The 144,179-nt window shown below is 39.2% G+C and overlaps 1 protein-coding gene across 5 annotated transcripts; it reads left to right on the top strand.

The window, feature by feature from the left end:
- Positions 1–62,892: 62,892 nt before the first annotated feature.
- epha4.L (EPH receptor A4 L homeolog) lies at positions 62,893–109,341 on the top strand. Of its 5 annotated transcripts, none has more exons than XM_018261626.2 (18): positions 62,893–63,085; positions 65,296–65,363; positions 66,921–67,584; positions 79,125–79,280; positions 84,144–84,479; positions 92,228–92,352; positions 92,498–92,657; positions 92,776–92,887; positions 96,236–96,294; positions 96,653–96,766; positions 96,891–97,076; positions 99,322–99,383; positions 100,505–100,711; positions 102,051–102,200; positions 103,352–103,545; positions 105,169–105,327; positions 105,687–106,414; positions 107,405–109,341. In XM_018261626.2, the coding sequence occupies exons 1-17, from the start codon at positions 62,995–62,997 to the stop codon at positions 105,799–105,801; spliced, it is 2,958 nt and encodes a 985-aa protein (XP_018117115.1). In that variant the 5' UTR covers positions 62,893–62,994; the 3' UTR covers positions 105,802–106,414; positions 107,405–109,341.
- The last annotated feature ends 34,838 nt before the right edge of the window (positions 109,342–144,179 follow it).

Below are 144,179 nucleotides of genomic sequence, written 5' to 3'. Positions count from 1 at the left end.
CTGAGCTCTTATGGACTGAATACAAGTTTAGTCATTCTGGCTAGTGCCTTCTGTAGAGTATGTCATGATGAAACCATTTTTATTCCACATTTTACATGCTGAACTACAGCAACTAAATGCAACTAGGCCATATACAGTACTTTGCTGTGATGTAAATGATTAATCATGTAAACCAACAGGATTTTCATGGAGAATATCTCACAAGTGACTAAATCTTTATTACCTATATATTATAAACAGATGTCCCATTGACTTTACAAAGTGCCATCCAGACTCTGTATGTGATTAAGTGAATGCTCAGCAGTTTGCAATAAATAATGAGGCAAAGATTCAGAACTCATTATCTGATAGAATATAAACTGTGGCACTAATTGGAGCTAAGGTGTCCAAACAACTGCAGACCTTGGCTGGTACTTACTTGACCATGCCAAATCAGGAATAGATCCCCCTGATTGTTGACCTGATCAAATCAGTGGTATGGCTATCTGATATCTAAACAAATACTCTCGTATGGTACATCAAGATACAACAAAGACATTCTTGGTGGATAGCTATGTAAGTAGAGATTTACACATGGGGGTCTGGATACACATGCCCAAGACCTACAGCTCAAGGTGGAGGAATCAGACCAAGCAAAAAAGCAGCAGGCACTCACAGATTCCATGGACAGGCGAAGTAAAGGAACTGCTGACTTTATGTTGGCAAATAACAGAAAATTCTAAATCTAAATCAGGCAAAGCTACCTCTGATTGGTGACCCGATCAAATCAGTGGTATGGCTATCTAATATCTAAACAAATACCCTTGTATGGTGGGTATAATATATTATGGCAGTAGTGAGAGTTATACTTAAAATCTGTCATGATTTTTATGATGTTGTTTTTATTTCTAAATTACACTGTTTGCACTGCAAATAATTCACTCTACCATTTAAAATTTCTTTCCTGAACCAGCAAGTGTATTTTTTTTATTCGTAATATTGGTGTGTAGGCAGCCATCTCAGATCATTTTGCCTTGTCATGTGCTTTCAGTGCTGCACTATGGAACTGCTTTCTGGTAGGCTATTGTTTCTCCTACCCAATGTAACTGAAGGAGTTGCAGTGGAACTAGGGTTGCCACCTTTTCTGGAAAAAAATAACAGCCTTCCTACATATTTATCTTTTTTCCCTATTAATCACATTGGGATCAACCATCATTTTTACTGGCCAGGCCGGTAAAATACCAGCCAGGTGGCAACCCTAAGTGGGACATGTCTTTTTACTAAATTGAGTTCTGTTCTTATATCTACCAGGGAGTTGTTATCTGGTTACCTTCCCATTGTTCTGCTTATGGGCTGCTGGGGGGGGGGTTATATCACTCCAACTTTCAGTGCAGCAATAAAGAGTGACTGAAGGTTATCAGAGCAGAAGTCACATGAATGGGGGCATCTGGGAAACTGACAATATGTCTAGCCCTATGCCAGATTTTAAAATGAAATATAAAAAAATCAGTTTGCTCTTTTGAAAAACATATTACAGTTCAGAATTCTGCTGGAGCAGCATTATTCACTGATGCATTTTGAAAAAAACATGTTTTCCCATGACAGTATTCCTTTAATGATATCATTATTCAATTTTGGTCAATGCTCTCCCCTCCCTCAGAACCGGACATGTATCTGACACACTATTGTATGTATACTTTAACCCTAGTGATTCATGAGCCACATTCAAATATAAAAAGAGCCGGGGAGCAACACAAGCATGAAAAAAAAACTCCTGAGGTGTGCCAGATAAGGGCAATAATTGGCTATTTTGTAGCTCCTATGTGGGCTGGCAGCTTACAGGAGGCTCTAATTGGCAGTACTTATGGATTTCATGCAACCAAAAACTGCCTCCAAATCTAAAATTCAAAACTAATCTCCCCGTCTGCCACTAGCCTAAGTCTAGCAAATCTGACCCATTTCACTTCGCCAAAAATTTGTGAAACAGTGAAAAATCTTAAACATGCATTGAAGTCAATGGAAGACAATTTTTTCTGACATCATCCTTATTCTGTGCCTCCTCCTTCCTTGGTTTACATTATCTGGGTTATCTGGTTTATAAGGAAGGAGATGAGCTAGACCACAGCATATTTCACACATCATTATTAGATATTATAATAGAAGGGCAAGTCTCAGCTCCAGTGAAATGCTTCAGTGAAGCATGCAGGCGTATCTATTCATATTATCCTTTGTAGAATTCCAAATGTACATATGGACGAGGAGAAAAAATAAGTCCATTCTTGCATTGTTTGCATGGAACTACCTTTTTGTCTCTTTGGGCTATCAGTAAATATACAACTTAAAATACTTTCCCCTTTACTGTCTCGCATCAGGCAAATTAGAGCTTTCATTTCATGCTTTGCTGCACTAAGTTAACATGCCTGGCTCAACTGTACCTGTAATATCCCCCTTTCTGTCATTAATGCACATTTGTGTCCTATTTATCATTCAACCTACATTATATTTAATGCCACCAACAGATGTAATGCTTAAATAACCACATGGAGTCTGTTCTACAGTGTGGTTTTTGTCCAGACTATTGTTAACCTGAGTGCTTGGCAATAAACATGTCTGGAAGTTTTCAAACATGACTGGCTTAGTAGTAGGTTTTTAAGGCAAGAAACGAGAACAGTTTTTTTGGCCAAAAAAAGTTTTTATATATACTAGCAGAAACAAAGTATGTAAAATGCTCTGTCTATAGCAGATAAATTTAGTAACAGGTGGAAATCACTTAGGAAAACCTTGGCTTTTCTATGCCGTTTCTGTGCCATATGCTACAAGCGTCGGCCATACTAAGCTAGTGATTCCCAACCAGTGGCTAGTGAGCAACATATTGCCAATTACATCCTTCATTTGGCACCCACAGGGACTTTTTCATGCTTGTGTTGCTCCCCAACTTTTTTACATTTGAAAGTGGCTCACAGGTAAAAAAGGTTGGGGATCCCTGCCTTAACCGATAATATAAAGATCCATTGACAGGGTAGATGTCATCCCAAGGAAAATTTGTTACAAATCATAATGCATGGAGGTGCTCAGCAGGTACACAGAAACCACGCGCACACTCAGGCCCTTCGTAGATTCACGCTGCTGCCCAAGACCTAAGGGAGACGGCACTCCCAATGGACCAATGAAAGGAAAAAAGGCCTGGCACACGGAGCAAGTTAAACCGGGGTCCTACCCCTGGTGTGTTTATTGGTGTGTTTGATGCAATAAACACACCAGGGGTAGGACCCCGGTTTAACTTGCTCCGTGTGCCAGGCCTTTTTTCCCTACATTGGTGCTCAGCAGGTGACACATGGAAGCAAGTGCTGCAAGGCAGTGTGAACATCTCCTCTACCTTGCAGAACTAACTATTGTTTGCCATAAACTGCATGATTTATATATAAAGTTATCTCTCTCGCTCTCTCTCTGTCTTATGAAGCCGGCCAAAGCAATATACTGTCTTAGGGCTTTTAAATGTTGCCAAAAAAAGAGAGCAAGAAAATATCCAATAGGAAAATAACCCATATCTTCTGTTTTGTTATGATGAGCCCCCAGGACTTCAAATTAAAGGAAACATATAGTTTGTTTATTGTTTGTCTGAAAGGGCATAAGTGATTCATTCATTACATCACACAAACAATTGTCCATTCCAATCTTCTAACCTGCAACTAAATAATATAAAGTATTAAAGAGAACAAATCACACAAGGCCATTAATTGACAGACAGCAATCATATGAAAGTTTTGTCCCACAAAAAGTAGTGACAGTCGACAATTGATATAGTCAGATAGGCAATGCATGCAGAGATACTATTAAATCTTTTAACCTGTCTAATCTAGTGAACGACCAATCGGCAAAATGTCGTGACACTCTCCACACAGTCCGAAAATCATACGAACCTTCATTTCATACAATGGTATTAAGTGTATGGCCAACTTAAGGCTTCATATATTAATATGCAAATAGGTTTGGAACACAAACTATTTAGAGTGACCTGAGGCCTTTGTCCCTGAAGGAGAAATGCTCTCAGCTATCCTAAAGTTTTATGTCCGGGGGATCTGCCTGACAACATATGGCACAGTAAAAGTAAAGAGAACAGCATTGAAATGGTTCAAGTACTATCTTAATGTTAGAAAATGGGATAAGCCCCTAATAAAGACTCCCAGCAGAAGCCAAAATGTGTTTTTTGGTCGGTATAAGCTCAGTGAATCTGATTGCGCACTAGAGGAAGCAAGTCATAACTCTACTAAATTTTCCATATAAAAATATATATATTTAACTTGCCATGGATCTCATTATAGTCAATGATAATCACTGAAATAATGCCAATGGGAGTGTTTCGATTTATGGTTATGTCCCGTTCCATACTTGTGGTGCTTCCTATTGATTGTGATGATAAGCTACTGCAGAAATTGGATTTTCTAAAATGTCACCTAGGCATTATAACTCCCCTTATAATACACAACTATGCAAAGAAAAAATATATCTTCTTCTCTAAATATACCTGATTTAGAGGGAGGGAAGTGGTTTTCCTTCTAAATGTACAGGATTTTTAACAATTTCCCACTGCACAGTTTCCAGTATTATATAAGGTCAGAGTAAATAAATATAAAACATAAATATATGACAACAAACTTATTTTATTGCACTGGCAAAAAAAAAAAACAGACAACAACAAAAAAGGTGATCCATTATATTCTTAAATAAAAGCAAGAAGGTACTGTCAGCCTGAGAAATTAGGCACCTACTGGGTATTTTGTTAGCGGAGAGGGAATACGTATCCATTCTCCCATTAAACAATGTGCCATTCTCCACTTCATTATTCTTGTTTTCTTTAGATCAATTATACACCTCTGTAGCTAAGGAAGATGGATGTTATGTGAAAGCTGTAAAACACTGTGTATTAAATGCAATTCCGTGTTCCAAATCTGATTTACACCTTCTCCGCTGCTGCTTTTTAGAGAATGAAACAGCCTTTGAAATGCAAGAGTGACCCAGAGCCTCCTTTTCCTGTTGCTTGCATCATTTTAAGGGCCTGTAATTATAATCCTGATTAAGTGTCCCACGGACAATACACTCTCCTTCAGCTATCTGGAGGTTAAGGAATCAGTCCAATCAGTACTTGCCTTGAATACACACAGGCCTAGAACAATAGTGTTTGCCTCTGTATAGAGATAACCACAAGCTGTGTATTTATGCAAGGGATCAGGCTCAACAGTGCTCCAAGGTAAAACAAACAATTATCCTTCCCTTTATAGTTCAGTATGTTAACCAGAAAACATTAATACTCGCATCCCTCAAACCACAGGTGTATGAAATGCTGTGTATTTGTTATGCTTTTCTCTTCTTTCTAACAATTTCACAGTTGAATAAGGGAAAGCCTGCCATTGTTTGATATAATAATATCTTTATTTATTTTTAACAGGGCTAAATTTAGGAGAATGAAAAGCTTACAGAATTTATCAGCCTCAGATGGGATTAGTTATGAAGGTGGCTGGTACAAATCATTACTATAATTATATATACAGGTATGGGATCCATTATCTGGAAAACTGTTATCCAGAAAGCTCGTATCCCATAGGCTCCATTTTATCCAAGCAATACAAATTTTTAAAAGTGATTTTCTTTTACTCTGTAATAATAAAACAGTACCTTGTACTCGATCCAAACTAACATAGAATTATAGGAAACAAAACAAACCTATTGGGTTTGTTTAATGTTTAAATCATTCTTTAGTAGATTTAACGTATGGTGATCCAAATTACAGAAAGATCTGTTATCCAGAAACCCCCTGGTCCCGAGCATTCTGGATAACATGTCCCATATCTGTACTGCTGACGAAGTCAGCAGCGATTTACAGAGATCAAGTCGCTGTCCCAGTAAAGTTTACATTCTAAGATCCTGGATTACCTGTAGAAAACCTGTGCAACCACGCAGAACAAGTGACACAGAAAACAAATAAACAGATTACACATTGTTTATAGAATGAAATATTTGGAGAGGCCAGCTTACCATAATACAATGCTAGGATACTTGTTGGATTTACCAAGCAATAACATTTGAACTAAACAGCTGTGTGCTTGGTAGAACAGTTGTCATCTGCGCAACCCTCACTTCCATTTGTCCCTTAATTCCTCCATTGGTGGCTGATTTATCAGCTCTCCATGCCTTAGCCCAGTGATCCCTACAGTGACCCCCCCCCTAGCTTGGATGTTGCTCACAGTGGCCTAAAATCAGTTGCTTATTCCTGCTTTGGAAGCATGTTTTGGTTGCATAAAAACCAGGTGTACTGCCAAACAGAGACTCCTGTAGGCTGGCAGTCTACATAGGGGCTACTGAATGGCCAATCACAGAACTTATTTTGCAAAACCCAGTAACATTATTCATGCTTGCATTTCTCCGCAACTCTTTTTACATCTGAAGGTTGGGGTCCCATGCTAGCCAGTAAGTAAATATCACTTCCACCAGCCTACTCTAAAAGGATGTTACACCTGTATTACCCATACTGCCTCCATTGTAGGTGCAGAATCCTTCTTTGAATTGTCTCCTTTTCCTATATAAAAGCCCATTGGATAGCTGACAAAGGGTAGGCCAGCTTTAAGCAAAGGACCATGTCTTGTTGTTGATACAATTCTTTCCTGATTATTAATTAGGCCCTTAGTATGATCCGATCACTGGTCTTGAGACCAAACATCAACTCACTCTGACGCCCAACTTGTGTAGCAAACTAGGGGAAAACTCAGTTTTTTTGTTTTATTTTGCAATCTCACCAACCAAGCAAATCCTTTTATGTATGGATAGCTCCCTTAAATACAGCAAATATGGGAACTGTTCAGATTACAATAACACCCTAAAGTTTGCTTTTGCCATAAGCCCCATATAAAGGGAAATGTTGGGAGATAACACACAAATCAAAGCACAAGGAATAAATACAATAAATAACGTAAATGATTGAATCAGCTGATAAACACGAGACACAATGAGACACAAAGTGCAAGGTCCCAGCCTCTTTTCCCGATAAATAATTCTCTATTGGGTGCAAAAGAATTGTAGATCAGTGTCCTCATTGTCACCACTAGTAAGGTAAACAATGAAGTGCATTCAGAGCCAGTCCACATTTGGCAATAGCAAGATTACTTCCTAATCCCCTACACGATGGAAAAAGTACAAGGTGATTGCCTCTCCACCGGTGTATGTTTGGCTTACTTTACAGATTTTCAGTTATTTGGCCAAATTTCAAATCTTTTAAAACAAGTGTTCCATTTTGCTAATGGCCAATCTCAGGGGCCTAAGCACATTTTACATCTGTAATCCTGTTATCATTGTATCCTCCTGGCTGCTGTACATACACTAGGGGCCTTGTTCAGATCAGCAATACCGGTAATTTGAGAAAAAGCACTTTGTGTTGGGTTTGAAGTAAGGAAGCCTGAGAAGTGTTTGCACTGCAGATGGTGTAATCCGGTTTTATAAGCACGCACTCAGGTGTATATGCACAAACGCAGGTATCCTTAGATTCAGGTCAAAAGACCAATGCGTACCTCAGTGATGGAATAAAACAGTATTCTGCTGGTGGTCCTTCAAGGATTTTTTTTTTTAAGGTCCCGACATTGCCCAAAGGCTGAACAGATTTATTTGAATTACATTATCACATTGATATAATTTAATCAAATGAATACATTTGCATTATATAACTGCATTATATAACTAGTCCTCTGTAGTAAAAAAAAGTTGGACAGCATTTAAATAGGGCATACTGAAACTTAGTTAGCTGTTAAGAAGGTGTATAAGACATCTACATGCTCAAATAAAAATGAATAACTGCCACGTGGTGGCCTGGATCATGGTGGTCTGCTTCCTACAAAGTTGGGAAGGTGGGAGGTTTGGGGGTGGCTGTGCTTGCTGGTGCCCTCTTAAGATTTTTTTTGTGTGTGGGGGCGGGGGGCAACAGGCACGTTAGGCACTGGGGAAAGCAATGCAAATGGGATGCTTTGTTGCCCGCACTAAACCTCCTTCAGCGTAGGTGACAAAATGTCGGAAGGTGACCTTTTCATTTATGTCATTGTGAATCACCAGCACCAAAACAAATTTCCTTCCCCTGCATTATTTCTGAAAAAAGTACACCCAAGTAATGCCCCATTGCTCACTCTTCATATATAACAGAATGTAAAGCTGACCATACATGCACAGATATGGTTGAGCAGGTTGCCCAACTTTGCCCCTACTGTACAACAGTTTGTGCAAATGTGCCAGGTCAGATCACATAAGAAATCTTACAGTATCTGCCAATGCACCACACTGGCAGCTCCTCTTTATTCTGAATGGCCATGAATGTGCTTTGTCACTGGTATGGTATCTGTGTTTTCAGATGCCATGCATGATCAGTCAGTGTAAGGCCACCAGGAGCTAATGCATTATATTGTAACAGTTGCTTTAATATAGATTTTAGTAAAGCCTGGGGAGCAGGGTAGCACAAAACAGCTGGGTTTTGGGTGGAAAAGTCCCCATTTCTTGGGTACTTGAGACATCTAGTTTTTGGAATAAAAAAAACATCAATAAGCTGTTACATCTTTTATTAGCCAGTCCCATGACACTGTCCCTTCCAACCTATTTTAAGTAGGGTTCTAGGTTGGCTGTGCCAGTTCTAAACTGATAAATATTCATACTTTATTTAAGGACCCAGATATATACTGTATTTATTGTTATTTTAACTTAAATCACAGCTTCACTGAAGCTCCTTGACCATCCAGTAATGTGTACAGTAATAAACATTCACCTTCCTTGCCAGAGCTATGAGACCAAGCAGAGACCACCAGTGCTATGCACACTACACAAAATGGGGTCTAAAGAGCAGCAGTTGCAGGAAGAAAGGCCCAGTAACAGTCATAAACATTATTGGATTCTGAAAAAAGACTGCTGCTATGGGACAAACTGTACAAAGGGAAAGATAGCCTGAACTTCTTCAGTTGAAATACAACTCCCAAGGCAAAAGCTGTAATGTATTTAATTGCTGTGAGCACTACCTATCAGTTGATATTGATATTGGATTGTACTCATTCACAAAACATTTATTGTCTTTTATATCTTCAAGGACTAGGATGTATTTTTTATTCTTATCTTTAATTATATTACAGTTTCACTGAAACCCCTTGAGTTCCTTTGTAGAACCAAACAATTGCCCTAACTACTGTGTAATAGCCGCTAGTAGTCTGTAAGAATCAAACAAAAACTCTACTCAACAGCTCTGTCTTTAGGGGGTCAATGGTACTAGGCCCCATATTCCATTCATGGGGGTAATGCAATAAAAGCTACAAAGCTTGCTACAGGTCTCGTAACCCATAGCAGGTGGCATTTACTGATGAGTTGTTGAAAATATCACATTGATAGTTATGGGTAACTATAGTTCAGAACTTGAATTGCACCATTGATCACTTGGAGAAACTAACTCTAGATGCAGGAACTGCTTGGTACTAACATGATTAATAAGTTATTAAGGATAATGTCACATTACAACAGATACTAGTTTAGACAAGGCACTTGCAAGCGTTGTGTAGCTAGCATGGGATATGTTAGCAGATACACCTCTGGAATATCACTGCTGATGTCATGAATAATGAATTATGATCAGCTTGATCAATGTGGTCCAAGCACAGTTATCTTCAAATAAATCACTTGCCCCTTTGTTGAACATTATATCTTTAGTGTTAAGACCCCTATAACATACCAAACAATATTCTATGTACATTATACATATATAATACACAAAAGCCATGAATATCCTGTAAATTATATCCTTATAAACGGTGAGTTCTGATGTCATCAGTTATAAACGGTGAGTTCTGATGTCATTTCTGTCACATGACTCATTGAAATTTGTGTATTATAATAAATAAAGTACCCCCAGTTGTAAAATATGAGGATATTAGAAGTTACCTCGGAGTTCCATGACCTGTATAAAAACACTCGGCCTTCGGCCTCGTGTTTTTATATGGTCATGAAACTCCTCGGTAACTTATAATATCCCTATATTTTACAAAAGGGGGTACTTTATTCACTATATATGTTCTGTATAAATCAGTTTGTATGGCACAGTATGTACAGATCCTTAAAAGATACTAATATATATATATATATATATATATATATATATATATATATATATATATATATATATATATATATATATATTTGTATAAAAATATACGAGCAGTCATTTGCCATACCCTGGGGACTCAAGTGAAGCAAGAAGCACTTGTGTCTTGGGGAAAGCTGTTCTCTACATTTTTTGCTGGATTAAAAATGTGACGCGAACAGGAGAGTGCAGCATCAGGAGGTGTTAAGAACCCAATCCGGATGATGCACAAGTTAGGGGACAAATGGGGGCACACTTAAATGACACCCCACTGTCTGACCCTCTTGGATCAGCAGCATTTAATTCAAGTTGCATGCTGCAGGTCAATCCTCTCTAAAAAGGAGGGCAGAGACCTATGGCATTACAGGTAAGGCACCAAACAGTACCAATTGTGTCTTTTTTTGTCCTTTGCACACTGTGTGGAGTGGTTTTAAAAAATAACTGGAGTTAAAATGGTCCTGAAAAGCTTACCATCTAGATTGCCTTGTGAAGACTAGCTGATATTTGTCACTTGGTATTGATATATGTGAGCATAATTTTATATGTGACTGGCATGCAGGGTAATCTATTGCCTATGCCTCAATAGGAACTCAGCCTTCCTGTATTGGCAGGGGCCCAATTTTATAAAACGCTGGCTCTTTTCATATACACATATACTTAAAGTATATCTCTCAGAATGTACACTACAGGACTTATTTACCATCGTAGTGGGTGCAAGTTTACCATGCAGATAATTCACTCTACAACATAAAATGTCATTCCTGAACAAACAAGTGTGTTTTTTTTAGTTGTAATGTTGGTGTATACGCAGCTATCTCAGGTCATTTTGCCTGGTCATGTGCTTTCAAAAAGAGCCAGCACTTTAGGATGGAATTGCTTTCTGGCAGGCTGTTCTTATATCTACCAGGGAGCTGTTATCTTGTGTCAGGGAGCTGTTGTCAGGTTACCTTCCCATTGTTCTGTTGTTAGACTGCTGGGGGGGGGAGGAAAGGGGGTGGTATCACACCAATTTGCAGTAAAGAGTGACTAAAGTTTATCAGAGCACAAATCACATGACTGGGGGCAGCTGGGAAACTGACAATATGTCTAGCCCTATGTCAGATTTCAAAATTAAATATAAAAAATCTGTTTGCTCTTTTGAGTAACTGATTTCAGTGCAGAATTCTGCTGGAGCACCACTATTAACTGATGCATTTAAAAAAAAAACACATTTTCCCATGTAAGTATCTCTTTATGCTCCACTGGGACATACCATAAGTGATTGATAACCCATATTTGTAAATATGTTGGCACTATATAAATAAAGAATAATATAATAATAATAACAACCAGTTTTGACTATACATTGATATTCTTCATCAGTACAGGTCTTCCCAGACAGTCATTATTATTGCTTTTTAGGTGCCTAAAGACAGCTCCATTCACACAATTAACACAACTAATTTAACAAATTAACTTTATGCATATAAATAATCATCAGTTACTATTATGACCTGATCTGAGTCAGCAAAGATTTTGTTGCTGAAATAAGCAGATCCTTCGTACCTATTGTAAGTCCTATGGAGGGAGCTGTAAGCCTTTCAGCCACTGAGGTATGACATGTCAGGTTGATTCCAATGCTGTTTTTATTTCTAGCCTGATAAACAGTGCCTGCACCATAACCAAGTTAACCGAGTTTCTATTCATCCTTGCTATCAAAGGCAGATATGGAAGGGAGTGCTGTTATTTTAGGTCATTCAACAGTAGATAGAAAAGGTGATCTAATAGCATAGTAAGGCTTCTCGGTGCAGTGATTGAATACAAGGAAATTACCAGTCATGGTTTAGTGGCTCACACTCACTTCTATAAGTCCATCACCTCATTCTTCATCTTCATCGGACAGTCAATAATATAATTGGTGATGGATTTAAATGGGGAAGGTTTTGTGAATGCCCTAGAAGGCAGCAGGAATCACTGACCCATAAATCAATGGCTCTTGTCAACCACAACAGAAACCTATTTCTCAAGTCTTTATTGCTTTCTCATTATAACACAGACTCCACAGCCCCAGTAACCGAGAACAGGATTTTAAATTTGATAAAATCCTTTAAAGGTAAAATATATAAAAACTATATGGCTATTTAGATCTTAAAGACTACACTACTTCCTTTTTTATTATGTGCTGCATTTTCTGCCCTGTTTTATTACTAGGGAGAACTATTGTCATGTCCTAAACTGGGACTGTATTTTAATTTAGTATGATTAATATTATGATTATTACTCTTTGCTGTTTGAGATTGATACTTAATTACTTGATTGCCATATAGATATATATAAATATATATATATATATATCTTCAACAGAGACCTCAAGGTTCCTGATTAACTGGATAGACTAGTAGTAAATTCTAATAATAATGGCTGAAATTCAATTCCCAGCGAATTGGTCACATATTTTTAAAATATTTTTAAACCACAACCTATTCCCAGGGTGCACACTGTCAAGTTTGTAAATGAAAATGTCAGCCTTCACTGGCGCTGCACCTTGGTTAGTATATTATAAAAGGTAATAGTTAATATGAACCTTTCTGGGTGAATCTTTAATGTGGGCACACATGCTTATTAAAAACAGTGACGTCCTAACAGGAACACTAACTTTTAAGACTTTCCTTCACAGATGGTACTCTTTTAATTTATTATTGCCCCATGGACCTTCCCTCTGACCTATAGGATTAGTACAAGCTCTTAACATAAGGCAGAGGGACAAAGAATTGTATTTTTATTGTAGGATTCACACCTAATCTATTGGAGTAGGATGTTAAGGGAAGGGACTAAGACCTTCCCCCAGTGTAATTAACCGTCCCTCACTACACAGTGTAGGGTCTCTTATAGAACATGGGGCACTATCTTTGAGGAGTTCGTATGGACTCCTATCTTTTCATGAGTTTCCTTCAAATAATCCAATTTCCTCCCACAGGTCCCAAAGATGAAATTGACCTAGGTGTGCGTGCCGCTGCTAAGAAAAGTAGACTATAAGCTCCACTGGGGCAGGGGCCGACGTGATTGTTTAAACATTTTCTGTAAATTGCTGAATCATGCATTTCTGATATTGAAAAAAGGATAATAATAAGTACTTGGTGATTAAATATGGATACTGTCAGTGTATAATTACTTCTTTTATAATAATACAATGTACCAGTGTTCTGTTATTGTTACATTGAAGGTTAAGTATCATGTATTTATAAAGTTAATGAGTACTATTAACATGGCTTCATCTTAAGCTAGCCAAACACATAAAGAACAGGAGTTTTGTGAGGTCACCACCCACATGCTGGACAAAATCAGACTGATCTGACCGTTTGGCCCTCGGTCCACTGCAAGTCTATGCTGACATGTCAAGAGAGGACTGCATCAATGGACCAGTGTTATCCTTGCCCAATGGGATATTTAATCTGCCTAGTAGATATCTGCCTGATTTTTGGCCAGATATCAAAGAAGGCCTAATACACAGGCCAATAAGCTGCTGAGGCAGTAGACCAGGTCTGGATCACCAACTTATAACGCCATAAACTGGCCATAAAAGCTGCACACTTGGTCCCTCTAGGCTTAGTGGGCAACTTATTGTCCAGTATATGGGGCCCACTGATGTGTCTGCTGATTGATATTGGGCAAAAATTGGCCAGACATCAGGTAGGTATGAAAATCTCATTGGATGAGAAGCACATTGATGTGTTTATACGGTCTTCTTCTGATGTGTCTCCATAAGCCCCACTGAATGATCTGATTGTTGGATGAAGGGCCAAGGATCACATCATTCTGATTTGGACTACCACATTTGTTTGTTGGTGACTTTGCCATCTTAAGATCCTGCTTAGCCTTATGGAGTAGCTATATATACAAGTTACAATATATATGCAAGAACCACTACCAAAAAGAACATAACTTTTAAAGCAGTGGTGATCATTTAAGAACAGAGCTGTAAGGTCAGTAACACTATACTAGGAGCAAATTTCACTTATTTATGATACTTGCACCCAAACATACTCCTTGCACTTCCATATAGTTGCCATTGTGTTGGTCCTGGGGAATACTGAAACTAGCACCATGGTGAACACGGTGATAATTCCCACAGCTGGTTGAGTCAATAGATTTAGGAAAGAATAACATGAAGCAGTATAGTTTAAAACAGAGTAAATTTAGAGTCTAATTTAATCTTTTAAAGTGGTCATTAATATTATTCCATGGTCCACACGTGATTAAAACGATAAACTTTATTTCAGCAAATTAAATATGCCTATAACTACAGATCGGGGATACGAAACGCATCAGCATGTTTGATGGTTTTAACTTGCTGAAATAAAGTTTATTGTTTTTATCACGAGTGGACCACAGAGTGTTTGCTGATTTTGTTTGGGGAGATGCAACCAGGCCACTCATCTAATCCGGTTACAATCATGCCTTTTTGAAGCGTCAGCCAACCTAGAAGAGTGAGACCTGGGGTTTCTACACCCAGGTCATCGTGGATTAGGGGTGAGCGAGATACGCTATTTCTTTGAAGAAGTTATCGCTATGTTATGACCAGTTGAAAGGATTCTCTTTTATAAGTTATAAGAGGGATTTATTAATAGCGATTGCCACCCTTAAAAAAGGAATGGATATATTGATTTGGTTAATGTCATTAATATTACCCCAGGGTGTATGTGCTAGAGCACTAAGAGGGCAAGAGGTTACTAGAGTCCTGCGCCGGGTCAGGTACCCGTGGGTACCCATGGGGTACCCGCAAAAAAAGTGGGTACCCTGCAGAATGAGGGTAGGATTTTCAGATGCGGGTATAGATGCGGGTTGTGGGTCTGCTGGTCGGGTTGCAGGTGTCATCTAAATTTCTTATCTTATGTTATATTGTCTATATTTTAGACCTTTTAAATTTTTACAAAACTTGTTTCTGTCCCCACCCACATTTGATGATGTCACTTCCAGTCTGCAGCAACATCATTTCCTGTTTGATGGTGGTCAGCAGGTTGCGGGTCAGGTTGCGGATAAGTCTGTTGCGGGTCCAGGTCGGGTAGCGGATCAAAGTGAGTAAATATGCGGCTTGAAGTTTGGGTCGCGTGTTTGGGTCCGGGTCTTAGAAATTGGTTCCACGCAGGACTTTAGAGCATACCCGTCAGTGCTCACTTGCACCCTGGGGTAAGCTGAGCTCAACTCCTAGGAGTAGAGCAGTGCACCCATGAGGAGGAAGCAAAGTTGAGCCCTGTCCTTGCCTCTTGTGGTCCATCCCCGACAATACAGTGAAGAGAATCACAGAGACTTTTTTGCACAATGTATTTATGATTAGATTTTAGGCATGGAACTAGTCCATGAATTTCATCTGTTTTGTTCTCTGGATTGCATTCCGGCTTCCTGCTGCCTGATCTTACTTGTATATTGTAATTCCTTTTATCTGTTTTTTTGGTGATACCTAAAGGATACAATCTGAAGCTGTGCCAAGAGGTATGCGCAGAAGGAGGTTATAATTTAAAATGCTTATCGTATTAAGCGAACAGTAAAAAGCATTTGGAGACTACATATAGATTAAAAATTAAAACAAAAATCTTCATGAGGTTACCATGGTAATGGACAGCAACACATTGCTAAAGCAGCATGTTCTTCAACCCCACGCCAAGCATCATTAAACCTCTCGGAAAACTAAAGTACAGCTTGGAGGAGAGAAGGCGGAGGGGGTGGAGGGGTATAACATAACATTTCAAATATGTTACAAAATTCAACAAAGAGAAAAAGCATAATAAAAATAACAGTGAGATTGGTAACATGAGTAGTAGTAGCTTCAGAGGAAAAGTGATGACAAGGAAAAGTTTTTTGAAAGTGTAGTAGATTGGAGAGATAGGACCCGGACCAGTATTTTTGATTAACTGTGCCCACCTGTCTAAAGGCCTCTAAACCCTTCCAACCATACTCACCTGTGTCATTACCCCACCTCTCAATCACATAGAACCATGTGTCTGCAGATACTCACACTACCAGCAAAGCCAACACGTCTCTAGTTACTAACTACCCTACAACCAGTGGCAAATATCAGCTGTATCTTCCAGCTTACTTATGAAACCTACACAATTTAGCCTAATATACATAATATTTAAAGGGATGGTTTACCTTTGTGTTAACATTTAGTATGTTATAGAACTGCCATTTCCAAGCAACTTTTTGATTGGTCTTCATTATTTTATTTTTTTTATCATTTTTGAATGATTTCTTCTGACTCTTTCCAGCATTCAAATGGGAGTCATTGACCCCAGTAGCCAAACAACTATTGCTCTGTGAGGCTACAATTTTTTTGTTACTGTTTATAACTTATTTTTACTATTCAGGTCCTCTAGTAATAAACCAGTCCCTCATTCATACCGCTTCCTAATTGCAAAGGTAATTGGGACCCTAGCAACCAGCTGCTGGAGAGTTGCTGAACAAACTGGAGAGTTGCTGAACAAAAATAATTAAAAAAACCCCACAAATAATAAAGAATGAAGACCAATTGCAAACTGCATATTATATTATATATACTGTATAAGACTATTACTGTACAATATAACTCAAAGGTGAAAAAGCTCTTTATGGGTATTGCATGCTATGGTTTCAGCGCTAAGCAGCCATACATATTTATCATAGGTGAATTGTAATAAAGGAAAGATACTGTGGGGGTTATTTACTAAAAGTCAAATTTATCTCATCTTTTTATGAAACCAAGCTCAACCAATCTCCCATCCATGATTTTATCATATTTATCGATAAAATAACTCGAAAAAGTTGGGTCGAGAAAAGACTCAATAAAATCGAATAAAATAATTTTTCGGATTTCAGGTTTGAGATGGCTTAGTGGTATAATAAATCTCCAAAAATTTGAATTTGCCAAAAAACCTCAACCAGAAAAAAATAGAGGTTTACTAAATAACCCCCTGTATATCACACTGCATCTGGGATGGTTGGAATTGTAATTCAGCAACAGTTACAAAGTAGCAGGTTTATGATCCTAGGTTTATGCAGTAATTAACAATGGTCTGTTTGTTAGTCCTTTGTCTTTCATTTGTTGGACTTTGTCCCTTGTCAATGATTGATTCTATATACACTAATACGATCCCATTAAACACACGTTCATTTGAGACAAAGTCATGCAAATTTCAGCTTAAGGTTTGATAAGGAGCTAGATCAATATATATCTATAACTACCTCATCACACATGGACAACAAGCATTTCCTGTTGATAGTGATATCTTATGGCTAAAGACCAACATAGCAGACATGCATCAGGGGTGGTGACATTACATCCTATCTGTATTATGGCATCCATAATCTATTTTTCAGGGACAATTCATGAAAAGAGTCATTCTGCTAAAATGTTTAGCAGAGCGCACCTTTTAGGGGCAAGAGGATATTTGAAAATTGAAAGAGTAAAGGTGGCCATACATATAGGGATCAGCTCGTTTGGCTATTTTGCCAAATGAGCGGATCTCTCCCTGATATGCCCACATTGAGGTGGGCGATATCGGGCTGATCCGATCATTGGCCCAGGGCCCACAATCGGATCCTGTGCCGGTTAAAATGAAAAAATGCCGGTTCGTTTTCCGAAGTCGCCCGAAGTCGCGGTTTTTCATTTTAGCCGGCGCATATCCAGGGAAGGCATTTAGGGAGATTGGTTGCCAGAAAAAACGAGGCGATTAGTCGCTTGGCGACCAAATCTCCCCAAAATGCCCTGTGTGGCCTGACCCTTAAGCTGACCATACATGGGTCAAAAAATATGTACATTCTGCCCCTTCAGGTCAGGTATATGTTGGTGCTATAATAATGATAATAATAATAATAATAATAATATGCTCTTCCATTGCTACACATGCCATTTTAATAAGCAGCTTTTGTTTTTGCCAGTTAACAAAGTTCTACTGAGCTCTGCTGAGACACAAGAGTGACAAATTCCTCCCATCCTTGCTCAACAAACACAGTATTCCTGGAATTATTGCAACGTCATGTTTTGTCACTATTTGTCATTATAAGTTTTCCTACAGTACATGCTATCTGTATTTTTATATTTACAAGGTGGGAGAGTACTAATTCAGAGAAATTACTATAATGCAGCAAGTCTTTTCATATATAACATAATAGTGGGCTGAAGTATAGACAGAGTTATAAAAACCAACAAACAAATCTCACACACATTCTCCATTAATTAGGCATATCCTTTTACACTGATCAATACTTTAGGTGACCAATGATGTCTGATAACAGATAGTAGGAGTTTTGTAATCACTGGATGACTCTTACTTGGTCTTTAGATTAGGTTCCTATTTGCCATAGTGTCACCCATGTGTTAGTAGACAAACAACACAACTTCCACCTGCACCTCACAGGCCAGTGTCAAAAATGTCTGCTGTATATTCCTGCTGCTGCACAAAAGCTTTACAAATTAATCCTATTCCATGTGCATCCAGCCATTTAGGAATGTCCATCCCCTGGTCTCACACAATGGTCCTACAATTAAGGCCCATCTTCTGGCATTGAGTCAGGTCAGGCAGATGGTTGAAAACTTGCTCTGGAGAGACTCTAAGCAGTTTGTACAAAGGCTTCATTGAATAAATAGGAACTCTGCAATTAGATGTGAATTTTTAAATGTTATGTGAACATAATTGTCTTGTTAATAAATGAATTTCCTGATTGATTGATTGATTGATTACTCTTCCAGCATCATACTTTATCTATAACCTTCTTGTTTCAACCTCTGTGGTAGGAAAGCTTTTGAAAGGTGTAGAAAAGTACTATAAACCGGAATGCATTTCGGATCATAAAACAACTTGGTGTTATGTGCAATAGATCTTGCCAGACAAATACAGTGGAGGACATGTAAACATGGCGGGTTGAGACTGAAGTTTGGACTTGATGGGCAGTTATCTGTTTTGCAACCCAAATTAGCTACGTAACTATTTTACTGCTTTTATTTACATGGGGTGATAAAATATTGAAATAATACAAAGAACACAGGCAGAAATTTGCATGTTGTTTGCAATTTTAAGCACATCAGGTTAATAATTGGGAATAGCCATGTTGAAAGACTAGCAGCTTGTTATTTTTCCATTCTCCTTTTTGGGTTTCCTTGTTGGTTAATAACTCTGTTTCAGATATAAGGCAGGGGTGTAACTGCACAGATAGTAAATCCAGTGGCATGGGCTTTGCAGCCTGGTGGGGTTTCTGACACACATATTTAAGAAGATTTCGGGACAAGATACTAAAATGTTTAGCTGTGAGGCTCGTCAACACTACTGGAAAGATCCTTATTGAGAATCATCATTGTTCATATTCAGATTTTACATTAACAACATCAGCAGAATCACACTCCATAAATTTATTTTGTCTCTCTGATTTCATATCTAAAAAATGTGCGTCCTTGTCTTAAATTCCAATGTTTAAACATTAACGGGACATGTAATCTTCGGTAATGACTACACAGAGGGGTCCATTACAGTTGGCTGGACAGGAATGCAAAGAGAATTTGTACCATCGCGAGCAATAATAAAGGGGTTATAAAATATTGAGCAATTAAGATGTCTTTCTTTTTGTTACATTGTATCCTTCAATGTGTAGTAATGAATAATAGCTTCTCATAATTCAAGAGGGGATTAAATAAAACATTGTTTATGTTCCACTGGAATGTTTGTGGACTTAACGTTTTGTTGAAATGCAATACATGTTATACAAGGCTGGTATTTTCCAAATGGTTCCAGTTATTATTGAACTGTAGTTCATAGATACCTCAATATAAAAACTCTTTATGCAAGTTATGAATTGTTCTCTGCACAATAATGTATCAAGGGATCATAATCAAGTCTAATAGGGTTTAATAACAGATGGCTCAGTGGTATAACTAGACTTTTCTGGGTTGAGCAGCAACATTTTTTGGGCCCCTCACACCTCTGGGAAGGCGACCCATTTTACAAAGATATACTGAAACTGGACATCAATCATATTGGCCCTCTATACTCATGGGTCCCCTTGAACCATCAACAGCACCTGACAAGGCTGATGGTAGAATTTGTGATGAGAAACCCATTCAGCTAGCTTAGAAACTCTCTGAATGTCCCCATTTGTTTTATAGAAAAAGCTAACAGGAATATTTTATAGATAATGCTAACAGGAACATCATTATTCTGGTAAATATACTGTAGGTACTCTCCAGAGACAAAAGTAAAGGTAGGCACAATGATTTAGCAGAGCAGGCAGAATAGCAACAATGCTTTAAAGGTCTGAGCAGTAGAGTATATTTCACATTTCTGCACACTTCTGGAGTTTTTATCCTTGCCAGCTCAGCAGTTACATTGCAATTGGATGTTTTTCCTTGAACCATCCAGTATATTCACTCATAGGAACAGTCCACAGACTACAGCTTGCAAATATTTGGCAAATTTTACTTATAGGGAGATAAGACTAATACAAAAGGACAATAACATGCTTTAGAAAGTTTTTTGATTTGATTTCAGTATTGCTTTAGAATATTAGGATGTTCAGTAAACAGTTTCAAAAGAGAAAAATAGAGGATAAAAACACTGTAATACAGAAAGGATTATAAATGGTTTGCAATTGGAACATACAGTGACAATTGTATTATCTTCACACGTCATAAGACAAGTCATCACTTGGTTTTGCTTGCATATCATCCCAAACAGGAAGAAACCAAGCCACTTTAATAATCTATAGTGACCGTTTCTTGGCTCTGCACTCAAGGTAATAATGATACTTTTGGTGAATGTGATCTAACAATCAGAAGCATTACTGATCAGTTCCGCTCATTGATTCTAACAAGCTTGTCCACACTTCCTTCTGGTCTGCTGATTGCCAAAGAGCATTACTGAGCAACAATGACCCATTGGTGCTGAAAACAGACTCCTGCTCAGTTATAGATATTAGTCACAGCAGATGGTATTGTACCCTTTTCACATGGCAGTTCCTAAAACACCTATTTTTCTGACATTTTCTGCAATTATGTAGTTGGCTTTGATAAAGGTACAGTAGCCCATTGTGAAAAGCCTTTATCGCAGGAGGTTCATATGTCTACTGCAGGCCTTTCCAGCATCGAACTTCCCACGCTTTTATGATCTAAAATGTGTTATAGATTTGACTGTATACTGCTAGATAATTAATCATGACCCAGAAGAAAAGAGTGGAGAAAGACATTAAAACGAGAATGTAAAAAGCAGAGACACAGACAGGGACATCAGAAACCTGTTTGTTCCACTGGGGTCACTACAAAGACATATGGCACCCCCTGTGGCTAAGCAATGTTTTAGTATAGCATTGCTTGTCAGGGTGTGACTAGATCCAAGTTGTTCAACACTGCCTGTCCAAGACACATTCCATGTGCAAAACAAAAATCTAATTCCCAGTAGCTTGAGGGTTCTCAATATTTTTGCACCAGGGCCTCACTTGTCTACAACTCACCTTAACAGTCCATATGCAGAAAGTGGAACTTGTAATGTAAAGGTCCATGTCCAGTGGTTCAAAATCTGACATTTAGGTCCCTCTCCTTGCCACCATATCACCAAAGCTCCCAATCATTTTCATAAGAGAGATTGTGTTTTGTCCCCTTACCGATGGTGTTTTATTATCATGTGGAATTCTTTGGGGCAGATTCACTAAAGGGCGAATTGTTGCCAGTGACTGTTTCGCACACTTCGCACCACTTTGCCAGGTACAAATTCATTACCACTACGCTAATTCACTAAAATGTGGTTGCGTCATGGGCGCCGAACGCTGGCGACTTTTCACTATCGATATTTCTTCAGTGCAAGCATTTCATAGCGAAGATTTGCTAGCGTTCATTTGTGCCTAGTGAAAATTCGCTAGTAATCTTACGCTCAAATCAATTTGAATAGGGAAGGCGCATAAAAGTCATATACACGTCTTTTTTTAGAGATGTTGGTGTAAGGGCTAGTCCACACGGGGAGATAGCAACGCGTTTGCGGTCGCGGCGACAAAGCGCCGCGACAGTCGCCGCGACCGGCGCAGGCGACAGTTTTGTATGGGCGCCTATGTAAAAACGCCTGTGCTAACCACACGAGGCGATGCGCTTTTCAACAGTCGCCTGAAAATGCCTCGCCAGGCTTTTTCAGGCGACTGTTGAAAAGCGCATCGCCTCGTGTGGTTAGCACAGGCGTTTTTACATAGGCACCCATACAAAACTGTCGCCTGCGCCGGTCGCGGCGACTGGCGCGGCGCTTTGCCGCCGCGACCGCAAACGCGTCGCTATCTCCCCGTGTGGAATAGCCCTTAATGCTTGAAGTGGCCACTTTTTATTATAAATGTCCAAATGAGCTTAATAAAGACATAAAAGCTCCTCTAATGCCCTAGACATGCCAGACTAAAATATATGTGGCAGGCCCATTAAATGTGTGAAAAAAATACTCACCCAAAAATCTTTAATAGTTCGGACTTTTGAAGGCAATCCCGCTTTAAAAATAGAAAAGTCGTCTGCGTTTTTTTACACTTTTTATGACTTTCCAGGGTACAGAATATGATGTCACTGACATCAGATTAAGGAAGATGTAGCTTTATTTCAGCAGTTCGCCTGGTCTGAGGTGGTGAAGGAAACTGGCAAAATAGGGAACGCTCAGTAAAATCTGCAATTTGGTGAATTTGCGGAGCAACAACCATTCGCCAGAGCGAAAAGTCGCTTGGCTATAGAGTGCGAACGGACGCTAGCGACGGTCTCTTTCGCTAGCGACTGTTAGTGAATTGGCGATGTCCCTGCAGATGGGATTTCTGTTGAAAAGTCGTTAGTGTTAGGCACATAAGGTCCTTCCTAAATTTCAAGATCTGTCTTGTCTCTGCATACTCGATGGTTATACCTCTAAAGTACATTTGGAGTACTTACAGGCTGGCAAATGCATTTAGCTGAAGTCATAACAGTATGCATGGCAGAAATACAGGTTACTTGACAGGATATACAATTCAAAAGAGCTACACTGGCAGATAATTGACAATGATCCTTTGTCCATGACCACAAAGAGGCAAAACTTTTGGATGTGTTGGTTTACTTTTTTTTTTTTGGTTATCTCTATTACATACCCAGAAAAAAACAAAATCCTATAGCTAGTGAAATCCAGTCCTAGAGTGACGGCTTTGCTATGTTGTTATTCACAAGGAATGTGGGAGAAAGAAGCATGAATGGTTGCTTTATCTGCTTCAGCCTGAACTTATCTCCTCTTCACTTCAGAAGGTATCACTTAGTGACCCAATCAACTCATTAATAGAGCAATTAGTCAACAGACTGCCTGGAACTCTTTGCTTTTATAAACCCATTATAAATCATGGCTGCACAACCAACCAATACCAGGGCAATATTATCCCCCTAACTGAAATGCCTTATCAGTATTTACATAGCTTATCAGTATAAAAGAACCCTCCTGCTATCAGTCGAATCAATCAACTATAAGAGTCAATACTCCAATATGTCAAACTGGACTCTCCTTGCTGATTGATGGATATATATCCAGACAATTCAGGAATCTAGTCAGCTATTGATGTCAAATTGTAAACTTATTAAGGATATTAATACTATTTTATGTCTCCATTCTAATAGCATAGACTCTGTGCCTATGGGTTATACCACAAACATCATCTATGTCATTATTTATAATGCAACTAAAAACCTGTCTCATAAATGGAAATGTTGCAAATCTAACACAAAGACATCGGAATGGCTCCTTAATGCTAAAGTAATTCAGCAGAAGCCACAGGTTACAGGTGCTCTCTGCCATTTAGGTGCCAAAGTATACCTTATATCAGTGGTCCTTAACTAGTAGTTTGCGAGCAACATGTTGTTCACCAACCCCTTGGATGTTGCTCCCAGTGGCATCAAAGCAGGTGTTTGGTGGTATAAAAACCAGATGTACTGCCAAACAGAGTCTCCTGTAGGCTGCCAGTCCATTAGGGGCTACCAAACAGCCAATCACAGCCCTTATTTGACACCCCCATGCTTGTGTTGTTCTCCAACTCTTTTTTACATTTAAATGTGGCTCATGAGTAAAAAAGGTTGGGGACCCCTGCCCTAGAAGCAATAAGAGTTTGTCATCTGGTGTGTTAGGTCCATAGAGACAGGGGATGGGGGGAGACTATGAGGATTTGCACAGAAAGATGGTGGGTGGAGTATAGCAGAGGTTTATAGCAGGTAACCTGAATCCACAAATGAGCACTATAGTGAATTGATCACCCCAGTGTACTCATTTTCCCAGGACAGTAAGTTAAGTCCATCTGGTAAGGTACAAAAGTGTTATTGGCAAATTCTTGATCACCATTTTGATTCTTGATCATCATTTTTCTAACCAGTTCATTAAATACATTTGCTTGCTTGCATGTGCCCTCTGTCTCCTCTCTGTCATTGCTCCCATGCTAAATTCAGTGCCCTATGTTGCCTAGTTACACCCTGAAATGCAGATCAGCCGATATAAAGGGGTGCATAATGGTAGTGAATGGTAGCGGTCTGTAAAAGAGAACAAAGAGTTTCATAAAATCGAACAACAGTTAGAAATATATGGAGAAGGTCCCATATAAGGAGGGAAGTATGATTAGAAACAAAGTGCTTTCCATTTTGATTGCCAGGTAGTTAGGACCGGGGAAATTGACTTTCTCTTGGCACTTAAATATTGCATGGATGCCTCTAGCAATAGAAGTTTTTAACAATGTTATGTAAAATTACCCTGTGGCTGTGGCCTTATGGTGTCACTTGTTGAGAAATGCTGCAGGCAGTATTACATGAACCATACTTGTGTTAATTTAAAACAGAAAAAACACCAGTACTTAAACACAGCAGTGGTTTATCTTTGGCCTTCCCATGATTCCAGCCACAAGCTGAATAACGTCCACTCCATGCTACCTAGTCACAACTGATGAGTTGCAGTACATTTACTATACAAATGCCACAAACTGTTGTGCATGACTGTGCTGGAAGTGTAACAGAGAAATTGCATGGTTGCATCACTTTATATTTTGGAAATGTGCTTTGTGCTAAGAGTGCAAGACCAACATAGAGTTGCCACAGGAAACCCTGTATTTTTTGGTTGTAATATGCTAATGGTAACGGGATATTTTCTCTGTTGGCATAAACAGGGCCGCCATCAGGGGGGCACAGGGGTACTGCTGTACCGGGCCCAGGCCTAAAGGGGTGCCTGGCTGTGCTTTTTTGAAATAGCTGCGCCCCCCTTGACAGGGCTGAAGCCATGCCACCTCTACCAGTCAGCCGAAGTCCCGAAGCTGCAAAAAGACCCAAAGCCACAAAAGGAGCCGAAGTTGAAGTCATGAAGCTGCGAAAAGACCCAAAGTCATGAAAGGAGCCAAAGTTGAAGTCCTGAAGCCACGAGTTCAGTTCTACTGAACACCAATGTGTATTTTTTTAAACCCCTAGCCACCATGTATTATTTTAATACTGTTTAATACTTTTTAGGCCCCTGCCACCAATGTTTTTAAAAAAAATATTCTCTGTGGCCCCAATGTTGTTTTTTAAACTTATGGGGGGCCCTGTTCACCAATTCTTTTTTTTAACTTGTAGGGGGGCCCTGAACACCAATTTTTCAAAAAAACTTTTATGGGGGGCCCTGGCCATCAATGGCTTTTTAAAACTTGTGTGTGTGGGAGGGGGGATTTACTATTTTTTAAAAAAACATTGGGGCCACAGAGAATATTTTTCTCTGTAGTCTTTTAACTGTGATGTGGGTGGGATCTGGGGTGGGGCTTGGGGTCTGGGGTGGGCGGGTCCTAGAGGGCCCGAAAATGTTGTTGTAGGGGGCCCCTTGATTTCTAATGGCTGCCCTGGGCATAAACACAGGTGGATATAAGGCTGATCTACTTCCTTCCACTCCCTGTTTTGTATTCTCTGAGAAGTATGGCAACCTGGTAAGTGGACACAAGGGGGCAAATTCACTAAGATTCTAAGTTGCGCCAGGCGCAACTTCGCCGCACTTCGCCGCACTTCGCCAGGCGTAGTTTCGCCAGCGCTCCGCAAATTCACTAAAATCCGAAGTTGCGCTCAGGGGTAGCGTAAGGTTGCGAAGTTGCGCTAGAGTTGATTCGCTATGTAAAGCGAAGTTACGCTAGCGAAGGCTAATTTGCATACGGCGCCAAATTCAAATGGAGGAATACGTATCAGCACTACAAATGCCTAGAAAACCTTCAAATCAGCAAATTAGTGAATTTGCGTAGTTACGTCGCTAGCGAAAATTCGCCAGGCGTAAGGGTGTGAAGTAACACTAGCGAAACTACGCCAAAGTTCGTTAGTGAATTTGCGCAGTAACGAAAATGACAAACGCTAGCGAACTAACGCTAGCGTTCGGCGCTTCGGCGCTTAGTGAATTTGCCCCATGGAGTGAATTTCAGCACAGAAATGCTACAAGTATGCATTTTTGCATTGGACACTGTGTGTCTGCCAGAGCTGGGCGAACACATAAGCCGCCCCGCTCAGCAACTCTCAACCTACTTGCTTACTGGCCCTCTCTTCTGCCTCTGCATTCCCTGTTCCTTTTGTGATCTGCAACTAAAAACAAAGCATGGCCGAAGTTAGAGGCAGAAGAGATATCTACTTATGGTTCTAGCACCCCCCTCATTGTTGGGCTGTAGGTATGAGCTTCATACTGGACACGATGAGTTCCACACTGCGGGCGCTCAGCTGGATAGATTAGGAGGCGTGTAATGCTTCCCCTCCAGCGGGAAGCTGCTGGAGGGGAGACGCGCTTCAGACGCCGAGTGGGTGAGCTCCGCTATTTCTCCTCATAACTTCTTTTTTACATTTGTAGGTATGAGCTTCTCCATCCTACCCTAGTTACATAGTAAATTAGGTTGAAAAAAGACATACGTCCATCAAGTTCAGCCTTTTATAGCCAGTGTTGGCCCTCTTTTGTGGTCATCTGGCATATCTGGCAGGTTATAAAATACAGTTGGGCGCAAACTCCATTAGTGCATTGATGTGGCGTCAGTGGGTCTCCATAGGCCCACTGTATATATATATATAAATAACTTTTTAACCATTAAAACGTTAATTATGTTATTTGGAAATTTTGAATTACATTTTCTTTCATTTTGCAAAATGTTTTTGGGGAGAGAACCCCTTTAATGTGCCCAAATATAAGAGTCAGGAATGGTAACATTGGGTTTTATTTGGCTGTAGATATACTGTACCTTCTTACTAAGGTGAAGTAAGTTTTGCAACTTAACAGAGCAACGTTTAGGTATTTAATTGCCTGATAATGTGTTCCACCAGTAGGCACTATTTAGAATAAATTACACATGTTTCATCCCATTAATTCTCTGCTTTCTGTTCTTTTTAAGTAAACCTGCAGCTATCACGTTATTTCTTTGCAGAAAAAAAACGTTGGTTTACAAGTACAAACAATATTTTGCATGATTGGATGAATTATTAAGAACATGGGTTTGATAATGCTAATAATGCTGAAAAATTCATTGTTCTTCTAAGTCTATTTGTTTCTATACGATCTGTAAGTAGAGCAGCTAAAGTACTTCCCAGTAGACTTCAGTTTATGCGGAACTGATACCTGCAGCAGCTTATAGTCCATCTTAAAGAAAGATGCCAGATGTCACTGTGAAATGGTGTAAATTGTCTAGCTTGCATCTAACGTCTCAGGGAAAGGTTCATCAGATGCACAGGTCATCAGCCACAGTGACAGCTGTCCTAGAGTCCAAAGGCTCAGTGCAATTAGTTTGAACAAAGGCAAAAACCCAACATTCTAGGGGAGGGGTGGCCAACGTGCAACCCCCCAGATGCACTACAACATTTTGCATGCCTCTGGTATTTTGATGGAGTCAGGAATTAGAAGTTTAAATTACCTAATCATTCGGCCCTTGGGAGATATTTCTGTTGGAGGCCCCTGCAGACTAGAAAAATCATACCCATATGATGATGCAATTTGTAGGCAATGGGATTTTCTGTCCAGCTTGATCAAAACCTTACCAATCAAATCAATATCTGATCTTTAAGTAGATGCTCAGGCTCATTTACTTGGCAAGGTTTCCAAGCAAGCGGATTCTTTCCCTCTATATGCCCACCTAAAGTGGGTGATATCGGGCTTAATCTAATTGCTGGCCCTACATCCAAACAATCAGATTACAATGGAGGGAATACAAGCTGCTGGAGCCTGGACCACATCAACTAGCTGATGAAGTCCGAAATTTAACAGGAAAATTAAAAGGGCACAAATCAGAAGATTAAATCTGGCCTTTACACATGGACCAATGGGCTGTTTAAGAGTAGCTGCGTTTGCATCTAGTATATGGCTGTGTAAGGAATGCTCTTTTGGAAACAGCTAGAAAAATAGTCATAAAATACAACAGTACTTATACATACTGTTGTGATACTTTACTTAACTATGACACTTTATTAAGTATCCACTGCCCTGCTGCTTCCCCTGCCTTTTCAATGACGGCGTTTCAGCACTGTAATCCGCCGTTCTGCCTGCACCAAAGCGTAAAAAATGCTTCCGGGTGGCCAAGTGAGGTTTTAACCCTTAGGATGAGACTCTAGCCACTGGTGGGCATTTTTTCATTACAATATGTGGAAACTTTAACTTGCCAGAGCAACCACAGCTGCCCATTCCGATGAATAAGTATGAAATATGAACCTTTAATTGGGGTCTTGTTATGTATACCCATGATATATTATTATATCCATATAAAGTATTGGACAAATCATCTTGCAGTTAGTTTGTCTATCTATCTTCATGCCTGCATTGTATTCTTAACTTTAGCAGGGAGTGAATATTCAGTTCTTACAAGATATTTACTGGACTGGGGGGGGGGGTGTCACATAGAAAGATTGAGTATAATTATAGGATAGAAGATTAATAGTGTAAAATAATGATACGTAAGTGAAAAAGTGGAACAACTTCAGTTTCATGAATTTTGTGCCCTTTGGCATTAAACTGTTGTTCCATGCATTACTTTTGGTGTTTGATTTGTGCATTACACCACCTTGTCAGAACAACTTATGACGGCTTTTAAGTTGGAAAATGTTTTGAGATTATTAACTGCATTGTGCTTGTGTTGAAAGACGGAGTTAAAATTGTATCTGGCAAGGTAAACTGAAGCTATTTGTGGAATATCTAGCTCTTTGTCTCAATAATATAATGTGTATAATTACTATAATGATGACATATGGGGTGGCAGATCATGGCCCATAGCTCCAGTGAAGCCAAAGATTTGACTGTTCCATCTCACTAGCAGTTCAGCCAAAAAACATGACTAAAAGGCAAGTTACTTTTTTCAAAGATGAATAAGAACTGTCAACATGTTGTTCCAATGTTGTCATTCCTTGCATCTGCCTGCCATGATTCCATCACTTATGCGGAATCTAGCCACAATGTACTTTATGCTGTAGGAATGTATACTATGACTACAGAGACAATGGTTTTCACTGGTGAGAGAACACACTTTACAGGGATGAGCAACAATCCTTTCATCCCACATACTCTAGCCTTTCTTGCTTTATCAGTCATACCTTATCTTAGCTATTCAAGTGTGTGTAACTGGAGTGTGGTGGGCTGGCTGGTTTCCATGAGAGTCTGGTAACTCCAAGTGCTTTGTTTAGTCCATAAGGGCAGAGACTAGGGTTGCCACCTGGCCAGTATTTTACCAGCCTGGACCATAAAAATTATGGTTGATATCAATGTTATTAATAGGGAAAAAAGATAAATATATAGGAAGGGAGGTATTTTTTTCCAGAAAGGGTGGCTACCCTAGCATAGACACACGCTGCTATTTCAGGAGATTAGTCGCCCAGCGACAAAACGCTGCCTCTTCAGGCAACGGATCTCCCAAACAGCCTTCTCCCAGGCTAGAATGTAAATCGATGGCGGGATGGCACTCGAAAGGCTTTGTTTTCCTAAGTTGCCTCATCAGGAAACTTCAGTCGACTTTGGAAAGCTAAAGGGATCTGAGTGCCATCCTGCCGGTGATTTACAGTCTAGCTGGCGGGAAGGCAGTTCGGGGAGATTAGTCTCCCAAAGAATAAGCGATTTGACTCTGGAAGACGAATCTCCCGAAATAGCAGCGTGTGTCTCTGCCCTAAGGGTCATATGTTTTAATTATAAAACTTTCAGTAGGCTGACATAATAGGATTTCTAGTGCAACAACAAGTTCTGGTTCCTGGTTTGAAATTCCTACAAACCACAATCATCTTATAAAAAGAATAAGCACCCTTTTTGAAAATGTTAATGCCAGAATACATGTTTCATAACTGATTGGTTTCTTGGTTATTCATCATGCATTGTCATAATTTAACATCATATACCCATACTGTATATAGCATGGGTTCCTAAATATTCCTAAATGATGTGCCATGCATTTACAAAACACAAGTCTCAGAATATAATTTGATGCCTTTCGTTACATTTTTAGGGCCATACTTTGATCATTGAACCATGGACATGTTCCCTGTATTACATTCCATACAATGGATTTTCTGCTGCTGGAAGTGAGGTGGGTGGATAGATTCAATTGGCAATTAATTCTCCCATCCTTAAGCCTCTGCCTTGGGCTATTGTGCAACCAACATCTCCAGCAGTGAGGCATCTACTGGAAAATAGGAGAAATTTTCTCTTAAGAATCCTTTGTGTGAGAGGTGAAGCAAGATGGAGGTAGAATGACACATGTGGGTGGAAGGGGCAAGGTTCAGAGGATTCAGCTAAAGTGAGATGGAACATTTCTAATCTGGCCTTACTTTTGTCAGATGAATAGAATGAATCTTCTTGGAGCCCTGGGAAATACCTCAAATTCCCATCAAAAAAAGAATCAACAGACAAAGTTTTCTGTTTTAAGATTTCTACAAAAGATTTTCTTTAGTCAGATCAGTAATGATATGCAGGACAGATAGCAGCATAAGAATAAGCCATAGCAGCTAACCTTAACTAGTGCTACAGATTCAAATGTTCTGGCTAAAGATAACCTGAAAGCAATATGTTTTATTTTATCCTCTCAGTACTATGGGGTTTAGCCAGGGATCAGTTGATGAGCACATTTCAGTGACATTTTAGCTGAAAAAGTTGTTGAAATTCTTTACAAACATGTTGAAGTTTTGTTGTTTTAGGATCTGTCGAAAATGAAGTTTTACAATTTGGTTGAAAGAAATGGCAATAATTTCCAACTTCTACCCCTTACCTATCTGTGACACTTAAATAAATAAAAGTCTATCTAACTATCCATCTATCTATCATCTATCCATCCATCCATCATCTATCTATCTATCTATCTATCTATCTATCTATCTATCTATCTTTCTATCATCAATCTGTCTGTCTGTTTATCTGTTTGTCTATTTTGTCTATCATTTTTTTGGCTTCCTATTAATTTATATCAAGACACCATCAAACATATCAAATAAATGTACTATAAGGAAACAGTTGGACAGCATTGGCTTACATCATTAAAGGGGTCGTTCACCTTTGATATTACTTTTATTATGATGTAGAGAGTGATATTCTGAGACAATTTGCAATTGTTTTTAATTTTTTATTATCTGTGGTTTTATTGAGTTATTTAGCTTTTTATTCAGCAGCTCTCCAATTTGTAGTTTCAGCAATCTGGTTGCTATGGTCCAAATTACCATGCAAGAGACTGGAATATGAATAGGAGATGCCTAAATAGGAAGATGAATGATAAAATACAATAACAATACATTTGTAGCCTTGCAGAGCATTTGTTTTTAGATGGTTTCAGTGACCCCAATTTTAAATCTGGAAGGAGTCTGAAGAAGAAGGCAAATAATTAAAAAACTACAAAAAATAAATAATGAAGACCAATTGAAAAGTTGCTTAGAATTAGCCATAAAAAGCACATAATATGAAAAGTTAACTTGAAGGTGAACAACCCCTTTAATAAGAGTACTGGCGTCTTCTCCTCATGAATCAGGTGATTTTGACTGGTTTTCAGCAGTGTTTTCACTGGTTGATAATAACTGATGTCCAAATGGATATTACTGCACACTGGTGCTGTTGGACAATGATTAGTACCGGGAAAAGCTTTATTTTATGAAACTAGGGCTGATGAGTAGCAGGGGTTTAATTTGGAAGGAGGAGCCTTTTCATTAGAAATGATTAGCAGCAGAGGGGGATGGAATCTCGCTTCTGATGCTAAACCAGTGGAAGAGCCTGAGAACCTTCATGGAAAGGCCAGAAGTATCCAATGCAACAACAAAGTAATCATAGCTGACGTGGGTGTAAATGCATCAATCTTTGTTAAATAACAGACAAACATCCTTCTGGGCATTGGTTCCGGCAGAACAGGATGCAAACCAAACTCTATGTAGAGAGTGCAATAGTCAATGTTTTAGCAATTTTCTCCAAGCTGGAGACTCAAGGATATCCCTCTGTATCAGAAACAGTCCCCAAGATTAGATTATAATGGCATGGATATGTTGATCAATTGATTAACAGAAGGACAGAAATAAAACCAAAGTCCAGGGACATTGCCTTCTGCAAAATAATATTATTACTATATTTGGGTTATCTTCTCACACTTTACTCCTTTTCTCATAGATGGGCCATCATTTCTATGTTTGTTCTCTATTTCTATGTTTTATTAATGTTCCATTTCAAATAGTATTTTGCACTTTGTAATCAAAATATTCTGAATGTATATTTAGCTCCCCAGTTATGGAATTTCAGAAAGATATGATTGAGGCTGTTACACAGTAAATATCTTAGAAGGATTTCAGTGGGGAAGTTATTTTAAAATGTCACTTATGACAGTCAATGCTCAAAATCTAAGTCAAGCACAATGTGGTACAGGTTCAACAAAAGAATTTGAATTTAATCTAATGTTAAAGAAACATTTTCCCCAGAGTCTGAATACATAAATTACCCACAAGTAGAAGAAAAAAGGAATAAGAAACAGTAATGAAATTGAAGGCTTGACCAGCATGCTCCCAAGAATGTTGCCTCTCTCAGTAGAAGCTCTACACAATGGGAATGTGTGGGCAGATACCATCTGCAGCCGGAGGTGATGTTCCAACAGGACAAAAAAAATCCCAGGGCATATGCAGACTTGGAAAAGGGTTATTCTCAGAGATATGGAATAATGGGAATTATCTGAAAGCCATTTATCACCAGACTGACATTAATGACAACTACAACAGCCATGAGACCATAAGGCATTAACAACGCCCGCACACTGTCAATCCAGTTGGCACTGGCGCTTTGTTTGCTCTGGCACCACTGTTTTGCTGTTCATTACATCCAAGGGCTGGTGCGTTTTAACAATAATGGCCTACCTCCCTCCGGTCATTCTGTTTGAGTCTTTGTTAATGCGCATCCAAACGTATACGCTAGACACATTAGGGCCCCTTATCCGCTTTTGACAATAAAGCAATAATTCCCCCTTTCTTTCTCAGTTGCCTGGTTGACCATATGTTGAATGATATCATTGAGTTAGCGAAACTGAGGCTAAACAATTTGTGGGGCCCGACTTTGCCTAACTCGATCTTCTGGCTTCGTTCTCACGATTTTGGCTTGAGAGGTTAAAGAACGCTTTGTGCTGCTCTGAACAACACGCTTTATATTTTGTTTCCTAATGCATTTTATGCAAAGGCAGAAGAATTGGAAAACCGACTTTTTAAATTTCTTTGTCATGCTTGGATGGGAAACAAAACTGTGACTGAGTCATGTGCCACCACTCTGAAAATATACTATGTACCGATGCCAAAAATCTGTGTTGTTTGTATAAAGGTTCTTACTTGAGTTTACAGCATGTACTGTGCACATGGTCTTGGTAAAACAGAACTGAGAAACACATTTTCCTTCTAAAAGAGGGTTAGAGCTGAGCACCAGAAGTTACAGAATGTTCAGCTAGTTAATATACAGAATTGATGCTACATTCCCATATGAATATTTTGCTAAATACAGGCCTATAAATAATGGTTTCATTGTGCACTCCATGCATGTACATATGCACCTTTATTTATGAGAACATTGTATAGAGGCAGTACATGAAAGGAAATATTACAATGTACTGTTACATGCTGGTATGCACTGCGTATCTTGACAGCGCTATATAAATAAATGATGATGATGATGATGGTATGGGATCTCTTATCCAGAAAGCCACATGGAAAAGCCACATACCATAGCGTCCATTTTAAGCAAAAGCTATTTGTTACATATTGAAAGAAAATTTAAATCTGAGCAACTTTCTAATGCACATTATTTACAAATTGTCAATGGTTTTAAAGTTATTTGCAAATGTAATTGCCATTGGAAGCACTATGTCTGGTTGTTTACATTTTCTGCACTCCTGGCACTGACTCCTAAATCAATGAGGCAAGCCAGTGGATAAAAGACAACGAAGAAACCTAACTCCTGTTATATTGCTTTAAGAGCCAGACCCACATAACAGATATGAATAAACAGAGACTGCTTTTAATAGCATTTACATTTACATAAAACTTTTAAACCATTGAAAATGTTTAATTGATGTACGTTGCAAAGTTGCTTAGAATTCCATTTTCTTTTGTTTACTCTGTAATAATGAAACAGTACCTTGTACTTGAAGGGAAATTTAACTGCATAAACCCATATAGGTAGCAAACAATCCGGTTTATTTAATGTTAAAGTGTATTTTATTACATAGTAGACTTAGAGGTCTAAGATTTTAGTGGTTTTAGAGGTTTTTGAAACCATTTGCTCTAAATACACTAATGTCATGAAATTTATTAAAAAATCTGAATAAAAAAAGCGCGAACAGGAAAAGTTGCGGAAAAGTCACAAAATCCATGACATTTTTGAGTTGTCGCACATTAACTACGACTTTTTCATATTGTCGCACAAGTCAGCGTCAAAAACTCACGAAAACCTCTAAAACCAAGAAACAAAGAAAGATCTTCCAGTTGTAAAAGGGACATCTGCCATTGACTTCTACATGTGACTTTCAACAGGTTTTATCTGGAATATTTTCATATTCATAATTGTCTCAGTTTTGATAAATACCGAAAAAGTCACACTTTTTTTTGGATTTTTGGATTTTACCAGCCTGACCAGTAATAATTCTGATTCATGCCAATGTTATTAATTGGGCACAAAAAAATACAAAAAAATTGGAAGGTAAGTATTTTTTTCAAAAAAAGCTTGTAACTCTAGAGTGGTATGAAGTGAAATGGATGGTAGTGACCTTATAGATAGCATGTGCCAGAAGGGACACCATCCCCGCTTTTAAACCATGCATCCCATAAAAAGCAGACACCAATTTGCACTTATTTGGTGCTTTGGCAGCAGATGCTACTCTAGTGGCACAAGCAACTGTGTTGAAAAAGTTGCATTGTGGGTAAAAACATGTTTTGTTTAAAGGGTAAGGCATTTTTTAGTAGCAGTATGCACAAAATGTCTCTGTCTTAAATATATTGATAATGGGTTGAGTGCAGAGGACTCTTATATATATATATATATATTTATATATATATAGATATACACACACACACACAGGCATGGGATCTGTTATCCGGAAACTCACTATCCAGAAAGCTCCAATCTACAGAGAGGTCGTCTCCCATAGACTCCATTTTATCCAAATAATCCAAATTTTTTAAAATGATTTCGTTTTTTCTCTGTAATAATAAAACAGTGCCTTGTACTTGATCCAGACTAAGATATAATGAATCTGTATTGGAAGCCAAACCAGCCTATTGGGTTTAATTAATATTTACATGATTTTAGTAGACTTAAGGTAGTAAGATCCAAATTATGGAAAGATCCTGGGGGTCATTTATCAACACTGGGCAAATTTGCACATGGGCAGTAACCCATGGCAACCAATCAGATTGCTGCATTCATTGTTCTACTTGCAGCTGGCTTTTAAAAGCTAATCGCTGATTGGTTGCTATAGGTAACTGCCCATGGGCAAATTTGCCCAGTGTTGATAAATGAGCCCCCCTGAGTCCCGAGCATTCTGGATAACAGGTCCCATACCTGTATATATATATATATATATATATGTGTGTGTATGTATATATATCTATATACACACAGGTATGGGATATATACAGTATATATAGCATTGTATGTATCTTGTTGAACCTGGGACTTCCTTAATGGGTTTGCTGGTTGTGCCTTCTACCTAAAACTATTTACCTCTGATACCTCTGAGGAAGCTGACTACAACAACAGTGAAACGCGTTAGGTACGTTTGGGGTACGCTTTGGACCCAGGAGAGGCACCACAAGGGAGTCTGAAAAAAACGGCAGGACTGCCCCGAGGGACCACACACAAACTTTTTGGGACTGAATGCGTATTACCCAAAGAGGGTAAATGTGAGTGTATTTTTACTTGATTTTAATTATATTTTAATAAAAACGGTATCACACTATCCTCGGTTCCTATTTCTAATCCGGAGTCTGGCAGGAGCGGTGATCTGGAGGAGGGACCAGAAAGGATTTTTCTTTATATGCATAACGCCACAGCAGTGGTTTGTAAGTAGGCAATTTATACAGAGTGTGGAGGCACTTTACTATCGGATTGCACCTTTGCTGTATAGGAAGAACATCTCTTCACCTGGATTTGTCTTTCTTTTGCTAATTAATAGCTGCCCAAGGAAAAGGGGAGCACATTTATAAAAAAATTTTCACACACACAGGGTGATATTTCCTTTAATTGAACGTATTACGCTATGCTTGTTTCTAATTTCTGTTGCCACAGGCGCTGATCTCCTTATATATATTCCCTAGGGAAAACATATACATTTGCTCTACCTAAAACTATTTCCCAGTGGGTTTGGTGGGTAGCATTCTGTGAAGTGCTCAATGTTTCACTTTATTTGAATTGTAATTCTACCATGTCATGTTTTTTGTCATTTTATTTTTTGCCAAGTTAGGACCCCACCGCAGTCCCCGTCCCCATTATTTAACTCCAGTGTTGGGTAGAGGGAGTTCAGCTGTCTTTCTCTCAATGTTTGCCTAGCTCATGTGAATTTCTGCACCAGTGGGGTTAATCTCTTGATTCCCAGCAATGGGTACCCATCTCACTGAAAAGTATCATTATCACCTCATTTTTCTGACAGGCTTCTGTCAAACAAAGCTTTTGTTAACTTGCCTGGATCCGTCTGTAAATCGCAGAACCGTCTTTCTCTGTCTTACATCCCACTGTTCCACCATCCATCATATTTTAATTTGCAAATTAGACCCTATTGTGCTGTAAAACAATAACAGAGAGGAAGTACTGAAGTGCCCTTTAAAACTCAAAAGAAACTGTATTGTAAATAGCATTGTGAGAATAGTTAATTATGTTACATAATGTATTCCAGCTATGAATATGTCTAATATGCTACTTACTCTGGTACAGCCTCCAGGTACAGAAATGTGCGCCAGCTACTCAAGCAGAGGAAAAACAACGTTAAGAGCACTCAAAACATATCTGTGATCTCCAAATTTTAGTGAAGACTATTGCTGCATACACTAAAACAGACAAAAAGGCTCAAAATGCATATACACTGTATCACCTGGCTAGATGATACCAGCTAAAGCTAACAGAAAAACACTATATAAACATCTGCTGTGTACAAAAAATAAATAGAAGGACCTAAAAGATCATGAAAGTCAATGCAAATCTTCATCCATAGATAAAATATATAGCTAAATATATGTAATAATAATCCCCCATCCTGATAAATGTAAAACAAGCAGACAAAGGAGAGTAGAAGTCTTGTGATTTCATCATAGAGGAATTCATATATGATGCTTGCTCAAGGAAAAAAACTCTGGTTTCACAGATAATAATTTATGCATGGGGTTTATTAATCTCCTTTCTATTTCATGGACCAATATTCTAGCACCACTTCTGTGTTATTCTCATGTCCATTTACCAGAAAAACTGACCAAGAGACCTCATTAATCACTCACTGCTCCAAATAAGTATTTTACTACTCACATACATGAACCCTTCCAGACTGAGTTGGCAGTTTATTGGTCTGTGTATGTGGGTTCTGGTAGCATGCCTGCTATTCTGATATCTGAGTTGATTGTGGACCAAAACCGGTCCACAATTAACCCAGATATCAGGAATGGATAGAAAATTCTTCTGGATGAGGACCACATCAGTGCTTGAGATGTTTTACTACTTTACCAATGCAATTCATGCAACAGGATATTTTGATTCTTCAAAAAAAAAATTAACAACTTTTATCCAAAATTAGATCTGTGATAAACGAGCTGATATTCAGACAACAGACAACCAGCTTTAGTGCTTACCAATTATACAGTTTGGCTACACACTTGTAGGGACCAGTTGCACTAATTTGGTTTATTGGCCAGTGATCACTCAAATACACACAGTTTATTGCTGATCAGTTGACCATTGATTTTTTTTATTTTCAATGCCCAAAGCTAGTAATAGAAGGGTGCATACATTCACTTATGATCACTTTGGCTGAAACGTACACAGATTATTGCTAATCAGTCGACCATTTATTTTTTTATTTTGAATGCCCAAAGCTAGTAATAGAAGGGTGCATACATTCACTTATGATCACTTTGGCTAAAAAGTACTGACTCGTGTATGGCCATCTATCCATGCTGATCCAACCAAAGAGCCAAACATCAAAGGCAATTTTGCACATAGGTGGTTTGCAGAATTTTGATCATTGGTTAAGGTCTAAATACTTTTAATTGCTTTCCTGGTTCAGTAACACCTAGGGAGCAAAAGGCACAAGATACCTTCATTCACTCTGTTTTCTGCAGAAATGGAGATTCCCGCTCTGAGTATAACAGCAATGTCAGCACCTTCAATACTTGGTGCAGCTGAGTGTGGGAAGATCAGAAGCTAGCCTGTGCAGGAGACATTAACTATATTACTTATTGCCATAAACTATCCTGTAATGTTTAACTGTTTCCCATTTCTCACTCCTTTGCCTCTGCATTAGATTGTTTTCCTTTTGTCAGTGTGGGGTATCTTAGAGCAGCCTGGATAGAATGAGCCCTTAGCGCTTCACTGCCTTAGGTCCTCTGATTCTGGGTTAACCTTGTGACATCAAAACACTAGAGAGTCTCAGCACCAAGATAGCAGAACACAGAAGAGACAAGTTATTAACCTATTAACTGAAGGTATCAATGATTATTTCCCTACGAATTTGCTGATGTTAATCCATTCTTGTAAGTGGATCTGATTCATTTTATGGGTCATTGTGCATTTGGTGATTGGGGTTATAGCGGTTCATTATTATTATTATTATATTATAACACATATTTAGAAATATGTGTTATATTATAAAACATATTTAGAAAGCTCAGGCATATTCCACAGTACTGTACAGTAAATCGGTGTATACATTGAAATAACAGATTTCATACACATATTGACTGATACAAGAGATAAAGGGCCCTGTTCAATAACGATTACAATCTAATAGTACGGTTTGTTGGGGTTATTCAAAATATGAACATAGACTGTGTGTTGCCCTTTTCACCAAAATTCCCTTATGTTTTTCTGCCTTCATATTGTCGTTCAAAAAGACAAAATGCATTTAATGCAGATAAACATTTCCGTGCTGGTTGTAAGCGGTGTATAATCTCAGTAAAGCAGTGTGGAATATGTCAGCAATATATTAATACAGGGTAATAATTAACATTAATCTTGAAAGAAAAATACTCCTATATAAGACAACCATGCTTAGGGCTACATTGGTCTTTGATTGGACAGGCCTGTACAATTCTCATTGGCTCCTGCTCTGGTCAGTAGTATTTGTAGTAAGGGCAATAGAATTGGAGTTTTTCTTGATCATGTACCTGAAACAATAAGCAATTACAAATAAAACAGCCAAACTATATTACAGGTATGGGATCTGTTATCCAGAAATCCGTTATCCAAAAAGCTCAAAATGACGGGAAGGCCATCCCTCCATTTTAATCAAATAATTCAAAATGTTTAGAATTATTTCCCCTTTCTCTGTAATAATAAAACAGTATCTTGTACTTGATATCAACTAAGATATAATTAATCCTTATTGGAGACAGAAAAAATCCTATTGGGTTTATTCAATGTTTAAGTCATTATTTGGTAGAATTATCCTGAAAACCTCAGGTCCCGAGCATTCTGGATAACAGGTACCCTACAAAGTTTCTTATTGTGTGGCATTCCAACAAAAACAGCAACATAAAAACTTCAGATGTCCTTTGATTCATTTGTTTGTCTAATGTTGGGCATTTTTCCAGGCTAGTGTAATGTTAGGGTGAGCTGTTCATTGGCCTAGGCCCCCAACATTACATAGGCCCTTTAGCAGTATAAAAGTACAAAGCACATATAATAGTGTATACCTGTTTTATTGTTAATAAACTTATTCAATACATACATTAGTAGTGTCCAACCTGTGGCCCCTAGGCGCACCAACAGCCATAGGAAGTGCAACATCTCTGAATAACCTCATATATCCCCTTTAGATTCAGTGCCCAGACTTCCTCTAAAGTCCAAGCCCCCAGTCCATCTCGGGTTGGGTGTTAGTCTCTTCCTCAAGTGCCATACGAAGTGCATTTGTTAATGGAAAAATGATTTGTAAAACTCCTTAGCATTTCTCAGGAAATTCAAATTACAAAGATGTCCATGAGCTATTCTCTAACCATGAACCACTATATTCTAAAAGTGCTGTTCTTTTAAATAATAGTGTTATCCAGAATGCTCGGGACCTGGGGTTTTCTGGATAACGGATCTTTCCGTAATTTGGGTCTTCATGCATTATGTCTAATAGAAATTCATTTAAACATTAAATAAACCCAATAGGCTGGTTTTGCTTCCAATAAGGATTAATTATATCTTAGCTGGAATCAAGTACAAGCTACTGTTTTATTATTACAGATAAAAAGGAAATCATTTTTAAAAATTTGGATTATTTGGATAAAATGGAGTCTATGGGAGACAGCTATTCCGTAATATGGAGCTTTCTGGATAACAGGTTTCCGGATAAGGGACCCTATACCGGTAGTTTAGTTTTTTTTCCCACAGAGTGGGCCAAATATGCCTTAAATAATTCAGGGGTTGATTTATAGAAAAACAATGATGCCATGTAGTTGGACAGTCCTGTTTTGAAAAGATCATTTTTATCAGCACAGGGTTTTTATAATACACGATTCCAGGGCACATAAGAATGCTGTCAGAGGGGTTGTCAATATTTATAATGTAATAATCCAATTCAAAGTAAGGCTTTGACATGCATTTATTGTAAGGGATTTTGACTCTGAAGCAGTTAAACTATAGTTACAGTATTTTAAATAAAAGGCATCCAGCATCTTATATGGAATCACCATAGCAACTTTTACAAGTAAAGGGGCAGCACTTACAATTCTCAATCACTTACATTTTACATAGAACAAAAGAAAGGAGCAATAATTATAAGCGGTTGCCAATTTGTGTGGGAGAAATTCTAAATTATCTTTCATTTATACAGTACACTGAGTGCAAATAACAAAAACATAGATATATACTGCAGATATGTGGGACTTGTCTGTCTATCAGTATGTCTGTTATCTAACTTTCTATTTAAGGATGTAAGGGATGTTTTTAGGCTAAGCAGTAATTTTTCTGTATAACCTTATACTTTATTTGTCCTGGACCTTATTTCCTCCTATAATAGGAACTAAACTGCTGTGCCTGACCTGTGACAGAGCAGTTCCCACCAAAGGGTATATTTATAGTTTAGTTTTATAACACTTTGCATTTTAATGCCACAGTGTGGTGTACTCTTAATTAATTTGGAAAAAAAGCAGTTGATTTTTATCTATATTATTATACACATCATGTCACACCAGAATTTATTTGCTGCCTTATTATGAAAAAATGGAGCTGATTTTTACCCAGATTTGTATACCATTTTCACACCAAATGTTAATTGGTTGTGCTAGGCAGGGTTGGATCCCCAATCCAGCTAACCAGCTAAACAGCAACCCAACTCACCTTGTCCCCCATCTGTTACTAATTTGTTTTCCATCCACTGGGAACTAGGGGCTCATATTGTCCAATGCTCCAGAGGCAGATGTGGCATGCCACCCCTGATTTTGTGCCACCCTGTGGCCTCCCCACAAATCCGAGCTTGGTGCTAGGCCTGAGGTGGTGTAAAAAAATATAACAAATCACATAAGGTCAACAGTGAGCCTTTAGCTGGCAATAAATGCCCAGCTATGGTTCTGCAATTTGGCCAAATGTGACTATGTTGAGGCGCCATTTCGACAGATAATGTCCATTGGTTGGACCAAAGGAATCATCCTAAACATATGGAACAATAGAAAAATGGCCACAAACAAACGTGCACAATACAATGTCTGGCCATTTGGCCCATGTGCACATAGGTAGGAGTACCCTCTGTAAGCCACACTAATAAATACCCCATTTATTTTACCCCACTTCTCATAATTATTTTGAGCGTAAAAAAAAAAACATTAATGTTTTATAAATACGCTGCAAGTATCTTAATATATTGTGTGCAATTGGCTTTTAATATAAGCTGGCACTCCTTGCATATGTGCAAGGCTAATGGCACATTGGTGTATTCTCTGTTGACATATTTCATCTGACATAGAAGTTGCTGAAACCACCAAAACCCCATTCCATGTACTTAAACAGTTAAATTGTGCAAGGGATTTTATAAGCACTTTTCAGAAATGCTCTGTTGACTTCTTTTTAGATTAAATACATGTGGTCTAAACATGGCTAATAGGGCACACGGCGGATTTCAGCTGGTAGCTTATTTGAAGACAGCAGGAAGCGACTTGGGAATCTTTTGCACCAACTGAAGAACCCTGGCTGTGATCTGCTCAGTGTGTTATTAGGCCAAATTCACAATTTTACCTGTGCCTGAGGCAGACGGAGGTGGGCCACTAGACATGTCCTAAGCATTCTTATTGTAATTAACTGGTAGTTATGTAAAGCTGTAAAGTAAACTGCAGGCATTCAATTGTTCATACGACTGAAAAGCCACAAGCCAAACACATCCAGTCCGTTCTTCCTGCTACTTTCGATTCTCTCTGACTTATTCACTGCTGAGCCTTACATACCTGTCCAATTAATTGACTAATAATTGAGAGGGAAAATAAATAGTCAAACTAAGTTTTATATAAATGTATTTAGAAATAAATTGTTGTAAGTTTTGCACAAAGAAGTTGTGCAAACTTATTTTCGGAGAAGATAGACATATATATTAAGATATTAATCATTGTATTAAATTGGGTTCATTAAAGCTTAATTGTAAGTCATAAAATAACTGCATGAAAAGTAAAGCTGCTAAATAAAACTGTCAGAAATATTGAGCTAAAAATGCAGAATGCATAGAAAATAGCACTGATTCATAAAATACCACAGTAATAAAGTTTTACAGCTTTAACATAATTCTGTACATTTCTAAAAAAAAATCAATATTTACAAAATTAATTTCCTGAAAAATATATTTGCAATATACACTTTAACAAAACATGTAGTGGGTGCCATCCAAAGTTTGTGGCCATAGAAGGGCCTGTAACCAATAATAATAATAATAATCATAGCTTATGATTAAGGGGTGTTCCCGAAACATGTTAGGCGCTCATTCCACAGCAGCCACCTGTGTGTTTTTTTAATGAAACAATAAATTGTGGTTTTACTTTATGAGGCTCTACGTTTTTCTCTTTTTCTTGTTTTGGATGGTCGCAATTGAAGGAACCCTGCATGAATACAGGCACACCTAACTCTTTGCAGTCTGTTTATGATATTCTACTCAGGTGTCAGGAGTGAGTCTGAATCTTTGTGATGAGTAACTTATATGCTAAATTGTCTTGATTACTTTTAGCTACTCAATCATCATTTTTGTCATCATCATACTTTTTAATTATTTTAGCGTATTAGTATTTGGTGTTTTAAAGTACCACAAAATGCTTTGCTTGTGCTAAGCAACATACTTTTCCAGTTCCTCAGACTATTTTGTTTCTGGGACTAGTGCAGCTATAAACATCCTTTTTTAATACATACAAACAAAGTGCAATGTGTACTGCAAAATGCCCACTCAGGATGAGCACTCTATGTATATTGCATTACGTGTGATTTTAAATTATCTTCACTGAAATGTTGTTACATCCTACTCAGGGGTCACCTCCTATTCCATTGTCTGTGCTTTTAGGCTTTCAGTGGGGGGTTAAGTGAAAGGTGTTATCATCAAACACAATAAGGATAATCAGAAAGGCTGCTGGGTGCCAAGTGTACCTTCTTCCTTAGGTTTTCTCTGAATTCCTCACACCGCATGAAATGGCAGGCACTGTATAATTATGTTATCAGTGCATAATAAGTTACCATGCGAGTCACAGAGCAATCACTTGTGGAAGTCTTTAGGAGGCCATTGCAAACTGTGTCACTGCTTTGTAGCACTTCTTTCCTTGTTACCACAATTACATTCTATGTAGGCAAAGACTAATCTCAATTCCAAAAGTAACAGAGCATGTACATGTACTGAGCTTCATGTTTTGATATCACTATATTTTGTGCATAGAGCATTGATTCACCTGCCATATTTGGATAGGAATGAATGAAAGCTGGCTGCCATATTGTTTGTCACTTGTGTAGGCTGCATTGGAACACTGAAGTTTATAGAAAAGGTAAAATATTACAAATTCTTAAAGCAAAAAGTCAGCACAAAGGGAGACACCTTTATTCACAACATTGGCTGAGAAAGTGCTATCCTTGGAACCCTGAGCTGATTCCATATCCCATCAGGCTATTAACCATTCCTATAGTAATTTCTTATGTTGGTTAATATATTGCCCTATAAACCTGTCTGATGTTTATTATAATGAAAACCATATAAACGGAATGTCTTTATTATGTTGTTATATCATTTTTTTCAGCCACAAATTCATAAGATTTTATTGATTTATACAGAACCACAAATGTATGCAAAAAGTTTATAGAAAAGGTAAAATATTACAAAGTCTCAAAGCAAAAAATCAACACAAAGTAAGACACCTTTATTCACAACAGCTAAAAATGTACTATGCTTGGAACCCTGAGCTGATTCCATATCCCATCAGGCTATTAACCTATAGTATTTTCTTAGGTTGGTTAATATATCGTCCTATAAATCTGTCTGATATTTATCATAATGAAAACCAGCAACCATATAAATGGATGTCTTTATTATGTTGTTATATCATTTTTTTCAGTTGCCACAAATTCTCAAGATTGCACTGATTTATATAAAATCACAAATGTAGCAAAAATGTTAAAGGCATAAACACAAAGAGGGATGCAGTTATTATAAATTAGTTAGAATCATTGAGAATATACTTAAAGGGATACTGTCATGGGAAAAAACATTTTTTTCAAAATGAATCAATTAATAGTGCTGCTCCAGCAGAATTCTGCACTGAAATCCATTTCTCAAAAGAGCAAACGGATTTTTTTTTTTTCAATTTTGACATCTGACATGGGGCTAGACATATTGTCAATTTCCCAGCTGCCCCAAGTCATGTGACTTGTGCTCTGATAAACTTCAATCACTCTTTACTGCTGTACTGCAAGTTGGAGTGATATCACCCCCCTCCCTTTCCCCCCCCAGCAGCCAAACCAAAGAACAATGGGAAGGTAACCAGATAGCAGCTCCCTAACACAAGATAACAGCTGCCTGGTAGTTCTAAGAACAACACTCAATAGTAAAAACCCATGTCCCACTGAGACACATTCAGTTACATTGAGAAGGAAAAACAGCAGCCTGCCAGAAAGCATTTCTCTCCTAAAGTGCAGGCACAAGTCACATGACCAGGGGCAGCTGGGAAATTGACAAAATGTCTAGCCCCATGTCAGATTTCAAAATTGAATATAAAAAAATCTGTTTGCTCTTTTGAGAAATGGATTTCAGTGCAGAATTCTGCTGGAGTAGCACTATTAACTGATTTATTTTGAAAAAAAATTTTTTCCCATGACAGTATCCCTTTAAGCGCTATGAGTTTCACTACTATCAAGTGTTTACACAAGGCCAGAAAGCTGAGTATCCATTGTGAGTGCCCTTATCCTAAAGCTCCCCATAGACGCAACGATTCTTCTTGCCAAACGACCGATTTTAGGGAAGCCCGACCAATCCTGTTGCGGTTAGTGGGATTCGAACGATCGTACATCTTAAGATTTTTCGGCCGACATCTGTCAGGAAATTGATCGGCCAGGTCAAAAAAATCTTTGTCGGCCCCAGTGCAATCTATCTATGTTTGCAGGGCCAAGCAGGCAGCTCTCCTTTGTTTTCCTGGCAAATTGGTCTTTTTAGTTGATGGTAAATTCATACGATCGTACGATCGTTCTGAGAAGATCGTGGTCTCACGATCAGGATCTGATCTTTTAAAAATTTCAACATCTATGGCCAGCTTTAGGCTACTAAAAAAAACATAATCCCAATAGTATTGTTTGGTCTTAATAAAGCTGCGGGGTCCGGAGTGCGCTGCCGTAAAGAATGCCTATTGATTATACCGTTATCCCTTGGTGACAGACTTGGGTGGCTGCACCCGGGTCAAAGCATTAATCCGGTAAGAAATCAATCCACTATATGAATAAGACCGTTAAAGCGGAGACTGCTTCACCCCTTTAAGCGTGGGGTTTGGGGCGACATGCACTCGAACCAACAGATGTAATTGGTGAGAAGTGTTTCAAGAAATTTCAAGTTAGATTTGCTTACCGATATCAGTTATTAAGACTATAATTGTGAAGATACACTCCCCGGCTTTTGCATTTTGCGTTGAATTAAAGCTAGGGATTAAGTACAAGGTACTATTTAATTATTACAGAGAAAAAGTAAATCATTATTAAAAAAAAAATGTGAATTATTTGCTTAAAATTGAGTCTGGGGGAGGGATCCAACACCTATGGTTCCCAATGTATCAAAAAAATCTATCCTATCTCTACTGTAATGTATGATATCTCATAGTTTACATACATAGTTAGTGTGTACATATATAAATATATATATAAAGGAATCTGCCTTGGCTTTGGCAATACACATTGTCCCTGCCACTGAAGGAATGTGATAAGAGCATCTTTTCTCATTAGCATATGAACAATACAGGGTAAAGGTAAATAGGTTGTCAGAGGATGTTATGTGATAGCTCTCATGTGTGTGCCACAGTAATACCCTGGCAAAATATCCATTAACACATAGGATGGATTTTGTTATTTCCTGTTCCTGTTTGGATGTTTGTGTATGATGTCAGGTGATGTTGGTCAGTGACCTGTTGGAATAAACCACCTTTTTATCTAACCGGAGTGCCGCCTTTTCATCTTTTGAGCTACTTTGTGTATGCTACATGTGAAAACACATATCCCTCGAGATCAAGCACAGTTATGGAGGAAAATATCAGCTAGCCCAACCTTGTTACCAGGTTCATCAGTTATGCAGCAAAATATGAATGCTATAAATACAGTTGCAAGGTGAAAGGACAGACTAAAGCTTGCAGAAATAAATTATTACAAGACAAAGTTAAATCAGAAACATAAAACGCATATGTATAAGGCTGCAAGGGAAGAGAAAAAATATTGTGGGCTCTCATTTCTAAAGGACACTTGAGTTTTTGGGGTCACTCTTGCAGAAAGACACAAATATACTCAATAATACTGGGGGCCACTACAGCACCTTTATATTTCACCTATGCTAATATTATTGCAATGTGCATTAAAAGTTGCCAAAGGTTGGTAAGCTTAACACCCATTTGGTACTATGGAATATGATTGTCTGACAAAGTCAGCTAGAGCATTAATCATGTAATTGAATCTCAATATTTACCACCCCATCTTCTACTAGCTCTCCAGTGTGCTAACTAGTGATGATGTGCAGTTGAGGAGACCTCAAATGGTGTAATTGCCCAAACAATATTACACGTTTTCAGTGCCTGTCTGGGGTGTCCAGGGCCCACTGGGGCTGTTGCCCAGGGGCCCACCACCCCAGTTGCAAGATCCAGCTCCTAGAAATGCCTCTCCCACTGCGTACCGCTCACTTCTTGCGGCCGCGAGCAGGTGGGAACGGGGAGTGACAGTACATGTAGTTCCTTTGTGGGGGAGCAGACCTGGCTCAGGGGGGCACAGGGCTCACAATGGTTGTGGCCCACCAAGTTTTTTTCCCCCGTGTCACACCGGCCTAGTCCGCCCTTGCAAGTTTTGCTATGTATGATCTTGTCCCTAACAAACTGTGATTGCTGAAAATTAAGACAAATTATGTCTATTCTTTATGTCTTCATCCTATAGCTCAGAGATGGACAAGTTTCCTGTCCTAATAACCCTCATGCTGTGCAGCTCTAAGTGAAAAAATATCTGCTTGAATTTGCTGTTTGTCATCGAGGTACTGTGTCCACAAAAATGACTTCCTGGCATTCATTCCTATTCCCCGTTTCTAAGAAAGTTACATTGTTTGAATTTTGCAGCAACATTTTTAGACAAGTCCACTAATCCCTGAAGGTAGTTATTACACGTTACCAACTGAGTTAACCACTACATTACAAACCATCACAAATAAATAGTACATCTGGGGCACAGGGAGATTAGAGCTTTGGACAGAAAGCTTAGTAGTTTCAGGGGGGTATTGTGATGCCCTAAAGAACCCTGCTGGGTCATTCCATTATGCCAAGGCTCCGTCACCCTTTTAATCTCTTTGGTAAAATCCTCAATCCTTTTGTTGCTGAAGGGGTCTGCAAATATATGCAATGTTCTTGAAAGAAGGAAGGGTTAAGTCAACACTAGTGATTGTCTTGTAGGGGGTGTACCAAGCTGTGCAACTGGAAAAAATGAACTTTGTAGGGACCTGGCTACTCTTTAATCCACACGTCTTCATTAGTTAAATTAGAAGCTACTGATGAGCTAAACCTACATCCACTGTGATTTCTAATAACTACTTATTATAGTAGCTTGTAGCTAAAACTTGTTTCAGATTTTTACATGACTTTAGGGTGTTTAGGGACACACATGAGAAGAGAACTGTTTTCTCTCAAAGTTGTGTTGCATTCGGCATTTTCTACCATACTGTATATGGAAGTTCCTAGACCTGTAATCTACAGCTGACAGGGTATAGCATCAACAATGGATGCCAGGACCCAGATATAGAGGGGCATCACTTGCCCAGAAAATGCACTGCAATGTTCACTTTGTTCCATGTGCTATATTTGTAAGCGCTGGAAAGATCCAGTGTCAGTGGAAAGTTTGTCCTAATTTTAGTGTATCTAACTTTGTGCATCTTGTATCTCCCATTGTTTCATTGTTTCTGAGCTAAATTACCCCAACTAAGTCCATGCTCTAATGTGGAGAATATGTCAGTATGGCAACTATAATGCATATTAATACACAAAAACCAATATAAATTTGATTATGTATATAGAATAATGTGTTCCTGTATGCCTTACTAAACCTTTGCAGAATAAAGTGAATATAGACTTCACCATAACGAAGTTTCGGGCCAGCTATATGGCCTTTATCAAGCCATATAAATACAAGTGAAAATTACACAAGTAAAATTTAAAAGCAATACAGGGGTAATTACCTCATACTTAGCATATTAATTATTCACACCCATCACTAAACTGACCTGACTATTTAAATATCATAATAACAGGAATAGGTCATAATCCTTATAGTGATTTAAATTTGTTAATACATCACACTTTTCGATGTAAACTAACAAATTTTTTTAAAATTTTTTTTGATGTTACTAGTCCTTTAACTTAATTTCCCTATCTCCCCCTCTTTTTAAAAGAGGTATAGTTTCTAGCACTATGAATCTCAATTGGTCTGAAGCAAGCCCCTTTCCCAAAAAAATGTTTTGATACAGGTAATGTCATATTGCCTAGATTTATACTCGTGCGATGTTAAGAAATATGTGACTTCACGTGACTGTGTGGTCTCACCTATATAGATGAGACCACAGGGACATGTTAGTATGTATAGTGCAAACTTAGAAAGACATATATATGTAGGGACCCATTCGGTTCATGTGCCCCTATGTCTTTAAATCCCTACCCTTCCTCCTTTTCCCTAGTTGCTGGGCAAAAGCACATGGATCTATTATTGGCCAAGAGGTGCAAGGACCACTTCCTGCCACACTTTAATATAGTGTTAGGAAAGGGTTGAATTTTCCTATTTGGCTCCTGGTGTACTTACTATCTGGATGTTCCCACTGAGCCTGGCTACACCAAGGCCCAGTAAAGCCCTTTTGCCCTAGAGGGACCAGTACCTATAGTGTACAAGTCGGGAGCAGGGACCCTGTGAACAAGGTTATCTAGAGACAGGATTCGATCTGTTATAGACTCTCTAGGAGAAGAAGATAGTGAGGAGAGAAAGAGCAGCTTTGTGCTCCATCATCTGTAGCAGGGAGTAGCTTCCCAAGGCTCCCAGATTGGCTTTAGTGAAAGGACCACAGTGGATAGGTTGTCAGGCCTAGACTTCTTCTCCCTGACCACTCCACTGGGTGGTATTTGGACCACTTCAAGGTACATCTGCCTGGAGGTCTGCCGTACTTCTTGACTACATCCTTATGGGTATAACCCTGCTTTTGCTTGCCTTTGAGTGCAGGGTTTTCTTAGATTCTTCCACAAGTAACCGATGCTCTAAGCACTAGCTGAACATTAACCCCATGTGGTCTGCCTAGCCCAAGTTAGTGTTACATAAAATATACACGTAATTATATAATTACTGGCTAATCTCTGTACTCTAGAGAGTTGACTGATAGGGATCGACTTCTTAGTATGAGGTGGAGGTTGACTAGTGTAGTTCAAAATGTGATTCCTGTCTGTAGGCTTCGTATAAAGTGAAGTTTGTAGATGACCACCATGGTCCCTATATACTAGAACATCTAAAAAAAATTATTTTTTGGAGATCAAAGGCAAGTGAAAATGAGATAGAGGGATGTACCTCGTTAAAATATATGATGACGATCCCCTGTGGATCGAAACACGTTGATGTGAATATGGAGGAATACATTTTTTGCCATGTTGGTACACAAACGTATTTCCTGTGAGTGATTGGACTATATTATAGATGGTAAGCAACTGGCCTATGTTTTTTGATTGGTGCTCACCATTGGTGAGTACCAATGGAACATTGTTTACATATATATAAGGTTTTTCCCATACAAATACATTTCTAATTCCAGTTTAGTGTTTAGTTAAATGAAGTTCAGGAAAGAAGCTTCTGTTACTTTAACAACTGAAAGAACATTTTAGAGCAGTATTCAACATGGACAATTTACCTGTCTGCCCTCTAATACACAAGGCGTTTTCAGGAAGAAATAACATCCTATTATTGCTTTGTGATTCATCCCTGCAGGCGTCTCTGGCTGTAAAGGTATCAAATACAAACACTGGGTGCTGAGGAAATGACAGGGCTGAAGAGGGGAGTGCCAGGAAGAGGACTAGCTGTTGCTAATACACCAGTACAATACTTCTATATACACAGGCTATGACAAAACCATCACAAGTCATATATAAAGGTCAATCAGTTATAAATCTGTTATTTCGGCAAAGTAAAGTTGGCTAGTGTATAGCAACCTTTAAGGATCTCAGTCTTCCTGCATTATCCAGTGCTTCTGATACTTTACTTGTGTTTGCATGTATATTACATAAACGACAATGGGTTTTCAGGGAGTGATACAAATCATACAAAATTACCCAGACAAGAATGCATTTCTATCAAGCACATAGACTGTCATCAAGACTGAACAAAATGTATGAACTCATTCTTCCAGCCAGTGCCAGGAGATACCCTCCTGATAGACTAGTGCACAATGAAACCACACGCCAGGCTTCTGGATGGCAGTCACAGTTCTCTTCTATCTTTAACAGAATAGAATGGTTCTTAGAGAGGCAAACAATGTTAGGTAGTAATAATTACACATTATTTTACACAGCAAATAACTGTCAGAAGTTCTGCTAACATAAAGTTCTTGGGAGTTCACAATAGGGTCAGAACTAGGAGCAGGTAGTAGAGGCACGTGCTTGGATGCCCCTATCTGTTGGCCCGGCACAATAAGAAGAAATCAACTTACACTCTGAAATAATTGTCAAAATTCACAATGGGAAAGCTGTAGTGACCAATAGCTGGTGTACGAACAAGGCTTTCTTCCAGCTTGTGCCTCTTTAACTTTACCAGGTGCAATGAGCACATTAGCAGTGCAAGCACATATATGCACGTACATTACTGGATAAGGCCCCTAATCTCATAAATCACTAAAAATAGTGTACTAAACAAAATATTAGTGCCCCACTTTAAAATATGATCATATTCGAAGTCATACCTAAGTATAATGATCTGCATAAAAGCACTGGACCTGAGGTCTAGTTGACATCTTTTGCACTTATGTTTTACATTAGTATAGAGTGTACGTTCTTTTAGGCATGGCCATCTTTACCTCTTGTATCAGTTATTTGATGGTTTTTTTTATGTAATCTATATGTTCAATGTATACAACAATTTAGTGTGAAGTACATGTGCAGTATATGTGAGCGCTTTATAAATAATAATACTAACAATAAAAAACAATAAATAACCCATCACTACAATAGCACATAAACCACATCGTCTTATAAATGTTATTGCCATTTTGCCAGTTTTTCTTTTGTAATTTATAAACTACAGCTCTTTCTGTACTTAAGCTGCGGATAAAGCAAAAGGTGAAACATACCAAATATGCACAATATGATTGGATACATTGCTACAGCTCTCCCTGGCCTCACCCTCCTTAACAGCCCCTTTTTTAAGCAAATATTTAATATTGGTTTCAGTATAGAGATAGTACAATCCTTTAGCACTTCACATTAATAGAATTGCATTTATATTTAAAAGGAAAATGTGCATCTAGAGGCGTGGATGGCCTGGGTTCTTATCCAGCACCCTGGCCCAAGTGAGGGTAGTTTTATTACTGTACTGATGTAAAGTAAAGTATGTAAACAGTGATCCCTGTTATACAGCCAGACCTTTGGTGGATAGTGGAAGTTGCAATTAACAGCTGAAGGCCTTCTACACCTATGACTTTCTTGATATACAATTAGTGATGAGCGAATCTGTTCTGCTTCACCTCACCAAAAAATTTGCGTAACTGAGAGAAGTTTAACGAATTTTAAAAAAAATTGTGAAACACATTAAAGTCTATGGGCAACTTTTTTTGTCATGGCGACATTTTTGTTGCATGACTTTTTTTGTAGCAAACTAAGTTAGAGTCTATTGGTATTTTTTAGTGGAACTTTTTTCTGCTTTTTGGCTACTAATAAAAAATTTTTCCTTACTTTCAAGTCTTATTGACGGCATTGAGCAAATCTGCCATTATTTGCTTTGTTTTAAACTGGTGTCAAAATTTGCCAAATTACATTGAGGTCAATGGGAAAGCAAAATCACATGCATTTTTTGCTCAGTATTCTACTACACATATACCCTACATTGTAGTATCTAGGTGCTCAAATCCCAATTGCTCAAATGCTAATGTGGAAGGAGAGAGGAGGATAATGATGCATAACTTTTTTTGTTGTGTGGGAAACTAACCGCATGGTGAAAAAATTAGCTCATCACTATATACATTGTTATGAGATTAGAACCACAGATTAGAACCACTACCACTTGCAGCAATAAGGGTCTAGACCATTATTCCAGGTAGATCCAAGGAGCTATTAACATGGCTACAGTTTATTCCACCCCAGTAACACATAGTAAATAATCAGAATGAACCTTTCATTAGCTTATTGCAGTAGAGAATATCTTGTTGTGATGGGTCATGGCAGGTACCACCTAATACTACATAACCCAAACAAATCATACATTATAAAGTTTGGTAGCACTGTTTTTTTTTATAATGAAAACTGGACACCCTTACAGGTATTTCTCCATCAGCAATCCCTGCAATCATTCATTTAGAAAATATAGGGAAAGCAATAACTTCTAATGGCTAATTTAGTAGATTAAAAAATGTAAGCTATCAGGACTTCTTATGTCCCAGCTTCAGGCATGGGGTTATCTACTCTACTATTTTCCAATTTTGCTCTATGGCTAACAGGGTACAATACTCTGCTACTTGTTTATTTAATCTGTGTGTTTCACTTCCACAAAATAAGCGTATTGCTTACGCATGCAGGCACTGCAAAGGAAAGAAATCAAAAGGCTTCTAATACCATTTCAGAACCCCAATCCTCATCTATCATCTGCAACTGAAAAAGAGAAGTAAGTAAGTAGCTCCCGCCCAGTAATAACACCATATTTAACAGGATTAAAAGCTCAACGTGTTACATCGGCTGATTGGCACCTCATTTGAATTTTGCATGTGAACAAATCCGTGTCTCTATATGAAGACTAATTCCTGCTGGTGCTGTGAATGAAGAAGAACGGCAGATTTCTTTTATAGAGCTTTAGTAACATTTCCAGGATTGTCGTCTGACTCAGTACCATTATTATGGTTTAATCCTGTATATTCTAACACGGGCAGCTTAGTACACAATTGCTGGGGCCTTCCTTAGACAAAATTATAATGGCATAATTATCTAAGAGACATTGAATGCTTAAGAAATGTTACTGCAAAAAGACTTTATTTGCCAATAGACATTAAACACACTGCTAAAATCTGCAGAAATAATCACAAACATAGACATTGAGGCTAATGTCAGACATAAAGTTTTTCCGTTGATGGAGAAATGCCTGTGAATGCCAGGCATGGGACCTTTTCACCCCAAAGTCCTCTGGTGACCCTGGCAATGTATCCGCTATGTCAGCCCAAAGGAACAGTGATACCCACTGCTTGGAATAGCATAATATATAGAATTGCAATTGCTCTTGTTATTTATCCTATAGTATGTAAGCTCTTGTGAGCAGGGCCACGCAATGCTATTTTTATTCTGTAACCCTAAGACCCCTGATGCTGTACTAATAACAATAATGAGGTACAAACATCCACCTCCCTTATCTCAATCTTTTCATCTTGTAGATGCAGATGAAAATTCCTTAGGTGAGGCACAATCTTGCTACATTTGAGGAAAGGCTGTGCTCTGATAATCTGTGATCTACACCACAGAACTTAATGACTAGGCAGTCTTCTTTCTTAAAGTATTATTACCTTCCTTGTGGGTGTATGGTCCTTGTCCAGGCCCAAATAAGAGTCTGGAATCACCACTATGTCTTATAAAATAAATAAAGAAGAATTATTGAATTAAATAACAGCAAATTTAAATTTGCAAAATGTGATTGAACAAGGCTTTGGGAGTAAATGTATTATTCTGTACTTAAAGAAGTGGATTAGCACCCAATTGTTGTGTATCTAGCACCTTATGATGTGTCATTAATTCTCCTAACATGTGTACCCACAAGTTCTTTAGCTCTTTAAAGTGACATTTCCTACAACGCTTGTCCTCACCTGGGTCTCTCTCTTGTTATTATATGCTTAGGGCTGTTGCGAGGATTAAGACCAATAATTAATTAAAGAAAAATATAAAGATAAGTGTTGCTGGTTTCATCAAATTTTAATATGATTTGTTAGGTAACGGGTCTCCATCAATAACCCATGCAGTGAAACACTAATAGGAGTCATTCTCTATATTCTTCTAAACATTACCCTACTTTAGTATACTGGGTCCATCACAAAATTGTGAGAAAATGATGTGCATTTGCCTGTGTCTCTGATTTTTCCTTTTATGTGATATAAAAAAGAGAATATGAATACAACACCTCTTTTAGTGCAACAAATAAAGGGCTATAAAGTGTCCTTTTTAGCCACAAACAGAGAAAGAAAGATGTTATGTTTTGGGTAGTAGAGGATGAGTAGAGTATAACAGTGCTTTATTAGCAGGCTCTCATGCAGGCATTACACAACAGTAATCTTAAACTCTAACACTCTCAAGCTGTACAGAAAATCCTGTGTATGTACAGTACAAGTCCTGTGCACAGTGACAACCGCAGGCCATTTGTATAAACACCACAAACAGATGGACAAACAGCTATCCATAAGAAAGGCACAAAATAGATCCAGAGACTGGAGGGCTGGGGCATTTATGGCACTGTTAATATCAAAAGAATATTTCACATAAAGAAAGATAAAATCATATGAATAATAGTAGTATGACTATGCCAGTTAGAGCAATCGGTTCAGTAGCCAGAAAATAGATAAGAAAAGGAAAGTAAGGTGCTGGTAGTTTTTGAGTTTAAATTACAATGAATATGTAAATGCAAAGCAAAGTTATTACAATGGTTCAGTTCAAACAGCCTGGGTTTCCCAAACAATACCACAAATAACACACATATATAGCATTAACCCAGCATTAGAAATTACATTTTGGTGGCACAGTGCTATATCAGGGAGACCTACAGAGTGTGCAACCATATCACATGTAGTGGCAAAGTCCTTGCAATAAGTCCTTTGCAGATTAAGCATCTATCCTCATACTGTATCTCCATAACACATAGCACTGAGTTACATGGTTAGAAGAATACAGTCAGCGCAGGACTTCCAATGAAGGCAACTATCCCCAACTCAACTTCCTCAAAGGTGGCACACGTCCAATCAACTGTAAAAACCTAAGGGAAGCGTATGTGATACCATTTATTTCTTAGTGAAATCAACCATAGGTTTTGCTTGCATAGACAAGCTCTTTATTCAGGGTCAGAGTAAGAGAAAAAGCGGCCCCTGGCAATGCAGCTGGCAACCCAATGTGATAGGTGATTTATATAAAGCAAGAATGCCCAGTCTTTACCGGGTTTTAACATCCCTGATTTACTTTACTGAAAACATTTAACACGTACTACACAGTGTGATTCTTACTAAAGGGTTCCTCTGATGCTGGGTCAGGTAGCCATAGAAAATGTCCTGTCTCCCCTACTCTAAAACTGGCACTGTATGTATAAGGAATGTGTGCACTGCTGATGCAAGGACGGCTCTCACTAGTGTCACATGTAGGGTTGCCATCTGGCCGGTGTTTTACCAGCCTGGCCGGTAAAAATGATGGTTGATCCCAATGTTATTAATAGGGAAAAAATATAAATATATAGGCCGGTATTTTTTTCCAGAAGGGGTGGCAACCCTAGTCACATGCTGAGCAGATGTACAAGAAGTGGTGTGGGAGGTTAGTGTAGGTTGGATGTCTTCCTTCCAATTTAGAAGTCAGCTGGTTCTCATTGTATGGCTCCAGTCCTGGGAGGAACTGTAGAGTAAAGGGACACGATTCAGCACCTTGTCTGCTCTTCCATCAGCAGTGCAGTGTGCAAGCCTCTTGCACAGGGAAGGCGCCCCACTGGCTCCCAATTCTTCACTGACACCAAAGGTCTTGCAGATAGATGGATGGGCATGAGTGGGTGAGCATGACAATGGGGAGGAAAGAAAGGAAACAGACTCAGAGCTTTAGTCCAGGCCATGTGGATGCTAACTGGAGGTGTGGGAGTAAATTGTTTGTAATGTGCCCAGCTAAGCACAAGGATACCGGGTGTTCTGCAGATGTACGTGATTAGTCCTCACATATTTAACAAATCGAATTCACACCTAAATAAACACATATTATGTGTGCATCACATCAGCAATCTGAACAAGCAATGCATGCTACATAGAAATGGAAGTACAGTCTCTTATAATTTACACTATAAATTAGTACCCCTCCAAAACAAAGTATCACAACTCATTAGCACACTGTATGGCAGGGTCAAATCGGGCTTTGCTGTGCCCCAATAGTTGTAGTTCAGCAACAAAGATTGCCACCTTGCTGGCAATTAAACTTGCTTAGTCTGTAAAAATGATACTTGAGGCCAATGTTACTGATAGGGTAGAAGACTAAGATAGGTACTTTCTACCAGAAAGGCAATAAAAACCCTAAATCGACACTTGTGCATCAGCAGTAAAAATGTTATTATAAAATTGCAGGGTAACAACATGGCAGCAGCAGCAACAGCAGCAGCAACACTTTCACTGGTGCTATGCATGCCGTGTCCTTTAGTTCCAGCTCAACTATAAGCTTGGCATGCTGGCTTGGCAACTTTATGATCATAAACTTGGTGAAAGAGAGGGCAGGGAATGTAGACCCATAAGACCCTTTTATTGTATGCAAAATGATTCAGTGGTGTGCTCCTAATTTGGTTTGTACCAGTTTTATAATTTTTTAAAGTAAAAATGACAATATTTTAAATCCCAGTACAGATTTTGTGCAAAAAAACATTATTTGTTTGTTGCCCGTCGGTACTATCCCTGCTATTCTCCAGCTTTTATTAAATCTCTTCTCTTCTGCTTGGATTCTGGGAGTTGTAGTCCTCTAACAGCTGTTGGGCTGCTTTTCTAGTGCAAACTTGTAGCCAAATGAACATAATCACTCTGTTTTTTTTCTACAATATATGTTTAACTGCATTTCTTTAATAAAAGGCCAACGTGTCAAGCTGTGATCAGCACCATGCAGACCCTTCAACCTTCAGGTTATCTTAATTACTGAGGGGTGACTGGGGCCCTATTGGGTTAACAGAGATAGTGCTGCATGGATCTTTTGCTGAAAGGAATGAAAGGAAGGCTGGTTTGCCATGCCCAACTAACATTGAGTGCTGAGTGGGTTTCAGTGATACAGAGAGGTCTGGATAATTTTTTTTTACATTGGCTAAGATAGTAGTTTTTGTAGATAGTAAGTTTTTGTAGATAGTAAGTTTTGTTATTAGATTTTTGTTGTTGTAGAGATTTGGTACCATTTTGGGAGCTCTCAACTGCACTGAGTTTCCAGGGTTGGGCAATGGTCACCAGGGCAAAGGAAGGTTACTATTTGGTTAGCCTGTGTCTCAACAAATCTGTTAGATGCCCATGCCCATATCCTATCAAATGGCTTCAGGTTAGACAGCCATTAAAGTGAATGAGAAAGTGAAAGTTGTTAACACCTTTATCGGATGGGCAATTAGGGAAATGGCACAGGGGCTGTTTGAAGGCAGCATTTTTTATACTGAGGATAATTTTGGCAGGAAAAAAAATGACAAAGAAAATTGGCCAAATAAGTTACTAACAAATGAACAACCATGACATGAATATAAGAAATTTAGATAGAAAAAGAAACCCCACCAATAGTAATATATAGGTACGGTTGAACATTTATTAGAATTCCCTGTCAAACTTGATAATTATATAACAGCAACTATTGGTGGGGTTTATATTTCTATCTAAATTTCTTATAATCATTTGTATTTTCTGACTTCGTCAGACCTCAACCAATAGCTGTAAATAAAAAGTCGTTTTTGTACGAATAAAGGCACCTAATTTGGGCTTTATTTTACGCAACCATGACATGAGTAATTTATTGTGATACTGTATTCCTGTGCAGGCTATAGTTGGTAAAGGCACATGTTTAGATACAAAGTGTTGTCACATTGGGATAAGTGCATATGAAGAAGAAAAAGTGCAAAATAAAATGACTTACACCCCCCCAGGATACAGAGAATTAGCATATGAAACAAGTAGCTCAGTCCCTACCAAGCTGTGAAAGCATTTCCAGGCATAACACTGCACCTTTATTCCTTATTTAGATCTAGACAATTTTTTTTCGTTATTTCCATTTAAATTGTGTAGTTATTATAATGCATTCCTTCGTTTGAATATGTCATCCCTTTAAGCAAACTCACTTATGACTTTGAGTTGTTGCTCACTAGGTGGAGCTGTTGATTCATAGGAGGTGAAACTCCATTTATGGAAAGTCCCATGGCACGGTTTAAATCATTGTTCAGCTTGCAGTTCACCACATGAAAGCAGAAAGGGCTTTAAATTGCCACTTTCTGCACCGCAAACACTGTTAACAACCAAATTCATTAACAGAGCCATTCATTTCTCACTGACAATTGTACTCTGCTTCCAAAACTGGCAACCGGAATGCAAACTGGTGCTTTTATTTGGAACACTTCTAGCTCTGTGCCATCGTCTTCAAAAATAGAACCACACACACTGTAACATTTAACACTTCTACTACAGCAAATGTAGGCGACGTTTGTTTTTTTTAATAGGATATTCACCAAGGATGGCTGCGAGACAGGCCTAGAAAGGGTTAATAATCCATAACACACCATCCTTGCCATGTCGCCAGTCTTTAAAACACTGGCTCTGCTTAATGACCTACTGGAAATGATTGGGACTTTAAAAAGCACTCACCACATTAAGCATAAATCTGTCATATTTTAACGCTCTTTACAAATTATGTCCTGCAAATTATATGGGCTTTTTTTTCTTTCAATATAAATTTTTATAGTTGGGCCTGCAAGACAAATTTACTGTCTCGGAGCTCCCTTCCAAGATTTTCAGGAACAGGCAGAAATTGCGGTGATGTGTCCATTTTTATATTCCAACTCTTAATGTACCCCTGTGAAAAACATCTGTGATTAAAATTTGGAATGAACCAAAGGAAAAAAAAAATCAGAACATTAAATATGTGTTGTACTGAGTTCCAATGGATCAGCCGCATGACCTGCCAGTGCCACACCAGTGGCTTTATAATGAGAAAATATTGCTTTATTATTTGATAATTTTTTATTATTTTGACAATTCCATGGAAGTGGAAATTCAGTGGCCAAACAGCTTTCTAATATGGCTTTGTAGGATTATATTCATTAACTCTTATAGTTAAAAGCTTGCTGTAAAATGTGCCTATATTTTGAAGAAGCTTGTAGAGTGTAAGCTTATGAACATGATGCTCAGTTCTACTTGGGCCAAATGGTATATCATTGTTTCTGTTGTTCTGCATTGTACATTCACATGAAAAATACTTTATAAAGTAAAAGACAGCAGTAAAATTATATTTATTGTTAAATTAATTGCAAGCTTTATTGAAGGCTCTGGGTTTGCTAGACACTTTATTAAGGTAGCACTTTACTGAGCTTACTCCTACCAACAGCCAAGCTTGTACTGTCAGCTAAACTGACTGAGAAACAACCATTCAATGAAAAGTGACGTATGAAAGACAAAGACAGTATGTGCATGCACAGACGTGGGTAAGTGGTGCTCAATCATTTGCATTAAGATGAAGGGATCAAGTTTTCCACAAGGCTCTTGGCTGCCAATGGAGCATGGATGCTGCCCGTCATAGTCTCCAGTGAGTGAGACGTTGCAGATCCAGGCCCAAAAGGAGTCGGGTTTAATAGAGAAATGATTGCTTCCAGCAATGCCACGTCTGAAGTGCAGGGATGTGACAGCAGAACCGACAGGGAAATACTGTATGTCCTGGCTGGTTTGAAGGTTCCTAATTTTGTCTCACTGGTTATATGTATATAGTTGTATGTGTGTATTTGTATATAATACACAAAAGCCATGAATATCCTGTAAATTATATCCTTATAAATGGTGAGTTCTGATGTCATCAGTTATAAACGGTGAGTTCTGATGTCATTTCTGTCACATGACTCACTGAAACGTGTGTATTATAATAAATAAAGTACCCCCAGTTGCAAAATATTAGGATATTAGAAGTCACCTCGGAGTTCCATGACCTGTATGGTCGGCCTCGTGTTTTTATATGGTCATGAAACTCCTCGGTAACTTATAATATCCTTATAATATACAAGAGGGGGTACTTTATTCACTATATATCTAAAAATGTAAATCCAGGTGTGTAACAACAGAGGAAGCAGACCCTGCAGGTGGAATAATGGCCAGACCCCATGAGGCCTTAATTCATATACAATTCCAATACATATTAATAAAACTGCTCAGCCGCTAGATATTTTGGGGGCCTGAACAATTATTTGCTGTGGGGCCCAGTTAGGGTCGCCACCTTGTCTAGAAAAAAATACCGGCCTTTCTATTTTTTTATGGTTTTTCCCTATAAATAACAATGGCATCCATCAAGCAACATTTTTACCAGCCAGGCCATGAGGCCAGTAAAATACCAGCCAGGTGGCAACCCTAGGCCTAGTGATATATATACGTTTATGGCCCAAATAGGTGTTACATATAGTTAAGTCATTGTCTACATCTGTTCCAAGACGTCCGTGCAGGTAACAGGAGGGGATTGGAGCTTTTCATGGTTATGTATATTTATTGCTGGGTAAGACAGACAGTAGCACTATGTGGTGGGATTTAACAGTGCAGCTCCTCCCGGCCTAGCTGATATGCTTTCGAACAGTAGAGATGAGGGTGTAACTACTATTGTGGACGCTGACCTTGGGTGGGGTGACCCTTGATATTATTTATGAGCATTTTCATATTCCCATAGTTTAGTGAGGGGCCCTTAAATGATTCTGCTGTGGGGCCCAAAAATATTCTACAGCTCCCAGGTCTAGTTAATGCCCAGCCTGACACAAGGCCTCATGGTTAATACCCGCCTAACCCAACACCTCGCAGTAGTAGTACTTTTGCAGGTGCTTTATACCCAATGGAATACTTTCCTATTACAGTCGATACTCCGAGGCACAGGGGATACTTTGACTTTGTTTGGCACTTGTCTGTGGAATTTATATCGGGATATAATTGTATTTGTTTATTCAAGTGAGTAACGCGAGTTATAACTAAAATGGGCAGCCTGAGGGAAAAGCCTTCCAGCTATTGTACCAGGTTCGTTTATCAGAAGCCGCTATGGATATTTTCCCTCCTGATAACATATAAAGCCTATCCGCACGGTACATAGACGAGAAACATTTCCCCACTCTCCCACAGTTCCTCCCTCCCGTCCTCTCCTTCGTCTGACTGCCAGTGGCGGGCCAGTCCAGGTAAAGGAGGCGGGTCTTTCCTCCCCCTCTCGTGTTTGGGATTGGTAGAGCGGTACATGAGTGACAGAGAAGCAGGTCTTGGGGGAGGAGAGTGAGGGCGGGCTCCGCCTCCTTGGCAATGTCTTGGAGCTGCACTAAACTTGAAGCATTTATTCCACTGGGATATTGAAGGGAAGTGGAGCGGGCACGGTGTGTATAGGCATCTCTTAATCCACCTCCGGCCCCTTAGCTGCAGCCACCATGGCTGGGATTGTACATGGCATCTTGTTTTGTGGCCTCTTTGGACTTTGTTGGGCAGTGACGGGATCTAGGATTTACCCAGCCAGTGAAGGTAAGGCTTAGTAAGGAGCCGTGCGACTACCCGATGGATATGTAGGTTCCCACTATGGAACACTCATCTGCCTGTAGATGTGGTTAAAGGTCATACACGGGCGCAGACAGAGATCGCTGTTGGATATTGGCACGAATAAGGGGGATTCATTGGGCTGCATCTGGATGGAGACCTGGAGAGAGGGAGACTTGCTGGGATGCTTGGAGTTTATTACGTGCGCGCTGGGATCCGCTTGTGAATAGTTTATGGTGTTGCTTTGCGCAGGAGAAGGGCTACAGGGTTTCCAGTGCGAGTAGAGTATGTGAGATACCTTGGCACCCAGTGGGCACTGCACATACAGGCGCGCTACATCCAATCCCGGTGGGAAAAGTTTTCTCCTGCTGCCGCTCACATCTGCTACTTATGGCTGCTGCGACTCAGATCTGCTACTTAGTTTCTACTGCGACTCAGATCTGTGGTTTAGTGGCGGCTGCGGCTCAGATCGCGCTGTCAGCACCAATAGAGCTCCCAGTTTGCGCAGCGCATAACAGGCGATACTATTGTCCACATTCAAGCGCTTAGCGCAACTAGCCACTTCCAGTGCCCCTAATCGGCGATTTCTTTGCTATTTTTTTTTATAAGCAGGGATATGAGAGGCAGGGTTCGAACTGAGAGTATGTCACCTTTCCAGCTATATTGCGCTGTCCTTCATATTATTTATAGAAACATACCGTTTGTGATGCCTATTTCCCCCCCTTTATGCCACTGATATATGTTCTGCAGCATTTCAGTTACAGTTATTCTAAAAAAAAAAAGAAAAAAAAAAGCCTAGCATGGGTGTTGAGAGCTGTAGTTCAGCCACAGTGGGGAGCCCACAGGCTGAACCTCAGAGAGCATTGGGTATCTGTAAATAACGTGCATGTGTGCTGCTGCAGTGAGCGTAAATGAATTGGGGGGAATATCTGGCAAATGGTGTGGAATATTTGCAATACAGATATGTGGTCACTTATATGTATGTATGGCCAAGTGTCCTTTAATAGCACCCAGAAAGTTGTGTGACATGGCAAGTTTTAGGGGTGAAGTGGGATCAATGCCTGACTGTTCAGCCCTACATTTCCATATTCCATAGCTATAAAGTTGCATTTAGCAATTTTGGATGCTGATCACGTCTGCTTTGCTTTCCTCTCTCTCTCTAGCGCTCTCTCCCCTTATCCCCTTTTTGTATACATTGAACCCTTTTGTTTCCTTTGTATCTTTAATCTACCTTTCTATGAATCCAGATGGATGGAAATGGTACTGCTTAAGGAGGGGTGCAGGAGGGGAGATGATGTTTTTTCTTAAAAAAAAAAAAAAAGCTGTCCAGGAATTTTAGGAATAGTCCAAATGTGTCTTGGGTTCACGATAACATCTTAAGAGGAAGCTGTTATAATACCTGGCATGACAGATTGCATCCAGATATTCCCATTTCAGGTTCTGCTAACTGACTTGATAAGCGCAGATCAGATTTGTAATCCTTCCTTTCGTGGGTTAACGCTGTGGGTGCCAGAGACCTGGGCTGCAGCCACTGAATTTGCATGGAGAACCCATATAGGGTGGACATACTGAGCATATTGGACTAGGTTATCTTTATTTATTTTAGAGAACATGGGGACCCTTTGTTTGCCTGTTTGACTTCTTCACTTATATAAATAATTGATGTAAAAAAAAATCAAGATTTTTTGGCAACTGTTATTATAAACAGCCACAGTAGCAACACACATAACCACTGCCTGAGTGTATATCAGTGACACATTACTCTCTTGGTACATAGAAATTATGAAAACTTTGCCTTATTGCCTAATGATGCCATAAAATTGCTGTACAGACTAAAAGATTAAAGCAATATTTGCCTACTCTTAGTAGTCTCTGCAGAAAATACAGCTCTCTGACTGTATATATGTCTCATGGTTATTTTTGTCTGTGTATCATGGCCAAGTCATCTATTTGCCCATTAAAAGGCATTTTATATGTAAATGCTAAACCTAGTCGATTAAAGCATACAACTCATTCTTAATGACATTGTACCAGGAATATGGGGTCAATCTGGGAAGCCAATTTTGCAGCCCCTCAGACTACCAGCTTCCCCGTTATTATCCTACAGGTTTCTGAGATTGCTGGGAGTTTAAGATTTAAAGAGCCAATTAATTTTATTATTAGAAATAATTATAGTATATGTGTTTTTATTATTGCAGTTACCCTGCTGGATTCCAGGTCAGTGCAAGGAGAGCTTGGCTGGATAGCAAGTCCTTTGGAAGGAGGGGTAAGTTGATGATCTGACACAGTTTAAAGATGGGGATGGAATGTTGGACTCTAATTCCTTTCTCAGAGGCTCACTTTTGGCCGATTGAGCAGAGAGCGCCTTATTACCTCTCCAGTCCACCATATCAGTTACCTTTTGTTGGGTCTGAAACTTAATATGGCATGAGGACAGCCATCAATGGTTCAATAATGACTAGAAAGCAGTGAAATCAAGTTTTCAGAATGATGGTTTCATTTGGATGCCTCCTGATAATAAGAAATCAGATAGAGTTGCAAATTGGCCTTTGTTGGTGTAATTGGGAACTTTCAATGTGCAGGGCAGGTAATTGCCTTTCCCTTCTAGTGTATCATTTAAAAGAATGCCAGAAATGTGTGTTTTTTAGGATTTTTTTTTTTAGTGAACAACAAATTTGGACTCTGTTTGGATTTTAGGAATATTTTATCTTTTCCTTTTGCAAAGGCAGTATTAGAATTTAAGGAACTCTATAGATCTAGTTATGCACAATGAATTATTTGTTAATTATTTATGATTTTTGTGCCTTGAAAATCAAATACTGTTTTATTCTACTGTTCCTAATAAAAACTAATAGTAATAAGTAAAGGTTATTTTATTCTTCTGAGTGTGGGAAGATGATCTGTTATAACACAGAGTTCAGTGCTTGGGTAAACATTTTTAAGAAACAAGACTAATGTTTACCAAACATCAGATCCGTTTTTCTGTAATTTCCCAGCAATCAGTGCCTTGCACCTTTGAACCATAGAAGCTGTTGAGAGCAAGCCTAGGAGATACCTGGTGCTCTCTTGTAATAGAATAACTGTGATTTACTATATCTGTGATTCACCCACCAACAAACAGGATCCAACTGTTCTTCCTTCCACTTGGCATCTCATTATATCTCTAAGTATAGCACCTATCAACAGGTTTTTCCTGTTTGGGACATGCTGAGTATTATTGTAATTTCTCCTTAAGAAATAACAAAGCACAGCCTGCTGTTTCTTGGTATGGTTATAGAGAAATAAAAAAGAGGTAAAAGTCTGGGCCATATAGGATCTCTCAGAGGGTTCAGAATGATTGTCAGGCAGCTGCCACTGTACTCAGCGAATATTTATTTCTAATTGTCTGCAGTACACACTCTGCATGACATTTCTAAAGCCTGGGAGGCCTTTGTTTTCTGACACGGCTTGCCTATTTCCCACACCAGATCAGTAACAGGCAAGCATTCTGGAGAAAGTTCTGTGTTTTTGTAGAGAAAAGGGGGCGGGAGAGAGAAACATTACAAATTCCTCTTTCCCCTGAGAGGTTAAACTATTTTTTCCAGAACAACTGTTTTTGAAGGTTTTGGTAGCTTATTACCATAGTGTCTATGTCCCTTTATGTTTTTAATACTGCCATTTTGGAGCTGTGGCATGTTCGTCACAGGCTTATTAGGTTTAAACATGCAGATGTACAAATCTTCATTATTGCCTTCAAGTTGACATTGAGATAAAGAAGGGCTTTTATATTACACTTCAACTCCTCCACTTGAGATGCTTTATCTGTTTGTATTGTCAATTTTAGTGGGAAGAAGTGAGTATCATGGATGAAAAGAATACACCTATACGAACTTACCAAGTCTGCAATGTCATGGAATCGAGCCAAAACAACTGGTTACGGACTGACTGGATTCCCCGAAGTGGAGCTCAGAGAGTATATGTTGAAATTAAATTTACATTAAGGGACTGCAACAGCTTGCCTGGGGTAATGGGTACCTGCAAAGAGACCTTTAATCTGTATTATTATGAGTCCAACAATGACAAAGAGCGTTTCATTCGTGAAACCCAGTATGTGAAAATCGATACCATTGCAGCCGATGAGAGCTTCACCCAGGTTGATATTGGGGACCGTATTATGAAGCTGAACACTGAGGTTAGAGATGTTGGTCCACTCAGTAAGAAGGGCTTCTACTTGGCCTTCCAGGATGTGGGAGCATGCATTGCCCTTGTGTCTGTCCGAGTGTTCTACAAGAAGTGTCCATTGACTGTAAGAAACTTGGCACAGTTCCCTGACACCATTACAGGTTCAGACACCTCTTCTTTGGTGGAAGTTCGAGGCTCTTGTGTAGACAACTCAGAAGAGAAAGATGTGCCTAAGATGTACTGTGGTGCTGATGGAGAGTGGCTGGTGCCCATTGGAAACTGCTTATGTAACGCTGGGTTTGAGGAGCACAATGGAGGATGCCAAGGTAAGAATCTCAGTTATGTGTTTACATCTCACATCTTACATCTGGTAATTGAATCTGCCTCAAAATTAATAAAAAAAACAAGCTGTTAATTAGCAGATCCCTCAGGGGGTCAGTTGACAGAAGGGTTGCACACAACAGGCCAAGAGGTCCAGGTGGCAGAGCTGGCATGGAGGGTAATTTGGAACAAATGGCATGGCAGAAGGCTGCGAGACATACACAGACTCTTGCACAGTAGAGATGAATTTGCTATAATTGTATGGCTTTAGAACAGTACATGTTTAGAAATTGACTATGGGCTATATAATGATCCTCTTTCCTTCTGTATTGGTTTGATAGTTTGTTTTTACTGGTCAAGAAGAGTCAGAATAATGTAAACAAAGATACGATTTGTTTCTATGTGTTACTGGATTTGTCTTGGATTCTGCACAACATGAATATCCAATCACTTCAGGCACCATTAGATTTTTGGCAGGATCATTTAAATAAGTAAAATAATACTGCATTAAAATATTTTGTTTAAAACACTATGTAAATGAAAACCAGTTATTCTGCAGTAGCGACGTTTAACAGGGTTAGGCATCACCGTTGGGGCATGATAATGCTTTCTGATTTCAAGTGACATCACAACCTGATTTGTTAAACTTCCACCATGGGAATAATTCCATCCTTTTTGTCTCAGGACCAAGACAAAGCCATTTTGCTCGTGATTAGTTTAGCTGAATGGACATCTCATCTAAATCTCTATTATTTATGTAGCTTTGATGCACTACTGTGGTGCCTGAAACACACTAATCCTTGTGGCAGGCCTTGAACACTGTGATCAAGGTTCACTGATTGGTGCCTAGCACAGAGGATCAATTTGATCGATACTGCCAAAGGAGTGAAAAGAGCTAGCAGATGGTACAGCTTCTTACTGTAGAGCTGAGCCTGGGTTTCAAATTAATTTCATATATAATCAGTTATGTTAATGGCTTGTGTGCTTCACAGCATTAGGTTGCTTTTCTGCTACTGACATACTTTTAATTAACCGCTAGTGTCAAGTGTGTTCTATTGCAAATCATGACCCCTTACTTGCCCTCAGTGACTTTATGGTTTATATTTCCTATTGAGCCTTTACCTTGTTGAGTTGATGTATCGGCAACTTTGGGGGGGGGTGTCATCCAGGGTCATCATCTGGCATACTAGCGATCCGTTGGTTGGTCGAATACTGACATCATAGTTTTCTGCAGTGTCACTAGAAATAGGCTTGATATTCAATTATTTGTACTCCTAGAATTTAAAAGGACTTCCCTTTTGACTGTCCAGTGTTGATCTGATTGTTATAAAAGCCCAGAGTGTCCATTTTTAGGAAAATTAAGTAAAAAAAAAAAGTAAGCGAAGTAAGAAGATAGACAAGCCAGCCTGCAGGTTATGACCCCTGCTAGCAGGTTGTTCTTCAGTTGTCTAAAGAGAGGTTGGACCCAAGCAGACCAAATACAAGAGGGAGGTGCAGAGGTCACTCAATCCCTCATCTGTCTTCCTCCTGTCACCCCCTAGTCACATCCAAAGATTGATTAAGATTTTACATTTGACAAAGGCCTCCTGGATTTCAGTGGACAGGGGTCAGGGGCAGGGAATTTGATGCCCTTTGAAAACAACCCTTTGGCACTAGAAAGTCAAACTCCTTGTTCCACCAATATGGTGCTGTACCTGCACATGATTTCTGTTAGTGTTATCAAGCACCCATATAAATTTATGGTTATAAATGCATTTAACTACAAATCTTATCAGGTGACTGTCCCTCCCTACTTGCACAAACTAATGTCTATATTAGTTAAACACAAATTTCCCCATTTTTAATGAGTTACAGGCTGGGATAGGACCCGTCTCCCTGTTATTCACAACTCAATACAGCAGGATACAAGATACACGGCAGAATTTTGTGACAGGCATTTACAGCTGTGTGGAGGTGGGTTACGAGGAAAGATGTGGCTTCAAGACAACAGCTAGGCAGATCATTTAGAACTCTGTATTTGCATATCTGCATGAGCTTATTATGAACATTCAAAGGCTCTTTCTGTCCATGGCCTGGGAATTCAATTCTACTCAGTCCTGGAGAGTATCTTCTCCTGCCCCTACCAAACCATGTTCTCGATCCTAAAGAATGAAGGGGTTGCCAGCTGTCTCTGGAGCTATCTATTTTTCAGCCACTGCATGCTGCTGATTCACCATTTACATATTGTATATGCCTCAGAAAAACCCAGCGTCCCCTCCTGCTGCCTCACTTCTGAACACACATATTCATAATAGAGAAAAGAATTTCATTTTGAGGACAGCGGCCAAAATCTTCTTCAGTATATGTTAAAGGCTTGTCTGCAAACAAATGCAAATATATTCCATTCTCTCTCTGAGACCTTGTTCCTTACTTTGTTTTGTGCCCGAAGGCCATTCTATGGTAAATAGCTGGCGTACGTTAGGATGCATATGGCTGTGGATAGAGAGAGCTCAGGATAAACACTACACAGAATTAGAAAGAGCCCTGAAATAATTGCCATATTAGGACATACTTGTCTGTCACTAAAATTCAAGATTCTTTGCATCAGCTTCCCTTACCTGCTCAGCCTTGAGGGGTCTTATATCTAATAGAACTAAAGGAAAAATGTTATTCTTTGCTGGTTGTCTGGGTAGGTGGCAGTACTGCTTTATGGATTAGAAGAGCCACAGTAAGGTGCTGCCAGTGCTGAATGTATTTTGCATCTCAGACAGCTGTCTGCAGTATATTTAAGCTGAGAATTTCTGTAGATCTTAAAGGGAAAGTGGGCCCAATAACACAGTCGGGTGAAAAGAAACAGTAGATTTAATAAAATAAATGTTTTTCAAAGATGGGAAGAACAATTGTTTTCTTAAATCGCTTTTTTTCACTGCGGATTTAATGGAGATTGTATGGCCTTAATTATGCAAACACTGCTTTATATGCAAAGCGCCATCCCTGCTGGATTTATTGTAATATCTATGATGGTTTTCATTCATCCAGGAAACAATACATCTAACTGTGGCAATTCTAAATCAGTGGGACCTGTTGAGCAAGTTGATTTACACTTACCACTACTGAATTTATTTGAATTTTTTTTGCTTTCATCATTGCAAAGGTAAAAGCAGACTGTTTACTCATTTATAATAAAGTAATGTCAGAGTTTGCATAGGTAGGTAGTTGTGTTGTGAAGGAGATTGAAGACCTTATCAAGGATTGTGTTGCATTTAAAGGACATTAGTAAATAGGTATTACTTACTAAGAAACTGAACATCTCACATCGATGGGCCTGTTGAGCTTGCTTAAAGGCATTATTGGATTTAAAAACTCTTCAAAGATGAATGATGCTTGATTCAGGGAACTGGGGAGCTTCCACAGATTTAGGGTATTAGTGTATATTTAGGGTATTTATATGTATTAGCCAGGAAAACCATCTTGGCAAAACAATGTTAGAAGCCGACTGTGTTTTTTCCACATTTTTATTTTTAGACAAGATTGGTGAGCATGAAATGCTAAAAAAAACATGTATAAAAAACACAAGACTGAGACTTTTTTTTGTTGTTTCAGCTTTAATGAATTTGCCAATGTTTTTCTATTATAGGAGTAAAATGTCTATTAGTGTCTTGGGACCTAGTCGGGTGACTTATATTACAAGCTTTCAGCAGTTTTTCTTTGTGTTGCCTATGGAAGGGATTTCCAGAATCCCGAATGTTAGGCAGTTTGGTTTCTGTTCAAGCCTACGTTGGGTCAGGGAAAAAAAAAAAAACTACATTTATAAATAAAATAAATGAAATAACAGATTTCTTCAACTGTTGAAGCACCAACTCCTTTTTGCAGTATGCCAGCAACAGACCAAAACAAGAGCAGGCCCAGAGCAAATAAATTAGCATGTCAATGTATCCTCCGAATCAATACTCTTTCTGTTTTTCTGCCCCTTTATTTACAACTCCATCTGCTTTATACTCTTGGCATTCCCCTTTCTCTCCTTTGCCACCTTCACCCTCATTGCAGATTTTTGGCTGCACAAATTGGAAGGAAGAGGCCAGAGGGTCCTTCTGTGCTTGGAAAAGAGGATTAAAATCTCTTTTCTGCCTTTGAGTCCCACAATGCAATTCTCTGAGGCTTGCTGCAAACTTCTCTGCCACAAAAATGGTTAATATACTGACCAGCGAACAAGTGTGCCCACCCTTGCCCTATGCAGAACTGAGTACCCTCTATGGCAGAGAAAGGGGCCACTATCTTAATCTTAAATATTGACTTTTTACAGATAGTTATATTTGCTGACAGGATTAATGATATGTCTACCTGCACTGTGATGCAATTCATTCAAATTTGAGTTTCTGTGTTAGCTTCGATAGCAAACTATCAGTTACACTAGATTTATTTTTCCAGCAGCAGCTGGGCAGAAGGCAATAAAACACATGAAGGCCAATGGCATAGGTTACTCATGAGAACTGGTGGTTGGAGGTTGATGTTTAGGTAGGATGAGCAATGCAGAGCCCTATAATCACTGTTTTGTGTGGCTATACATTATTGGTATAAATGTGGTCTATCCCACAAGAGAATGGGTGGAGGGGCTGCTCTCAAGGGTGGGTCTCTGGTGCTCTCCAAACTTGATGCTGGCCCAAGATCTTTATTTTTAAGCAGCAGGCAGCATTTTGTACTAAAGCAAAACAATAACAACTTCCTTCCTCTGCATTTGTGTATTTCCTATTACTGTTATTTGCTGGTAGAAAAAAATACATGCTATTGTAAGTTCTCCACCACCACAGGGAATTGGTGTATGTGCTTGAAGTCACACTGGGCTTAAAGTCATGCTGGGCGTTGAAGGCTTTAACCCCTGAAACGACAAGAATCTCTCTACTTTCTGAAATAGAACCAGGACAATAAACCATTTCTGGGAAATAACACCCCAGTTCATTTCCTACCTATTTAGCTTATTACCCATATTTTTATCAGCTATAGGCTGGAAAACTTCTAGTTATATTAGGTATAAATCACTAGTCTTGTGACCATTGAAGCTCTCTAGCTCTAATACCATGTACCCACAGGTAGTGTGGCTATTTGTTAACTGCCTGGTTGCAATAAACCCTAAAAAAACAGTTTATTGGATTCCTATTGTATACTTTCTCTACCTGTTTTAAAGTCTAGTGCAAACAACATACAGTAATGGTGATCAAACATTCACACCATATTTTTCACACCAAGTAAGGGGTGAATGGAGGAAAATGCCAGTTCCTGTTTGCAGGTCAGTGCCATGTACTTCCTATCCACTGCTGAACCAACAGAATGTGGCACCCCTCTGTTCAAAAACTTCAGGAGAATTCTTGCCTCTCTTTCCCAGAGATACCACTCACTGACCTTTGTGTTGTTGGGAATAAATTGTTGTAGTGCTTGTGACTGTTTTGTCAGAGGTGCACCCTAATTCTGAAGAGAATGCTATGAACCTCTGCACCTGTTAGTGGCCCTGGGAACTGGAGAGAAGATCTGCGTGAGACAGCATTTTTTAAGTTGCCAGACCATTTAAAGAGACAGCAATAATATTGCACCTGTGCCAGCAATGCTTTCTCTCCGTTGGAGACCTTTCTGGAATGGATGAATCTTTCCAGTATTAACAAATTAACATCTACTTTCCCCTCCTGCCCAGAAAGAGAAAGTGATCAGGTAAAGGTAGTCAGAACGCAATCTAGACAAGCTGACAGTCAGACTTGTGTGACAGCTAGCAAGGTGTGGTTGCAGAGCAGGCTGGAGGATTGAGAGGAGGAGCATTTTTGGCATTAGTGTTAAAGGAAGATAAACTAGGTCAGAAACAATGTTAAAAGAAATAATAAGGGTTAAGTGGCAATTTGCTAGATTCGTATGCATCATCAGTCAGCTGTGTATTACGTAAATGCCAAGTACAGATATTGCAATTTGTCTTGACACATAAAGGAAAGGGTAGGACAAATATATGTATGGCCTACAATATAGACCAAACATAAAACTTTCAGATATAAAATGCTGAAACAGTAGCCATTTTGCCTGAGGTTCTGTAAATCAGCTGCCAGTGATACAGGAAAAGTTATTCATTTTCTGTTCACCTTACACTTTGATAAGTTTGCACTTGGGTAAGGAAGGTCATCAGTAATGTGGGTCACCTTTGGCAAAGTTTTGCTAAATGATACATTTAAAAAGATCCTCTGTCTACGTCGTAACAGGGTAACAACTTATTTTATACTAAAGTTCAAAATGTAATACTCAGTACCACCATACACTACAAATAATACATCTTGAGCAACTATAGGTAATTTTTTTGGCAGTCTATTTCTCGTTCCTTGCCAAATGCCTTAGTCGTGCTGTCCATGTCTTAACTGTGAATTGCAAGTACAACCATTCACAAAACAACATTTTTATGAAACATCGCTTTTCAAGAACTGAGTTAATTTTATAAATAACACTTTACGTTAAGGAGGGGATTGCAGATTTAAAACTAGATCTAAACTACATGTTTAGATCTATGTTGATTTATTATTTGTTGGTGACGTGACTGACAATGACATCCATTTGAACATTTTTTATTCTATATATTTGCTTAGCCTTGGACTTGCCAAGGCCACAAATGCTAAGCCTTCCTGCTGTTATCTGGTTGCCAATTTTGTTGCTGATGATATGGACTATGTCAGTTGTGATTGGTGTTAGTGCATGTTTATCCTTGAAGGGCCTGGTTCCTTGCCCCGTTGTAATGTGTTTGAGAAACTGGTATTCATTATCTGCTTGGCTGTGTAGTGGTTGATTTATAAGGCATCCAGCAGAGAAAGGAACACGGTGAGCTCCTTATTAAACCCTTAAATGGAGAGATAACAGCTACTATCAGTTTTCTGTGCATAACAGGTGCACTCCCAATGACTGACAAACTCACCCATGTTTTAGCCTGGATGGCTCTGCTGCTTCAGCCAAGATTAAAAAGCCAGTAAAACATAAAACCAACTTAGAGTTGCATTTATACAGCATGGTGAACAGTTTATTTAATTATTTTTCCTATTCACAAGATACATACCCTATGCATTTTAATAACTCAGCTTAAGTTATACGTGTGTAACACTTTTTTTTTTTAGTGTATAGATATGGGTATAGATTAATGTAAATAACATATGGGCAAGTACTGCACAAACTGAAGCCCTCCAGCCTGTACTGAACTTAAATTCCCAGCATCCATTAACAGATAAAGCCTGTTAAGAGATGCTGGGAGCTTCCATTCAGCTAGTTGAATGCATGAATATATTTGGCATCATTTGTTTCCTTGAATGTTGAAAAAAGTGGACCTAGGTGCTGGAACAGTATTCTAGTTATTTGCTTGGTGCATGGGTGGCTTTACCAGCCCACAATCAAGCAGACCTTAGCAATTGCCTTGTTAGAAATGCGTATTAGAATGATGGCAAATAAATCCATTACCTATAAAGAAGCATGTGCATATTTTTAATCTCTGGGTAAGGAATGGATCCATTCCAATCTAACAATGAACTCCATCATAAGGGTCATTAGAGAGAGGTCTCAGCAGAATGCCATTCTCCTTTATAAAATATCAGAGGTTACTCCAGGGTGGGCTGTCATTAATGGGCTATGGTTTGGAGCTAACCATTTGATTTAAAAATTAATGACTTAGGCAAGAGAAGGATTTTTTCTATTACATTTCTAATTAACAGTGGCATGTGTAAAGCACTTATTTTTCACCGCCCCTCAGGATCTTTACCATAACCAGCAGTGTGAAATATTTGCTCTGGTGCCTTGTTACTGAGGGATCTAATCATCTTCTTCAGCTGCATTAGTAATAAAGTCGGATCTTCATCCTTTGGTTCACAGTAAATGCTGTACTACAACTCCCACCATCCTGGTAGATCCCTTGTATTGCAGCCGGAAAACAATTCTGCTCATTTTCTTAAATAATGATGGATGAGTAATATTTCCTTTCTACTGCAATATTTAACTTTTTATCCAATGTACGATAGAGCCTTGTACATACCAGTTAAAGTTAACACGGTTAAGTGTCTGTTGCAGTGCCATGTGAAAATCCAGTAGAGCTCTATGACATATTAGAAGCTAATAAATTATACTTGCCCCTTAGAATGAAGGTAAAAAAGAGGTTAAATTGGGGTTAGGGTCATAGTAGTACTGGGTGTAAGGAGACAGTAGAACAAAAACAAAAGTATTTCACATGGCCCATAAAAATGTCACTGGAAGTCACAACCTCTAGAAATGTCCTGTGTCCCTTTTCTTTCTCAAAAGACCACCCGTTTTGGCCAAGCCCAATTTCAAATGGAAGGACAATGATGAGATCTGCCTTATAGGTACAACATCAGAATAAAACCCACTGCCTTGCGCTCTCATACACAAATCAAAAAGAAAATTGTGAGAGAGCAGAATGACAAGGACATTGACCACAGAGACAGAACAAAACAGACCGACTAAGTAGAAGTGAGAAAATGGCATTCATTGGTTTTGTTTCTTCTTCTTTTTTATCTTTCTAAGAGAGCCCAGTAAATAGATTGAAAAAACATGGAAAAAATCCCTCAATTTAGAGATATTTTGTAACTTGCAGTTCGTTGTGTGTCAGTCACACTACTGGTGTTTTAATACCATTGGGCCCAAAGGATAATTTTGCTGGAGATTCTATCCAACGTGGTAAAGAATACTATTGAACATAATGGGAACGCTAAGTACGGGTTAAGTCTGGCAAACTTGGATTTACAGATGGAAAAATCAGTGGAACCGAACCTGCAGATTTTTTTTTTCCATTTGTGGAGCTGGAAATTTTGTCCTGCCAACACTCTGCTACCAACAGCTGAATGCTACAGTTCTGACGACTGCCTCTCATGAACAGATTGCTAAATGATGGCTGTTCAGTTTGTCAGGGTTGATTCTGTGCTGAGCTCATGAATACTGAAATCTGCCCTTGCTCTATTAGTGCCAGCAACGCCAATGACTCATTCTGTAAAAAAACAATAGCTTAACTTGGGTGATAATGCAGCATAAACAAGTGACCTTTTATAGATAACCAAAGGTTAAAAACAAACAGATCATTCTGGCAGGGCCCCTAGAAATTGTCCTTAGAAAAAAATATCAGAGTAGCAAATTATTGAAATTGAAGACCCAGGGCTTTTGCTTTCTCCAAGGGCTCATATAGGAGAGGGCTTTAACAGGATTAGCAGTTGTCACTCAGCAGTTAACCAATTAATTAGCTTGAAACGCAGGCACCCAGCAGGCTTCTGCTTTTGTTTCTTCTGCTAACAGGCCGCCCTTAAACATGTACCTATCATGCTGAGCTTTTCAGATTACTTATAGATATGAAATATGTTGTTGAAGGTCCTTGTACTAATGGCTTATCATTGGTCATTGTAGTTTTGGTAACTAGCTACATATTCTAACACTGTAGACTTTAATCAGCTGTCAGAACTCTGTCTATGCTTGGTACAACTCAAGATGTATTGGCAAGGGATTTTTTGGCAGTGCACAGGGCAATGTTTTTTGCTCTAGATTGAGCTCTTCACATCACTTGGGCCTCTTGTCTGCCCAAGAGATCCACTGATCGATGTTAAAGGACATCTTCTAACTGGCTGTCACTTCTGGGAATGGGCATCAGAGTGACATGCATTCATTTCTCATCATACATTTTTAAGCCATGCCTCTCTGTCATATGGACTAAGTCTAGGCTTTTGTTATGTGTTGAAAAAAGGAGGGGGCAAGCTCATCAAAGCCAAGCCAAGGATATTGCATTGGGGCCTTGTGCTGAATATATGAACTAAGCTTTGGACAAAAAGGATGGACCCAAAGCTCTGGCAATCACCCTTCTACCCCCCACCCTAGTCTTATCCAGCAAATCCTCCACAAAAAGGGAAGAGACAAAACCAAGAACAGCATTAAGCACGCACCAGAGACTTTAATTTGGGGCTTGGAGAATGGGGATTTGTTGTGAGAATGAATTAGCAGCACACAATAAAGCAGACAATAACATCACATACAGAGTAAATGAGTCTTTGCCCCATTGCATGCAAGTTCTCTAATGAAATCACATTCTTTGTGTGCCTGGACATAAAATCCCTTGTACCTTTCATGCTGTACATGTATAAGAGAAAGAATGAGCTTCCCTGTCTAATTAAAAAAATAACAGCTGTAACTGTGAAATATCACATGTCTCTCTGACGGTATCATTATATAGACATGGGACTGTTGTAGATTGTGTTCTACCTCTACGTGTTCTATGATCTGTCTTTCTGTGCTTGAGCTTTCAATTTGGCATGGGTGTGCCTTGGGTTGCAGATATATAAACTTTAGATTTTTTTTAATTTTATTTTCTTTGCATGAAATAAGTTATATTATGCTTTTAATGATGTCAGCTGTCAAGGGGTGAAATGATAGTTTTACTAGGGTAGGGGGGCAGTAACATCTAGAAAACTAGTGGTAATACCATTACTAGTTGGCTTCTTACTAGATAAAAGCAAGAAGTCGGCCTCATACCTTCCCATAACAAAATCCATAACACATTATATTGCCAAGCTTTATAGGTATAAACCTTAATTAATTTCTTTTAAGATGCAACATTTTGTACTAGGGAAGAGCAATATTCTGGCTTCATTGCATTAATAGGTGCACAGCCATCCTCTAGAACGTGGCATATAACAGGGATGATTTATTCCTCCTGAACATGCAATGCAGCAGTAAATTCTTCCAGCACAGAGGCTGCCTGTGTTCATTCAGCTGTATTAAAAGTGTTGTCAAGTCCAGGGAAGAAGAAGAAATAAGTGAGGCTTTCTTGCAAACAGTTGCTGGCTGTGCACAAGCTGCATTTGTTTATCTGTGAAGGCTGAGTGACAGGCAGTTTCCAGTGGGTTTTGCATTCTGTGCGCAAGGGGCTAAGGCTGCGTTTGATGTGGGGCTAGGGATCTGACCTCCAGTCTATCTGTCTGTCGAGCCGCGGTTTCTGATTCTTATCAATCTCTCTCTTGAGACTTCTTCCACGTGAAGCTGATCAGACACCTTGCGAGTCATCAGTTTTCTCAGATGTTTGCAAGGTGCTGGGATTATAAAGAAGGGACTCCTAGGGTGCTTCATAGTAACATATCCTTAATGGGGAAATTAGCATACAGCTAATGAAAACTAGCTTTGATATTTTAAATTAGCCTGTTGCCCCTTTCCAGGCATATGACTGTAATGTTAGATTAATTTGGCAGAGCCTGGTAGAGTTGTGGCATGTTTCCAGCTAAGAAAACTGGATTTTGAATAACTTTAATAGATAAATAATAGGGTCATTTACAAGCAAATAACTAGAAATCTTAATCAGACTTGAAAAACAAAACAGCACCTAATGGTAATGTCATGGCAGTTGGTCCATGTTTTGTCTTGGCAGCTTTTCTCAACAAACCTTCTGTGAATAGTTGTAGAAGTTGCTTTCCAGAATAATTAAAAAGAAACATGGATTCCCTGTAAGGAGCAGCCATTTTGCAGAGGAACGTCCCTTGGCTCACACTAATTAATATCTACTTTTTTTCCCCACCAGCCTGCAAAGTTGGATACTACAAAGCCCTCTCAACAGATGCAGCTTGCTCCAAGTGTCCCCCACACAGTTATGCTCTCCGGGAAGGCTCAACCTCCTGCACCTGTGACCGTGGCTATTTTCGAGCTGACACTGACCCGGCTTCTATGCCCTGCACTAGTAAGTCCACCTTTCCAATTTTTTTTTTTATCATGAACCTTCTGGAGTTGGGGCTGTCGATTTGAAAAACCTAGTGTCCATTTAAATTGAATGCATAGCCTAAATAGTTTGCATTGAGGGATATTGATATAGTAATATGTAAAGTAGATATGTGATTGTGAACTAGGCTGGGAACTTGGAAATTATAACCTGCAGCCATCTAGTTATTATTGAACATTACTATACCAGCATCAAATCATTTCTGGTGGTGTAGTTCAAGCCCTGCCATTCTGATGTGCATTCTGCCCATACCAATTATCCATTCTGTCATCACGCTAAGCAGAATGAGTGTTATTGGTCTTGGGAAGGTTTGTTTAATTCTTATATTTACCCTTACAAACAGAGGTCGACGTTAGTATTATTTGTTGAAAACAGTATCTCAGTATTTCATTTGATGCTCTAGTCATTTCCCATGGTGCCCCTTTAATGGATCTCCCGTCTAGTGGTTACATGGGCATCCATATTGGCACTTATCTTGTTTCACATTTGTATTTCCCTCTCAGACCCACATTAAGCAGTCACTCAGTGTGACAGCTACACTAATGAAGAGATAAAACACACACATATCTGAGAACTGCTGTTTTAACCGGTGGTAGATTCTGCTCCACTGGTCTTTAAAATCAGATTTTTGTACAGCATTAGAGTTGAAGGGAAGAGACGTTTAACCCTTTTGCTGCCCTTTGTGGCCTCTATTAACCAGGCAGTGGAGTCATCAGTCTACACTGAAACATCTTTAACCCTTTTTATATCAGAGCAGTTGGCAATCTATTTTGCCCGTCTCCAGGCTAAGAAATAGGGACGTTAATTTCACCTTTCTTGAACTACATCTCCCATCATCATTAACATCATCACTTAATGATGATGCTGTTGAGGGTTCAAATCCCTAAAGGGTTTTAGTTTGATACTGTATCTGTATAACAGAAAAAAAACCATACTGTTTCCCAATTTCTACTCCACAAAAAAGAATCTTTAACCTTGAGCTAGTGACATACCATACGGTGATAATGAAAGGCTGCTTAAAGTGTCTGTCGAGATAGCATGGCTAAATGTGACACAATGCTGTATAAATTGTCTATTTACCTGACAAGGACGGTGCCGTTCTCATAAGTCAAATCGCAGAAAATATTTCCTGCTGTTGTGAGGTCTATGGGACGTGGATGAAAAATGAAGCATCGCCTTGATTCATACAGCAGACATATACAGCATGCCGTTCATACAGTGTTTTTTTTAAGTAATGTGATTTGTTGCTCTGGCTCTTGGTTCCCTTACAGAGGATATTGTTTTCAAATGGCCATTGCAGCCTATTAATCTTAAGCGCTTCGGCTAATGCGCCTTGACAGTTATCCGCGTAATGAACCCTAATGAATTGACATGGGGAAACCTGCCTGTGAATTCCACTGTTGCCACCAGTAGCTTGCCTGTTGAAATGTAAGGGTAGATTAAGAATCCTGCCGACCTTCAATTCCTCCCCAAGGTCAAGGATGAACGTGTAGCCTTTCCTGACTTGGGTCTAGATGCTAAGCAGGTCTCGGTGGGCTTTGCTTGCGTTGCCTACATTTGCTCACGGCTGGAAGTGTCTGCAGTGCAGTGCGATGCAGCCATTTATTGAAACTGCTTTTAGCATCTTCCCTTGCCATCCCTGCCAGTATTTAACCTTCATCGAAAGTCCCCTCCCCCAAACCTTTATAAAGCAGGCACAGAACGGCACAATAGCAATTATCAGGGAATCTGCAGTGCCTATTGCTTTCTGCAGGGGTGGTGGCACAACTCATTCTTGGAGCATTGTCGTGCAGTCTCAGGGTAGCAAGCTAAAAAAAAATCTCTAGGCTAAATAATTATTGCCCTCCATAAAATAGGCAGATGTTAGTTTTTCTGTGCATAATTGAGGGAGTATATATATATATATATATGTATAAAGTTATATTTATGCTTTAAAGGAATTAAACCTCTTGCTATAGAGATTGCTGGGAGTTGCAGTCTACTACGACAGAGGAGACTTTAGTCTACCATCGATGTTAGATTCTCATTCTATATTTGCCATGCACAGCGATTTTATTATTATCTGCAGAATATGATGGCTGGGCCTGGATTGGTACCCTATGGGTCTTGCTTCCCAGCAACATATTAGATTGCAGACACAGTAGTGCCTTGTCCATCAACACCCTAAGCAGGTCTCATCAGCACTTGAACGGATGGACATAATTAATTAGCAGAGTGCTGGTGGCACATCTGTCTCAACGTTCCCAAGGCACAAGAGGTGGGGCGTAATTTAAGTGAAAGAACCAGCTGCTCCGCTATAAGCCGTTTTGACCTTAAGGGAGATGGTCTCTTCATGGGTTTCATTGGAATCCCTTTTGAAAAAGTTCAGACTTTAGCTATTGTGCTTGTGATTGCACTTTAGTGTTTTAGGTCTTTTATATCCCCCTGGGAAACACCAGATTAATTACAGGTCACATCACATGAAGCGTCACCTCATAAACTCTTCCAGAATGTTTTGGGCCCTTCTCAAGCATAAATGATACAATTCTTTATCTGGTCCATCAAATGGCATTAGAATTGTTGTAACCAAATATTAGTAACCAAAAAGTACACTTTAGATGTATCTAATTTATAGCAGCTGAAAGTAGCAATATCATGAACATGCCAAGAAAAGAACCTCTATAATGACCCCATAAAAACCTCAAGCCCAAGTTATGTTATTAAATTGTATAATAATGTTTGCTACAATTTGCACACATGGTGTCAGCTTGTCTGTGTGAATGTTACTGCACAAGCGTCAATAGGTTTACATATACAAATATGTTATTATTAGTGTCCAATAGCTATCTGCTAAAGATCTGCATTGGCTGTCTACAGCACTGTCTGATCTTAAACGAACACTTTCATACTGGGGAATTCATTACTTCCTCTGCTTGGGACATTCCAGCTCAGGTTATCATCTGAGAGAGAGAGAACTATTCTTGTTTTTAACTTTTACATACTGTAAATACAGTACCTACTTTATCTATTGCCAAGCACTTTCCTGCCCTACTTGGCATACTTACAACCAAAGCTTGTAGCTGCTGCAGTGAGCATTACCCTTTATCAAATGTCAGTTTAGATAGCTGTAGATACTTACATAAAGACTTAGATGAAGCAATATTTATCTATCACACAATATACTGGGCATACAGGAGAATCCTCATACATTGCAACAATCCCTATTTGTATGGATTTCATTACTTGTCCAGTACATGGGAAATTCATTCTTGAGCCCCAGGTACTTGGTTTGTATAGAATGATAGACCTGACTTTTATTTTAGCCCAAACACACACCCTTCCAAGTAAAACCTTGACAGAGAGAGCTAAAACTGTAATTTAAATGGCTCATCAGGACAAATCACCCCACTACAAAACAAAACCAAATGGGAAATCTGTGTACCAAACAGAAAGGACAAATACAATAGATCTCTTGCATCTAATTGGAGTAGACATAAAACTGAATGATTCTTCTTTTCCCATTGAAATCACACAATGAGTCCCTGGTCACTTGGTGCAAGGTCACTTGAGGTCTTGCTTTGATTAGTGTGTGAAGGGGGAAAGTAAAATGCGTGGACTGGGTTTAATGAACACCACTAAATATTCCTTAAGTGATTGTAATGTAACTAGGGTAACTGTAAAGAACGGCACAATAGCAATTATCAGAAAGAAAATGCTACATTAAAGTAAAGCGACTTGTAGAGGCAATAGAAATCCTGCTTAAATGATTTTAAAGAGTTAAAGAGAGCGGATCCAAAATGGAACTTGATTTGTCTAAAATGGAAACCACTGGGGAAAGAACAGGAAACGCAAGTGTGATGCGTAGCCTACTTTATGTTGTATTCTTTTGAGCAGTGCCGAGTGAAACAGTTGCATACCAGACGTAGGAAAATGAAATCTCTAATGAAACCGACACAAGGAGAAAGAATATAACTGGGGATATATGTCTCCAGAGATTGTACGTTGAGAACACAGATGAATGTATTACAGGTTGTAAGGGTTCTGACAATAAATATGGTGGCGTTTACTACCCTGCCTTTGTACTTGTTTCAGAATGAAAAAATTGTATCTGGAGGATGTAGACTCTTCATTTCTCTATTTCAAATATTGCTTAAGAGGTGGCAACCAGAATGTGACAGAGTTGTCAGCCATGGGCAGATAGACTGGAGAACAGCTGCCAGAAATGACACCTCCATTTCCGCACACTGTCTCTGATAACACCAGGACTAGAGTTTACATTTGCCTTTCTCCCACCTTGATGTGCTCTTCAACTGACTTATGTCCCTCCCTTTTCCCATACCGTCTCCATTGATGCTGGAAGGAGGGGGTGCTTCTGAACCATCTCCCTCTTCAGACCTGCCAGCATCTGCGCGCATAGTTTTACGCTTGGCTGACCCTGTGTTCAGATGCTGCCTGGGCCTTGTCCCACATACCAATTACTGACTTTTTGCTTTCTAAAGATCCTGATTCACTATGGCATAATTTCCCACGTGAAAGTGTTCTATCTCCATCCTAAAATATGTGGCTGATGTCTGCCACCTTTAGTATCATGTTTATTTACAGTGAGTGATGGTATGTATTTGTGAAAAGAATTGTGAAAAGAATATCTACTTTCACACAAAAAAGTAGATGCCAATTAGGTGCAATATGATACATGGAGGTGTCCTGTCTATGTTCTACAGAGGATCTGGAGATTCTGCCACCCTAATTTTACATTAAAACAAATAACATTATTTATTGGTTCTTAAGAGTACCGTCTAGTACAGGCAATATTTCCCTTTTAACATCTGGTTTTATCCTCCACAGGACCCCCATCTGCTCCTCAGAACCTAATCTCAAACGTCAATGAGACATCTGTGAATTTGGAGTGGAGTCCGCCACAAAATTCTGGTGGAAGGCCTGATGTCTCCTACAATTTGGTCTGTAAAAGGTGCGGCTCTGACCTGACTCGCTGTCGGCCTTGTGGCAGTGGAGTGCACTATAGCCCCCAGCAAAATGGCCTGAAGACTACCAAAGTGTCCATTAATGACCTGCAAGCCCATACTAACTACACCTTTGAGGTCTGGGCCATTAATGGTGTCTCCAAGCAGAACCCTGAACAAGATCAGGCTGTGTCAGTTACTGTGACCACCAACCAAGCTGGTAAGATACCCTTTGGATACCCTTTTGGAATCAAAAGTGATACTGTTGAGTACAAAAAGGAACAAACTGCATATTGGTCTAGAAAATTGTGCAAATTGATGTTTGTTTATACGACAAAGCACAAAATAAGTAGTTCCAAAATGGCTGCAATAGCATGTATTTTGAAGGCAAGATCCAATAATAACAAGTTTATTTTCTCTAAATGCTGTACAGATTTGTATGGAAAACATTAAATGCTGTAAAGGAAATGAATGTATAAGTGTAGATAACATTCATATCCAAGTTTTTAGGGCACAAATGTTCCTTTCTCTACAACCCAGTAACTTAATTATAACAATAGTTGGTAAATAGGAACTAGGTGTGTGTTAGGCTTCTCATCCACCCCATGATTTTGTGGGCTGTGAATCTGGGTGCCTGTCTGCACAGTCATTATGAAAGGTAGCCATCTGGAGGAACAGGAACTTCAAGAGGTGAGCAAACTGGGCTATGTGAAAATCTTCTGGCGTGCTGACATGAGCTTGGGCTGCTTTCATGTACATGTGTAGCTCATCATCTTCTTTACTTTCCAAGGCCATCGCCTTCACCCATCATGAAATTAATTTCCTCTGCTTGTTTTATGAGAGAGTGATGAAGCCCGGATTATACTGCTGGGAAATAAAAAAAATACTTTGTAGTACCCTCCCCAGAAAAATTAAAAAGTGAGTCCACTATATTATAAGAAACAACTTCTAAAAGGGGATGAAGAGGAAGAATGTGACCCTCCAAAATCTGCTTATTGTACATCACACCCACAACTGGGAAAGCACGTCAGATATCCCTATGCTAATGGGTTAGTTAAGGCTGATTTTTTTAGCCCACCACCCCACCCAGCTGCATGTTTTCCCCCTCCGTCCTGTCCTGCATGTTTGTCTTGGGTACATTTTGCTGGAATCTCACATGCAGTGGCAATCGCCTTGTTATAAACAAAGTTAGTGGGCCATAAAGTACAGCCATGTTTTGTGCATCCTTGGCCTTCTGCATCCCCTTCACGAGTGGCTATAAATAATATCTATCCATGCTGCTTAAGGAAAAGAGCTCCACAGGCTTTGTTTGTTGAACAGAAAGCCAGGCTAATGCACAATGCAATGCCATATTTTTCTGGTTGAATTTGCATGAGTTAAATAACAGGCTTTCTCTATTCCCCCTGTCTGGCCTTGGATTTATGCTTGGACATTGACCCTGCTTTTAGACATCTTGTATAGAGCTTGCAAGGCTTTACACTGCCAACAGACACAAACAAAACAAATTTGGGACGTGTTACCCAAATGCATCATCTTGTGCTACCCCCCCCCCATCACATTGCAGCCTGCTGGACACAAGATACACCAATTAGCACTGAAAGTGTGTAGATAAATTGTACAAGCTTTTCCCCTTATAGAGTTGACAGATAGTTTTAAACAGCTGCTGACTTTACAAAGCAGTCCTACATTAGGAACATGCCAAGCACCCCAACTGTAGTACAATTTTTTCAACATATGAAAGTGAACTTACCGTATCATAAAAGTCTGATGGCTAATGTTTGATAGACTGTGTTGGTAGTTGTACTTGCCAGATTGATCAAAAGCATAACATTACCTGGGTGGATCGTTTTTGGCTGCCATATATCATGTTTACCAACACAGTTATGTTTTGGGTTGAGAGCTTATGTGTACCTCTGGCTTTGGTTGTTGTTGTTTGCAGTCCTTTATTTAAAACTAATATGTCTTGGATCCTTATGCTGCACTGCAAGTACTGTTCTGAGCTGAATGTGGCTGTTTCCAAGGTCGGGGTATAATAAATCTTGAATATTCGAGTATATTTTTATTTTTTTTAAAAAAAAAACTTGCTCGATTCGAGTTTTTTTTTAATTCAAAAATGTGAGGTATGACCAAAAAATACAACTCTAATACCAAAGTTTTCGTGGAAAAAAACACCTCAAACCTTAATAATTCTGCCCCTAAAATGCATGTGGGTTCTTTGTAATTTTTGGTTTTAAAACATTGCTGCATTTTTATAGTTTCATACTATGTGAAATCCAAATGCGGTTATTGTAGCTAGCCTCTAGTCTAGGAGCCTGATTTCTGTAGCAACTATGTCATAGTGTCAAGCTCAAAGTCTTAAAAAACAAGTGACAAATTGGTTTGTAAAAGTGCAGGTTAAGAAGATTGCTCATGATACAAGATCCCCTTGGAGCCTTGCATTCCTACAGATAAGAAGTGCATTCTCAGAATCTCCTGCAATCTGTCTTTGTTCTGTTTGTATGTGCAACAAGCAAGAGAAAGCCCAACTTCCCAGCCACTCTGACTCCTATTTTATTCATTTCTTTCTAAAATAAGTGTGCGATATTTCAAATGGAGCATGAATAACCCATGTTGTAGGACATCAAACAGGGCTTGGTAAAGTTGGATAAATGATAAGCCTACACTGTTATTAACTGGGGGACAATCAATCTGGGTTACAAAATGTCAACATGCAGTTTACTTCCTTAAAAAGCCATCTTTTTCACTTCCTCTAAAAAAAAAAAGAACCGTTCCATATAGTATCTTGCTACTAAAAGCCTTGTAGATAAGGTTCTGACATGTCATGTGTCTATGATTTTGTACAAGATGGCTGCAGGCCTGGGATACAGGGAGTCTGTAGAATTAATGTCAATTTTAAAAACATTTAGATGTATGTTGCATATACATACCCTAGTCTCCTAGGCACATTGTGGAGGGACAGATTGTGTCTAAATCACTAATAGCTTCATTTTAGTCCAGCTTTGCCCTTTTTAATTCCCTTCCTCCCTGATCAAAAATTTCCAGCGTCCACAGTATTTATTATTATTATGGTTATTTGTTCTTACAGGAAGAATGCAAAACATAACCAAAGCTTCAGCTTTAGATTGCAAATTAGTAGTATCACCTGTTCTTGTGCTTTTTCAACACGCTCAGAACTACGTGTAGGCTTAGGAGTTGGCATGCTGTTATTTTGGTTGTTGGATTTGCCAGTTGTCTGGAGTTTTTTTTTTCCCTCGAATCCCTGATGAGCAGCTCAAAATCCAACGCCTAGGGGAATTGAGAATGGAGAAGAATTAGATAAGACCTACAGGCTAATGTCATGCTAGGAGGTTTGAGCATAACACCAATGATTTGGTTTATTGTCATGCCATGCGTATCTGTCATGGAAGGTGACTGAGAGTGATGCCACCCTTTGGGGCACAGTTAATGGCAAAAGGCAGCCTGCTGATGATGAGCCAAATAATTATTTGCTGCCCAGAAGGGTTCCTTGAGCTCTAACTTTGTGATAGACTGTAAGTCTGCCTTCATACAAGCCCGTCTTGTTATTGATGGATTCTTTTCAGTCTTTATGTTTCTCCCACTTAACCAGTTTGCTATGTAAAAACTTACCACCTTAAAGCACTCTCTGATCTTGCCTGTGTTCAGGGACTATTTGAACATCACAGGCCCCTTTCCTTCGACCCCCCCAAGACACACTGTCTTCTTATGATGTCACATGATTGATTAGAGGAGCACAGGGGGCAGAAAGCTGGTGTTTGAGTAATGTTAAAAAATCAGGAGGACACAAGACTAATCAAACACACAGGCTGGGATTGTGTTTTAACAAGATGATGGATTGCCCTGGTGTGTGTTTTCTTATCCCGCTCTTCACCGTACTTTACTTTAATAACTTTTTCAAGGGCTGGGTTGCTGTTTGCTTGTGCAGACGTAATTAATTTCTTTTGTAATGCTATAAAATCCAAATCGAAATCATCACCCCAGGATTCAGATTATTTGAAAAGGGCTCAAGTGTTCTACTTGTGATGTATAAATAAACTGAATCAAAAACCCCTGTCACGTTCACATGAAAGCCATTACATGGGGCTAATCACTTTTCTATGTTAATTCAAGGCCAGCTTTTTGCATTCTGTTTGCCCATGCCTCTCCCATGGGCGTCAGTCTTTAGGAAGAGCAGATAAACAATATATATATATATATATCTATATATATATATATCTATATATATATATATCTATATATATATATATCTATATATATATATATATATATATATATATATATATATATATATATATATATATATATATATATATATATATATATATATATATATAAAATAAGCATGAAGTCATTCAAAATAAAGGGAAGTTTGGGTTTATTAATCATCATTTTAATCCTTTAATAGATATGAAATCTTACTGTTTAAGTATGATATGCCTTTTCTGCATATTGTTATTAGAAACTTCAGTTGAACAGCCAAATTAGCACATTCTCCTTATTAATCCTAGTGGTTGTAACAAGCAACATGGCAGCTCCCATCCGCACATACAAATGGAACTATGCAGGGATGGTTGTTCTGAGCAAACAATAATCTGCTGCCAGACATTGCTACATATTTACAGGAATTTAGAGTAAGATAAATGTAATTATACTTAGGATATATATTCCCTATAAGGCATACTATCGCAGCAAATTGTTATAAAGGCAGAAGATCAGCCCATTATAAAAAAAATTAAAAATGTACTCAAGCAAGAAACTTCAAAGGGGCATTGTGTAGCGAACATGTTTTTGTTTTTGTAAATGGCAGAAAATAAAGAGAGAAATGGAGCGAGTGCCCCAACTAGCAGTGAGGAATGCGGTTAGAGGAGAAGGGTGAGCGCAAGTGAAATGGAGAGTTCCTAAGGAAAGGATTATAGAATGAGGCACAGGCATGCAGACCCATTAGCAAAGCCAACATCTCACACACACATACATGTATATAGGCGCCGCCTAATATTTGTGAATATTTGCTCTGGGACGAATATTCCTTTTATTAAAAAATAATGAATAAGCCCAAAGCGGATGAACTTTGAATTCACCTGTATTAAAAATCACGCTTCATTTACACAGGGAATTTCCCTGGAATAATAGGAGGGCTGTTAGCAGCCACATTTCACACAAAGCTCTTCTGTATGTGAGAAAACTGAGCCACGCTGGTCACTTGCACCGAGCTCTACGTTTAATGAAGGGCTTGGCAGCTTGGACTACAGGGGATGATCATTATACCTGCAGAACATTCATATTGCTGGGAATTAAGGAAACCCTTTTGGGAATTGATATATAACAGGGTAAGCAGACTTTGTACAATTGTAGTAAACAGAACTACAACTCCCAGAAACCCCAGCCAGGATGTGTTCTCACTGGTGTTTTTCAGTTTCCAATATGGTTATTGTACAAGCTAGGGTTATTCCTTCATCCACATTAAACAGATGTCACCCATAAACATAGTACAAAGCACATTTCCAAACACTAACCGATTTTGAGTATACTGGTATTGTTGATCAAACTTGTCACGTTTGGAGACATTGTTTAGCTTGAGCATGCTAGGCCACTATTTGCTTTGAAAGTCCAGGTCAGATTACAGTCCCCTCCACAAAGAGCCGCTTCTTTTGTAATTGCCTGAAGGTATGTACTCTCTAATTGCAGTTGTTTTCTTCCTCCCTAAACATCTCTTCTCTACATTTGAGAAATTAGTTCTGGGTCCACGTCTGTTCTGCTCAACTGCAATTTGTACTGAGGAAACATGGTTTATAACATCTGGGAGGAAAGATATGGGGCTTTGTAACTTTGGTCTGTTCCTCAGGTCAGGATACCAATGTTGATGGTACCAGTAAAACCAGTGCTAGATGTTTAATGGCCGTGCTTTAGGAAGTGACTATCATTGCTAGAGTTGCTCCTGAACTGTCAGATTCTTATCTCTGCTTTGAACTCACCTTTGTCTTTCAGCAATTTGTCACACTAGACCTGTAGCCCTATATCTTTATGGCAATGCAAACTGTTGGCCTACAGAATAGAGCCATCATTAAAAAAGCTACAAAACAGCACTTTCAGGCCCAATTAAGTCCTTCAGTCTTGGATTTTGCCACTTTCTTTAATATTGTCTGGATTCCCATGTGCTACATAATGTTCTCTTGAAAAGAACACACATTTACACCTAGATGGGGAAAGGCAAGCTATTGACCCTTCAGAAGTCTCAGAACTCAGTGGTGGGTGTTTGATGGTTGGAAATTAAGGATAGTTATATAATCAGGTGAAAAGATCTCTGTATATACTGTATAATGCAGAGGTCTCATTATGATTTTACACAGTGTATATTGTACTGTACATTTTTTTCTGATCTTCAAAGTAAAAGGATGAATTATTAGAGCTACAGCCAAAGAAAGAGCAAAAACATAAATATATTTATGTTACTAACAAGGCAGTTGGTTCAATATTGATGGTATATTCCATAGAGTATCGCTCTTTGTCTGTACATATTCTTGTAGCTGCCCACCCTAAATATTTTAGTAATCTCCTGGGGTTTAGCTCTTTATATAAGAACCATTTTAGTGCCAAGTGTCCTGTCAGCAAGATCTCTCATTAGTTTGAGTGAACATTATCAAATGTATAGACCTCCCAAAGGGATTAGCGTGCGATTCATTAATAGGAAGCAAACAGAACTATTTCACTAATGAGTACGGATCGGGGACTTGGTCTCTGGTTTCTATTTTGGCATTACATTATTCACACTTTGGTAAACATGGGCAGAATTGCCCCGATACAAAAAAGTTAAAAGAAGATTGAAACTCTTAATGAGGAATGTAAAGCCAGGGCCACTCTGACTAATACTTGTTCCTGTGTCATAATTTGATATGAGAAACATACTTTAGGGCTTTATCTGTCCGTTTAATTATCCTTGCCCACAGGGAGTTGTCCGTATTGACAGCGCCATTACATTCAAGTATTTATTAAAAAATGCAATACATTAGCTTCAATCACTAGTATCTCGGAGACACCCTATGAGTTTTAATACGGCAAACATAACACTTACATTCCTTTAACCGTGTGTGTTCTTTGATGAACCATTAATATTGAGTAGAAAATCTAATAAAAGGCAGAAGAAGCAGCCAGAGACCACAGTAATATTTATCTCCAGCTGAAACATGCATGGTGAATGATCTTTATGTCGAAACCAATATGTGGTGTGGAAGGGAATGGCAAAGGCAATGGCAGATAATAAAATGTTTCTTTGTATCCTTTTGTTTAGCCCTGTCTGCTAACTGCAATATTATGCTACTAAGTCCCTTGTGTGCATTGCTATATAATGAAAGTTATTTTATTGATGATGCATTAGATTACTAAACCCACTTAACAATCTTTAATATAGGTCAGGCAGAGCTTCAGTGAAAAAACAAGAACTAGAGCTCCTACAGGCACACAGGTTTACAAGAGAAAGCACCTTCTTTAAATAGGATTCTGGTATTTCTAACTATCTTTATAAGCTTAATAAAGCTTGCATTGCCAGCAGAACTCAATCATACATAGACTACAGATATAAAAAGGATATATCCCTAGTGCAGTAAAGTTCGCACCAGTAAAAGCCATACACTTTAGGATTCATGTTTCCTGCTTGTAAAACTGATCTTTTACATTCCATGACTCTCTAAGCTGTTTACATGGTATTAACATACAGTTAGAAGCTCTCAGTCACTTGCTAGTGGATATTTAAATGTGTTCCCTTTTAATCCAGTTTCCTCAGGCTCCACCAATCTGTCTGTTTACGGATTTCCTTAGCTGAACAGTTCTGTCCATTGTTATGTGGTCCCAGAAAACCGGACCAAAAAAAACCTCTGCTGTATCAACTTTCAATGGCTTTTCGTACAACTAGTCTGCGAATAACATTAACGTAATGTTCTTGTTTGTGTTGTGCAGCTCCTTCAACTGTAACCCAGATACAGCCAAAAGAGATCACCAGGCACAGTGTGTCTTTGACTTGGCCAGAGCCTGAGCGAGCCAATGGGGTCATCCTGGAATACGAAGTCAAGTATTATGAGAAGGTAAGTTCATTTTTAGTACAGAATCTCATCACAAGATACTTTCTATCCCTAGTAGAAACCTGTAATAGCTATACATCTTGAAAATATATTAAAAAAAAATGGAGCCTGAAAAAATGTGAAACATTATTTGCTTATCTATGTACAGGACCAGAATGAGCGTAGTTATCGAATTGTTAAGACGGCCTCGCGAAGTGCAGACATCAAAGGTCTCAACCCCCTTACTGGTTATGTGTTCCATGTTCGTGCTCGGACAGCTGCAGGATATGGGGAGTTCAGTGGACCCTTTGAGTTCACCACGAATACAGGTAATGTTGAGTTTTCATCTCAGGCACTGTTGTCGTTCAGTAATTGTAACTATGTATCATATATTAATCTCTATAGCTTCCGGTACTAAATAATTAACAAGCTTTTTATTAATTTTAGTGCCATCCCCGATGATTGGCGAAGGAACCAGCCCCACTGTGCTTTTGGTGTCCGTGGCTGGAAGCATTGTCCTTGTGGTCATTCTCATTGCTGCTTTTGTCATCAGCAGAAGGTAAAGGCCCTGTGTGATACATCATTACTTTTTGCAGTGCAGTCCCTATACATGTAGGATTAGCAGGATTTGTGTGTAGTACCAGGAGTAGATCAGTACCACATTGATGACTTGGAGTTTGTTGCCATTGCTGTTGGCATACAAAAAGCAATAGGTTGCGGCTGGAAAGTTAGTTGAGTAAAGAACTAAGAACAAAAAAATAACTTAGCTATTTTTAAAACTTGTCTACTGCTCCCCTTTCGGCTTTTGTTTAACCGTCTCTCCCGGTTGCAATTGCAGCCTGAAACAAAAGCAGCATTCTCTGATTAACATGGAAATATAACCCTCACATTACAAGCCCCTTTCAAGAGCTTTTATCTCTTCGGTATGGAATATAGCTGTAGAAGCCCACTGTAAGACCATAGTATCGTCAGGAATGCCACTTGAAATTTAAATAAATTTCTCTGATTCCTGGTATGGTTTAGGAATAGCCCAGCACTTCTATCCCCGGCTGTTTGCCTCTAGCAGCACCGGGCAGAGTAACCAGGTATTGTAGTTCAGCAGCAGTTGTTGGTTCTCAGGGGCTTACCCTATATATAAAGAATTCAGAAATCTGTTTCCTCCAAATTAAAAGGATGCTTATATCCGGTGGATTGCTTTGCAGATCTTTAAATTAATAGCATATATTGGAGTTATTCACTTAAACAAATGGCACTGTCTATGAACAGACGTGCATGATGGATTGTAGCATTTTTGATCATGTACTTACTGTAACTTTTTTTTTTCATTCTATATTGTGCATTTATCTGAATACATTTTGTTCAGCAGGCACATCACCAAACAATTCAATAGAATAGTGGGACACAATATATATGGCACAGCTTGCAAACTCCTTTTACTATTTAACTGTAACAGTAGCTTTTGTGAAGGCTTCTTTGCCCCACGTGGTGCCTTCAAGGGAAAGGTTGGCACTATTTTTACCTTGATAGAATATGAGGATTTATGCCTAGATAAAGAGAAATATATCATTCTTTATAATAAGGTTACATTTCCTTTTTATGTATGATTATTCTTTAGCACAAATGGGATATGTTATGCTGCACAACATTTTTTCAGTGTCAGCCTCTAAACAGAAGATTTTCACCTTATTTATCCTTGCAGGAGAAGCCCGTGTATGTGTGTGCTCATCATAATCCCTCGTTAATAACAGAGAGAGGGCTGTCTTAGGTCGATAGAAGGCAGGCAGTGATTGGCCCTCAATGGATCACTTTAGTAGAAAATGAAATGTCGACCCTTTGCACTTTCATTGATTCCTCTTTAGTGTCAGCCATAAAGCTGTCACGTGCAATGCAGCCGGGAGCCTGGGAGCTGACAAGCTCACAGCTTCTAATGGGAATCCAAACAGTTCTTGCTACATTTCAGTTTCATAGACAGAGCAAAGGTGCTGAGGGGTTGCCCTTTCTTAACTCTTCTGCGGCTCACAGCCATTCCGTCACCTAAATGCAACCTGTTACAGAACATTGCACCTCCTAGGGAGCTAGGCCATAGTATTCACAGATAAATCTTCCCTTTTTAGGGTTCCAGGTATCTAGTACAAGTAGGGGACTTAGCTATTAACACAGGCAAGCAGATATTATTTAAGATTTGGTTCCTGTCAATAAGCAAGTTTCCCACCCCTCTGGAGAAGTGTTCCTGGGTAGCTGACACATTTATTGGTTATGTGAGATGAGTTAAAAAGAGTTTTTATACAGGTCAAGTGTTGCCTACCAGGAATGTCAGATTATGTTCCTGAAGAAGTGACCTCGGATAGAAAGTATGACCTTTCAATAGAGATGTAACTCTTCTGGCTAATTGTTTTGTACGGAATGATTCTCTAGTCGCTATCCCATGGCTGTAAAATTAGTTTGTATGGTCACTTTGGAGAAATAAACTTTATCCAAGGAACTTAGACAGATGGATTATGTCTTCATATTGTACTGAGCTGGTTGCTTGATTGGTCATGTTGTTCTGATCTTTAATGGCAGACAATTGGCTTTGCTCTCCACCAATTAGCAGTGTGGGAAGCTCTGCCCCTGCACATCACTGACTGGAATGTGCCTGCATGTTGTTATAACATGGCGAGCACCTGTTTTGCTTTAAACCTGATATATTTGTGCTGCAGATTGCTCCTAATAGATATTTTCTGTAGCCAAGCTGTGTGCTTTATTTAAGTTCCTAGTTGTGTGCATTGGGCTATGTTTTTTGTATTTTGACCATCTGGGCCTTGAGTCTGCTTTGTTCTTCATCTGATCTACTGGTGGGTCACTGATCAAAGCCCCCATGGTAAATTCATCTTGTAGATTTTTGTTTGTGTTTACACCTGATAAATGAGTAGTTCCCACACAGGTATATATGAATTCCAATAGGAATCCCAATTGAATCACCCTCTCTCCCTGAATGAGGAGTGGCCGTAGGGTAAACAGTGCCTTGCTGTGTATTCCCTTCCTCCCTTCTGCCCCCTCATAGATCTTTTATACCTGTTCTTTGTTATTTATAAGAGAGCCGTTTGTGTCAGACAGGTACCCCGCTCTCACATGTCACCTATAGCTATGCTTTCCTATTCATTCTGCTACTCTGCAACACAGTGGGAGTTGCTGTTGTGTTGAGCAAAAACAATGGTGTCCCTATTCCATGTAGGCTGCTTAAGGTCATGCAGGTGACAAGAGGCGGGGGGGGGGTTTATGCTAAGGTTATAATTAAAAATTCAAAGGCTTCAATTAGTGTTTTATCAGTAATCCTCTGTTACCTAGACAAAGCTCTTGTAGTTACTGTATAATCACAGATTGTCCTAATTGCCTTCCTCTATTCATCCTGACTCAATTCCTTCTTAAATCTGTGTCTAAATCTTGACCTAGCGGCATTCCTTGCAGGTTACATTTAAGACTCATTTAAATATAGACTCCAGACAAGGCTAAAGGAGTATTCTGTATACCTGGTTTATTTTTTAATAATCGGTGTCTCACAGTGAGAGAAACCTGCACTCCATAAAAACCATCTAACAGAATCAATATTGTATCAAAGTGAGGAGATGTGCGCTGCTTTACAAAGCGGTTTTTGCATGTATGGCCGCTACATGCAGCGTGCTCTAATTAAACGTTTTGCTGCCGAGGGTTTTCTGGCTCCTTTGGGAATAAAAAAGGTTAATCCATTTCTGAAATATCTTCAGTGTAATTATTGCTCCCAGCCACAAGCCCTTGGTATCAGTGCAAGGTCACAGTTCTTCCCAAATCATGGTTTGCACATAGTATCTGCTGTTATTTTACATTTACTCGTTGAAAGATTGTTTTCCTAGGGAGCCATCCTAAAGCCTCTCTTTTTGTTGCCCTACAGACGGAGTAAATACAGTAAAGCCAAGCAGGAAGCAGACGAGGAAAAACATTTAAACCAAGGTAAAGTGGCAATATGTGAAATGTAAATTATTATCCAAGCAATTACATCAATTTATAAAGAGACTTGAACTTATCAGAGTTAGGATCAGCTGATATGAACATCAAACATACATTAACAGGCAAACAGTGGTAGAACCACAGCACAACATTCTAATTATCAATTTAGTGAAGCTGCTAGAGATAATAACACATTCTTATTTCAAATATTGACTGATACACCCTGACACATTTTGGGGAACTGAATTTTTTTCAAACACTCTCTTTAAACATTTCTGTACATGTTAAAATGATTATTCAGTGTTTTTCCAGCCATTCATCTTTAGGCATTTCTAATGTTTTTATGTGTTTTCCACGACAGGAGTAAAGACTTATGTGGACCCATTTACATATGAAGATCCTAACCAGGCTGTCCGCGAATTTGCAAAGGAAATCGATGCCTCTTGTATTAAGATCGAAAAAGTAATTGGAGTAGGTGAGTGTCAGAATTCTGAACAAGGGGAACACACATGGTAATGATGAGCCGTTGAATACATAATGTCTCCCAGCCCTTGAGGTCAAAGTGAGGATTTACGTATTGATTTTTTTTTTCATCAAAGGTGAATTTGGTGAAGTGTGCAGTGGGCGTCTGAAGGTCCCTGGAAAGAGAGAGATTTATGTTGCAATTAAGACCCTGAAAGCTGGTTACACCGATAAGCAGAGGAGAGACTTTCTCAGTGAGGCCAGCATCATGGGTCAGTTTGACCATCCTAACATCATCCACCTTGAAGGTGTTGTCACCAAATGTAAGTGCAGCTTTTTTCATACCAACTTCCATCTTTCTCTAAGAAAAGATGGCTTTGTAAGTCTGTATTAGGTATATGAAAATATGACTTGATATTCTAGTACAGGTATGGGACCTGTCATCCAGAATGCTTGGGACCTGGGGTTTTCCGAATAATGTATCTTCATACCTTAAGTCTACTAGAAAATCATATTAACATTAAATAAACCCAACAGGCTAATTTTGCTTCCCATGAGGATTAATTATATATTAGTGTGGATCAAGTACAAGGCACTGTTTTATTATTACAGAGAAAAATGAAATCATTTTTAAAAATCTGGATTATTTGGATAAAATGGAGTTTTTGGGAGATGGCCTTTCCATAATTGGGAGCTTTCTGGATAACAGGTTTCCCGATAACGGGTCCCATACCTGTACTAGCATTTCCAAACAATGGTGCTATTGCAATGATTTAGTAGAAGTCAGCAGCTTGCACTGGTCACTATAAGCGACCATTCATGTCATTACATTAACCTTTTTGACTCGGGTGTTGCAAAATGATAAACCCTAGGATGTTTGGTAGTTGTTGCACATTAGAGATACCTGGGGCACAAGTTGGAACTGTAGCTGCTAGTATCTAATTCTTTAATGAAGACTGTCTTAAAACAGTGTCTGTAATAATGTTCCCAAAGTTTATAATAATCAGAAGAGCTTCATTGTCTGGTGTTTTATTGTAGAGTGAGCTGAGTTTATTGTTTGTATAGAATGCTTTTTGCAGACTGGTTGCCCAATGTGATAATTTCATAGTGATAATTGTTATTTTGGGCTCCAGTGTACGAGTTCTGTGTTGCACACCTGCACTAGGCAGTAAACATCCATACATGTTGCAGCCTGCACCTTTCATTAATAGCTCATATGCATGCTTTCAGTGCCAAAGCATTGTCTATACCTGCAGCTTTGCTTTACAGTAATCAGTTGCCTCCATAGAAAAAGTTATGCTCCTGTAAATTGTGTTTCTATTCATTATCTATAGTTTTATTGGATCCTACTTTTTTTATCTTACTGAGCTAAAAGGATTACAACTTTTCCTTGTTGTCATATGCAATCTAAACTAGTCATTCCAATGGTAAAGATAAAGACAGAAGCAGGGAAGGAATAGCGTGAGTGAAATAATGGCCATAATTTCTCTATTTTTTTTTAACATGGCCAGAAAAAGTGGCATCTAACCTAACCACCAACTGCATCACTTAGATAGCTAGTGATGGAGCATCTTACAATAGAAGAATGTTTAATGGAATCCCATCAGCTGCTATTCAGCAGATCTGCCAAAAGCTTGCAATGCAATGGCCCTTTGTCACCCAAAGCAGTCATGTAAGATGCAATGCGGGTGCTCTTTATTCCTCTCCACCAGTATATAGGTTACACTTACTGCCATTTTCTTAGAATTTTTTTTTAATGTGCTTCAATGGTAGCTTTTTGGCTGCTGATGCATGACAAGATTGAGGGATAAAATGTGAGGTCTTTACTCATTTGAATTCTATTCATTTTGATGTATGGATGGCCCTGCATCTTCTTGATACGTTTCAGGTTCTTGATTCTAGATTCTGGCAGTATCTTATTATCATATCTGTGACTTATGAAACCATAATATCTGAATAGCAAGCAGAGTTTTAAAATATGCTACAACACTGGCAGCAGCAGCAGCAGAAAACGTGTTAGATAAAAAAAGATCTTTTGTAGAAATCCTATACAAAAAGGAATGCATTTCTGTATATATTCATATGGTAATGATGCTGCTATAGCAGGAGCCACCTACTATGAACTGGTCATGGCATGATTATGCAAGATTAGAAATCAGATGGAAAAACTCAAAAATCCAACACAGCAAAAGAGTAAAGTTAAAGCAGGATAAACAGCAGGAAGCACTTCCATTACTAGAATGTAGAGAATAAGGGGTAAATTTATCAAAGAATGAAGTTCCGCCATTAGAGTGAAATTCCGCAGCTCTCAATTCATTTCTATGGGATTTTGAAAGGCGTATTTATCAATGGGTGAAAGTGAAAGTTCACCCTTTGATAAATAGGCCTATAAAAATCCCATAGAAATTAATGGAGAGTGGCGGAATTTCGCTCTAGTGGCGGAACTTCACTATTAACTTCACTCTTTGATAAATATACCCCTATGTGTGCAAGACCCTCATACTGAGTATCTGTTGGCTTTGTGCAGTTGTTTTTTGTAATGGTCATATCTGTGCTTTGAATTGGCAGGCAAGCCAGTGATGATAATCACCGAGTACATGGAGAACGGATCCTTGGATGCATTCCTTCGGGTGAGTTATTGGTAGCATTTTCATTTGATTTTTAAGGCAGGGATTTGGTGCATCAAAACAAATTGGCATGTTCTGTTTCTTTTTCCAGTTCCAACAATGACAGTTTTAGAAGAAAGTATACCATGCTTTTTCTTCTATGTATTTCCTTTAAAAAGACATGCACAGACACAACATGTTTGTGTCAACATAGCAATTCTTGCCTTGTATTTGCATCTATACATCTGTCTGGGAGCTGATATAGTCTAGCGGTGACAAAATACCCACTTTTATTATGGCCACCAGGGGTGCAACGCCTACAGGGTGTATGTAGAATTAGTAGATAAGTCTTTGTAAGCAATGTGACATCACCCCTACCATGTATAAATGGTATGTTCTATGTCCTCATTAATGTCTGACCTACATTTTCAAAATTCCGACATTCCAAAACATTATGGGAGTCACGGTGATTGGGACATTATCTAATTTATATAATAAATCACAGTCTCTTTTGAACACATTTCTTGTAGTACCTTTCAAACCTGAAAAGCCGAACAATGAATAGTGTAGGCAAAGCTCCCGCCCAGGATGTTGTGTTAGTGATTTTGCTTAGGAAAATAGGATGATTGCAACTGTGCATACCAGAAAGTATTGTGGCAAGAAAACGATAACAACCTCTGAAGTTCATTAAACCTTACTTATTTCCACGGCATACTTTCACTGTACCAGTGAAAAGGGAGTGTGTGTGCTCAGCTTCCCGAATGCGTTAGGGTGTTTTCTCTGAATGGGGCCTGATCAGGTGGCGTGTTTATTTAGCTGTGTTTAGGTGATTTACCCAAAGCAGATTTGGGTAAATTAAATGGTGCTTTAATTGCCGCAGATTTGTTGTGTTGTAGCTTGCCTAAAATGTACTAGCGCAGAATGAACTGCGTAATGGGGATCTATTTTCTGTGTTCTTGAATCCCGACCCACAGATTTCATTGGGGCCTTATAAATTACAGACCTTCATCGACCTAGTATTTAGTGCATTTGCTTGTCTCGCTATATATGCTAATCACTTTCTGGATGACAGTGGGACAAGTCAGTACTTCCTTTGTAGATGTATAGAGACAATGGGCCTAACCCTAATCATTTTCTTCCAGAAGAATGATGGTCGGTTTACAGTAATACAGCTTGTGGGAATGCTGCGTGGCATTGGGTCTGGAATGAAATACCTTTCGGACATGAGTTATGTGCACCGGGACCTAGCTGCTCGTAATATCCTTGTGAACAGCAACCTAGTCTGTAAGGTCTCTGACTTTGGCATGTCTCGGGTGCTGGAAGATGACCCTGAAGCAGCCTACACAACCAGGGTAAGTAGCATCAATTGTAAGCCTAACTTTTAATTAGGAAAATACAGCCTGAAGCTAAAGCTGGGGAGTCATGCCCTGATCTGGTCGAACAGTTTGGCTCAGGCTCGAACTGGCAATCTGTGGGTTCTGGCAAATGCCAGAGGGGCTGCTATAATGTGCCACAGAGAGTCAGTATTTAGTGAGCTGGTAGGGGCTATTTTGGCCTTTTTGTGGGCTGAGTAGGCCTCTGTATACCTGAAATACCAGGGCCTGTTTTAATTCTCAGTCCGGACTTGGTTTGGCTGATTTGACCATACTACCCGACCATCTAGTCAATTGAAGATCATAATTTTTGACAAAAATTGTCAGAATTGCAATACCTACTATTCCAATTGTTCAGTGGCCCCTGGTACAGTGGATCAGTGGGAGTATTGTATGGGTCATTGCTGGTCTAATATGTGGCCTACTAGTTGTAGTTTAACATTTGTAGAGGCCCAGGCTTTAAATAAATATAATAGGTGTTAGTGAAAAGTCCATTCAGATTGTAGCGATGTCTACATATGAACAAAATTTTTTTTTTTGCATTAGTAAATAGATATTTGTATCCCTAGACACTTTAGGTACAATGCCCTGTGAACCAAGTACAACTGCTTTGGAAGGTATAAACAGACCTGCACTTAATGGCAGCCAAGGCATCTGACCCTACTTTCAGAATGTAGTTTAGTATTGTTTTCATGGTGCATTCCACTGTCTCAGAATACTGGCGTTTACATAAACAGTTCCAAGTGAAGTAGAAAGCACAAGTGCAAGAGGGAGGGGGATATGGGAAGGGAACACTTTGTGTATTACCACAACAATAAGTTGTATCAGCAGTAGGATCTCAGCCAACTGAATCAAGAAGTTCCTTTTTAGAAACCTGGCCCAGCTTGCTATGGAAGCCAAACCCTCGCCGGCTTTTCCTTTAATTGAAGACACACTAGCACAGATCTTGTTACCTTAATTGTTGGACTTCCTAGCAAACAGTCAGTATGCAGAAGTAACGTCATAAAATTGTTTAAAGAGATTACATATTGAAATATATACCATCAAAGTACAAGTTAGGCTCAATTACAGAAGAAGCAGCACCTCTTGCCCATGATAAAGTTTTATATTAGTATCAGTCCAAATGGATGATATATATACACAACTTAAAGCATGAAACAGTAGTTTGGTTATAGTACAGTATAGTATAGTAGATGGGTCATATATGTGCACTCTTTTCTATATAGAGTTATTATGAATTTGGAGAAACAATTGATTGTGCTTTAGTAGAAGACTCGTCTACTGTGATCCTTGCATTAACTGACCGTGCCTTTTGTAGGGTGGCAAGATCCCAATCCGATGGACTGCACCAGAAGCTATTGCATACAGGAAATTCACTTCTGCTAGTGATGTCTGGAGCTATGGCATTGTCATGTGGGAAGTCATGTCTTATGGAGAGAGGCCTTACTGGGATATGTCCAATCAAGATGTGAGTATTTGATCATGGGAGCATAATTTGCATTCATTATTGTGTCGGCTCTGAAGAAACAATTGAACATTATGATTAAATCCATCTCTGGTCATAGGACTACAGAATCCTCATGGGCAGCTACAAAGAAATGTATTGATAAATTCGACAGTGGAATCGTTCAATACACCATTAACAAACTCATTGCTTAAAGAACTTTGTAAAACACCAAGCCTTGTGTCATTTTTTCTTGAGTCAATTAAATTGACTATCCCTAGAGGACATTAAAAAAAAAAAAGAGATTCACTAAATGGGCCTTTCGTAAATTATGCAGATCTTTTTTAACCATCTGGACAGCATCTTACAAGACACAGGCAGCTGTCTCCGGATGACCCACTGAAAGCTAAGAATAGCAACCAGAAGGGAATGGTACATATGTATTTCTTAAGGAGGATTCTAGAAGGAAGTTCTGTATCTAAATGCAGGTGATCCATTGCCCTCCCATATCAAGAAGAGCTTGTAACATCTCTCCAGACAAAAACGAGTTACATCCAGGTGCATCTGGAAACATGATGCTCCCTTGCTTGCCAGAATTAGGGATAGTTTCAGTATTATGAGGGTCAGCCTGGGCCTTCACATCCTGTAATATGAGACAGACAACCTAAATTCAGAAATTCTGTTAACTTGGGGCTGACCAGTATTTCAATTATTTCAATATGGTACTGAAATAACATCTCATCAGCAGCCCTGCTTAAGCTCTCCATATGTTTTGCCCTTTGAGACTTGAATGCATTAAAGTTGTGATACAGTTTATTGAAATGGGAATCTAATGACGGTTTATGCAATTTGAAACAATTTATATTCTTTTCAAGTTTGACCAAAATGAAGCAGAGCCTTCGTTTTTTTTTTTTTTTTCAAACATAAACCATATGACAGGCCCCATGTTTAGGTTAGATAAACTGTGTATGAAAACTGATATACAAATATGTATATTAAATGGGTAGTTTTAGGGCTAGAAATGTTCACTGCATTTAGTCCATTCATTGAAGAAGATGATAGCTCTTGCATATGCATCTCCTAATTTGCAGAGGATTTGAAACCATATGATTTTTGAGTTTTGAGAGAACATCAAATGAATTAACTTAATATAAATTTTCATTATGTTCTTTAAGGTAATTAAAGCAATCGAGGAAGGATACAGGCTGCCCCCGCCTATGGACTGCCCTATTGCACTACATCAGCTCATGTTGGACTGCTGGCAGAAGGATCGTAGTGACCGACCAAAATTTGGGCAGATAGTCAGCATGCTGGATAAACTCATCAGGAACCCAAACAGTTTGAAAAGGACTGGGCTGGAGAATTCAAGGTCAGTAGAACTATTTTCCTGATAGTTTGCAAAAGGAAATACGGGTCATTTTGTAATTAGGCAGAGAGGTTTCTGTTTGAATAATTTGTCTTGCCATGGGAGCAGATGCTAAAAAATCAAATGTCAAGGTAGCTCCAATCCTTTTCAAATAAAACAAGGTATTGTATTACATGCAAGCCCAGACGGTAGTCAAAAATATGATTCAACTGATTGCTCTCTACTGGCCTTTGGTGGCTATTTTGTAGCCAACATACTACCGAGGATAAGTTACAATCCCACTGGGAAGCTATCATCAAACAGCAATATCGGCATCAATGTGCTAAATTATTCAAGGAGAAGAGAACGATAACGGCAAGTGTTTAATTCTGTCCCCCCTCCTCCCCCTGACCCCGAATAAGTCACTGATCAGTTTACATTTGTAACCGCACTGTACAGCCTTTTAAGTATGTGTGTTTAGAGATATTGATTGGGCACTTTAGAAAGCAGACTGATTCCCTTGGGCAGTCACTGAAGAACTTCAGAAATTATAGGATTAATTGGGCATTATCATACATCCTTTGCTATCATAAAAGAACGTATCATTGTCTGAACACGAAGTGCTTGCAATGTTAATTTCTAAAATGTAAAATAAATAAAAAACGATCTTTGAAGGAAAGCAACTATTTTCACAATTTTTATTGTGTTGCATGTTGGGAGCTCTCTTTAATTCAGCCCAGTTACTGTGTATAGTTTGCCTCACATCCCTGAACAAGAAAAAAAGGTTTTAACAAAACTTCTCCTTTGTTCATTTCTTGAGTGCAAAATAAAAAGTCTGGCTGTTTTCTCCATACAAATAAAAAACGCAAAGAAAGTTTGGCACTTTGTACATAAACTCCAGTGTATGTTACTAATCACGGCAGTGAATCTGCTAAAGCAATTACTCCGAAGGCCTAGCGCAGAGGGAGATGTGGAGAATTACATTCTTCAAGCCAAACTTCAAAGAACCCCTTATTCCAGCCAATTCTATGGTATGGGTTGTTCAGGAACACATTGATTAAAGAGGGGATTATCTCCTCAGCAAGCTGGGCTTTGTCTGCTTTCTGGGCACTTGCCAAGGATAAAGTTGATTGGGATGTTTCATTGGAAATGACACCAGAGTGTGGGATGAAATGAGGATAAGAGTCTTTTTGCTTTTTATATTGCTCATCACACAATACTGTATATAGTGATGACCCTACATCTGACACAGCAAAATATTTACCGTAACCTGGTAAGTTGGCCACCAGTGAGATGGCTGATAAGTCTATAGTAACATGCTGCCACTATTCCATGCTATTAAGACTGATATACTGTGTACAGATTAGTGCTTGCTCGGCATCCAAAGCAATTTATATACAGCGCAAAGATACACTTTCAGCTGTAGGATCCTGCTACCTTGTCCCTTTCTGCAGGGCTGAGGGGATCTCTGCTTTGTAGTAAAATACCAATGCAATTCCATGATATATTTAATGTCAGGTGATAGCCTGGAGGATCAGTATGTAAATCAACACCTTATTCCCAGTGAATGTCTGCTGTATGTCTGCTGCACTCTTGATCTTGCCTGAACATAAAGTCAATCTCCTGTTTCTTTGCTTCTGATTTTAGCAGAACAAACACGGCTCTGCTGGACCCCAGTTCGCCTGAATGGTCCCAGGTGGCTTCTGTGCTTGATTGGCTGCAGGCCATCAAAATGGAAAGATACAAAGATAACTTCACAGCGGCCGGATACACCAGCTTGGAAGCAGTCGTGCATGTGAATCAAGAGTAAGTGCATACATTGTACTGTGTGGTGAAGATCTCCTAGGGTGCTCTAGCTGATATTATTAGTAATACAAGTGATGACATAGAGGTACAACCATGCAATGATCCTTCATTTTCTTGGGTTTTCCCTTGAAATTTCAACACAGGTCCATCTGTCAAAGGTATAGTCACTGTTTGGCACTCCCAGGATGGTGGGAGCTATGGCTAATGTACATACATAAGCCAACTCTGTATGGAGTAAAATATAACAATTCGGGAAATACTTTTTCTTTTTTAAGGGTAATTGCCAATAGATACACAAGACAGTTGCAACTAAGAAATACTTCCATAACATTAAAATACCTTTCCATTTTTTCTTCAAGTGACTTGACCAGGATTGGCATTAGTTCCCCTTCACACCAGAACAAGATCCTGAGCAGCGTCCAAGGAATGAGGACCCAGTTGCAGCAAATGCAAGGCAGGATGGTTCCTGTTTGAAGCTGCAGGACGTCAAAGGGGGGGCAATTTCTCAGAACTCTTGAAAGAAAAATTAGTTTACCTCATCCATGCACTTTAATTGAAGAACTGCACTTTTTTTACATTATCCTCACCCCGTGGGACAAGGACTCTGCAGAAGTATTTGGGGATAAGCTGAAACTCATTTAACATGGAACATTTGTGCAACACAGTTTTGGAAGATCGTGCGTCAGCAACTTAAGGATGTAGACAAAAAAAAAAGACAACGTTGACATTTTAGAAACTTGGCTGAGTGTTTTTGTTCATGCGATTTACAAGACTTTAACCTTCTTCTCATGGATTATTTTACATGTAACATGGATATTTTTAAGCAATCAATAAAAACAAGATTAAAAGGAAACCTTCACCAGGGTGGCGAAGTGAACCATCTTGTGATCTGCTGTTAAAGAGACAGAGCATTCTTGTGGGGAGGGTGGCAAACAATTATTGGCTGATTCTGGAAACCTTCTGTGCTCATTGGCTGGCTGACAGATTATCATTGGATAGTGCCTGAACTCCTTGGAGATAAAAGAATATATATTTGCCTGTGCTTCTGCTGCTAGAGAATATCAGATGTCAAAAAAATGTTTATAAGGTAAGCTGTGCTAACCATAAACATATGTTTGAAGACTTGTGTCTCCTTGTGTGACCACACCCATTTAATGTTCAGCAGCTTATGATTCCCATATATACATACATATATAGTCAGGAGACTTGAAAACTGATGCTATACATTAATTAATATACAAAATTTTGTATTTTTAAGCTTTTTTCCCAGTTTTTTTCAGTGTGCTTAATATTTTGCTGCATTTGAGGCTGTTGCTATTTAAGTATGAATGAGTTCATTTTTGGAAAATAAAGTATTGCTGTAAACCAGAGTAGACCTTAAAGGAACAGTTCAATGTAAAAATAAAAAGGTTGTGCAAAATAAAAAATGTTTCTAATATAGTTAGTCAGCCAAAAATGTAATGTATAAAGGCTGGAGTGACTGGATGTCTAACATAATAGCCAGAACACTACTTGTTTTTTAGCTCTATAACTCTGAGTTAGTCAGTGACTTGAAGGGGGCCCACATGGTACATTTCTGTTCAGTGAGTTTGCAATTGATCCTCAGCATTCAGCTCAGATTCAAAAGCAAACAGTTATGACCCATGTGGTCCCCCCCTAAAGTCATTGATTGGTTACTGACTGGTAACCAATCAGTGGAAACCAAGACAGCTGAAAAGCAGTGTTCTGGCTATTATGTTAGACATCCAGTCACTCCAGCCTTTATACATTACATTTTTAGCTAACTAACTATATTTTTACCCAGTTTTTATTTATGTACAAAACAATTCCTTTAAACATCAGTTCATGTAAGATCCTTCTAGAGCTAGACTAGGAGTGACTGGTTTTAGGGGTGTTTTTTTAATTGAACTATTTGGCAGTTACAGGGTAAATGTCATTTAATTCTGCATCATTACCTTAAGGGGATTTTAACTGGAAAATGCCTTATTGACCATTATACTGCAATAAAGGTAAATAAATCTATGTTAACAGGAGACAATACTGTATGGAATACAAACGTTCCTCTTTCTTTTTTCAGGGATTCTCGTTTTGCTTCCTTCAGCGACCCATGGGAAACTGGAGCAAGAAGGCATCAGAGATCAGAGTCATTCATTTTTTAGGAACTTCAGAGAAGGGTCAGCGGAATGTCACAGTAGAATGTTAAAACACCATTGTTGCTTCTCCAGCAAGAACATGGAATTTCTCCAGCACCACAAGATCCTGCAGGTCTTCCTCTCCATTCCATGTTGCGCCTTATGACTCCCCTGAATGGTTCCGTGTTGTCTACAGCAAGCTTGGTCCAAGATTAACAGAATAATGCATTGCCTGCAGTAAACCCTTTTTGGGATTCAGCAAAAAGAATAATCATTTTCAAAAAAGGGAATAATGGCACTTCAGATCCACATCCAAACTAGGATTTTTGCTTTGTGTTCTCTTAAAAAAACAACAACCTGTAAACTGTGCTTTGCTACAGAGAGGTGGAACACTAGTAACTATTGCCTGGGACAGAACTAAATGCCAAACAACCTTAATAAGGGACTGAGCAAGAAGCGGTCAAGGGACTCTTTTATGTTTTGGTGTGTCCATAGAAGAGCAGTGGTGATGCACTACCATTGGGGCCTATCTATTCCTCTCTTGGTTGAGGCCTCTGTAATATAACACTATAAAATACTTTCCTTTCACGATAATAAATATGCAATTTCACGAGATAAAAGCATCTTTACTGGTCATAGTGACAACCATAAAGTGCTACCAACTTAGCGTATGTATATCTCTAAATTCACCTCCCCAAAATGTGTTTTTTTTGTACTAAATGCCCACATTTCAATTCAGATTCTTAATGTTGCAGGAGGGTAACAATTCAGGGTTATTTGTCTTGGATAAACTTGGAATCCACATAATAATCCTTATGTTAGTTGGGAGAGAAAAGTCAGAGCTTAATGCTATCTCCGTGGGTTCTTAGCTTCTCTGTAGAGCTCCTAAAACCAATGATGCTAGGACTGTTATCAGCAGTGAGAGTAATAAAAGGCTTGTGGCAGCCATCTGGGTATTCAGTAGGAAAAGGAAAGTTTTGCAATTCACAAATAAGATCATGTTGTAAATGTGTAAGATATACAGAAGGCATCCAACATATGGGGGAAAAGCGATGTTTTCACAATGCCTTTTGCCATTGTATGTGAAAGGTATTGCAGCCCTCATAAAGTTATTTGACATACCCAGCATAAAAGGAACAACATTTGGTCCAACACATACTGGAATGTTTCTCCAAACTTTTGGTGCTAGGATGATCTGGCTGCCTTGGTAAACTGATAAGGACCAGCCATTTTCATCAGTAGGAACATGGATTGGTGGTTGAGAAGAAGACCTAGTTCAGAAGCTTTAGGCTGGAATGCTTTCTTTGTTACTGCCAAAAAAAAGAAAATAATGAAAAAAGAAAAAGATTGCAAATGTATCCCCAGCAATACGTGTGAAGCCTAAAGGAAATCATTATCACTTTTGTACTGGCCCCTTCAGCATCAAAAAGGACATCACTCATGCAATTGGTCATTAACAGTATTTTTCTTCCTTGATTAAACCCCAGTGAACCTTAACTAGAGAATAAAATCAAAAGGGACCGTTATATTTTTGTGTCACTGCAAAATATGAGTATTAATTTAGCTTCTACTAAAATGAGACGTCTAACAGAACATTCTAATTTGGTTCAAAAATTGGTTAAAAGTATGTATGTTTCTATTTTAATTTTCAGTCCTTTATTTTTGTTTTGTTCCCGCCCCCACTTTGTTTTTGCTGGAGGGAAGGGTAACTGGTTCCTCTTCCCTTGTTGTTAGGTACGCATAACTTATCATGTTTATTTATGGTCTTTTTATACCTAGTTTGTAAAATTGTAAAATAGAAAAGTTAATGCAAATGTTTGCATTCTGGAGAAAATATTAATAATGAAAAAAAAATTTACAAAAATAAAGTAGTTAAATAAAAGTGAACGTGGTTACTGTGTTGTATGTCTGGGGCATGGGGATGGTTTAGTCCTTTGTATATCAATTGTTGGGTGCATTAACACTCGTGCTCAAACACAATCCCCACAATTGCTTATTTGTAAGCCAAACCCATTGCGCCTGCTTAGTCTGTTCAGATGAATCACGCACAAATGCGTCTATTGATGCAACTAAACCCTCCTCGTCCACCAACCTATCCTGGGTTAATTCCAGGGTTCCCACTGCGGGTCCCATACTTTCACCAAAAGAATAAGATACACACTAGTCATGTGGGGGCCAGCCTGATACCCGCCAAGGTTGTGGGTGGGTTCGGGTTGACTTCTTCCTTCCACTCTCCCCGGCTTCTTCTTCAGGCAGCATCTATTTATAGGAGTGTGCCTGCCCCCTTTCGTGATGGGCGGGTCAGGCGCGGACTGGTGAAGTGCCAGGCTGGGTTCAGGTCGGGTCCAGATGGGACCTGTTATCCAGGGGTTTCTCCAGGTAATGGTTCCAGATGGTTCTTTCCGTAATATGGATCTTCATATCTTAAGTCTACTAGAAAATCATGTAAACGTTAAATAAACCCAATAGGCTGGTTTTGCTTCCAATAAGGATTCATTTTATCTTAGTTGGAATCAAGTACAATGTACTATTTTATTATTACAGAGAAAAAGGAAATAATTTTTTAAAAATGTCATTATTTAATTAAAATGGACTCTACGTACGGGAGATGGTTTTCTCGTAATTTGGCTTTCTGGATAATGGGTTTCCAGATAACAGATCACTTACCCGCAGTGATTTTACAGTATCACTGATACCCCATCCTCACTTTTGAGGGCTTCTCACACATTTGTAAGTCTTCAGATATTGTCAAATCCTGGTCCTACTCGATTCCTCTGAAAATGTGTATGAATAATAGTTCTCTGGCTTAATGTATGTATTTGTATAAAATGAGACTATAAACATATCATATTTATATAGAAGAGTAGTTTCTGTATTAAAAATGCAATTAATTTTGCTGTGCCCTCTAATGTTCCCTTCTGTGATGCTTGATATATTCTGCTGCCGGAGGCAGTTTACTACAGAAATGGGCAGATGCTGGCAGGCCATGGGGAACCTGGCAGATAGGCTGAAAAAGATATTTTTATATTAATTCTTGGCCAATATTACTAAGGGTTTTCAGAGCTGTTCACTAATTATAAGGGTTGTCCAGAATTCTGTAAGGGGTTTGGCCAAATCTCAGAACTTTTTGTGGGATCATTAGTGCTCAGCTCAGTTTATGCACATTTTTGGATGCTGTTCAAGTTGAAATATAAGCAAAGGTTTGGTTTGGAAGTCAACTGAATCTTTCTACAGATATTTGGTATTCAGCTGAATCTAAAAACAATAGATTCAGAACATCCCTACTTAACTATTGAAATATAAACACAAATACAGGTATAGGATACATTATCCAGAAGGCTCTGAATTACGAAAAGGCCATCTCCAATGGACTCCATTATAAAGAAATAATTCACATTTTTTCTCTGTAATAATAAAACAGTAGCTCGTACTTGATCCTAACTAAGATATAATTAATCCTTATTGGAAGCAAAACCAACCTATTGGTTTTAACTCATATTTTCCAAATTACGGAAAGGTAAAACACCTGGCAAGACCGGGGCCGGTATTACAAATTTGCCGGAATATTTCTAATACTCCTAACAAAAAGAGGATTCCACAGACTGGTGCAGTTTTCTGCTAACAGGAGCACCAGCCGGGGGAATCAGGTAAGTCATTACAATCCTTGGGAGGTACCTAAATATTTGGGACCCCCCTTGGATTGGAACTTTCATTCTCCTTAAAGGGATACTGTCATGGGGAAAAATTTTTTTTTCAAAATGAATCAGTTAATAGTGCTGCTCCAGCAGAATTCTGCACTGATATCCATTTCTCAAAAGAGGAAACAGATTTTTTTATATTCAATTTTGAAATCTGACACGGGGCTAGACATATTGTCAATTTCCCAGCTGCCCCTGGTCATGTGACTTGTGCTCTGATAAACTTCAATCACTCTTTACTGTTGTACTGCAAGTTGGACTGATATCACCCCCCTCCCTTTTCCCCCTCCAGCAGCCAAACAAAAGAACAATGGAAGGTAACCAGGTAGCAGCTCCCTAACACAAGATAACAGCTGCCTGGTAGATCTAAGAACAACACTCAATAGTAAAAACCCATGTCCCACTGAGACACATTCAGTTACATTGAGAAGGAAAAACAGCAGCCTGCCAGAAAGCATTTCTCTCCTAAAGTGCAGGCACAAGTCACATGACCAGGGGCAGCTGGGAAATTGACAAAATGTCTAGCCCCATGTCAGATTTCAAAATTGAATATAAAAAAATCTGTTTGCTGTGGATGGATTTCAGTGCAGAATTCTGCTGGAGCAGCACTATTAACTGATTCATTTTGAAAAAATTTTTTTTTCGCATGACAGTATCCCTTTAAGACAGTTTACATAGTAAAAGTATGCATCAATCAGGAACACCGAATGGGCCCTTTTTCCCCCATCACAGCCGCATCTGGGACTTTCATTTTTATGTTTATATGGCTCATTGTGTATTGTGCCTTTTCCCACAATTCCAGTCCATTGTCATGTTGTTTCCATTGCAAATGAGCCTGATGCATCAAAACAAAAGCAATTTTGGTGTAATTTGCTACTTACTTTTAAGTAAGTCTGTGGCTTTAAAATGGTATTAGTATTTGACTGTTTGGCTCAAGTCTGCTGCAGCTATTGATGCAACCTAATGTGGGTACTCTGGAATTAACACCACAATCAGGGTGACGGTAATTCCATGGTTTATGCATCAATAGGCAACTTGCCCAGGATTCAGCAGAGTAGATTGTGAGGGCACATGGGCTCTTGGCATAACTATATGGAAGTGCAAGGATCATATGTGAATGTAAGTGCATATAATGAGTAGTAGTAGTAGTAGTAGTAGTAGTGGTAGTAGTACAAACAGCATTTGCGCCCATTTTAGTATGACCCCACTTTGTAAATGAGGCCTATTATTTTGGTGCAATACATTTAGTATATATAAACCCACCTTATTGTCCCTTTAAGGTTGTGTGCCTCCAAGTTATCCTTTGTGCGTTTGCCTAAGGAAAAAGTGTCTTTTGTCTGAGCTTCTGACACATTATATTACAGAGAAAAAGATATAGCTAGCAAAATAATCATTCAATCTGTTCTCTTGTAGTGTGTGAGCACAGTATGGCACTCCTGCCTGTGGGCTCACGCTGTGATGGGAATGAGATTTTGCTTAAGGGTTAAACATATTTGCTTTAATAACACGAGCAGCTTAAAAATAAGAGAAGCACAAAATGTGCAAATAGTTTTTAGATTAAAAAAAAATAAAGTCAGGCATATCCTGAGAGGATGTTTAATGTTATTATTGCACTGCTCGTGTAGTCTGCATGCTATTCACAGCTAGACCAGGGATTTTAGGATTCAGTTATGAAATCTTCTGATCGCAGTGCTAGAGCAATAGGGGCGCAATATGGCTCATGTTAGTGTTCAGTTATAGACCAATTGTGCCAGGGGCCCTCTGTGAAATCTGTGCCTTGCTCCTTTTTTTTAAAGCCTAGGAGCAGCAATGTGGGTACAGTACAGCCCTGTGCTTATTGACTGCCGTAGGGCATGAGATAAGTAGAGGGCTCCACTGTATCCTAAGTGCTGGCATCCTAGAAGGCTAGGTGATATCTATAACCAGCCCCTAACCCATGCCACCTGAATTAATTGGGTACATTTTGGAGAGTAAAGACCTGCTTCTATGCGTGCTAAGCAAGGGGCAACTAGCACTAGATTTTCAGTGCAGCCAGACTCAGGACTCAGTTACGTAACTACATATTTAGCAGAACCTGCTGTCCCTTCCCCAGCCCTTTCCTACTCTTAACATAGTGGGCTGGGCAGAAGGTACATCACAAGCAGGCTGGGATGAGAGCATGAGAGGAGGGACTCTTCATGCTGGGCCCCCTCAGAAGATTTTATTGCGATTCAGCATGGCATGCTATGGCAAGTTATACTACAGGTATGGGACCTGTTTTTCGGATAACTTATCTTTCCATAATTTGGATCTTTATACATTAAGTCTACTAGAAAAACCTGTTATCCAAAATGCTGGTTTTGCTTCCAATATGGCAGTGTTGTCCAACTTCTGTGGTACCGAGGGCTGGAATTTTTCTGGCCTACATAGTGGAGGGGTGATAACCAGTGTTGACCACTGCCTGTTTTTAAACCACACCTATTTTAAACCACACCCATGTTACCACAATAACTATATCCACATTAATTATGACATACCTCCCAACATTTAGGAAATAAAAAGATGGACAAAAAATTTTTTTTGGAACACCCCCATTTTTGTTGCCAAATTCATTTTACAAAATTTGGCAGGTTATGAAAGTTTGAACATATGTCTGTGCTTTTTTTTCAGTTATTACAGTTTTGCTAATTAAGGTAAATTGCCCTTTAAGCTGCAAGTCTAACTTTTCCCAAGGGACCTCCTTATCTAAATTGTTACAATTACTTATTTGCTTATCTCAAAATTGTTTCAAAGTACAATATCTTATTTGCACCTGTTAACTGTTCTGGGTTCTGGGGTGTGAACAATAGATGTGTTACAAGTGTGAAAAATGCAGGGGGATTACAGGTCTGAATTTGAGGTGTAAACAATGCAAGGGGCCAGTTAATCTCAGTACTGATACCTTTTAAAGTCTACAAAAGGTAAGCAGTCACAACAGGCAAACTTTCATATCGGGGGCAACACTACGGGCCGATTCACCAAGGGTCGAATATCGAGGGTTAATTAACCCTCGATATTCGACTGGGAATTAAAATCCTTCGACTTCGAATATCGAAGTCGAAGGATTTTAGCGCAACGATCGAACGATTAAATCCTTCGAATCGAACGATTAAATCCTTTGAATCGAACGATTCAAAGGGTTTTAATCCAACGATCGAAGGCTTATCCTTCGACCCCATAGGCTAACATTGACTTCGGTAGCTTTTAGATGGCGAACTAGGGGGTCGAAGGTTTTTCTTAAAGAGACAGTACTTCGACTATCGAATAGTTGAACGATTTTAAGTTCGAATCCTTCGATTCGAAGTTGTAGTCGAAGGTCGAAGTAGCCCATTCGATGGTCGAAGTAGCCCAAAAAACACTTCGAAATTCGAAGTTTTTTTACTTCGAATTCTTCACTCGAAGTTAGTGAATCGGCCCCAAAGAGTAGTCGTAGGCCGGATGCGGGCCGCCAGTTGGATAGCACTGCAATAAGGGATTAATTATATGTTAGTTTGGATCAAGGACAAGGTATTGCTTCATTATTACAGAGAAAAAGGAATTTTTAGAAATTTGGATTATTTGGATAAATATGGGAGATGGCCTTTCCGTAATTCAGAGCTTTCTGGATAACAGGTTTACAGATAACAGATCCCATGCCTGTGCTGACTAAGAGACATGCTTTTGCGCCCCGTAATGCTAATATGTTGTGTCTGGGATATTTGTAAATGATCTCTTGTTTCTTAATATGAGCACAAGCACAATGCCATTAACTATTACCAAAATACAGGGTCGGACAGCTTTTAGCATGCTAGCCATCATTAGCCATACAATAACACCATTCTTTATAATAGTACTCTCCATCTGCAACCCAGTTCTTATTATTTAAGTACCATTCCTAGCAAGAGTGATAGGAGTCACTGTTCTGTATCTACCGGCAGGCTGCATGTTGGAAAGCTGGACTGAAACATAAAAGAATTGCCATTGCCTAATTTAGGACACGTTTCTTAGACTAGACAGTGGATACTGCATGATGCCACAATAGCAACACTGCTCTGCATAGAAATAACAGTAAAAACAGCAGTAGGACTTTCCTGCCAGTGAAAGAAGTTGAGACCACAACAAACCCCAGTGGAGCAGAGGAGCTAATTATGCCTTCAAGTGAAGTGTAACCCATTAAAGAGATGGCATCTCTTGACTATCGATTGGAGCTCACAGGGAAACCTCAGCTTGTTGTGTCGAAAGGTTAATGCAATTACATGGTTGTATAGCAGGATCAGCTTCAGCTGGGGATACTGGCCAGTGGAACACCCTTTCCAGGGCATATAAAGATGTCAAAACATCAATAATTAATTCCCTGTTTTTTTTTCTGGGGGAGAATCCTTTTTTAGCTATTAATCACCCTGCACTTTACAGCTTCACAACTGATCTGAGCTCTGCATGCCACGTTACAGCCACTGCTTCTTTTAAAGGGCCGCTCAGCTTCAACAGTTTGAAAATATTCACACTACTAATAGAAAAATTCCCAAATGTTAAAATATGTTCAATCTGAAATATAAATGTACAGGATCTATTATCTGGAATGCTTGGGACCTGGGGTTTTCTGGATGATGGCTTTTTCAGTAATTTGGATCAACATACCTTAAGGCTACAAATTACATTTAAACATTAAATAAACCCAATGGGGTTGTTTTGCCACCAATATGGATTTATGCAGCTTAGTTACCATCAATACTGTTTTATTATTACAGAGAAAAGGGAATTATATGCTTTTAATATAGATGAGATTCCTGTAGTTTTGAGCTTTGTTGATAGATGTTTTCTGGATAATATCATTGGCGTATCACTTGAGTATTTCTTACCTTATGGAAGGTTATTTTAAATACAAATGTAACTTGCAAAAAATATAATCATCTGTTCAGACATGGGGTTTATTTGGTCAGTAATTCCCAATTTAAGAGATTTTACAGGACATTCATGGTGTATTATAAGCACATATTCTTGTTTATACCAAGTTTTAGCAAGCTGATAAATAGCAGCAGAGACAGACCAACGCAGAAGGGATCCCAAGGCAAGTCCCTCTCAGTTTGTTGTCCCACATGTTCTTAGTTAGAACTATGGCTGAATGACTGATACACCAATATTTTGCTCTATCTTTAACCATGTTATGAACTAAGGTGGGCCTTGGCCAAAGGTGGGACGTTAAAGGTGAACTTGAGCTGAAAACGTCCAAAAACAACTGATTTAAATGAATAGGAAATAGTATTTTTTTTGTTTTTTTAACTCTAGAGCTGGATCATTATCACCCTAATGACATAAGTCGACATCTATAAATCCTGTGATGTGTGCATGTAAATAGTATCTTTGTTATATCAGGAACAAATCTGTGGTATTATAATGAGCCTTCTGTAAAGGAAACATGTACAAGTGAATACATACTATTAACAATAACAATAAGTCTGCGAGTTACATGCCAAGTTTGTTGGAGTGGGCTCTCATTTTATAGGAAGGAAACATCCTGGGTTTGGAATATTTGTATAATCCAGTGGGTATGCCTCTACTTTACATAGTAGGAAGGAAATGAATTGCATGTATGCAAAGCTACAATCGTTCATTTTATAGTCAGCATCCTTTGTGGTAGAGGGAACGATGCTGTTTGTTATGGAATTGTGCCTGCTAAAAACGTTGCTTAGTACCATGGTTATGGTGCCATCTTTATTTTAGGGTAGATAAACAGTAAATTAGATATTCCTATAGCATTTAATCCAAATAATGTATTAAGAGCACATGAGCTGCAGCTGCAGGAATACTGTAAGTGGTGTCTAGTGGACAACACTTGGATATCCCTTGCAAAGCTCCTAGTCTGCAATTCATGTAGAAAATGCAAGATGGGGAATGCTGGGGCACACAATGCATTGGAGAGTGATGTACTTGCTGCCTGTCTATGGCTAATTTGTTATCCAACACAGTGTAGAGGCAAGATGCATTTCTGGAGACATAGACCCAAAGTTTACTGCATGGAGCTCTAATGGATATAAATGTTGCCATTTTTAGCTACCTTGCTCTTGTGCGGTGGCACCACTATAGAAGAAGCAGATCTCATGGGGGCCCAGGTAACAGGAGGGCCTGGACTGCGGGTTCTGCCTCAGTCAAACGTAGAGGTGGGCTTGTATCGGGGAGAGGTGACTGTGCTTGCTGGGCCCCACTCTTTTTGTAGGGGGGACTAAAGGCTCCTTGTCATTTGTAAATGGGCCCTCTTAAATAAAGTCTTTGTCTACTCTTCAGTATGCCCCTTATTGCCCCCAATTGTAAAAACTGGAATAGTGAAGCATTGAAGTGTTAGAACTCCAAGATGGATGAAACCAATATGAGCAGTAGGGTGTATGCATTGGTTAATGTTTAAAAACTGGAATAGTGAAGCAGAGTGTTAGAACTCCAAGATGGATAAACACAGTATGAGCAGTAGGATGTGTGCACTGGTTAATTTTAAACTGTCAGTATATCCCCTTCTTCAACATGAGTGTAATCATTTCGGACTTACGACCATACTTTTTGCCTTTTGTTCTAATCATGAAAAAAAACAATGCTTGAGCTAAACAAGGTAAACAGGAAAATATGTTTTGTCCTTGCCAGGTAGATACAAACCCTTCACTTTTGTTGTGATTGTTTTGTTAACAATATTCCATTATGCATGGTGCTCATCTTTGCACTGGTGTAAGGTCCATTCGCGCACGAGCGTCAACATGGACGCGGACGCGAGCGCGTCGGAAACTGTCGCGCGCCGAAGTGGACGCGGGCGACGAAACGCCCGCTGACGCAACGGCGTGCGGCGTGATGACGCTGATGACGCTGGCGTCTTCACGTTTGGCGCCAAGACACTGCCTTTAAAAAGACGCTCTGGAAAAGGATCCTTGCTTGGTTATAATCCTAGCTCTTGGATGTGACTTGATTCCTGATTTCGGTTTGACCTTCGGCTTGTTTCCTCGGACTTCTGATTGACTTCTACCTGCTTGACCCCTTGCCTGTTATTGGACTTCGCTTGCTATCTGCCTGCCCCCGACCCGGCTTGTTTTCGGTTACGCACGAACTCTGCCTGCCCCGACCTTGGCCTGCTCCGACGATTCTTCTGCTTACTCCTTGGTACCCCGCTTCTGGCTTAATCTGGGACTGTTGGCCATTCCTTGCCTCCTCACATCTGGACTCGATAACCCAGGCTTGACAACTGGTAATCTAATCTGCATCACTAGGACCACCCCAAACAGCATAAGGATCCATTTTGGATCCCAACCCAAAGGTTTAACAAAGTAGCATAGTAAGTTAGGTTGAAAAAAGACACATGTCCATCACGTTCAACCTTTTAAGTCTATATATAACCTGCCCAACTGCTAGTTGATCCAGAGGAAGTCAAAACTCAGACTGAAGCCTCTCCAATTTGCCTCAGAGGGGGAAAAACTTCCTTCTTGACTCCAAGATGACAATGGGACTAGTCCCTGGATCAACTTCTACTAGGAGCTGTCTTCCATAACCCTGTATTCCCTCTTAAAGCTATCTAATGTATCAGCCAGTATAACTGATTCAGGGAGAGAATTCCACATCTTCACAGCTCTCACTGTAAAAAATCCCTTCCGAATATTTAGCCGGAGCCTCCTTTCTTCTAATCGGAATGGGTGACCTCGTGTCAGCTGGAAAACCCACTTGTAAATAAAGCATTAGAGAGATTATTGTACAATCCCTTTATATATTTATACATAGTTATCATATCTCCCCTTAAGCGCCTCTTCTCCAGCCTGAACATCCCCAATTTGGCCAGTCTTTCCTCATAGCTAAGATTTTCAATACCGTTCACCAGCTTAGTTGCCCTTCTCTGTACCCTCTCTAATATAATAATGTCCTGTTTGAGTGATGGAGACCAAAACTGTACGGCATATTCTAGATGGGGCCTTACAAGTGCTCTATACAGTGGAAGAATGACCCCCTCCTCCCGGCCTTACAAGTGCTCTATACAGTGGAAGAATGACCCCCTCCTCCCTTGACTCTATGCCCCTTTTAATACAGCTCAAGACCTTATTTGCCCTTGATGCTGCTGACTGGCATTGCTTGCTACAACCAAGTTTATCATCTACAAGGACTCCACCAGTGTCGGACTTGGCCGGTGGGACACCGGGAAAAAACCCTGTGGGCCCCCGGCTCTTGTGGGCCCCTCCGGCCCAGATCTGCTGCTCAGTGGTGCGACCCCTCTATGTCGGGGTCACGGTAAAATTCAAATGTAACGTGTGCGCACATGCGCAAGTAAGCACTGATGCGCGTGTGTGCACTGACGCGCATACGTACATACCCAGCATCGCGCGTATGCACAGACGCGGAGCATCAGGGGGGCCGGAGGGGGGCCAGGGGCCAGTAGCCCTGGGGGGACCTGGTGGGCCCCAAGCCCCCCAGTCCGACCCTGGACTCCACGGTCTTTATACATAATGGATTTGCCTAGTGCTAGTGGCTTGTATATTTTTAAATCCCAGGTGTATGACTTTACATTTATCTACATTGATTCCCATCTGCCTTTTAGCAGCCCCGATTGGCAGTTTTTCAAGATCCTGTTGCAAGGATGTCACATCCTGGGTGGAATTAATTGGGCTGCATAGTTTTGTGTCATCTTCAAACACTGATATATTACTTACAATACCCTGCCCTAAGTCATTAATAAACAATATTCATTAATGAATCTCCTAAAATCCATGCTGTGCACTCATACCTGCGCTCACTTCTAATACTTTGCACAAATGGGTCTCTCTTCAACAGGGTCTACGCTGTAACTTGTCAAGAGAGAGAAGAGCTAGGGCAGGGGTGTCCAAAAGGTAGATTGGAATCTACCAGTAGACCTTTAGATGGTGATCAGTAGATCTCAAGACACTGTCAACAAACTGCTTGTCTAAAGTTGCCCATAGATGTAAAGATTTTTAAAAGATTCAATCGTTATCGTGAGACCACGATTATCTCGAAATAATCGTTGAAATGTAGGATGTGTCCATCAACTAAAAAGACCATTTCAGGCGATATTGGCAGCAAAACTGAAGGGTAGCTGCCTGCTTGTCCCTGCAGACATAGATAGATTGCACTGGGACCAAAAAAGATTTTTTAACCTGGACGATCAATTTTTTTGACAGATGTCGGCCGAAAAATTGTAAGATGTACGATCGTTCGAACCCCACTATAATTTCGAAGGACTTCGCTAAAATCGGTCGTTCGGCAAGAAAAATCTTTGCGTCTATGGGGAGCTTAAATCACCTTCCTGTTTCATGTTTTTCATTCAGATATTTATTATGTTAAGGTTACATAAGCAATCGTTGTTTGTTAAATATAGTAATATACATTTTCTCAAAAATCAATATTCAAGTAATATTTTCCATGGAACAGATTGCTAACAAAGATTTTATAGATGTAGATCATAATGGGAAATCATGACTAAAAGTAGACCTTGCATTAGTAAAGTATGGGCACTCCTGAGCTAGGGGGTTAACAAGGCATGTCCTAGATACTTGTGCATTAAATACAAAGGCAAAGTGGGTTTATAAAATGCAATAAGTTTAAGTTAAGTCAGTAAACATCCCATGCTACTCAGACTTTCAGACTTGTCTTGGACAGACTGTCTTCCAAAATCTTCCTTAGATCTCCGATAACAGTGCATAGTTTCTGCATATCATCACAGTTGAACAGGTGCATTAATAACTCCAGTTATTTTGACTCACCTGGGATTTTCTGAGCGCATCCTGCACCCCTGCACTTTGAGGTCCACTAGAACTGAGGTCAGTTAGGGAGAACAATCTCTCAGCAGTATTTGTTTTAGGTCATAACGAAAAAATTGGATGGTTTATTGTGTATCCTTTATTAAACTCACGGGAAGCTTATTAAAATAGGAACAATGGTAATTAAAGTATGATTTACAGTAAAAGAGAGAGCACAAAAATAGCTTAGAGACTAGTAGGTCAAGAATGGGTTTGCAGTGGGATTCCCTGCAAATTACACCCATTATGTGTGCTTTTATTGTGTATATGTAGCTACTGTATATTTGCTTCTTTGTGCCCATTTACTATGACCAAAGAAGCAAGCACTTGAGAACTAGATGGAACAAAACAAGCCCCTCTCGCCAGGGGCGGACTACCGCCTATGCTATAGCCTAGGGACCCACAGTAGTCAGGGGCCCATGATTCGTCACGCGGCTTTGGAGTTGAGTACACACACGCGGTCAGAGTCTCCAGCAGAAGACACGCAATGTAAAAAGTCCTTGCCTAAATTTAGCTATATCTTGCCTGAATCCTACCTAAATTGTCTCCCAGCCAGCAGAAAGCATCAAGGCACGGGGGTCAGCACAGCACCTGACCAGGTTCAGCAGCAGTTGGGGGGGCCCTGTGGAAAGTGTGGGGGGGCAGGGCCCTGTGGAAAGTGTAGCCTAGGGGCCTCACGTACTATTAATCCATCACTGCCTCTCGCATTGTAGTACTTTCCATTGTGAGACTGAAATCAAAGCACATTTTGCAAGATTCTGATTAGCTAAACTGAGCCCAGTCATAACTCTGGTAACTGGAATGTGACTTTAAAGTACTGGACAGTTGTAGGTGACAATTTATTTTGTGTGTGTGGATGAGGGATTCTATTCAAAATTTTCTGTTATCAGTTCTCATTATGGTAAACTATCGACAAACCTGGACTGGGATTTAAATTAGGCCTTGGCATTTCAAGTACAGAGAGGCCCAAACAGCCCCCACCAGATTACTTAAAGGGATACTGTTGGGGGAAAAAATTTTTTTTCAAAATGAATCAGTTAATAGTGCTGCTCCAGCAGAATTCTGCACTGAAATACATTTCTCAAAAGAGCAAACAGATTTTTTTATATTCGATTTTAAAATCTGACATGGGGCTAGACATTTTGTCAATTTCCCAGCTGCCCCCAGTCATGTGACTTGTGCCTGCACTTTAGGAGAGAAATGCTTTCTGGCAGGCTGCTGTTTTTCCTTCTCAATGTAACTGAATGTATCTCAGTGGGACATGGGTTTTTACTATTGAGTGCTGTTCTTAGATCTACCAGGCAGCTGTTATCTTTTATTAGGGAGCTGCTATCTGGTTACCTTCCCATTGTTCTTTTGTTTGGCTGCTGGGGGGGGGGAAAGGGAGGGGGTGATATCACTCCAACTTGCAGTACAGCAGGAAAGAGTGATTGAAGTTTATCAGAGCAAGTCACATGACTGGGGACAGCTGGGAAATTGACAATATGTCTAGCCCCATGTCAGATTTCAAAATTGAATATAAAAAATCTGTTTGCTCTTTTGAGAAATGGATTTCAGTGCAGAATTCTGCTGGAGCAGCACTATTAACTGATTCATTTTGATTTTTTTTTTTTCATGACAGTATCCCTTTAATAATGACTGTCTATGGCATCCTACAGCCAAGGTGGAACTAAGGGTAGGACAGAGCATAGGACACAACTTGAAGGGGGAATTCTTTGGGTGGTGAAAATGGCAAAGGTCAAACAGCTTCATCAGGGCCCTCTCTGCACAAAGCATGCTGGTTGTGAGCGAAAGGGGGATTGGGTCTAGCTTCAGGTTGCAGTGGGATCAGGTCTGCAGGGGGTAAAGGGGGATTAGGTCTGGCAGCTGGTTGTGAGGGAAAAGGGGGATCAGGTCTAACTGCTGGTTGCGAGGGGTGAAGCAGGATCAGGTCTCTTGGCTGGTTGCAAGAGGAAAGGGGGTTTGGCAACAGGTGACTTTGAACAGGATGGGGGGGGCAGTGGGTGAACTTGGGTGCCAGTAGCTGTCGACCTGACTCTGCCTACAGCAACCCCTCTGGCATTTGCCAGAATCCACAGATTGCTAGTCCGGACCTGGCTATCAAATCAACTGGAGGCAGCTTGGGCAATTGGATCCACAGCAAAAGTCTTGGTTTCATAAAACTGGTCTATGTAAATGTAAAAGGAATTTGTATGTTTTGAGAAGAAGCTACGCGAGGCCTAAACATACAAGTTCTAAGACAGCTGCTTTATTCATAGCAGAAAAAGCGAATGAAACCTATACATTAACACGGTGAGCCTTTGGTATTCTTCCTCTGCTGAGAAACAGCAATATATGTTTTCTTTACAGGTCAGAATGTTCGCTCTGTTAGTGGTCGGAAATATTGCTTCTGATGATAAAAGGAGCTAATCTGGACTTTTAATCGCTTGTCCTTTTGCACTTATGCAGTCTAAATCCTAGAGGCAATAAAAAAGTCTGTGTATAACTGGTGCACCACTTTCTTTCATCTGGGTAAGAATGCACTCCGGGGATGCCGCTGAGTGCAGCAGTGCTTCCTTGTATTTGCAGGAAAGTCATAGATCACCATAACACTTCTTTATTCCCTAGGGACAAACACCACAAAAAATAAGCAAAAATAACTAAAGATGGATGTCCATCTCATGTTAGTAAAGACACTCAGAACTTTTGCCTTTTGCTTACTCAAAAGAAAGGCATCTGTCAGTAACTGTTGCCTTTGTACCAAAGTAAGTAGCACTGTAGATGAAAAGTCTATAAAATGAGCACTGAGTGTTCCTAAACAGGTACACAATTGTCTAACCAAACCTCTCACTCTTTTGAAGCTGGCAATAAATTGGATTATCTAATTATTTAGCAGGGCTGATGTCAGTCTGGCCCACATATGGTTTGCCTAACTGTGCTGTTAGATTGTTGGGCCCCAGGTCAATGATATGGCCACACAGGGGCCCATGCAAAAGGGGGTTGATGATCCAATCCATAGCTCAATGTGGTTCTCTGCCTTGTGGATTTTCTGCCTGAGTTGACCATTTTCTGACCAAACCCTGATCAGAAACTGGTCAGAAGACCATTGTCTCAAGCCCATACATGGACTAATGGACTGCCAACATGGCCAGCCACCAATATCTGCCCATGCATTACCACCAAAAGTCTATAGTATAATTATTGTTCACTTTTTACACAGTGATGGAAATAAACTTGGCACTGATATTTGCCCACATTAGCCACGAAGGTCCTATGAATTTCAAATAGATCAAAAACACACTGCTTATAGCAATGGGGCACATACATTTAATATGTTACCTTTACATCCATCAGGCAAAGGTTCTTCATCCAAAGCGCAGCCACCACAACTTGGTGCACACATGTCTGTGGGTACATATGTAAATGATGTTGCATTTATCTTGCTTTTTCTCAAAAGTAAATGGCAACAAAATGACAGTAAAGATTATTATACATGGTGGTTACCAGCAAATAAGTAAATTATAAAGTCTAACATAGCAGGACATATGATCCTTTTATGAAACCATCAGAATCGAGACAGACAGCTACAAAACTATAATCATTCAGCCAGCTATTCGAGTAGTGCCTGGTAAACTACAATGGGGCAAGGACTGATGTGAATGATGAACAGTCTAAATGCTGCAAACTATGTGAGTGTAATATAAATAAAAGATAATACTAATAGTTTCCAGCAGATGAAGAGCTGCATGTTGGACATCCCTGTCTTAACAAATACCTCTGTGGTTCTTGGAAATTAAGTCCAGAGCAGAACTGGCTGAAAGCTGTAACAATCCTTCTGAACCTTGTGTTTATTATAGCTCTCCAAGATGTGACCGCACAGCAACTCAACAAGATACATCTGCTCATCATGTACCTAAATGCTGAATTAATTAGAGCAATAAGCTGTCTTGTATTTTAATTAACCGCAAATGGGGCTGTTTAGGTTTCCAACCAAGACAATACCAAAATAAAGTGGTTCAGTTGCAGAAAATTAAATGAATGCTTCTTTATGGGAAGAAACGAGAACTCGGAAACATAAATGCTCATTTACAACACAAGGTGTAAAGTGCAAAAACTGGCACAATGCACATGCTTTTTGCCAAAATCCACCTTGCCAGACCCTCAATTATACTGCCAATCATACTTACAACTTTTTACAATCACTCAACAGTCTTCTGGTGCTACGCTTAAGTTTCAGTGCCCAAACTCTTGTGCACTCCTGTATGTTAGACTGTAAGCTCTGTGGAACAGGGATCTCCTTCCTGCTATTTCTCTTACCCCATGGCACTTCATATCTGTATATTCTCTGCCTTGTAATTAACCCTAAGGCAGGGCATGAGTACAGGGTTTACTTTAGTGAGCCGAAGGTTGACCACTGGTTGGGTGGGTTTGGGTTGAAATTTGGCCAACCATTGCAGGTTAGGGTTGGGTGCAGGTCAATCTGGGGATGTACACTCCTCCACTGCTCCCAAAGATTCTGTGTCTTGGAACCAGAGGCAAGCACAGAAGTAAAGTGAAAATACAGGGGTATAGGTTGGGCGCAGGCCCTACAATGGCAACATTTTGCGAGTTAGGGTTGGTGTGGGTTGAGTTTTTCCTAACCCTCACATCACTAGTTCACTTGCATTAATGAATGCTATGCAGTAGGGCAAAGGTGCTTTGTGTATGGTTTTAAGAGGTGCAATACTATATCCTTCAGCAAAGCCTTGTCAGTAATTCTGGTTTTCCATTATGTACATATATCTGGTCAATAAAAAAACCAACATATACATCATAAAATATTGTTTCAGAGAAGCATGGACTGCACTTTGCTGTGATCTGTGTTCCATTGATTGGTTTTATTTCTAGAAGGAATTGTATTCCTGCAGCTGAAGGCTCTCATCACTGTGTCTTTATTCCACAAAACAACAGGCGTGCCATAGATATTAATCTTGTCTTGATGTTGCAGCAATATAAATGTCAGCGTTTATAAAAAGTTCTTCTGGCTGATGGCAGTGCCTGGAAGTCCACAACACATATGCCCATTAACATTTGGGATTCCGTTGATGACAGGGAAGGGTTAATAATGTCATTTCACCTTGATATTGATTTCATAGTGCAGTCATTCGGTTCTTTGTTGCACACGTGATCATCCGTAATCAGCTGCAAGGGGTGACAAAATCAGTTCATGTCTGAGGCTTAGCTCCATATGTCTTGGCTCGACATGCTGTTTCCACTGAGCAGTTGGTCAGTTTTATAAATGCTGGAACCTATAGATACACTATTTAGAATGGAAAATAATTATGAGTTATATATGAAACTCGCATTGTGTTTTATTGATTTTAATATAAATAACTGTCAGAAATAGGAATTCTATATATAAATACACTTCCCTATCATCTGTGTTTCTCAGCCGCACTGTGGAGCCTAGTGTTAAATGAAAATAAATAGAGCTGAATAAGCAGGATACAGAGAATCTATAAAACCAAAAAAGAATAATTTGTATCTACTACAGTTTGGGGGTTTAGTCACCTCTGAACTCACCAAACTACTATGCACTCAGCCCTAACACAGAACTGACTAATGTGGACCTTGATAGCAGAGACTGCTATGAACTTCTATGAATTCATCTTTTTAAATCCAATACACAGTGTTATTAACTACATTTGAAATGTATTAATTGCATAAATGTTGTAGGATGATCCTCAGAGAAAAAGGCACATGAAATCAGCCTGCCTGGACTGGTTTGAGGAGTCTCTAGTTTAGAGAAACTTCAACTTAATCCATTAAAAATTATTGATGGTGGAATAAATTCACAAGACACGAATTTGATGAGAATTTCCGCGTTTCACCACAAGTGAAAAATCCGTAGCATAAAAAAAAAACCATTGACGCGAGTTAAAATTATTGCACGCATAAAAATTGTTGCGCGTCATATATAGGCCCACATTGAGGTGGGCGATATCGGACAACAATCGGATCACAATTTAGTCCATATGGGCGGTTGGATCACGGGACTGCATCAACTGACAGACGCAGCCGCGATCCAACAGGATTTTTTAACCTGCCCGATCGAGATCTGGCCGACTTTCGGACAGATATCGATCGGGGGAGCCTGTCGGAGGGTCCCACACATGGGCCAATAAGCTGCCGACTCGGTCTGTCATCAGCTTTTATTGGTCCGTGTATGAGAGCCTTTAGGCCTACACTCATTTGATATCTCAGGAAACCATTTCTGACCAGAAGTATCACCTATGTTATATATCAAATTACATATCTTCTGCTCATATCAATTATTATTCTAAAGTCGTCTATCAAAAATACGTGTCTACCATTGGCGTGAGACACACGGTGAATGGCAAATCAACATGGAATTCAAAGTTTTATCCCACTATAACTATCCTCTCACCTTGCAACACGCTACTCAATTAGAGACACCCTTAGTATAGAGCAGATCATGAGAGAAAAGGGGATTGGAAAAAAACAAAAGGAAAAATAGGCTAAAAAGCAGTGCTACCCTCCTTTAAATGTTGTGACCCTCTTTCTTGTTCTCATAACCTCATTGGGAATGCACCAGTACCAGACTGGGACACAGTATGGGAACAACTCAGCTAAGAAGATGTCTAAACAAATATTTGACCACAATTGGGGCCTGAAACACAAAAAGTCTGAAACCTTTCTTCTAAAGTATTTTCTCCCCAAACTACCAAACACATTCATAAATAGCCCATAAATATTCCTATTATATATCTTGGTCTTGACATAAAGTTTGTGAAGAGGCACCAAAACAGCAGTTCTCCACTACTAAAAAAGCACACTAAGGGGCAGATTTATCAAGGGTCGGATTTCGAAGTGAAAAATACTTCGAAATTCGACCATCGAATAGAATCCTCCGACATTCGAATTGGAAGTCGGAGGATTTTATTCATCGTAAGATCATATTCCGATCGTAGTATGATTGTACGATCGTGCTCCACATGATTCGAATCGTACGTTTCGAACGATTTTATTGTACGATCGTACGATTTTCCTTCGATAATAAAAAACTCTGGAAGGTCCCCATAGGCTAACATAGCACTTCGGCAGATTTAATTTGGCGACGTATTGAAGTAGAAATTTTTTTAAAGAGACAGTACTACGATTATCGAATGGTCGAATAGTCGAGCGATTTTTACTTTGAATCAAAGTCGAAGTAAATTCAAAGTCATAGTATCCTATTCGATGGTCGAAGTATTCAAAAAATTACTTCGAAATTCTAACTTTTTGTGCTTTGAAAATTCATTCGAACCTTAGTAAATCTGCCCCTTGAACTGTCATTTAATTTAAAATGTAAGCTCTATGGGCATAGTAATGAGTGAAATTTTTTGACAAATTCCACCACGAAAATGACACCCATAAACTCTAATGGGTGAAAAAACTAATTTGTGTCCCATAGACTTCATATTCTTCAAAGCCATAGGGGTCCGTTTACTAAAGTGCGGTAAATCTGACTTTTAGTTTCCGCATATAGAAGCAGAAGCCAAAACATCCTTTCAGCAACAGCTACAGATCTCTCTCCTGTCAGCAAAGAATGATGGGTTAAAAAAAAAAGTATTATGGGATATTTCCTGCCCCTTGAGAATTTTCTGGCAAAAAAATACTTTTACACCACTACATAGGTGGCGGTAAAATTTTAAGAATATTCCTGCGTAAATGTTGTCTTTTGCACATTTCGCTGTTTAGTAAACCAGGCGTTAATGTGTACGTAGTGTTATTTTCAGCGAATGCGATAACTGGCGAAAACATATTTTTGCGCAAGAAAATGTGCGAATTCATATTTACTGCAGGTTAGTAAACTGGCGAAAACATATATGGCGACAAATTTGTCTATATTTTGTGCGCATATTTTTATCGCGCTTTAGTAAACGGACCCCATAGACTTCAAAGTCAAAGTCTATTTTCGGCGAAGTGAAACGGGTCAGATTCGCCCATCACTAGCGACCTTCTTCCTTCTATATCTCTTAGCACTAGGGATGCACTGAATCCACTATTTTGGATTTGGCCAAATCCTTTGTGAAAGATTCGGCCGAATACCGAACCGAATCTGAACCCTAATTTGAATATGCAAATTTTACTTCCTTGTTTTGTGACAAAAAGGTCACACCCTAATTTGCATATGCAAATTACGATTTGGTTCGGCCGGGCAGAAGGATTTGGCCGAATCTGAATCCTGCTGAAAAAGGCCGAATCCTGGCCGAATCCCAAACCGAATCCTGGATTCAGTGCATCCGTACTTAACACATACCACTAAAGAGGGAATGTAATTAAAATTCGCAGGCATTATTTAAAATGGCGTTTTTGCTAATGTTTAGCACTGCTCTGAATGTAATCAGTCACTGACGCATATTACATTGCGCATTTTCACTAAGCAATGGTCATTAACAATCACAAGCGTCTTTGCCAAGGTTTTTTGCGCTAGCGAAACATAATACATTACCCCATTAGTCTCTGTTACTCTGTATATTTATATTGCATTATTTGTCTTCTATGTTTGCACTGCTAATGTTTGTAATGTGTTTAGTGCTGTATAAATAGTTATATAATACATATACAAGGAGGGAGAAACCACCCTTGGTGTTTGAAGGATATATTATATTTTTCAAATACAATTTTTTTCCCATGTGAATACCGGGATAAGGTATACCAGCATGCAGTGAAACTAACTGTCCTCAGATCCAGATCTAAATGGGCCATGAACAAAAACATGCCATCAGCACAAAGCGTTCACTGGTGTTGAAGTGCTGACTACAAGTTTGTGTTCATGGTCCATTTAGATCTGGATTTCTCATATGGGCACATTCTGACCAGTGGACCTTTTGATTATGAGCATTTTCTCTTTTTCATTGCATTTACCTGCAGATATTTCATTTCATTGCTGTAAATGCACGGCAATAAGTTGAATATGGCAGCTGCTGTGTGTGTGTTACCTGCAGGCAAGGTTATACAGTCAAACCTCGATTTTAAGTCCCCTGATTTTAAGTTTTCCTGCATTTTACATTTTTTATTTGTGGTCCCACCAATTTATAATGCATTTCAATGGGTGCATTTCCTAGATTTTAATCACTGATGTACCCAACAACGGCTTTTTTTCCTCTATGAATGTTTTTATTTGTGAAATAAAAAGGTTTAAAATACTAACCACTATTTTGCCATGGTTCTGCCTGTAGATGGTAAATTCTGATTAGTCTGGCCTTATACAGTCCTGCACCAAACACTTATTGCTTTAGGTTGTGAACAAAAAGGCCTTGCACATGCCCCCCATAATGTAACATTAACATTGCAACACTTAACCCATGTTATTGACACAGTAAATATTGTATCTAAAAAGTAAAACAGACTCCTATGCTTATATCCTTTCAGTACTTAAAAAAAAAGTTGCTTTAATACATTTCCCTTATTTTACATTTTCCCAGATTTTACATCATTTTTTCCTGGTCCCCTGAAAATGTAAAATAGGGTTTCTACTGTACTAAGAAAGGTTGTCCCTTTATTCCAGTTTAAATTATCCTTATTAAAGGGATACCGTCATGGGAAAAACAATTTTTCCCAAAATAAATGGGTTAATAGTGCTGCACCAGCAGAATTCTGCACTGAAATCCATTTCTCAAAAGAGCAAACAGATTTTTTTATATTCAATTTTGAAATCTGACATGGGGCTAGACATATTGTCAATTTCCCAGCTGCCCCAAGTCATGTGACTTGTGCTCTGATAAACTTCAATCACTCTTTACTGCTGTACTGCAAGTTAGAGTGATATCACCCCCCTCCCTTTTCCCCCCAGCAGCCAAACAAAAGAACAATGGGAAGGTAACCAGATAGCAGCTCCCTAACACAAGATAACAGCTGCCTGGTACATCTAAGAACAACTCTCAATAGTAAAAATCCATGTCCCACTGAGACACATTCAGTTACATTGAGAAGGAAAAACAGCAGCCTGACAGAAAGCATTTCTCTCCCAAAGTGCAGGCACAAGTCACATGACTGGGGGCAGCTGGGAAATTGACAAAATGTCTAGCCCCATGTCAGATTTCAAAATTGAATATACAAAAATCTGTTTGCTCTTTTGAGAAATGGATTTCAGTGCAGAATTCTGCTGGAGTAGTTCTATTAACGGATGCATTTTGAAAAAAACAAGTTTTCCGATGACAGGATCCCTTTAAGCTTCAGGCCACAGACAGCAGTTGGGAGATTGATGTACAACTCATTATGATAATAATTTATTGCCCCTTCTAACTCAAGAGACTATATGGGCTATGGCATATGTGGCATTTTGACCACTGAGGAGTAATGGAACAGTCAGAACTTCCTTTCCCACCTTTCACTTCTTCTACTTCAAAAGAAGGAAAAAGTCTCTGCCTGTTGAAGGCGCTGACAGTAACAGAAGGGCATCATTCCGAAACACTGAAATATATACAGAAAAATAAAGGATAGTCATAAAATTGCCTACTTCAATCACGGAGATGCTGTTCCACTGTTGGCGAAGAGCAGTCCAATGACTGAGAAGATATGATCCTCCTGCTTGTAGCAAGGGAGGACACAGTGATCATACCTACAGCTGCCAGCAAAGCACGACTAGACGTAATTAGCTCAAGTATGATTTACTATGCAGACAATTTTATGTGCTGCCAGTCAGAGTTATTGTTCATATCCCACAAAAACATTGTTTTACCATAGAAGGCTGTTTCTAAAAAGAGATGTATAGGGCACTGTATCCCCAGTGAGTAAATATGGACAATGAAATGACCTAAAGACAATGGTCAATGAAATGGATTGCTGCAATTCACAAGATATGCTTATATCACATGGTTACGACAGCGGTCTCAAACCTTTTCACCCATGAGCCACATTCAGGTGTAAAAAAGGTTGGAGAGCAACATAAACACACAAAAAGTTCCTTTGGGCCTCAAATATGGGCTGTGATTGGCTAATTTTAGTCTCTATAGGAACTGACAGCCTAAAGGAGGCTCCGTTTGGCAGTACAAATGGTTTTTATGCAAATAAAGCTTGCATCCAAGCCAGGAATTCAAAAATAAGCATCTGTTTAGGACCACTAGGAGCAACATCCAATGGATTGATGTTGCTAGTGAGTCACTGGCTGGGGAACACTGGTTTAGGACATTACCTAATAGTCTTATTGGTTTCACTTGGCAAGAAAGCTTTGGTTCAATTACATTGAATATTGCAGTTAAGGGGTTTTTTTAGATCTGAAATAGCATATATATTGCCTTACCTCAATGGGGAACCAATTTTTCATTATGCTACAGATGTTCTTCATTGAGACAATAAAAGGGCTCCTAACCCCATGCTGGACAGCTCCTTAGATAAATGCCATTGGCTAATGTGGAAGGCAAGGGACATTAAATATTTATTTTTTGGGTGCATCAGACAGCTTGGTGAAATTGTAGTGTGGAACCATGAATTTCACTGCAAAATTGCACTGGGCATAAAAGTTATCCAATAATGACTTGGCTGGAATTAATTCAGGTCCCTATAAATAAGAGGAAGTAGCACTAACCAATGTACCTTTATACATAAAACTGGAATTATTGCCTTCTCTATATTTAGCAGTATAAGCTAAAGATGTCCATTAGTGATCTCAAAAAATAAAATGAAACATGCACAGATTCTAATAAACACTAAACAGCGCCCCCCATGGTCAAATTATCATGAATAATGTTAGAATGTATTAATTAGCATCCCTCAGACATGGCATGGCAGGTCATATAGAATCTATTTGTTTATCCCTGTCCATAACAAACAAACAGGTGTACCCTATTAATAATCTGGTAGTTCAAAACAGAGCAGAACATCGTGCCAGAAACACAAAGACAGCATATTTAGTTGGTTTTCCAGCGGTGGAGTCTCCTAATCTGTACAGCGGAAGCACTGCATTCAATGGAAGTTAAAAGAATATAATTGAATGGATACATTAAATCCAATTCAAATGTTCTTTTTTTTCTAGTGTGATTGCTGCTTTAAACAGTTCCATTTGTCAGTTTCAGTTCATGGGAATAAGAGAGTGCAGATAGAATCTATCGGTACAATATGGCACCCATTAATGTTTCAGTGGCTGTAATTTAATCCCGATTGGGAAGCTGCAAAATATGCCTCTCTGAGACTGAACCAGATGTTTCCACAAACTGAAAAACAGGGGAGGGATGAAAAGGATCCCTAAACCATGAAACTCCAGTCTCCAGAGAGTCAGCTAAATACTGCGTTTGGTCTTCTCATAAAAATTTGGATGTCTGCCCCTCAGCTATATACTTTCAGTGGCTGCGTGACGGTTGGAGCGGTAGCCATGTTGAATTTTTAGTGCTCAGTTGGTTTCTTTGTGTTTCTTTCAATTGTATTAATGTTATTACAGCCAAAGGAAAACAGAAAGGATGTTCCAACGTTGAGATAAGTGCCCAGGGTGCACAGCAAACACGTTCCTTACTAAATGGGAATGTCCCACCTGTAACTTCAGCTGTTGTTGTACTACAAGTACCATCATTCCAAGTAGCCTGCCTCTGTAATTCCTTGTGTAGTATGATTACCAGACCCTCACAGTGCCCTGCCCTCACTTGAGCTCTACTGAAGCCAAAGCCTTCCCTTATGGCTGTGCCCTTCCTTATTCATCCTGGGTGAAAAACAGAATATGCCTGTTCATTATCTGCAATACCTTCAATACCATACAGGTAAGTAATAAGCACCTGATGAGATTGTGGGGGTTATTTATTAAAGTCTGAATGCTAAAAATTTTAGTTTTTTTTTTTTACTATAAAATCCTATTGTTTACTGGAAAAAACCCAGAGGCTGCAAAAAGTCAGAATACAAAAAATACTCCATATTCAACCTGTCAAGGTCCTGTATAAGTCAATGGCAGAGGTACTATTTGCAATTTGAAGATATTATTGACTGCGATGGGTTTTGTACGATAATCTGAACTTTTCTGGCTTTTCTGTGAATTCCGCAAAAAAATTCGGAGTTTTCGGGTGACAATCCGAGAAAGTAGCTTTTCTCAAGTTTTTTTATTGATAAATAAGGGCAAATAGTGGATTCTTTGGTCAGACCGTCACTAATAAGACATTTTGGAGTGCTTATCTTCTTTATATATATATATATATATATATATATATATATATATATATATATATATATATATATATATATATATATATATATATATATATATATATATATATATATATATATGTATATATATATATATATATATAAATATAATATATGTATCTAGCTTACTTGGGGACCTGTATCTGCATTTTGGGGTGGATCATACTCAGAAAGTGACCATGCTTGAGCAGAAAAAGAAACAAGCTTATTGGTCCTTGATCTTTGCACAAGGGGCAAATAGTCACATACTAGATAAGTTACAGGTGCGCAGGAGATGTGAAGATCTGAAATACTTGCCTTTTGTGCCTGGATTAGGTGTAAGAGCAGCAATTGGCACATGAGGGGTGGTGTGTTGTCTTACAACAACAACAATCTACTATATGACCTCAGTTATCAAAAGGTGACATAGGTCACCACAGGTTGTATAGAGGTTCCTCTACTCTCAATTCAGTTGTATTGGATTATGAAAGGATACTTATGAAAGGGTGAACTCTCATCCTATAATAATTATGCCCATACACATCCCATACAGCCGAACAGAGAGAACATGTTGCAGACATCAAACTTCCACAAAATACTGTGCCTACAAAATCATTTACTGCTGACATTGTGAAACGTCAACAAGCCAAATGCAAGGCTTATGCTAACAGAAAACTTGGTGCAAGAGAAGTACACTTTCAGCCTGGATCTTTAGTCAGAATTAAGAAACCAGGAATACTGAAACAAGGACAATGTAAATTTACTACACCACTTGAAGTGAGACACCAGCGAGGACCATACACATATGAAATGTCTGATGGACGCATATGGAATGCAAGTCGTCTTGCTCCTGTTAGATATGACTTTGGAGAAGCTCCATTTGATGAAGGACATTTTCCTACTCCTGATGTCAACTGAAATAGGCCTGAAGAAAGTGAACCTATAAGGCATACTGAGAGAATCAGAAAACTACCTGCATGGACCCAGGACTATGTGATGTGAATAATGTATATTATTGCTTTAAGATGCATTGTTGTTGTTTATTACATTTGCCCAAATGTTTTCCTACTATAGGGGGAATATGTGGTGTTTATACAAATGGCCTGTAGATGTCACATACTTATACTGTGTATACTTCCTGGTAGCTTAAAAGTGAAAGCTTACTGTTGTGTAATGCCTGCATGGCTCTGCTAATAAAGCGCTGTTATACTCTACTCATCCTCGGCTAACCAAAACATAACAGTAGTGACACCATTTAAAGCTTACACATGGTAAGCAAACACAGCAGGTAGCTGGGGGGCCACACAAGGGGGGTTGCAGGCCACATGCGGCCTGTGGGCCGCCAGTTGGACAGCCCTGTTTTAGAGGAAAGATACTTACGGGGCACGCTGGAGATATACCTTGACAATAGCCAGCAGGTACTAAACAGACAGAAATATAGGCTTTTAACATCTCTCACTTTGTTTAACATATTTACATCAGGTATATTTTATGTATAAGTGTCTTCACTATACCCTATCAGCAAACCTTATTTAATAGTTCAGGAACAATTTTTCAGTAACAATTTCTAATGAAAGTTAGAAATAACCATTTAGGTAGGATATTCTAATGCAGCAATGAAATAATCTTCATTAGACAGTTTATTACACTGTATGTTTTTATTGCATATTATGCATTTTGCAGACCTAATTGAAGACCACATATTTTATTGCAAAATAGCTGCTTTTTCAGAAAGACATTTTTTTAAATATATTGCAAAGTAGGTGGTTGTATCCAAATATATCTTGGCCTGTACAAAATACTGAAAGCTAATGTAAGAACATTCTTTTTACTCATCTTTCAGCTTATCCCCAATGCAATGTGTTAATACAAACAATACCTTGTCTGTCATCTTCATGCAGGAGTCTGTTTCCAGGCCTCTGAGGATCCTTTTATTTTCTAAAAGAAATAATGGAATTAATAATGGATTTCTAGCATAGACTTAGAAAACGTTACTACTAAGGGGCAGATTTATCAAGGGCCGAATTAAAAATTAGGATTTTCAAATTTCGAATTAGAATTTTCAAGTTTTTTTTAAAATTCAGATTTGATTTTTCGAAATGTGTCATACACTGGCCCTTTAAGAATTCGAATTTGACTATTCGCCACCTTAAACCTGCAGAATTGTTGTTTTAGCCTAGCAAAGACGTCCTGGGACCAATTTGGAGTTATTTGCAGCCTTCCTGACAATCAAATTTTTTTGGATTCAAATTTACGGGTCAATCCTATTCACACAAGTTTAAAAAATTTGATTTTTATAATAAATTGCAATTGGTCGAATTTCGAGTTCATGGGAATTTATGGGAGTTTAAAATAACTCCCATGAGCTCGAAATTCAGCCCTTGATAAATCTGTGCCTAAATGTTTATGTCTATGTTAGGGGTCCCTGGAAAAGATAGCTAAGATGTTTGAAGAAAAACTGCAGCCCTGGAGCGGGTAGTGAATTTGTTTGTCCTTTAAAGTGACTGCATTTGCTTCTTAAATGTAAGGAACATTTCCAGCAGAAATTCAACAGCTAAACTTAAGCAGAATTAAGCAACCTGAGGGATAACCAAATAGAGGAAGTGCATAGAAAGCACTGTTGAGCTGAAAGCCTGGTATGAGCAGTCTAAAAAAGTTTAAAAGAAGTACCTCTGAAACCACAAAAAATATTAAATTGTTAGAATACTTATAAGAACACTCTAAGTTTTCATGAGTTCATTTTGGGTCTGAATGTGAATACAGCTGTGGCTTTACACCAGTCACTGAGCAGGTGTTAAGTACATGTACCCTTTTTGTACTGCACCCAAAATACATTTTTATGCCAGTGAAATAACATGCAAGTTGAGGTCATGTTAGTGCCTATATAGGTAAAATTGCAGGAGAATATCCTACCCTGTAGCTGGAAGAATGTCATGCTGGCGGCTGAAGCTGGTTCAAACCTGAGAGGGTAGAAAACAAAGAGGTGCATGTTTTACCCTTTTGTTGAAATGTACAACTGTAACTCACATTCCTATATGAACTGCAGCCCTGCCAGAAGTGAAACCCATACAGTATTCTATGTACCCTTTAGACTTACTCTATTAACCTAAAGCAATCAAATACTGTATATACATTTTTCATTAGTGCTAGTAATGTTGGAAATATATGAAGGTGAAGTACTGTATTTTGCTTTGAGTGAAATTGTGCTCACTTTATTAAGAAACCGTTGTCTGAAAAAATATTTTCTTGCAAATGTATGTAAGGACAGAGGATTGCTCTGCGGGGCTTGCACAGAAGAACCAAGATGAGGAAGGTTATTCTGACATCTATTTTATTGCTGTATGATATTCTGAGGGTTTATGTGTGATTACAAATAATAATAACGTTATTATAAATAACCATAATATTCCACATCTTATGCATAAGGCATACAGACCACATACAGATACTGATACAGGAGGGATAGATAGCCCTGCTTGTTAGAGTTTAGTAGGTAAAGGATGACTCAGGGACAGATTTACTTAAGGGCAAAGTGGCTAACACTAGCGACTTTTCGACAGTGTTGTCACCGGCAATTCCTTTAACAGGTGCCAATTCTCTAGCGAACGGGACCGTCGCTAGCATTCATTCGCACTCTATCGCCAGGCGACTTTTTACTCTGACGAACGATCGTTACTCCGCAAATTCAGTAAAGTGCGGATTTTACTGAACGTTACCTCTTTCGCCAGAGTTGACTTTGCCACCTCAGACCAGGCGAAGTGCTATAAAGAAGCTAAATCTTCCTCAATCTTTTGTCACTTCTGACATCATATCCTGTGTGCCAAAAATGCAGTTGGCGACTTTTCCTTTTTTTTAAGTGGAATTAGCTGCAAAAGTTCTAAGCTACTTTTTTGGGTAACCGGTTTTCTCCACACATTTTATAACATATGGAACATTAATTTTACTTTGGCCTTATGTGTAAGGCATTATATTAACTCTCTTGTCTTTATTAAGATTCCCTGGACATGTGTAATAAAAAAGGGGAATTTCAAGCATTTGTACCAACATTTATAATAAAGACGTCCATGCAACTTTAAATTACCCGCCGTATTCAAATTGACCTAAGCGCAAGATCACTGGCGAATTGTGAACACTGGTGCATCTTAGCTATGAAATCAGTGTCGGACTGGCCCGGCGGGATACCAGGAAAAAACCCGGTGGGCCCTGACCCTTAATGGGCCCCCGCCGGGCCAGACCCCTCTCACGATCAAATTGTACACGCATCTCGGTAGGAGGGCGGGGGGGTCGGAGGGGGCCCTGGACAGTAGTCCCGGTGGGCCCCGGGCACCCCAGTCCCACCCTGTATGAAATGCTCACACTGCCAAAGTAACGCTAGCGAAAAGTCGCCAGCATTCAGAGCCCAGTACACAACTTCGCAAATTAGAAAATTAGCGTAGAGGTAGTGCATTCCGCCTGGCGAAGTGGTGCTATGTGTGTGAAGCAGTCGCTGGTGAAAATCCGCCCTTTAGCGAATCTGCCGCCAAGTCTTTTGTCAGCCTCAGTTGTTATGTTAGTGTAAGAGGCAACACAGAGTCCCTACAGGCAGAGATGCCTAAAACTAGATGAATGACATTGTCTAATATACAATGGCCAGACTTCCCATTTTGTGTATTAGACTTCTAAAAGCTGCATATGGCAAATATAGGTATGCTGTATATATCCTGTAAGCTTGGAAGTGATATTAATTTTTCATAGACATTTTTTTTTTTTAATTGTAAGGTCTGACTATAGCAGCAACTGCATCCAGCTCACTGAAAGGGTTAAAAGAAAAAGAAAGGCACAAATGTCACCTAAATAGAGTGAGAAAGGGCTATGGACTCCCTGCCCCCAGGGCTGCTTTGTTCTGCAAAGTCACACACAGACAGGTAATGGTTCTTTCATGAATCTGGCGCACGACTAAGCTGCAGATCTCGCCACACGCAGCCTGTTACAAATACAGATTAAACAACAAAACAAACCTGACATTCTTGAAACATTTTGTTTGGCCTGAGATGTCAGTTTTCTATTTTACCATTTGCTTTGGTTTATCGCCAAGGATGGGGGGGATTTCAAAGAGCCACTCGACCTCTTGAGCCTTCTGTGGCGGCAGCTAGGAGCCCCCCACCCTTACTGCTTAATGTTCTGTTAAATCTTGTGGTCATACGATAATATTTACGAATATCTAGATGAAAAGAATGATGTTTACGCTTATATTGTTTGCACATAAATCCAGCAAATGACTTCTGTTGCGGGGCGAGTCACACTAGTGAATGAGAATGGCCAGTGTATATTGACATATTATGATGTAAGCCGGCCACACATGCACAGATTGCTTTTTACACTTTGGTCAGTAGAGTTTACAGTTGTATATACATGAGTTGCCCCTCCCCCCATCAACACAATCATTTTGGCCTGTAAAGTGATGAAATCACTCTAAAACATAAAACCAGGTCAACAGAGAATTTGTCATATATTATGTTATGTTAGAGGCCAACTGGGAACTGAATGGATCACCACTAATCAGTGGCGTAACTAGATGTTGCTGGGCCCCACACCAAATACATTTTAGGGCCCCAACATATCCAGAGGTTGTCCTGTTTTTACCAAAGTATGTTGGAATTGCTCATTAATTAGGGCCTCATGGGGCCCCCTATACTTTCTGGGCCTCCCTGCAGCCGCAGGGTCTGCTTCCTCTGTATTTACACCCCTGCCACCAAATAATCAGATTCTTTGGACATGTGGATAACCTGATTGCAAAAATGTCCAACCAATTGTCTCATTGAACTTTGATGTTAAGGAGCAGATTGGATTCCCAAGTCATGTTTCTTTTTTATTGAGAATGGGTACTTACTGCAATTAACTAAAAAAATTACACATTTTTTAATCACGTTTTTGTCTACAACTGTTCACCTGCTCTGAGACAGTCTAAACCATCACATCTTACTGCCAAAACGGTTGTAAACTTGCCAGAAATAGATTCGGGCAGCTCACTCAAGAATCTGATTTCAAGCTATTCTCGCTTTGAAAAGTTGTCTCTAATAGGCAGAAAAATAGATGGATGATTTCTTAAAATTTTTTAATAGACCTGGGCTTTAGTAGAGAGGCTTCTACACAGATTTTAGTGATAATAACCCTTCTTAGGACCCTACTCTAATGAAAATACCTGCCTAATATTTAGAATTCAGTTGGTCTTTTAGGATTTCATGCAATTCGCAATAAGTAAACGTATCTCTTTGTTGACTCTTGTTGGCTGTAATTGCTGTACACTAAAATAGATAGCTTCAGCTAAAGGTTCCTATAGAATCCTTCTTCTGTCGGTATCTGAATGGGTCACACTGGGCATAATATATTATATAAAAATATACCTGGCCACCAGAGCAGATCTTCTTGTGTAGGCCACATGTGCCTGGTCAAATCACACTGATCTAACCAATGGAATTGATATAAGGCATTGGAGTAACTAAACGTTACTGGGCCCCACAGCAAATTAATTGTAGGGACTTAACATATCCAGAGATTGACCTGTTTTACCAATATATGTTGAAATTATTATCATTATGTGGGCCTCGTCGGGCCTCCTATACCTCCTGGGCCCCCCTGCAGCCACAGGGTCTGCTTCCTCTGTAGTCACGCCCCTGATATGAGGAAATGTAGGTAGTTCCAGATTAGCCAATGACCCAATATGAATAATGGGTTGGGCCCTCAGTCTGTTCAGTTTACCTTTTGGATGAGCGACTCTGGTGTGAAAGAATTGAATTGAAGAAGTGAAACAATTGTTCAATTGCCCCCAAACACATAGCTCAGGCAGCACCTTTGTATGAGTTGCCTTCCTTTACATACATTTGAATGCAAATAAAAATTATTACTTCAAGCCTGCTGGAAAATGGCGCTTACAGTATTATGAATAATAATGAAATTTTTAAAAAGCATCTGTAAATGAAACAGCACACAAGGTGACTTTTAATAATATTCTGCTGCCTTCTATGACTGCTTGTTTTAATTCGGTATTTGTGACTGGTATTAGTCAACTGGTGCTCGTGTACATGATACTTAGGGGCTGATTCACTAAGGGTTGAATATCGAGGGTTAATTAACCCTCGATATTCGACTAGGAATTAAAATCCTTTGACTTCGAATATCGAAGTCGAAGGATTTAGCGCAAATACTGCGATCGTACGATTGAAGGATTATTCCTTCGATCGAACGATTAAATCCTTCGAATCGAACGATTCGAAGGATTTTAATCCAACGATCGAAGGAATATCCTTCGATCAAAAAAACTTAGGCAAGCCTATGGGGACCTTCCCCATAGGCTAACATTGACTTCGGTAGCTTTTAGCTGCCGAACTAGGGGGTCGAAGTTTTTTTTAAAGAGACAGTACTTCGACTATCGAATGGTCGAATAGTCGAATGATTTTTAGTTCGAATCCTTCGATTCGAAGTCGTAGTTGAAGGTCGAAGTAGCCCATTCGATGGTCGAAGTAGCCCAAAAAAACCTTCGAAATTCGTAGTTTTTTACCTTCGAATCCTTCACTCGAAGTTAGTGAATCGGCCCCTTAGTGTTAGTTCAGACGAGGAGATTCGGGGAGATTTTGTTGCCTGGTGACTAATCGCTTCGTCTTCTGGGCAACAATCTCCCCGAACTGCCTCAGAATGTCTTCCCATAGGCTATAATGAAAAGTCGCTTGCGCTAAAGCACACGCAGCGCTAAAGCACACGCAGCGCTGCATTTTCCGTAGTCGCCCGAAACTTCAGGCAACTTTGTAAAACACAGCGCATCGTGTGCTTTAGCGAAGGCGACTTTTCATTAAAGCCTATAGGAAGACATGCTGAGGCAGTTCGGGGAGATTTTCGCCCAGAAGACGAGCCGATTATTCGACAGGCGAAAAAATCTCCCCGAATCTCCTCGTGTCAACTAACCCTTATAAGTGTCCCCTAGAAATAATACTGGGGAGCTTCCTCTTGACAATTAACAGTAAATTGACAGTATTAGACATTAACATTAATAATCTGTATAATCCAGGCCCATAGAACCAATAAACATTTCTGAGTTCCCCTTTAAAACTGAGGTTTTTAAGGTAAGGTGAAACTTGTAGGTATTAAAACATATGTATTTAGGGAATTTGTGTAGTGTTTTTACAACCCAACCTCAATATGGATTTGTATTTTTTCAACAGTTTCTTAAATCACGGATCATGTCCCACGTGTCAGGATTAGGATTCTGCCATGCTGTCCCTCCTTTACTTAGCATGTTGCAGAAAGTCTGAGTGAATTAGGCACCTGTGGATTACCTCTGTTTATTTTGCCAATCAGTCTGCTGGAAGAAAACAGAGCCGAGACAATAGCTTCACGATTTAGCAAACTTGTATCTCACGTCTGACATTTTGCCTTTCTTGCATTGTTCCTTGTAACACACCTTTTGTCTAATCCTGTCTAACACTCGGGGCTTACATTTAATGGATTCTCACACAATGGAAGGTATTAAGTCTGGGGTTTATTCCAGATGGGACTAGGATATATGTGACTGCAAAATAAATATCTGAATCATCTCCAAATCTTTCCCTTTTCACAGTTTGATCACAGATGTTTTGACTTCTAGTTGAGTTGGAGATATAGATCTGCCATTTTGCTGGATTCATTGCATAGGCTTTCATCAAATACTAGATAATGAAAATCATGGGAAATATATGGGATAATATTAAATGACATTCTCAGGGGCTGTGCAGTCATTAAGCTACTCCTCATACAGCACCAACATGAGGATGTAGTAATTCCTTACCTATTGCCACTGCAGTTATTCCAGTAGTCCACTTAAGGTGGCCATAGACGCACAGATAATATCCTACAAAAAAATTTACGTCCGATATTCGGTGTGTGTATGGTGGAAAAAGAGCCGACCAATATCGGCAGAAGACTTGGATATTGGTCGGCTCGTCGATCGGACTGGACGGAAAAATTTTAATCGGGTGCCTTTGAAGGGACCCAAACATCGGCCATTGTTAGTGCTGAATCGTCAGATACAGGTAGAATTCTATTGTTTCTTCCCGTATATCTACCTGTATATCTGACGATTCAGCTCTACACGTGTGCATTGAAATGAACGATCTTTCTTGGAAAGACCTTTTCCAAGAAAGATCGTAATTGCTACGTCTATGGCCACCTTTACAGATGCAGCCTTGTCTGATTATTATAGATAGCAGTTTCCTCCCTTGCATCACATGAACTTCCTGCATAGACACTCTTTTTGATTCGGTTTCCACATTAAAGCATGCAGCAGTTATGGCAGGTTTGGGGATGATAGAAAGCCCCAAGGACCAGGAACACTAAAGTCTGAAAAGTCTGAAGGGACATTGCCATTGCTGTCCTTATCCAACTTTGACTTAAAGGAGAAGGAAAGGTTAAAACTAAGTAAGCCTTATCAGAAAGGTCCATCTAAATATACCAGTAAACCTCCAAAGTAATGTTGCTCTGAGTCCCCTGTCAAAAGAAATACTGCATTTCTTTCCTTCTATTGTGTACTCATGGGCTTCTGTATCAGACTTCCTGCCTTCAGCTTAAACCTCATTGCCCTGGGCATGAGCATGCTCAGTTTGTTCCTCTTCCCCCGCCCCCTCCCTTCTCTACTGTAATCTGAGCCCAGAGCAGGGAGAGACTCAGGCAGGAAGTGATGTCACACCACATTAATACTGCAGCTCCTATTCTAAACAAACAGAGAGTTTCTAGAGCTTTTTACTCAGGTATGGTAAAACATTCTACAGAATAAATATAGCATTCTAGCTTGCACTATTGCAGCTAATCTATTGGCAATAAAATGCCTCCGTAGCTTTCCTTCTCCTTTAAGGAATGACTTAAAGTTTAATATTTGTTTGGCTAATAATAGAAACCACAATTCTAAGCAACTTTACTCTATGCATTATTTACAATTTTTCTGTGGTTTTTAAGTTATTTGTATATGTATTGCTATTGAAAGCAGTGCTTGTCCCATTCTATTCTCTGCCCTAGTGACTCAGATTGTTGATACAATGTAAGGCAAGGCAGATAAGTTAACAGACCTGTCTTCAGTGAGGAATAGTGATGGGCGAATTTGTCCCATTTCGCACTGCGAA

The sequence above is a fragment of the Xenopus laevis genome, chromosome 5L (assembly GCF_017654675.1).
Source record: "Xenopus laevis strain J_2021 chromosome 5L, Xenopus_laevis_v10.1, whole genome shotgun sequence".
NCBI lineage: Eukaryota > Metazoa > Chordata > Amphibia > Anura > Pipidae > Xenopus > Xenopus laevis.
Note: the sequence above shows the minus strand (reverse complement) of the source record. Positions and strands in the feature narration are given on the sequence as shown.

Coding starts and splice junctions, on each gene's coding strand:
- epha4.L (XM_018261624.2), top strand. CDS start 62,995: ATGGCTGGGATTGTACATGGCATCTTGTTTTGTGGCCTCTTTGGACTT. Junction 92,658..92,775: donor TGAGTTCACCACGAATACAG/GTAATGTTGAGT, acceptor TATTAATTTTAG/TGCCATCCCCGATGATTGGC. Junction 97,077..99,321: donor TGAAGGTGTTGTCACCAAAT/GTAAGTGCAGCT, acceptor TTGAATTGGCAG/GCAAGCCAGTGATGATAATC.